This window comes from Sciurus carolinensis, chromosome 14, assembly GCF_902686445.1.
Source record: "Sciurus carolinensis chromosome 14, mSciCar1.2, whole genome shotgun sequence".
NCBI lineage: Eukaryota > Metazoa > Chordata > Mammalia > Rodentia > Sciuridae > Sciurus > Sciurus carolinensis.
Window position 1 is genome coordinate 59864583 of NC_062226.1, and position 144179 is coordinate 60008761.

General features: G+C 33.1%; 1 protein-coding gene across 1 annotated transcript; it reads right to left on the minus strand.

Annotated features, from left to right (window-relative positions):
• Window positions 1–127100: 127100 nt before the first annotated feature.
• LOC124965003 (high mobility group protein B3-like) lies at window positions 127101–128331 on the minus strand (the record flags this gene model as incomplete). Its single annotated transcript, XM_047525816.1, has 2 exons — window positions 127101–127699; window positions 128295–128331. Coding segments are annotated over 2 exons (636 nt in total), but the record flags the coding sequence as incomplete, so codon positions are not given.
• Between the last annotated feature and the right edge of the window lie 15848 nt (window positions 128332–144179).

Genomic DNA, 144179 nt, shown 5'->3' on the forward strand with positions numbered 1-144179 from the left:
CAGAAGTTCAAAATGGATCTTACTAGGGTATTATCAATGTGTACTTGAGGCTGTGTTTCTTATTTCTTTAGATTCTTGGATACAATTGTTGTGTGTGTGTGTGTGTGTGTGTGTGTGTGTGTGTTCATTTTTTGGATGCCACCTTGACCCAGGCTTTCTTCTACCTTGCAGCCAGTGATTGCTGATGGCATCTTTCTTATAAGACAATATCACATTACTCTGACACTGAATCAGCTGCCTGCCTCTTCCACCTTGTAAGAACCCTCATGATCACAGTAGAACCCAAAAGGATAATTTTTCTATCTTAAAGTCAAGTAATTAACAACCTTAATTCTATCTGCAACTATAATTCTCCCTTACACCTAACATAACATATTTATACCTTCTAGATATTAGGATGTGAATATCTTTAGAAATCCATTATTCTTCCTACCACAGAGTTGTGTCTCTTCTCCCTCTGTTTTTCTTTGGCTCTCTTTCTGGTAGACCAACTTCATTCTTGAGTTCTAGAAGACAGCAAAATGATTAGCAGTGGGTAATTGGCTACAGTCTTCTAGATTCAGGTTCAACCAGGGAGAGGAGTTCTCTTATTTCCAACAGTGTGAACTTGGTTCCTGGGCCTATACTTTTCTGATTTGCTTCATGTGCACAATCTTATGGGCAGCAAAGTAATGGTTGTTATCCTGAGGCCCATATCATACCCTCAACCCCATGCAACATAGATTAATGATGGAAAAAATGGTGAACATGAAGAAAGGAGGTTTCTGATTGGGCCACAATGTAAGGGAACCAAGAGACCAAAACATCCATTGTGGAGGTGAGAAGGAATTCTTGCTTCTACAGATTTTTTCATTGGACTAAATGAATTCTGTCTACACACGGTGTTGATGTTTCTTCCACCCAGGATAAGTCAGAAATACAACTTACCCTGAAATATGAGTCTGAATTTATATATCCATATTTTATTGTATCTGATATAGTTTAAGTTCTAGATAATAAAACCAATTGCTAAATAAAGATTGACATTTATGCTTTAGGTTTTTAAATCAAAACAGTTAAAAATTAATATCCTTTTGTTTCTTTAAAAAATAAAATATCTGAAGATAGAATATTATGTTAACTTAGACAAATGTTTGTATACAGATGCTATTGGGGGGGTACTTGGGATTGAACTCAACCACTGAGTCACCTCCCCAGTCCTATTTTGTATTTTTTTTTAAATTTAGAGACAGGGCTCACTGAGTTGCTTAGTGTCTCATGTTTTGCTGAGGCTGGTTTTGAACTAGCCATCCTCCTGCCTCAGCCACCCATGCTGCTAGGATTATAGGAGAGATACTATTTTCACAAAACAGAATATTTAATCTCCTTTCCAGAATGTTTCCATGTATAAAATTTTAACTTTGTATTAAAATCATTTGATCTATTGTCCTCATCTTTAAAGAAAACACACTAAGGTTCACATCACTGACCACCTAAAAACTCCCACAAAAGACTCTCATAATGGACATTTATTTCATAATAACCAAATGTGTGCCAGGCATTTGTTCTTTACAATAAACCATAAGTGAAGTACTATGTATTTTTTATAACTAAATGAATCAAAACTGAGAGACATGAATTTACTCAAGATTATGTAGCATTTCAGTGGAAGTCTGATCTGTAACTAAAAGTCCTTCACATTCTGCAATAATGATATGCCTTTATTTTAGGGAAATAGAGTAAATGCAAACACAGAGCTCATATTCTTCTAATCTACTTAGCAGACACTGAAATTCACTGTCCTTTTCTTGGTCCTTAATAAACATACATTTTAGGCAGAAAAAAATTAATTTGATATGTTATATGTCCCCACTGTGATGAACACATGCTAGAGGCTTCAGGAAGAAATAATCACTAATTAGACTCTAATTCTTCCAAAGGAGCTTAAAGTTAGTGGGATAGATAAGGTACACCCTCACACAGACTGCATATATAATCAGAACAGGAGAATGTCTGGTATTTTCCCCGTGAGAGACACAAAGAACATTAAAGGCTAAAAGAGACTGAACCGACTTTTGGTTTCAGTGATAAGGACAGCTAACATTCCAATATGTGGCAATGGTCGAGGGGACTGTGCAAGGTTGCACATTAGCTCACAAGATAAGGAAGAATGAGTGATACTGGAGGAGAAAGGAGAAATAACATTGTGAGCATTGACATTATGCACAGAGGGAAAGTGGATCTTTGGGACTAAGACAGATGTAGAATTCTAGTGAGAGCCTGAATTTAAAGTTTAATTTATGAAACAGAGACAACAGTTTAACATTTCATTAAAAATAAGATTATCTTTTGGAATTTTAAAAATTTAATTTACCTATTTAAGATGGAGAAGAAACCTTTCATTTTGATAAAATTAGACTCCATTTTCTATAAGTTTATTATTTTGTATCATGTATGCTTTCAGGGTTTTTGCATTTAAATTTAAATTTGTTCCCAAGACAGAGAAATGACAGCCAGGAGTGGTGGCACACACCTATAATCCCAGCAGCTCCAAAGGCTGAGGCAGGATGATCCCTGGTTCAAACCAACCTCAGCAACTCAGTGGAACCCTGTCCCTAAATAAAATACAAAAAAGGGCTGGGGATGTGGCTCAGTGGTTAAGTGCCCCTGAGTTCATTCCCTGGTACCAAAAAAAAAAAAGAAAGTCTGAGGTGTTACATTTGCTAATTACCCTGATCTTATTATTATATATTTTATTTTATACACATATCAAAAAATCACACTGGACCCCATAAATACATATAATTGCTAAGTGACAATTAAAATTAAAATATATAAAAAATAAACAAAAAAACCTAATCTCGACTACTACTCTTGGGCTGATTTTTATTTCCTTTTTAATTATCTATTTTTTCCAGGAAATTATTTGGTATCTGAAGTCATCATTTCTATCTTATAATTCATAGGGAAGTAAAGTTCTTATTTTTAAAATAGTCTTCAGTATATTTTTGAAAGACTTGATTTTATTCAAAATTTCTTGATTATTTTAGCATTACATTTGTATCCTTATTTTATCACATAAAATGGGAAATCTGTACCAGGTCCCAGAAAGTCACCTGGTTCAGACTAATGACTGGTTCAGATTAATGATAGGGAATGATCTTCACCCTGTCTGATCAAGATTTTGGCATGATGTTTTAAAACCTCCTTGGTTGGCTACATTTGTGGTTAATAGTCTTTTTTTTTTTTATTATTGTATACAAATGGAATACATGTTGTTTCTCTATTTGTACATAGAGTCAAGGAATACCATTTGTGTAATCATACGTTTACATAGGGCAATGATGTTTGATTATTTTTTTCCCTTCCCCCCCACCCCTCCCACCCCTCTTTCCCCTCTATGCAGTCCTTCTTTCCTTCATTCTTACCGCTCTCCTTATCCCTAACCCTAAACCTAACCCTAAACCTAATGCTAACCCCTCCCACCCCCCATTATATGTCCTCATCCGCTTATCAGCAAGATCATTCATGGATAAAATCTCTCCTTAGTTTATATTATAATTATTTGCAAATGTTCCCATTTCCAGATTGGTGGCTGTGCCATACTTTTCTATCATTCCTTGTATTATTCTAATTTCTGATTAGCCAGAATTTTGAATGTCTTTGTATCTTCTGAAGTCTATAGAAAGACTATGACCCCAAATCTCATTACTGAAGATTTTATCTTGTCATTTGCGATGAATTGCGACTCATAATGGTACAGATGAAACACATTCAACACTGTAACTGTTAATACTGTGCTTTGATTATCTGATGAGATGTCATTCATTTTCAATATGTGACTAAGAAAAGTGGGTTAAAATGAGAATAGCTGGATATGTGAACTGAATTCTATTCCCAAAACAGTCCATCCCATAAGAAGAGGAGCATAAACCTTGTCAAGCCTATTACTTACCTGGCAAGGAACTACAGAGGAATGAAGAAAGGATGCTTGAGAGGGTGTCACATCCCTAAAATTTGTTCTGAGACAAGAACATTAGGGCATGATGAGCATATGAACATTAACTAATAAAAGGAAACTTAATATAAAAATGTTCTCTTTCACCTAAAATGTTTTAGTTATTAAGAAATATATGTGGTTTCTGATGTTAAACTAATATTTTGAAAATGATACTGATATTTTATCTGGCAAGAATATTTCAATAATAGCTAAAAAATAAAAATACAGACAGGGTAAGTGAAAATTTTCACAATATGTTCACATGCTTCCTCTTTGTACAACTTATTATAAAGTCTAACTATGATTTGAGGCATTACTAGCTCATGAATATAAATGTGATCATATCAATGGTACTCATCCAAATATCCATACCACCTTCTATCTCCAAAACTTTGAGAAGTTCAACATCCCTGGAAGAAGGGGAAAGAATGTATCTCTCCTTGCTCTTAATCTACAATACCATCCTCTCCACAGGTCCACACAAGAATCTCTAGGAGACATTTGTTATAAAAAAAATTGTCTGATTATTTATGCTTACCATGTTGTGTAAAGTTCACCATCCTTGACACACACCATTTTGTTCCATTCACTCATGCAAATCAAAGGGTAAAAATAGATATCTTGGGGTTGCCTGTTCTACCAACTTTTTCAGACATACTTGTCTATATTTTGTTTTAATATAACACAGATTCTGGAAAAAATGATTGAAAAATTTAAGCAAAGTCAGTGTTCGATGTGTGTCACATGGATCTAAAAATGGGTATGTGATGGTGAACAAGTCATAATTTCATTTTAACCTCTTTTATGCATGAAATCAGGATTACGTGATACAGATTGTTTTTCAATAATTCTTCATAAACAAAGTGTTGCTTTTGTTGTGGAAATAAAAATGGCCAGTCAGGAATTTATAAGATTAGGTAGACAATTGCAATGCAGAGACACTGGAGTGAAAAATAAAGCATACATTACAGTAACCAAAAATAATCTGCTGTAACTGGATAAATGTGCATGCATTTGTCAGTTGACAGGAGGAAGACCATAGCTAGGAGTTTGGGAAAGGCTTTTGGAAAGAAGAGCTTTGTTAGAAGTGTAAAGGTTTATGTGGCACCTGAAAAATGAAAACATCGGATTTTACATATTAGAAAGTTCAATCTGGCATCATTGTAGATAATTGAAGCAGACCAAGCTAAGACTTGGAGACCACATAAATATCAGTTTTAGAAATGACAGTGGGTTGGAGAGGTTAGGAGACTTATAGGAATTGAAGGAGAAGGAGAAAGAAGAACAAAAATGTTTAGGTTTCTTACGAGCAAGGAAAGATGGTGACATTATTCTCTGAGATGAGAAACTTGAAAAGAATAATTTTATATGAATTAAAAATATCGTAGTATTTGGATTTTCTAAAATATATTTTTAGTTGTAAAGGACACAATACGCTTATTTTATTTAGTTTTATGTGGTGTTGAAGATCAAACCCAGTGCCTCACACGTGATAGGCAAGTGCTCTCTACCACTGAGCTACAATCCCAGCCCAGCCTTTGGATTTTAGGTAGCATTACTATCATATTCTAAAAGGAGAAACCTGAGAACTGTAGAGGTTAATTAAGTTATACCCCAATAATTCCACCGATTAATTGTATGACTCTCAAAATAAGGAACAATGTGTCACCTAAAGACTATGCTGGTACCTCCACCCCAAAGTTATGTGACTATATCAAACAAAGCCAAAGAACACATATACCCCTTTGTATGGGATATATAACATCTTAGTCTCTCAGAAAAGAAAAGTGAGAGGAAAATGCATGTGATTTCTTGCCAAAGTTAATGTGTGATCTTTTGTAGCTAGATTAAATTAACAAAACTGAAAATAGATGCCTTGTCTCACAGACTCTCTATTCTCAAGTAAGTGTTACTCTGGATCATACTGTGAGGACCATAGCTCTGTGCTTAAGCTCTCTGAAAATCTGCTTGGTCCATTTTTACTACAATTGAGGTGTGATAGGGTAAGAAGATGGTTGGCTACAGCCAAGTGCTCTGTTGAAGATTTCTACAATATAGAAATGATGATTCTGGTTACAGAGGTTAAATAAAATTTGGTGGTTAAATAAAACCTTGCTATTGCAGCAAAACCTTTATATGTTTCCTAGGCAACAAAAATGCTAAAGAAATGGTGGCAGTTTGAGTAGAAAGTACTTTAAAACTAAAGGGGAAAAATAAGATTTTGTTTTATAGGTGATATGTGGTCTGTCAATATTTAAAAGAAAATAAACTGGGTGAGTAATAGTGTATGAGATGGAATCAGGAGTACTTAAAGATATTATACAACTGGGGGATTTTGTATCTTAGTTATTTTATTTAGTTAATTTAATATTCTGCACTTTACAGTTATCAAGCTGAAATTTCTACTAATTTCTATTTTAAGCAGTGTGTGAATTTTTAAAAACCTGTACCATATGTCAATTCTCTTCGGAGTAACTGTCTAAGTGTGAAATCTACCTGTGAAAAACTATTTCCAATGTGTGAAGTGCATTTTTCAAACTGGTAAAGATGATAGAACTATTCTGATCATGGCATAATAGACCACCACAATTAAACTTCAATATACTTGGCACAGACTATCTGGAAATCAAACTAAGAAAAAAATGAAGTTTGCTAGAATATATATTTGAACTGGGATAAGTATTGTAGAAATAGATTTGCTAAATTTATATTCATATTTCAATCTTTATAGTTTTATTAGCAATTTCTAGTGTATTTTGTTTCATTTGATTTCAAAACATTCTACAAATTCCTCAGTTTCATTAAACACCTAAGATAAATTGAATTAAACACTGCTTTCTTTTTGAATAAATGCTGTGGGACACATGTGCTGATGGCACCTCTCCTTTCAGTCACTTGATGGAGAAAAATTTTGGTGATTGGTAAAGGAGATCTCTCTCAGGTAATTAATTTCAAGGTCCTGCTAAATCCTTATATAAGGGGAGCTGAAAATATAGTTCCTAATATTCAACAGGATACAAGTGCAGTTGAAAACCATGTTTAAAACCACTGCACTCTCATCTGTTATTCTTTGGTGTTTATATTGACCCATAACACAGTGTGCATGTTTTGCTCTCATGGATCATTGATTTCTAGAGCATCCATGAAATCTTAAGTTTGCATAGCAAAGCTATCTAGGAAAAACAACATTTTTCTTATTGATATTTTGCTTTCAAAAATGCAAGATTTCATGTTTATTACTGGTTCTCTTTAAATATTAATTAGAAATTAAATTGGCAAAATAGATTTATTGAAAGGGAAGAGAGAGGGAGGGAAAGAAGAATGGGTCAGATTTTCTACCGAGATTTTGCCCATATAAATACAAATTATTTGATTAAAAAAAAAAGAATCCAACACAAAATATGTTCTTTATAATTTTGCACAGATATTTGGAATTTTCTACATGAATTTATGAGAAATTTAACACATATTTCAAACAATATTATGTTGTTCTATCATTCCCAATTATAAAAAAAACAGAAATATGAAAATGTTTGCATGTATTAATACTCAAAGTAATGCAAAAATTTTTATTTGTAGTTTTTAAGGAAATACTCTTATTTGAATTCAGTTACATTTTTATTAAAACACAAATTGGTTAGGCATATTTTCTACTTCCGTGAGCACTTCAAAGTAGAATTTAATGCATTCAGTATAATATATTTAGAGGTTAGAATGTTTGCTTGATTTTGACAAGTTCATATTGAATAAGTAAAAATAAAACTTGACCAACTGAACCTCAAGAATCATCTGTTTTAAGGACTTCATAATCAATAGTCGAAGTAAATTTGAGAATTATCTCCTTTGATTCTAAAGCATATAAATAGCATTAAGGAATAACAGATTAAGTCATGACACTCTGGAAAGATATAGGAAGAATTTTCTGTGTATCCTAATACCAGTAATAAATGATTTTCCCAATTAACTGGGTTAATTTCGATTTTATGGATACATTCGGTGGAACCAATCGTTTTCTGTCACACATTTTTAGTGCTTATGATTTAGAAGGAATTTTGAGGCTTTCCCTCTTGCAAGCAAGCAAGCAGAGTGTCAAGGCATGTATTTAATACATTAATATTGTTTCTTAAATAACCTTATTTGTTCTATAATTTTCATTTTCCTCTTATTTTAATGTTGTTTGTATCAGTTCCTATGTTAATCAGAATAGTTCACCTTAGCTGTACTGTTCAGACCTAAGGTTTCCAAAGTTGATACAAAGTAAACAGCATGCAGGTGACAATTAATAAATACCTATTAGGGATAACATAACTCCTGTTGGTTCATCACAAGTAAGCTATAACCATTCTCATTGTCTCTGAGTAACTGCAAGGTATTCTGAAAAGTGTAGATAAGCATCTGAAATATTAGGTGAGCACCACAGTCTCTGTCTTTGTCCCTTGTACATAGTAGGTATTCAGTACAGCATCTTGATGAAAATATTGTGTAAGAGTGCATGACATTATAACAAAAAAACAGAGACATAATGTTAATGAAGAAATTCTAGGAACTTAAAAGAAGGCTAGTTAGTATGCAACAGATTTGAAACAAATGAAAGGATAATATGCAAATTCAAAAGAGGGCATGATAAGCTAATCTCAATATTTAGAAAACTTTGACAAATAATTGCTCCACATTGTGAACATTCTCTCTTAATATTCGGAAGAGGATATCCAAGATTTTCAGTCATTGGTGAGGAATCTCAAAGGTTTCTAGACATTCTATCACCACATATCATGACTTCAAGTACTCTTCTCCTCGAAGCAAAAGTAACAAAGCAGAATTATTCATTGGGGATTATGGTGATAAAATATTCACAGTTCCTATTAAAGCAGTAATGTGCCAGTTTTTAAATTACTGAACTATTCTGTTTGTTATTTCCAAGGGAATATTATTAGCAAAGATAGAACACACTAACGTGGTTTTACTTTGGGATTCATCACATGTCTGATTAGATAGTATTTAAAAATACATTTCAGATTTCTTCTCCTCACTTACAGCTTGAAATGACAATTAAGTAGTATCAGGGTTATTAAATTCAGAGGACCTGAAGGGACACTGGAACTTGTGAAATTGTACCAGCAATGCACATAATAATGTCGACAGTAAAAAGAAATGAAAGACCAGAGTTATAGTTTAAAAATAGATCTAATTCTGTATGCATAGAATCACCCCCCAGAGCATTCTGGATATAATTTTTTTTAGCACATGGTATTACCTTGGTCCAGCAAAATGGTAATGCAAGTCCAAGGCTCTACTTATAAACTTATCCACTTGCCTATTGAATGCCTTAGTTAACATTGATCTGAAAATATCTGCTGTATCTGCTGCCAAGTAGAAAAAGTTAAGCCTATTTTTTACAACTATTTGAACACCATTTATGGATTCAACCTTTTTTACAAGAAGAATTCACTCAGATATAAATAATAAACTCCTTAAATCTGTAGTCAATAATAATTCAAAAGATGTTTATTCAGGTCTTCAATATTTCTTCATAGTAATATAATTAATTTCTTCAATTAATATAATATAATTAATATAAATAAACTGTTCATGTTGTTTTAACCAGTATTTCACAGTATTTTCAGGTTGTTGTCTAATTTTCAGATTTGAAATTTTTAATGACTCTTTAGTAAGAGGTCAAAAATTACTTCATTAGTATTTTCAATTAGTCATATATATCAAGAAAAAAATTTCAGCTAGTTGTGAAAGTGAACATTTTAATTACTGATTAATAAATACACATTTTATTTTCAAGTAGATTTTTTCTAATAACAGAGAACATGGAACTGGCAGGCATCTAAAGAAAAATTATACTTTATATTACCACTTCTCACTTCTCTTAAAATTAAGGAAGAGGATTGTGAGCATGGAGCAGATTGAGATTTTCAATTCTTTCCATTTCAAATATTGACAATCTATGGACTCCTGAGCAGTGGATCTGGTGTCTCTGATCAGGTGAAGGGACTCCATGAGAAGATTCTAGCAGGTGATGCAGCAGGAGCAAGGCTCAGAACACTTGTGCTGTTGCAAGTGGCTTTCTCTAAAAGGGTATTGTTATAGTTTGATTATGATGTATCCCCAAAAGCACAGTAAAGAGTACTGAGTGATAATCGTACACAGGTAGGGTGTGGATAGAGGAAGTACACTGAGGCATGCCTTTTGGGTTTATATTTTGTCCTGACACCTCATTCTCTCCCCTCTCTCTGCTTTCTGGCTATCATGAGCTAAGCAGCTTTCCTCTTCTGCTGCCTGTTCACTACAATGCTCTGGCTCACCCTGTGCCCAGAGCAATGGGACTGGTTGACCATGGACTGAACCTCTGAAACCATGAACTCAAAACAGACTTTTTTTCTCTTCTAAGTTGTTCATGTAACATGCTTTAGTTGCAATAAGAAAAGCTGACAAACACAAGTGTCAAGGGAGGGGTGTTTTATGTAGCCAGCTGGTCTAGTTGTGGTGTTTATCAAAAGCAACCCAAGTATTTACAAGCACCATGAACCTTTGATAAAGAAACATCATGAAAACCACCCACAATATTGTCTTACATCCCACCTGCCTGCAATTCCAAACTTCAGTATTTTAACACATTTTCCTCCTCTTTTTTATGATTTATTTTCTGTGTCAACAACTAATTTAAGAGTCTTTCTGATGACCAGAAAAGGAAACTTGTTTGTAATGGTGTATTTGCTTAGAGGACAATCTCAAAAGGCATTTTCTTGACAATTCCTAACCTTACTTAACTATTTTCTAATATTTCGTGGTTAAAAAGGCATAGAAAATATCTGTACTGAACAAAGACCTGCAAGTGTTGATATAATCAAAGAAGTTTAAGAGGATAAGCATACCAATGGCTAGCCCCATAGACCTTCTGTGATTGATGTGAACTCAACAACCTAAACAAGTGGATCTAGAATACAATGTGGCAAAATGAAGAAGGCACATTCTGGCTCCAGAGGTTAGATGTTGCTTACTTAGCTCCTGCTCATTGTTGATTGGTGGACATGTGGGTTTGGTCTTGCAAAATTGTATGTTCACTGAGAAATATGGCAAAGCCATAAAAATGTGTGATGACTAAAGAAGTATGAGAGGAAGATATATTGGAAAGGTAAGAAGCAAGAAGAGAGAAACTGAACCAGGAATGACCAAAGTGCATGTGAATGCACAAGAAGACCCCAGGTTCCTACAGCAAGGGAAACACATCATTCTTCTCCCTTGGGATCCAAACAGTGATTGAAAGGCATTATCTTGCCAATGATCTAATGTCCAGCCTATGGTCCTTATTTTATACACTTGTTAGCTCTTTCACAGAATAAAAGATGATCCAATTAATGGTAGATAAATACATAGGTGGAGCTGATAAAGCTCATATATTGAAAATCTAGAACTATCCAAATACATTGAAATCAGCAAAGTGGGTGCAAGGAACTGTTTCACCATAAAGGACAAGGCAAGTTATTTGAAAATATAGATTTGATTTTTCAGGTAGAGACTAAATATAAATCAATACACAAAATGAAATTTATATGTAATTCTGGAAATTTGACTTCTTTTATGCAGTTTACTCACAGTCTAAGTGGGTTAACTTCACTTTTATGTCAGTGAACATATACTGATTTATATTGAATTTTTGAAATTTTTATCAATTTTAAAGTATAAATTATGTGTCTACAATTATTTCTAACATTAGGCCTATATGCTAGTCATTTTTTAATGAGATCTTTTGCGTGTAAACATTAACATAAACACTAACTTATGTAAAACTAATGAAAGGACTGAAATTTACACTCAATTCATTCTGTAACATGCCATTTGTAGGTACTGAGTAGGTAGCGGGACCTGTAAAGGCTTAGGAGAAAAGGATAGGCAGTGAGGCAAAAGACAAAATAAAATGAAACAGTGATGAAAAGTGTTAATGAGAGGCAGCATTGAATTCCAGATATAAAACAACAAGAACAGGAAAGGACCCTTTTTCTAAAAAGCAGTATGAGCCTCAATCCAGATACATGTCATTGGCTATTTTACAGAATTACATAATTGAAATATCAAAGCAAAAATTTCTGGGAACAAAAGGACAATCTGGCAAAAACCTGAAGATGTGACACATTTACAATCTTGTCAATATCCATCAAATACTGCAAACAAAAATATTGAGGACAATGATATGAATAACATATAATTACATAGAACTAAAAAGTATATATGGAAACCCAAGAGAGAGGAGGTACTTTTCGTAAAGCAAATATTAATATTTTTCAAAGTAGAAAAATACCTGAAAAGATAGTATAATCAGTTTTTCTAATTATACTCCTCCTCTTTCTCTCTACATTGTAGCTTCTGGTTCTGATTTTGTGTAGACTTTATTCTTTTCTACCATCATTGCCTTACAAACTGCTCTTCCTGCCCATCACTCTCCACTGTGACTGTGTTGATAAAATGGTTGGTAACCATTAGCATCATAACCTCCAACCTAGAGAGTCTGGTCATACTTATGACCCAAGAGATAAAGTAGATTACATAATGAGATCAGAAATCAAAATGGAATCAGACATTTCATCAACAACATGAAGGTGTAAGGCAATGGGCATATAATTCTGGGATATATACCATATGGTCTCAAAATATTCCCCCCATAATGGTTTATAAATTAAAATTATATTCTCAGATAACTTTCTAATCACATAAAATTATTGATTTCTTATATGCTGTTTTCCTGAAATCTACCTTAAATGTATTTTTCTCAAGAGGTTGTTCTGAGAGTTTCTCCATAAAAACAAAACCATAAACCAAGGAAGAAGGAGAGGTGCATTTACAGCATAGACATCCTTTGCAGCAGGGAAGAGGAGAAAATTCCAAGAAGATAATAGGCAGTCCCAGGAAGACACTGGGGACACAGAGAATTAACCAGTCCAGACTGGAGCAGGAGGATACATGCCTCAAAGGGATATATCTCTAGGCAAAACAGTAACTTACCACAGGAGTTTTAAATAGTATTAGAAAGGTTGGGGCCACATATTTTTAAAAAGTAAGCCATAAAAACCACGGCAAAACAAGGAGGGAAAATTTGCACCATAAACAATTCTAAGATGTAGTTCAAGTCAGATATAAGCAATATTAGTCAACACAGTAACATAAACACTCATGAGAACCTGACCTTGCTGTATCACTATATTATATTAGCTGAAAAGGGGCAGGGAAGGACTGTGGGTAAGAATGTAAGATATTTAAATGTTTATCTTTGTTATTAAACATTAAATATTGTCTAATACATGAAATTTGAAAATAAGAATAGTAGAGAGTAGAATAGTGATTACCAGAGACTGGGAAGAGTAAGGGTCAGAAGAGAATAGAAGGAGTTTGGTTATGAAATTATAATTATATAGGAATAAAGCGTAGTATCCTGTAGAATGGTAGAGTGACTATAGCTAATAATTTATTGCATATTCCAAAGTAGATAGAACATTCCTGATACAAAGGAATGGTAAATATTTGAGGTGATGGAAATGCTAATTAATTGGAATTTATCATCACCCATTGTATACTTGTATCAAAATATCATAGGCATCCCTTAAGTATGTAGATTTTGTCTCAATTAAAATTTTTTAGGTATGTGTAATATTAGCTTTCATGTTCATTAGTAGTTGAACCATACCTTAAACTTTATTTTGAAAATTATTTTTTTCTACAAAAATACCATGATATAACTTAGAAATATGGAGATATGTGAAAATTTTTAAAAATCTAAAAGCTCTGAAAAATATGCACTGGAAAGTATGAATTAGACTGGATAAGGAGACTGCTAGTTATTATAACTATACCTTTTAAATCTTTACCTATTCTACTTTGATAAAAATATTCACATTTACTGAAGAATTTTTTAATGAAAGACAACTTTTCTTCTATCTCTGTCAACTGGAATACTTGAGGTGATGATCACATGTCCAGCTCCTCAGACCAGGTGTGGGGGTTATTGATCAGAGAGAGACCAATTATATGTCTGTATCAGCAATCTTTTATCAAAAACAGCAGCAAGATAGGAAATAAGACCATTACAGTGACCTTCCAGGACAATTTGAGAAAAGGATTCATGGAGGTAGAATACATTTATTATTTAAGAGAATATTCTAACTTCTTAATATATCAAATATTATTTAAACAGCATATTTGTGACTTAAAAAATATATTTAGATGAATCCATTCTATTCAACAGAACTTCATACAAAATTCAGTCTCATATACTTATTGATTTGGATAGTCCAATTTCAATGTATTTTGGAAAGTTCTGCATGAGTGTCTCCCAAGGCCAAACATGCAGGAGTTTAGAGAAGAAACATTTCATTTCTAGGTTGACAAGAACAATAAGCATTGTACTACATCAGAGAATCCTTACACGAAGAAGCAAAATAGCCCCAAGAAAATAAGATAATTCAATTTTAGAGGCTTTCATTAAACATTAAATTAATACGTTCACTCTCAGTTCAGATTTTTGGTTAGGACAGTAAAGTGGCTGCTAGTGAACATGTGTTGTGACACTTCCTTTCATTGATAACTTTAGTTAAAATTTTAATGAGAAGAAAAAAGTAAGCAAAAAGGTTATAGAACATATGAGGAACAATGAAAATAAAGAATGTTCTGAAATATGGAGTTGGCAACAGTGCTGATAAGCATGATGGTGGAAGCTCTTGTTCAAGCCTTGGCTGTGCTGGTCTGAGCTGAAGAAACTGTCAGCGTACTGGATCTTTCTCTGACTTAGTGTCAACATCTAATAGGGGTAATATTACCTGCATCATAGCATGACCATGAATGTTTGAAGAAATAATACTTGTATAGTGTTAGGACAATGTCTGGCATCCAGATTAAGCACTAGCTCTCTATTTGCTTGCTATTGTTATTGTTGTTTTCTTTTTGTGTGTGTGGGTGTGGGGGGGTATCTGGGATTGAACTCAGGGGCACTGGACAGCTGAACCACATCCCCAGCTGTATTTTGTATTTTTTTGTTTAGAGACAGGGTCCCACTGAGTTGCTTAGCTCCTCACTTTTACTGAGGCTGGATTTGAACTCATTTTCCTCCTACCTCAGCCTCCGGAGCAGCTGGGATTACAGGCCTTCCCCACCATGCCAGGCATTATTGCTGTTTTCTTAGCTCCATGCTTCCTTTAATATGGCATGCTAGGTATGCTTTTCTTAAAACTTAGGAGAGAGAGGTGTATTTCATGTTATTTGAAAATGATTCTGAAATATGTGTAGCTCATTTAGGGCTATTCTTTTGGAGGGTAGTGAAGATTAGTTTTGCATCTTCACTCTTTGACCTAGAATGCTCCATTTCAGTGCAATATTTAGTTCATAGAAAAAGAATGTAGGTGAGTGGACAGCAGTCAGTAATTAGTACATAAAGGAAGTAATTTAAAGGGATAATAGTCAGAAAAGGAGTTTTCCTACTAGGTTTGTTTCTTAAAAGATCAATTTCATTCACCCTAGCCTCATTCTTACACATACTAGCAAGCACTCTGCTGTCACAAGCAATGTTTAGGTGCTTATCATTACAAGTGTGACTGTTCAGTCAAATATACCAGATCATCTCTTCTCTTTCTTTCTGCCTCTCTTCCTTTCTCTCCTTCTCTGGATCCCTCCACTCTGCCCCTGTCATTACCACCACATCAGTAGGAAAAGGACACTAGAATTTGGCTATTAGAATTGAATCACACCTGCCATTTTATGTTTGATCTTTTAGAAAAGTAGATGCAATGTGCTAATTGAATAGAATAAAAAGGACAGTAGGGTCCTAAAACATAAAAAGAAAATTGCTGACAATTTTTTAAAGTATTTGCTGAGACACAACTTCCTTGTTTTGTGTTAAAGCAAATGCAATACAAGTGGCAAAATCATTTGCACAAACTTGAATGCCATTCTATAGCAAAACAAGAACTTGTCTATAGATTTTTAAAATTCAAATTTAGCACCATTGTTTTTGTTTTTTAATCATGGTGCACACCTAAGTTGGTATTGTGGTCTTAGTTGTTTTGTTTAATTTTATCCAACACAATTATAAAACAAACAAAAAAATTCCCCAAAACAAATGCTACTGAAGCCAATAAACTGAACAATAAGTATGGCTTGTTGTGTTTTACTGCTTATTCATATCCTCTGGCTACTTATTCATTTTATGCTCAAGAAAATCACTAATTTAATTAGGTAACTTAATGCTGATGAAAGGTCCTTCTGTGAATCAGTAAATTTCTGTATCGCAATGTGCCATATGTCCTTTCATTATCATCCCCAAATAGGTCCAAATTATGCCCAGAATGAGTTTTCTAATATTAAATTGATCATATATCTGAGAAAAGATTTGGTTAGACCTGATTATCTTTTTAATTTCTTTTTACATGTGAAAGTCATGTTGGGTGATCACAACCTAACTTTAGGGAGGCATAAATCAATTACAAATCTCTGTATTCTCTCTAATAACTCTTTTTCTTCTTTTAAAACTCTGTTGTTCCTCACTAAGTTCTTCTAATTGATCAGTCTTGATGAAGTCTATTGGACCCAATTTATTTCTGAGAAGAGTAAGAAGAAGTCATGCTTACTGTCAATCCTGTGTTAGTTTGTTCTAAATTAAACTTAGAACAAAAATAGAAGAAAAAGTAAGCTAAACTGTTAATCATTGTATCCGAACGACACAGTCATGTCTGTCTCCCATTAGATATTGTAGAAGGTAATGTAGGATCTTTCTATCCCTGAATTACATGGCTTCTGTATATATTTTACTTACCATCCTTCCTTCTTAATAAATTGAAGGTATGTCAACATTAGTTACATGTGCTAATGAAAATACCATGTGAAGAAGAAAACTAATGCCTCTTATCTTGCATATTTTAGGAAAAAACCTACCAATTAGGAGTAAAGACAGCACGTATAGTCCCTAAGGTGACTTCTACTTTCACTCAAATCATAATTGTCTGTCAAGTTGAAAACATTCATTAATACTTGTTGGCTGTTTCAAGATACAGCCATAATATTAACAAATAACTATCATAAAAATGATAGCTGCTTCTAACTGAACACCAATAGTACACAGGTTTATCTTATTATCTCTTGTAATCAAAATCACATAAAAACATATATTCTTAACCCTGCTAAACAGATAAAATAGCTGCAAGACAGATTAGGCACTTTCCTCAAAGTTCAAATCAAGCTCTGAATTCAAAGTTTTCTCTCCCTTCCAGTGAGTTTTTCAGATATAAAGTAACTTTTTGAACACTCTAGGGGTTTAGAAGAGAGAACCAATGGGGTAGTAAATATGGCTCCCAGTGCAAGTCAGAACAGCTTCTTATTTACTCTGTTCTCCCACCTCATTTTCTTCTTTGGTTCCTATAGATCTATTTCTGTTACCCCTGACTTTTTCAATTATTACACCTTGATTTTTCTACTGGCTGATTACATATTCTCCTGGTGGGCTTCTATAAAATGGAACTTTCAATAACATTTCACTTCAGTAAAGAATTTGTGGCTCTTCTGTTCACATAAAGCTGCATGCCATTCCAGTGGCAGTACAGGATCACAGCACACAGCAAGAGATGAAGGTTCTGGCCAGTGAGTGGGCATGTTCCCTTACCAGATGATGACTTTCTGAGCTTTGCAGTGGATTCTTAACGGCAAAAATCAAGGGTCTCACGAAGAAGGCAAATAAATGTCTTATACAAAAATCTTAGCGCTTTGACACAATTGAATTTTCTTTTTAATTTCTCTTTAAAATTTGTAAGTTAAATTCTCTTTTCCAACATTACATGATTCCAATTGTCATTACAAAGGAGTTACTCTATACTCTAAGCTCATTTTCTATCAAGAAATCAGATGTATAAGGCCCATGTCACTTGTTGCTTGTTTTATTACTTTCCATTTGTGAAACTAAAACATACCATAAAAATACAAAATGTGTACATCTTCAACTAAATGAATTACAATAATTTTAACCCACCCATATATTTAGCACATAGGTCAAGAAATACAGCTACACACCTCCCTTCTTTCTCCATATTAATCCTGGAAAGATTAAGTCTTCGATGGACCTTAGTCTTCTCTTCAAAGGTTAATATCAATTAAATATTTTTCATAAACTCAAGTTTCTTAGGAAGAATTATAAGACTTTTAGCACGTTTGCACACACAGCATCAAAACATGTTGCAAGTAGGTGGGAGTAGTATTAACAGGATAGGTCATATGCTAACAATTACTCAAGCTGAGTAAGGCACAGGTAAAGTTTCGCTACATCACTCACTTTGCTTTTAAATTAATTTAAAAATACATATAATCATAAAATGTTAAAAATACAATTTTATATTTTGTACATATATCATTAAAAACACTATTCAGTTATTCAAGTAGAGCCATTTGCTACTTTACTCTCTAGTTCTTTAATCCCCTCATCTCACAATACCTAAATAAAGTTTTTCTTCTATTTTTTTATGGAACTGGGTGCCCATTCCACAATTTCTAGTTCTACCGCCCTCTGCGACATTCCCAGGGGTCCGGACACAATTTCTGGACCTCCTGGGAACAATGAAATGGACTCCCACAATGAGTTGAAGTGTGCAAATGTCAAGCCAGTACAGCATCACCATCTAGAGGTTGAAAGAATAACTGCAAATTCGTCACCTTTAGGGGTCCATGTACACACAGAGACTGCTCGCAGGCACACACACACAAACACCACACACACAGCTTTCAATCTGAATGTACATAGCAGTTTATGTGAATGTGGAGAAAATAATATTTGCTATTGTTTTCTCTCCAGTTGAGTTTTCAGAAAAGAGATCATAGCACAAAGCAGAACCACCTGTATTTACAGATTTTATGCAACAGTAAAATTATAGAGTCATGTATCAGCAGTACTCCAGCACATTTTAACCAAAGATGAGCCTCCCACTTGTCAGACAAACCACCTACAGCAGGACCAACCAGTGGCAGTGTTTTTTAGCACATTCCTGATAATGAAATCTATGTTGAACTCACCACGAATGTCTTTTCCTTTTTCTTGGCAGTCAACAGCCTACACCATTCTGCATTTGACTCTTTAGTTTATTCTCCCCTCTGGATAGGCATGCCTATGGGAATAGATTAGAGATTATTTTAGGATCTTGTGAAAGTATTTTTTTTTTACTCTTATTGTTGTGCTTGCTACAAATAGCATCTTTTTGTATCCAAATAAATCATTGACACAGTGGTGTTTGAGATAAAATGTCTTATTTACTATAATTAAAATTATTTGTCTTATTAACTAACTCTTATTTAAGCCTTAAAAGTTATGCAGTAAAATTTTAATGCAAACCATTGGTTAACCCTAATTGTTTGTTCCCATATATTTATTCAGTAAATGTTTACTGAGCTCTTTCTATGTGCCCAAAAAATAGTAGAGACTACCTTGACTTGCTGGAAGTTCACAGCCTGGAGTGACTCATAGAAAGTGCATTCAAAATTAATACAAAATCAGAGTGCTAAAGTTTATTCTGCTTGAGGACATAGGAAAATGTTTTGTGTATAAGGAATCATCTTGAAAGATGAATAAAAACTGTCAAGCTAAAAATATAGACAAGGACATTCTGAGCAGAACAAAAAAGTATATGCTAAGATTTTAAAGGACATGATTTGTTGAAGTTTGAAGCTTATAGAACTTTGGAAAGAAATAGTTGAGGCTGTTGCTGGAAATATAATCTGGGGTTAAATTAGAAATGACTTTGTATACCTTATTAAGTATTTTGGCCTCAAATGTGTAAGAACAGATAATAGAAGAGTTTTTAACTAGCAAGTAGAAAGACTATATGTGGTTTAGAAAGGCAAATCTGATGAGAATAGGATAGAATAATTGGAGAATTGAGGGTCGTGACAAACTAGAGCAGTACTGCAGTGGTCCAAAAGAGATTTGATGAGCACTTCAATTGATGTAGTATGCCTGAGGCACAATTAATATTGATTGGTGTATAATTTAATGTAATATGGAAAAAAGGAATAATTGTTGAGGTTTCTCTGTGGTTCCTAATTAAATTAACAAGCAGCTGGTAATACATAATACCATTATCCAACATAGTACTACAGGAGAAGGTACATTTTTGTGGAGGTTTTGGTCCATTTGTTTTCCCTTACCATTGCACTAAAGAGGGAGAGAGATGCCTTAATGGACAATTGGAAATATATCTTTACATTCCAGGGAACTACAAAACATGCACATATCACATGGAGGTAGAGGTAGTGTATTGGGTTACTTTTGCAGGGTATGCTTAGTAAGAAGTGAACCTATTTTACTATGCTGGAGAAGAGAGACCAAGCATTCCCCACTTCCACCAGCACTCTTACAGCACTGATTCTTAACTATTTGTTGGTTGCTATTCAGTTTGTGGCATTGCAAATTGCTGGGGGGAGTTTGATCTTTTTTTTTTTTTTTTTTTCCAACAGTACTGGGATTGAACCCAGGGACACCGAACCACTTGGCCACATTCCTAGACCTTTTTTATTTTTTATTTTGAGACAGGGTCTCACTAAGTTGCTTAGGGCCTCCTTAAGTTGCTGAGACTGACTTTGAACTTGCAATCCTCCTGCCTCAGCCTCTAGAGTCACTGGAATTACAGGCATGTACCAGGGTAGTCTGATTTTTGAAATTAATTAAAAATATAATTGCACATAATATTTCAAGTCTTTGGAAATTATAAATATGTTTCCCTCTTAGAAATTAAGCTTGAGTAGGGTAATTAAGAGTCAAGATTCTGAAGCCAGATTAACTGGGTTTGAATCCTGTTGCTTCATCACATTGTCCTGAGACATTGGGCAATATATTTATCTTTGCTGTGCCTTGGATTTATCTCTTATAAAATGGATAGGTAATAAGAGTACCTTTCTATGGTGGTATTATTCATATAAAGCAGTTTAATATTCAAAATACTTAGTGTCCGAAATAAAAAATGAGTATTCGCTAAATAGTTGTTACTTTATTTAAAAGTTTTATATAACTATGTCTACATGTATAAAATGAACAAAATCAAGCCTGAGCTTTTCATTGCAAGAAATATAAAGGTTTACATTTTCATTGGTTTATTTTGACAGTAGGTATCTATTTAAGTCCTGAAATGATGAATGAATTCAAAGAATGTTGATGTAGTTGTTTCTGAATTTTTCCAATCTAATCTTAACTATAAGATAGCTTGCCTTTTAAAATTGTTAAATATGTGTTTATTTGTGTTTAAACCATAGGAAAGGTCATAGGAAAAACATTGACAGTTGGAGCTATCCAAACAAAGCATTACAGTATGTCCCCTAGTAAAGTTCAAAGAATTTAACATCTCATGTGACAATCATTCCAGTAGAAGTGAGAAATATCACTTTTAAGTTTTTCCTAAAATAAGGGCAACAGTGTAAATGAGAAGGGGTGTGTGTAAAAAAACAGACTCATCATACAGATACTGTTTATATTCTGTTACTTGTTATGACATGTAAATCACTTTAATTACTTAAATGTGAAAGGTATATTTTTCAGTTGTTGGTAAGACTTTGGTACTCAAGGAGTGGACATTGGACCAATAGCCTTAGACAAATGGCTCACCTGGGAACTAGTCAGAAAGGTAGATGCTGGGACCACATTGGAGACTTTCTGAATCATAATCTGCATTTTCACAATGCCAAATTAAATATTAAATTTGAAAATAACTAAGAACACCTGGAAATCATTAATAGTTTGACATTAGGTAGAGTTGTTGACATTTAGACACAACACAGGCAACCCTACTCTCCAGCTCAACTTTGTGGAATTTCTGAAATAATCTCTTTTGTAAGTATAAATACTAGGCTTCCAATTAGTCCGCAGATATTGCTTATTATTTGCTGGTCACTGTGTTGGATTCTGAAGTTGCCCTGGTAAACAAAACAGTCAACATTCTTTTGCTGCAGGTGGGTTCACTTGAGTATGTCTGAGAAAGCTAGAAATTCCTATTGAAGAGCATTAGCTTAAAGAAGTAGACTTCTCTAGATATGCAGGTTTTTCCCTGAAACATTTTCATATATTCCCTTGTTATATAGTTTGGGTTAATTGTAGTCATTCCTCAGCTCTTATTTAGATTCTAGGGCAGATTTATCTGGGTTCAAATCCTGGCTACCTAACATGAGTCAAAACATCTACATTTCCATTTCTCAGATGTTTCATCTGATGAAAGAGAGAAATCATTGTATCTGCATCAGGGTATTATTGTCGGGAACAGAGGGGATAACAGAGTGCTCAGGGCAGGACTGTCTAAATGTGAGAGATCATTACTCCCATTACGGATTTTACTCACAAAAAGTCATTAGTGGTGCATTCCTCTTCCCTAATTATGTTTTTTAGGAAGTAACTCAAGCTTTGGCATAGGTGGGAGATCTGTGATAAAACCAGCATCAGTGGATTCTGTAGTATTGCTATTAGGAAAGCTGTAAAGATGCTGGCTAGGTGTGTGGAGAAGACCAACTTCAGATTCTATCTGGAACTAAACCCTGGACAAGAAGATTATGACTCATTAGCCCTTATTCATTTTCTGTGTTTTGTTCTCTGCCTGTAGAAAATATGTGAGCCCATTGAACTTGTGTTGACTCTGGATCATGTTGCCACACTTTCTCTTTAGTCTCAGCTCCTCACTTTGTAAGATTTGTTGGTATATAAACAAAAAATTAGTTCTTGCTAACTTGGCTAATTTTCTAACCTTTCCACCTGTGTTTTAGTGAAAGTGATAACTCTTTTAAATAGTATGATAACATTCAAAACCCAACAGGGATGATGAAACCATATAAATAATCATATAACAATATTTTCTTAATAGCGAGCCTATCCACTGGAATATATATATATTGGTTCAGTAGAAAAAAAATCAATTAACTCACATTCTTCACTCTTTATACAATTGGCATGCTAATTTCTGGAGCAACTTTGAAATCAATAACTTAAAGAATAATATAAACCAAATGTGTAGTATACACAATCACATAAAATCCATAGTAGTCAGGACTTGGCTTCCAGGCCCTTTCATGCCCTGGCCCACCTGCCTACTCTGCCACTCAGCACATTTCATATCTGACCTCCATACCTTTTCTACAGCAGTGGTTCAAATAGGGTCTATAATTTCAAACTATTTTGGTAACACTGAGAATTATTTTGCTTTTTCACTCTCATTTTCACTATACCGTGAAATGTATAAGAAGCTGCATGACATGATTCCTGAGCACATTGAAAGCACATGGGCAAGTCCACCTATCTTCCGTTAAGCAAGACAGCAAGGGGATTTTTTAAAATGTAAAACAAGTTCATGATATATGAAGCATGTGAACGAAAGTGTTTTGATATTTTTGATAATTATTAAGATGTAAGTGCATCCAAACATCAAAATCTTTGAAAACTTTTGATCTCTACAATTTTCTTAACCCATTCGGGACATGGGAACATCTCCTTCCCAGATCTCTGATAATCATGTATTCTCTCCAGTGTTTTGCCTTTGCAAAGTGAAAGGGAATGAGAATAATAAAGGGAAAGAAGAAAATATGAGATGCTATGTGGATTAGTCTCATTTCTAGGCAATTGTATGTCTATAGAATGGAAAGTAATGATATGACATTTTTTGATTTAATAAAATAAATAATAAGACTGAGTGTAATTATAATTAGTTTTGCAAAATACTTGAATGAGTCTCTCTAAATTTCAATAAAAGTCCAAGTCCGTTGTGTTTTATAGGGAAAGAAACTGAACACACAGTTGATGACAGGAATTGGTCTGAGTCTCTGACCTCTGACTGACCAAATCAAGAGTCAAAACGCAAGCTTTCAGCCCTTAGTTGTATTATACTACTATGTATACCACAAAATTGGATATATGTCCTTTTTCCAATTTGGATAAATTATAAATATAATTAAATAGGACTCTATGCATAATGCTATTTCTCTGAGTAAAAACCTACCAAGTGAATTTGCAAAGGAACAGTGAAAAAAATCTAAACCCATGGCTAGTATTGGGCAAAAGATTTGGTATAGGTGTTGAACTGCAACTTTCAAAACATATACAATTCTTCTTGCAGTTTAGTGAATCATTCCAATGGCCTCTAACACTTTATTTTTATTAATATTTTTTTAAATTAATTTGCTCTAGTTAATTATACATGACAATAGAATGCATTTATGCATTTTGATAAATCATACATAAATGGAGTATAATTTCTCATTTTTCTAATTCTACATGTTGTAGGATCACATCAGTCATGCTGTCATACATGTACATGAGGTAATAATGTCTTTTTCACTCTACTATCCTTCCTACTCTATACCCATTCACCTCCCTTCACTCCCCTTTACCTAATCTAGAGTAACTGTTCTTCCCTAGAGCTCCCCATCCTTATTTGAATTAGCATCCGCATATCAGAGAAAACATTCCTCCTTTGGTTTTGGGGGGATGGCTTATTTCACTTAGCTTCTCTAACACTCTTGATTGGAGATTTTTATGTGGATTATTATTATATCTCAACTTTATAAACCATATCATTACCCATTCAGTTAAGAGAGTACATTGATAAAAAATCACAGTATCCCCTAGTGTACACTAAAATTGTTAAGCAGAATAATTTATGCAAATTACTTATAGAGTTAATATATGTTATGTATGTTTAATTACACTGCAGAACTTAGTTTGCTGTGCACACAATTATTTTTAATTATAAAAACAGATATTTTGGAGATTTATGTTCAACCTGTTATACTGCTAGTTAATACTGCTTCCTTACTTTCTTCCTTGCTTCCAAAATTAAAGAAACATTTTAACATTTTCTGTCAAAATCTTGTTATGGAAAAGCTTGTGTACATTTCAACACTGGAATTATTTGAGATTCAAAAATGATCAAATGCTTTGTCAGCCTTATTTTAAATGTATACTTATTACCAAGATATATAAGAAAGCAAACAGGAAATAGTTTAAAGATGCAATAATATTTACAACTTGGGAGCAAAACGGGGGGAATAAAGGAAAGGAGGGCAACCCTGTTTTTATTATAATTTCTTCTTTACTACTTGATTTCTAATCATGCTATGTGTATAATTTTGATCAGAAATTTAATGTAAGAAAATGTGTACACATATTATTTAATATTCACTCACAATTATTTGTCTTCTGCATATTCCTGTTATTTTGATTTCTATAGAAAGGATGGCTGAACAAAGAATGTTCAAGTGGTAATGACAAAGATCACAGTATAAATAAGCCTAGGAAATTACAAATTTTATGAAAATAGTACCGTTTTGACCTGGTACTATATTTTATATCATGATATTAGGTGCTAGATTTGTACTATAGTAATTTAATTTTATTGCAAAAACAGAGTAATCACATGAGCTAAAGATTGTAATCACATTTTAAGAATAGTAATAATAATAAGGCAATGATGTGATTTTTCATGTCAAAGTTTGAGTTTACGGATCTGTCTGTTGTGTGCCAACCTGCAACCTTGAAAGATGTATTTTTAATAAAATAAATAAATACAAAACAATGTGTTATAAGGTAAGAAAATATTTTACCCAGGGAAGCTTAAAAACATATAATTTTAATGGACTACTATATTAGTGATATTATCCTACTAGTAAATAAATGAACACTATTAAGCATAGAATGCAGTTATGTTAATACACACATTTTCAGACTAAAGTTTTATGTATCCATATTTAATTTTAAGACTGTACCTAAGACAGTATGAATTGTATAAATGATGGAATCATAGCAGTAAAATTGAATACAGGCTTTTTATAAGTAATTTTTTTCAGATAGAGTGCTCTTTTGTTTGACACACAAATACACACAAATCTTTCAAAATTCACTCACAGACATTGTAACTATTTACTAAGAAAATTCTACAAATAAATGCCAAACTAAAGTAAACATGAAGCCTAATAGGTATTAGAATACTTACAGATTGCTTTATTGATTAATAAAATTAAAATATCAATAGAGATTATAAAATAATTGAAAAACCTAGAACATTGTCTGCCATGTGTATTCTTTTTTTTATTCATTTTTATTGTAAACAAATCGATACATCTTGTTTCTCTGTTTGTACATGAAGGAGAGGCATACCATTTGTGTAATTATACATTTACCTAGGGTAATAATTTTTTATTCATTCTGTTATTTTTTTAATCCCCCCCACCCCACCCACCCCTCTTATCCCTCTATAGAGTCTCTCCTTCCTCCATTCTTGCCCCCTTCCCACCACCTATATGTGTCATCATCTGCTTATCAGTGAGATCATTCATCCTTTGGTTTTTTTGAGATTGGCTTATCTCACTTAGCATGATATTCTCCAACTGCATCCATTTGCCTGCAAATGCCATAATTTTATTATTCTTTATGGCTGAGTAATATTCCATTGTGTATATATACCACAGTTTCTTTATCCATTCATCAACTGAAGGGCATCTAGGTTGCTTCCACAATCTGGCTATTGTGAATTGAGCAGCAATGAACATTGATGTGGCTGTATCTCTGTAGTATGCTGATTTTAAGTTCATTGTAGTATAGGTCAAGGAGTGGGATAGCTGGGTCAAATGGTGGTTCCATTCCAAGTTTTCTAAGGAATCTCCACACTGCTTTGCAGAGTGGCTGCAGTAATTTGCAGCCCCACCAGCAATGTATGAGTGTACTTTTTCCCCCACATCCTCTCCAACACTTATTGTTTCTTGTATTCTTGATAATCGCCATTCTAATTTGGGTGAGATGGAATCTTAGTGTAGTTATGATTTGCATTTCTCTTATTACTAAAGATGGTGAACATTTTTTCATATGTTTGTTGATTGCTTGTAGATCTGTGAAGTGTCTGTTCATATCATTAGCCCATTTGTTGATTAGGTTATTTGTGTTCTTGGTGTGGAGTTTTTTGAGTTCTTTATATATTCTGGAAATTAGTGCTCTATCTGAAGTATGAGTGGCAAAGATTTTCTCCCACTCTGTAGGCTCTCTGTTCGCATTGCTGATAGTTTCCTTTTCTGAGAGAAAGCTATTTAGTTTGAATCTGTCCCAGTTATTGATTCTTGCTTTTATTTCTTGTGCTATGGGAGTCCTGTTAAGGAAGTCTGATCCTAAGCCAACAAGTTGAAGATTTGAACCTACTTTTTCTTCTATAAGATGCAGGGTCTCTGTATTCTTAAATAGGTTTACCATATATTCTGTGAATTCTACTTTGCAATGATTAAAGATGGTTAGTTTTTCTGTTTGAAGAAACACTGGACAAAAATAGGATATTTTGATGGATACGAACCAATTTTATTTCTTTATGTGGAATCTCATTATTTCACCATTCTTTCTTATCTATTTTCCCATTCATGTGGATTTTAAATATTAGCTCTTCCCAGCTCCCCAACCCAGTGGTCCTGGAATCAATCTCAGGGCCCCCACTTGCTAGGTATACACTCACCACTAAATTATAGCCCCAGTTCAAATATTGACTTTCTAATGAGGCTTTTCTCATTCTAGTCTGGGTGCTGTAGTCTGAACTTTGGACTGTAGAGCATCTGGGAATGTATCATTATTGTTGTTGTGTCAATTTGACCAATATTGCTGTGTCAGTAATTTTAACTGTGAAGTATCTTTCAGAACTCTCTTTACATGAATTTTGTTTGTTTGTTTGTTTGTTTGTTTACAATGGAGCTAAGCACTGAATACTGACCTCTAATTAAGAAAATAGTCCCTGGTCACCTCATGGGCCTCTACAAGATTGCAAAGTATTTTAATGTCAACAAAACTTTTTTTTTTTCATCTTTGTATTCACTCAGTGCTTATCATAATACTTTCTGCACAGTAGACATTCTAAAAAACTGTTTGAAAATAATCTCTTTCCTACTATCACAAAATGACCTAATAATACTCTGATGACGAATACATTTGCTGCACTTAACTAGGTGCTGAGCTCTGCTTTAAGCACTTTGCCTACATATTAGCTGATTTAATCTTCACAAGTCCATGATGTAAGTATTAATCTTATTTTTACTTGACAAGAACTGAGAAAAGGTTAAATAATTTGCCTTTGGCCTTAAGGCAAGTAAGAATAGTTTTAAGATTAGGCCACAAGAATTTTTTTCTTGGATACAAGAATTTATTATATATAGTAGTACCAATTGTTATTAAGAAATGCATCCAACAGAAAATAGCTTTATTCTGGTAAAGAGTTCTCAAAATTTAGTTTTATTTTGGTTAAATAAAATCAAACACAGGAAAACCTAATATACACACACCCCTAAGCGATGTTTCAAAAGTGACTGGTCATACAGTGCAGGTGCACAGAAATATCATTCACTGGTACCTAGAAAAAATTTAGGATTTCTATTACTTTTCTATTTGTTTCCTCTTTCTTACTTGCTTTTTATTAGTATTCAGATGCTAATCTAGCATAGTAGTAAATTTATGGGATATATAGATGAGTAACACACAAGTATTGATAGTACCCATATATGTATTAAAATATTTTATCAATAAGCCCTAATGTATGGAAATCATTGTTTTAAAGAAACTGTCCACAATTCAGACAAAAATAAGATTTAAAATAAGGTAAAAAGGCATATTTCACAAAAATAAGGTAAAAAGGCATATTTCACTGTTTTTCTGAGTTTCTTTTTATCATTTGTATAATGGAAATATTAAGTTCCCATATAGATAAATTCCTATGACTAAATGAGTAAAAAGTGTGTATGAATTTTCTCTATAGAGTCACTGATCACTCAAATATCACTTGCCAACCTTTTTAAGTGTCATTTTGAGAATCTCGAACAAAGCCATGTGAGAAATATTAGTGCAGAGAATCTTCTGGGCCTCTCTAGATTGACCTTTTTAATTGCTCGAAAGCAATGGAAAATCCCTGGGAGACAAACTATTTCCTAGAGGTACTATCCCAGCTCCTCTGCTTCTTGTTGCTGGTATTTCTGAAGGTATATTAATATACTTTTAGGAAGCCATACTAGCCACTGGCAGCGCTGGCCAGGCAGCTGTGGTTCAAATAAACAAAAAAACATCTGAGGGACTGGGCATGTGGTTCAGAGAGAATACTTCTACTATGCAGAAGGTCTTGCCTTCAATCCTAGAATAGAGGTGAGGGTGGGGAACCTGGAAAGGAGTAAGATGGTTTTGTTCTTTAAAGAAAACCACCCCCCAACAGATGAATTAATAAGTTGAATATATACAATTAGAAGTTACTAACACTTCCTAAAATTGTGTTCTTCATTCACATTGCACGTCTCAATGCAGTTTCTAATATTGCTTTAGATTTTAACTTAGTACACACAATCATTAAATTACTACTGATGACATTAATTTACATTTTATTATCACAAATCTGCAATGCTTATTAAAGTGAGTACAGCACAGAGTGTTTCTTCCATAATCTTTACTGAGAGTATCGAAATATAGCTGCATTTCTCAAAAGTGTGTTCTGTAGAACAGCAGTCCTCCAGCTCTCTGTTGTCAATAAAACATGTTACAGTAAAATGTACTTTAAAAATATAGCAGGTCACATATGCATATTACTGAGCCTAAAAAGTCTGAGTAGTTTGAATATTTCCTAAATTTATCTGACCAAGGAGAACACATGTTTTTCTTATTTGCTAACATCCCAAGGAAATAAATTTCACAAAATACTCTGGAAATACTGAGACATGTATTTCTCCCTCTTAAGTTTTTTTTTAATAATTTCAATATGATTATTAAATATTGCCAAAGTAGAAATGAAATTGTATAAAATCTTATTTTTCTAAAGAGCTTGATAATTTCTCTAAAATACAATTGCATTCAATATATACAACATATACATTGTATATATAGTTATATGTATAATATTACATATTACATGTATGATATTATGTATGATATATAATTTTAAGATGCTTGTTTTCTGAATTGTTAGGGAATTAGAATATATTCACAAGCCCTGCATGAGAATGTAAGCATCTTGAGAGTGAATACAATTTACAAACCTATGTTAACATGTTTCTGTCAAATGGCATTGGAATATATACTAAGGTCAGAGGAAGTATGCATGAGCACATCCAAAATTATGATGTGTAATGTACTACACACACATGGAAAAATCATCCTTCTCGTGTCTACTTTCCCCTTTACAAGAATTATTTGATGCATTTCCTCTCCTACAATAAAAAAATGACATGAAGATGGAGGTGATAAAAGAGGATACAATGTCACTCTACCAGTAGTTTCATATTTTACCAAAGTTCTCACAAGATACAATATGACAAAGTATTTTAAATCACCTTCCCAATACAAACTTGGTACAAAAGAATTGCTGGAAAATCACAATAAATACTCTTGTAAGTGCATAGTGGATAGTCAAAGAACTTAAGGAAATTCTTCTATAGGGAAAAACCCTAAGAGGAAGAAGGAGTCAAAGGTGGCTGTTGAGGTTTCAGTTATAATGGTTGGAAAAAGGATAAGAGACAATATTTGTGGAATTTGGAATTTTGATCTGAAGTGGATTGACTCTCATTTATGCTCATATAATAATGTACATAATCATAAATACCATTTTAATAGAAAATAGAGAATTCCAAATGCCTAGCAATGTGAATGCCTATCAATATTTTAGATAGATAGGTGTAAATCAACAAATGTTTTTCATTAAATAGATTTCACAAAGATAATGCTTAGCAATCGTAAAACTATTCATAAATAATGATGCCATTTGTATACGGTATTAAAACATGCTAAAAAATACAATCTGTTGTTTAGATTATTTATTATATATGTAGGACCAGCATGGATTTATACTTAAAATTTAGATGACCAGTTTACTTGAGAGAATGAGATAATAGTGTAGTTTGGAAGTGCAAAGTGCAATACATTGTTATGATTTTATTGATAAGGTTCTATTTTTAAGCTGGGTTACCTGCATGGAAATTCACTTTAGGTTCTTTATAACTTTCTTGTGTTCCAGCTACTTAATAAAAAGTAAATAGGTTACTGTGTTCTTCCCTGGGGGTATTCCACATGGTTTATTTAATTTTTATAGTTATTGGTTGTATCTTGTGGTAATTTTTTAATGTAATATAGAAACAAATTTACCAACTTACTATTTTTGCATGAATTATTCAAAGATTTTTTTTGGATATGAGTTTAACATTAGTGATTTTCACTTAAAGGCTATTTTGGCATAGAATTGTCACAAGCTTTAAATTCATTGTAAAATTTTGCTCTCATTCTGTGAGAGGTAAATTCTTTATTTTTAAAGAGCATAAGGTTATTTTGAGTCTCTATTATGCTTTTATTCTGTAGGAAGTTCCATCTTAACTTTAGAAGGCTTCCTCTCAACTGTTTACTCTACCTCCCTGGCCTCTCCAAATCACCTCTTCTGCCTGGCAGAGGCTGTCAGAAGTGATGGCAGAAGTTGTATTGTGAATAGAAGTTATTGGAATTAAAATAGTGCTTATTATCATGATGCTAAGTATTCAGTACTGATGACTTAAAACTGCCATGAGGAAGTGGAGTTACAGGTTCTGGGATAGTCAAATGCCTGGGAAAGCAAAACATGTTAGGTTTTGTCATCAGTGGCTCTGTCACCACAAGACCACTACTGCAAGTTTTCAGAGACTGCATTCCTTGGGCCAACCTAAGGACTACCTCAACAGCATTATCATGACAACGGCTCCACTTCCAAAATCTGATTTTAAGGGAGAGATAATTTCAAATATAAAGTTGTAATATAATACCCTATTAGAGATAATTATTTTAAAGATTATTTTATTTTGGATTCAGTTAAACTAGCTGATAAAATATTTGAAAATTGAGTTTTCTTATAATTTTAAGAGTCTAGTTAAAGGAAAAAGCATATTGCCTCATCTCACATACATACCATGTGTGACATCAATTTTATGAGGATTTCACTCAACTATTATAACCCGTTGAATATGTCTATTTTTTTAAACAAAGTCACCTAAATATATTAGCATTTAAGGATCAGTATTATGGGTATTATACTAGGGAAGCAGAGATGTGAGATTTCATATAAATTTCTTTGGATAAGACTCTGTGTAAAATACATCTTATTTTGTAAACTCTGTGCTGAAGGTAAATGCTTGAACAAGCAATATATTTAATTACATATGTTCTTGAAATTATAAGTGCACACACCCATCTATAGGCTATTACTTCTTGTGATCTGTATTTCATCACTTTAACCTTACATGTAAGACACTTGTCTATTTTATATGCAGTACCTCAACTGCTCTGTCTACAGAGGTGATGTAAAATTTCTACTTGAATAGCAATAAATCATGTTAATGCAGCCCTCGTCAAACAAACTGTGGTAGAGAGGATGGAAGAAGAATAGGAATGAGAACGGTCAAAACAAACTATGGAACATAAGAATCCACCGAACTGAAGTGATGCATTAAAATTGGGTCAAGTATTTCCAGCTATGAAATAAGCAGTCAGATCAGCAGGGGTGTTTGTATGATTATGATAATCTATTGGTAGTACAAAAGGATGAAATAATTTTGTGTAGTTTGATTTTTAGTGCAGTTTTTTCTTACAAATTCTGTGAGTACAACTCAATTAGTTTCAAAAATGAGGTGAAAATGGACTGCTTACCAAAGGTTAATGAGATAAAATAATTTGTACTGGAACTTTAAGCAGAGTCTACAAACTGATGAAATAAGAACCTACCTTATTTCATCCTTTCTATCATATTATTTTCTCAAAATGAAACTTAGTAAGATGAGGATCACCTACTAATATCTCCAAAATTAATCAACATCTCTATGTAATATGGATTCAGAAATCATTGTCTATAGGTTGTGTTTTCCTGAAGAGCCATGCTAACCCAAACTAAGTAGTCTTGTGTTTGCTGCCCATCTACCTTTACTGAGAAATATAGATGACAATTGTTTTCTGTCTCTGCATTTTCCTAGTTCCCAAATTTTTAGTCTTCCAAAATCTTAAGAAATTAATAAGCACAGAAAAAATGTTAGATTTTTTTTTCATGTGCAAATGTTAAACAAGACTTATTTCTAACTTTGGTTAGAATGCAAAATCTGGGAGATGCTAGCCATTTTGTTCCAGTATTATTTCTTGGATAAATTTTGCTTCTTGATCTTAGCCTTATAAGTTAAGACTAAGGGCACCAGCTGTGATTGAACCCAACATAGCTATTGAGTAGTCTGTAATCACTTCATGACTCTAACACAATATTTTTTCTTAGCGGTGAATAAGAGGTTCTATTTGAACAAATCCATTCCCCTTTCTATAGAGGTTTGTGCACAACTCTTAATCTCCATCAAAATGTAATTGGGCACTGAAAGAAACAGATTGGTTATTGTCAACTGTGTGATAGGCACTGCATAGAGCCAGGAAAAGACATGATTCATTGATTTTAATCATGTTCAATACTTAGTCAACTCAGTATTCACATAAATGGAGGTCAACAGCAATTTAGATAATCCACGATTGCAGATAATTCAAAATAATTTACAACTCAGTTTGCAGTGCATGTTTTCTTCAACACATTTATCACACTTGTCTTTTAAATGATTAATGCCTCATATTTTACAATTCTTTTTAACTTTATAAGTGTAAAGTGATTTTATGTATAGTGACTTCTCCCTCAAGTAACGTGGTAAATCTCCTTTTATGTATCTTGTTCCAATATTACCTCTTTAGAACTGACTTTTGGCTCCTTGTTTCAAGATAACATCCATCTATTCTCTGCTAATCTCATAGTTTACTGTACTTTCTTTTCAAACAAATTATCTATATTTTATGATTCCAAGGAATTATCTCACCAGCTAGCCTATAAACTCCATGAAGTCCAACACCTGTCTATATGGCTCTTATTTATATCTCACCACACTCAGTACCTAGTGAGAATATCCTGAGTCCACAATAACCTTCAGTTTACTAAATGAATGTGGGGCGAATGTATAGTGCATTTAACTATCTGTTTCTCATTTGAGAGACTGATCAGAAGATTTTATTATCCACTTATAGACACTGATGCAGTAGAGACTGTGTTGTCAGGTGGCCCATTTGACCACTAACCAGCATCCAGATTTCAGAAAACTGCTTATCATCTGGCACCTGTGTTTCAGTCCATAAAGTATAAATAAGGACAGTACTTTTTTTCACATTTTAATGAGGATTAAATGACAGAATGTATGTGAAGAGCTTAGCAGAGCTCAAAAATTTTATGAATTTGACAAAATAAATTGTACTGTTATTAAGAAGTAAATCGAGACTTAGAAAATTGAATGAACCATCTCAAAGTATGTCATATAAAGTAAAGGCAGTATTTTACATAACAGAGTTGTTACAAATGTCTACTTTTAAGATAAATTTACTAGGCCCTCAATGTTTCTTTTTAGTTCACTTGTCTGTGTTTGACTAAATTTAATAGTGACAAGACTTCTATGCCACATCTTTCCCATGATATAATCTGTCTGAGTAGTTGAGGAAACAGTTATGCATAGTCTGTAGGCCAAGGTAAGAAGTGTATATGTGAATCTATAATGTATTGTCTAATTCATATTGGTGCATAGCCTTATTTAATCTGTCAGTTTGAATTACTCCACAGGTTAGTTTAACTCATTCACCTGCCTTTGGAGACATACATGACATTTCTCTTTCCATTATTTAAAAGAAAAAGAATTTGAATGCTGAGTTGCTTTGTAGCAAAGTGATCCTAAAAATTCACCAGTCGTACCAGGGTAAATGACTGTGATTTGGTGGCATCCAAATCACGTCCTATTTTTCCTTTCCTGTCCAAATCTTCATCACATTGAAGAAACAAAAAGTTTGTTCTCCATAAATAAGGCAATTTCATTAAATGGTATACCCTCAAAGAAAAAAAAAATACTTCCTCTTAATTAATTATGTTGAAACATACTAAAAATGAGTTTAAAAAATTGAATATTACTCCATCAAAGATATACAAATGTCCAATAAAAACCCAGAAGAGACTCATTTCCATTAGAGATTGCAAACCAAAACAGAAATGAGATACCACTTCAGATCTACTAAAGGTGATTATAGTTTTTAAAAAATAGATAAGGAATAACATTTTTGAGGATGAAGAGAAGTAAGAATTCTCATATGTTGCTTAAAGGAATATAAATGGTGCATTCATTTTGGAAAACAGATTGTCAGTTTCTTTAAATGTTAATTAAACATAGAGCTACCATATGACCCACCAATTTCACTTCTGGGTATATGCCCATAAGAAATTGAAACATGTGTCCACAAAACTTGTATACAAATGTTCACAGCAGGGGAGGATTCCTTTTTGGGGACTCAAGTGAAAAATTCTTTTTTTTATCTTGTAGTTTCCTGTAGACTGCTTTCCTTAGCTCCTCATTCCTTTTCATCTTACAGCAGGTCTTTCTCAGATCCTGTCACTTTAGCTCTCACTAACCTCTCTCTCCCACTCTTAATGATCTTTGTCATTACATTGGGTCCACTTTTCTTTTTTTTTTCTTTTTATTTTTTGACACAGTTACTTCACTAAGGTATCTGGGGCCTTGCTACATTGCTGTGGCTGGCTTTGTACTTGCAGTTCTCCTGCCTCAGTCTCTCAAGTTGCTGGGATTACAGGGGTGCACCATGGGACCTGGCTTGGACCCACTTTTGAATAACCCAGAATGATCAGTACCATTTCAAGATCAGATTAGCAATCTCTTAATACCTCTGCAGCCTCCATTTTCTTTCATCAAGTAACATATTTACAGATTCTGGGAATTAACAATATGTATATCTACCTACCTCTGATGACTATTCCTTTTTAACTTTTTTTTAATCATTTCTAACTGATGATTTTAAAGGCATGCCTAATTTAACACATATTACAATATACAAATGACCATTTACTCTTTCTTATATATTTAAACAGTCATAAATTAATTTTAAATATAATTACTTATTCAAATGACACTGAGAAATATTGAGAGATATGAAAAATCGACAATATGCCAGACCTTATATATACATTTGCATATATATATATTTGAATACGTGTTTGAGTATACTTCTTATTAAGTAATTTATTTATTTTTAAATTACGGATAGTAAAATAGACCATAATGTTTACTTGAATAATTTATCTCTGGGGACTGTAAATAGTGTGAGAAAAAAAAGTGTGAATTTGTGTGTATGTGTGTGGACGTGGTTATGTACATATAAATAAGTTCCAGTGATTATATTTCATATTTGGTTTTAGAAAAAATTTAAATGTTTTGAAAATAAAAAAGTATTGTACCACACACAGCTGTATACAAACAGGGAGAGTAAACTACTTTTTTTTATTTTTCAATTTTTTATTTTTAAAAATAATTTTTAGTGTGTGTTTCTAAAACATATACTAAAACATACCATTTATATACAGGAATGACAGATTTAATCTTGTATGATACATCTATCTGATCAAGAATATCTTATTAAGGATTCATAGGACATGTCCTTGTTCACACAGAAAGAATTTTGACTGAACAATGATGTATACCATAGACAGTCAGTGTTTTAGCATTTGTATATGCTTATCATCCCTCTTTTAAATATTACACCTCTATTGTCTACTTCCAAACAGTATTTTCTGACCCTTGTTTTACCTAAAATAAAATGATGCCTTTAATATCCAGATAACAATATTTCATATTAAGGAAATAGATCATTGGAATATGTGAACAGATCATAGACATTTTATAATTATAAACTCTTAATATTTCCTCATTTTAAAAAGTAATGTGAAGGAAAATCATACCAGGAGGTATAGCTAATGGTAGTCATAGAGGCATGATTGGTCTAGACTAGCCCCATTGAAAAGCAGTGGTGAGACAAGAATTAGCAAGGAAGAGAATGAAGGACAGGAAGAGAATTGTCTTTTCCTTCCTGGCCTAGAATTTGGGGGAAGATATAAACATTCTTAAATGTTTGTTTCATCTTAATGATATCACAGTTACATGACACACAAATATATATATATATATATTTATATATATATATATATATATATATATATAAATCTATATATATATATATATCACTCACTATTGGAGAATTTCAAACAAATTGATAATTAGGTGAATGGATCAACCCAAGATCGGTCAGAGCTGCTATAAGGCCTATGCCAGATCATACATTCCATGGGATTACTGTAGAAGTACATTAACTTTTGCTTTCCTATCCCCTGCTGTATATCCTGTTCCACCTGTTTACATCAGTGTACTTAACACAAGAACAGGAAGGCTAGAGTGCTCTCCTCCTTCCCAGTTACTACATTTAATCCTAATCTTATAGCACTCAATTTAAAAATGTTTAAGGATAATGGCTTTTTGTAAGTTATTGTTAAACCTACTCATGCAAACCTATTTTATTCTAAAAACCAATATTCCTATGATATCACTTGCAGTTTAAAGAAAGTCATATTATAAAATTATAGAACATGTAAAGTTGTTAGTTCATTAGTTAATTTACCATATCATAATTTTTAAAATTTTCTCACATCTTTATACTCTTCTTATTTTGTGCATGGATTTTCAATTCTTAATCATTTAGGACCAGGAAATTGATTGATTCACTTATTAATACATTTCAAAAATGAATTCATGAATTTAATTCTCACAATTAATCAGATATTGTGTTAAATCCAGGGCCTATTAAGGTCAGTAACACATATATTTTGCTTTCAGAGACACAAGTTCTTGTTTTGGATGGCATTAACTAAGAGCTAGGGAATGGTTTGCTTCTAATTCATGTTTCCTTGGACTTTTACCCATTTTCATATTGAAACATTTATTTCAGCATTTTAACATTAGGATCCTAGTTCATTCTTTAAGTACTATCTTTGGTTATACTGTTCAAAATTGTGTTTTGGTATAATTATTTAAATTTGCTTATTTTTAATCACATGTAAGAAGTTTTAAAATCACTATAAAATTATCAAAACAACTCCATGTTGAATTGAGGTTGTCAGAAAAATAGCATAGTCATTTATAATTTATAATAATCTTGAATTTTGATAATGTTGAATTTATCCAACATATATTTCTGAGCCCTTCCTGAGTCCTAAACTATGATGAGTGGTTGGAATTCCTTAGTATACAACAAGGATTTATCTCATTTAGGCTTATCCTCACACAGCTTTATTTCTAGGACAGGTTGGAAAGAACACAAGACCCACAAACATAACATTGCATTATAATATTATGACAAGTATGTGAGATTTGCAGGATACTATAATATTTAAAATAAATATCTAAAATAAATATGGAACAACAGATAAGGCATGGTATGAGGGATTGTATTTATGTAATTTGAATTTTTTTTGGTCTTTTAAAAAACATGTCAGTTATAAATAGTGTGGAGGTAAGGCTATTTAACTTGGAAAGAAACATTGTCTCTTTTGAAGAATAGTTGTTTATTATGATTTAATTATACAAATTTATGGAACACAGTATGATAAAGCATGCAAGCAAAGTATAATGATCAAATCATAGTAGTTAACATTTCTATCTCCTTAAACATTTAAAAATTGTCATTAATACTTAATAATTGTATATATGTGAGAAAAGTGCAATATTTCTGTACGTGTACAAAACATCCACTGACAAAATCAGAATAATTGACATTTTCATCTCTTTATTATTATCTTGTGTTTGGAAACTTTTTTTTGTGTGTGTGTGTGTTTGGAAACTTTGAGCTCCTCTCTTCTAATTATTCATAAAATATATAATAGGTTATTATGAACTATAGTCACCCCATTCCACTTATTTTTCATTTGTTTATTCAAAAATATTTATTTACTCTGTATTGGAAATATGCTAGTAAATAAGTACTAGCATATAAATATATAGTGGAAGAAAAGACACATTATATGTTTTCAAATTACAGTCAGGAATTTTTAAACTTATTTTACTGTTGTTTGTGATTGTCTGATACTAACAAAATAGTTATATAGGCATATGTTGGAATTTATTGCATATAAAACCCCACATTGATGGCTGGAGTTGTAGCTCAGTGATAGAGCACTTGTCTAGCATGTGTGAGGCACTGGGTTCAATCCTCAGTACCACCTAAAAATAAATAAATAAAATAACAGTTTCATGTCCATCTGCAACTAGTGTATATATAATATACATATATATGTGTATATGTATATATATATATATATATATACACACACACACACACACACACATATATATATATATATATAAACCACATTGAATATAAATTAATAAAATTTAAGGAAAGCAAAATTATACTTTAGGCAAGTATACATATCTTTATTTGGAGACAATAATTTTGCTATTTTTTTCAGATTATTCAACTTTTTAAATTAAATGCTAAACCTGTTAGATTTTCCAGCCTATAATTGTTTATATGTATTTTTCTATTTTTACAAATATTTAATAACAGTCATCTTCACCTTGCTGATGCCTTTTTGATTTTGCAATTAATGCATATTTTTATATTGAATGTATAAAAATGTAATAAGCCTGGTTGCAAGTATGAAATTTTAGAGCTGTTAGAGTAATTATTTTAAAATATGTTAAGTATCTTCTGTATTCTATCAAACTAAAACGGATGACTATAATTTGGAACAAAGAAGCAAACAGGACTAGTTACCTGCAAGTGACACAGGACAAATTGAAGGACACACTCATGATGTGGACAGGAGTCAATATGATCTGATGGTCTCCCAATGAAATGCATGTGAAGTTCATACTAATTAGCTTATAAATCAGACTGATACTCAAGTTTGTTTGGACCAGAAAGACTACCTACTGTCAAGCAATCAAGCACTACCCCTTTAATTGCAATTTATTCCAACAACCACAATTTATTGATTTAGCATACACTTATGCCTCAGCAGTATCATTATTTGACTTTATTTTAACAGCTTCAAAAGGTTAGGAAGTTAGAAACCACTGTGAAAGAAACCATTACAAATTTGAGTCGCTAGCTCTGCTTCAAACTCTGTGCTGAGCAATGTTAACTATGTATGGAATTACATAAAGGGAGAGTGAAAAAAGATCCAATGTTGCTTAGGCGATCAATATGACCTGGTGCTCTCTTATGTCAAATATTATTTTATAATTACCAAACACAAAAGCAAGCAGGGTAAATAAATTTGCATTTTTCAGGCAAGCTTAGAAAAATTAAGTAAATTTCCTAGTACTAGAATGCTAAAATGTTAACCACCTAACTCCAAAGAGAACATGTTAAAGTTATTACATGATTTTTTGCAAAATTTTTGCACTGACATTCCATGATATTGTGGCCATCTGGACATGTGCTTAATGATATTGAACTATGAAAGTCTAGTTCATCCATGTAAATTTTGCACCCAATATGATATTTAAAATGAAAATCATCAATGTCAGTTCTCTCTCATTTGTTCAATATACTGTCTTCTGTAAGAAAAAATGTTCTTTTCTTCATTTAAACTTAGAGTTATAGAATTTCACTTTGGAATTTTCAGTTAACTAGACAAGGTACTCTGTGCTGGATAAACTTGAGGCTCCTTTTCATTCAGGGAATATAAGCCAACTTGGATTTTGTATTTCTTATACATGCTTTGTGTAGCCCTGATAATTGATTAGCTCTTCCAACACTTCAAGAATCTTCAATTGTCTCTTGACTAGATTTAAGCCAAATTTAGTGTGACCTGAGGCAGGAATGAGAGGCAGAAGCCCTGTACTTCTGCTTCCTACCATTCAGAGAAACTTTGCCTCTAATACTTTCATTTTTGCCCTTAGGATTTCATTCACAGAATAAATAAATGAACCAACAAAATTTTAAAATTGATTTAGAAAGTATGGATCTAGTCCAATGTCCTCATTTTTGCAGGTGAAGAGATGAAGAATCAAAGAAGTAAAGGACCTGTCTCAAAGTCACATTACTAGTAAGTAATGCCTGCGGATCTAGAACCCCAATCCTCCACTATTGAGTTCTATCCATTGCATAATAGATATTTCTCATTTTAGATTAAATGTTAAAAGCTTATAAAACTCTGTTTCCATTCCTGTTTAGATCCCATTTGGTTCACAGTACTAATTGTGTGCAGCCTGGGTTCTGTTTTTACTCTGTGTACCTCTTGGAGAACCTTTACAAAGTGAGTTAGGGAATATTCTTTTTACAAAGATGATGTGGCATATGATATGATGTGTTACAAGAAAAAAGTCAGCACCCATGTGAGGGCTGTCCATGTCATAGGTTCTTAATGTGAATCATCCCATTTAACTCTCATAAAATATTGTAAGGGAGATGGTGTTATCCTCATTAAAAAAAAAAAAAAAAAAAAAGCTCTAACACAGTTGATAGTTTGTCCAAGTATATAGAGCTATTTAATTTCAGAGCTAGGTTTCAATTCTCTATCTCTCAGACTTCAAATATACCAACTTTTGGTACCATATAATGCTGTAGTTAACATCAAAAAAGGCAAGAATCAAATAAAATAGAACATAACCCCAAACAAATTAATATAAATAATTGTTTGGTATAGTGCCTTGTTCAAGGTGCTCAGAGAAAACTAAATAGTGAAGGATCGGCTTGAGTCCACACTGTACATGCTGTAAAAATTGATATGCTCTTAACATTGACCCCAACTAGAAATTCTTTGCAGGTTTGTTACTATGAAGACATTACATATAATGATATCTCTAAGTGAGGGGAAAATATTGACAACACGTGTTCATAACTATATCTCAGGGAGAGATTTGATAACTTGTCAAGTTAAAATAGAAGGAGCATTTTGAAGAGAGAGGCTTCAATTTAGCTGTTCTAACATGAAAGAACTGAAAAAAGTAATTGGCATTCTGAACTTGATGAGATATAGATATGTAGGGTTAGATAAAATCAATTTCTTTCAAGAGAAGAGTAACAGAAGCATAGAGGTAGAAATAATTAGGGACAATTTGCAATAGAGGATAGGCTAAATCATAGATTATGATAAGGAAGAGTGAAATACCAGGTTGGTAGAAGTCTTTGAAGCCTGATTTTAAAAATTATATTTTATTCTGTAAACAAGAAGGAGTTGTTAAATGCACTGGTGTTTTATTATTGTTCTTTCTTTGTTGTTCTAATCTGTTCAGTGCTATAAACAGATCTGTGCCTTGGAAAAAATTGATGGATTCACTAAATTGTAGGTGATCCAAGCTGATGAGAACAAGTTGTGTGGGGGGAGATAAAAATAATGAGACCAAAGATCCCTATTTAATTTTTATCTTGTAAAGATAATAAGATATCTCCATTTCCCAGTGGTTATAGTTCCTCAGATTTCTGTAGTAACTTTGAGGAGGATCCTATATCTATTTTCCACGCAATTGTCATTTTTTTCATAAATATTTGTTGAATAGATAAATCTCCTTTTTATCTTGCCCATCCACCTTGAAAATACCTGTCACACAAGGGAGAGAATAGACATCATGATTTCTTTTATTAAACAGGCGTCTTGTTAGATGAGAAATCATTCAGAGAAGAATTACCTTAGGTTCTGAATTTCCCTGTTTATCTAAGATACTGTTTGCACTTAAGATAAAAGAAAGGAAGTCAGGGGTGCTTACTGTCCTCCTGAGGAGCAAAACAAATAGGAAGAAGTTGTGTTATACTAAAGTGTTTCGCTAGAATAACAAAGAAACCACACCAATGAAGAAGCCTTTTTGTAAATTAAGGATCCTTCAGCATCTAAAAGATTAACTACTTGATTGTAATATCCAGATAGGGACAGACGAACCTGAAAGTTTTCTGCCCCAATGCTACATAGTCAATACCTTCAACTTCCGCTCCAAAAGAATATTCTTGTTTACAACCCTCAGCATTCTTCTCATTTTGTAGCACTTTTCCACAATTTATTTTCATCCCTTAATGAAAGGAACCATACACCTTCTGTTCCCTAACTATGGGCTTGTAAGAGATGCCAACTGAACTCTGACCAGTGCATTCTGTTCTTGCTAAGAGTTGAATTTGTACCTCTAACTCCTCCTTCAGTGTTGTCTTATTTTTTGTGTTATATATGTGACTTCAGGTCACCCTTAGGAATGTACTTCATTGAATTTATATTCATTTGTCCTATAACCTATATATCTACTGAGCTTATCCATTCTATGTTGAACCTCTATTCTGCTTTCTTATAAAAATATGTGTATATATTTTTTTCCTGCTCCAAAAGTGGGTTATCTCTCTCAAAAGCAATGCTTTAGCCATTGGAGATTCTTTTGCTACGCCAATACATATTAGTAGTTCTGATCTTCTAAGAAAGCATCACTTTGATGTAAGGGCTATTCAAGTGAATTCTATATATAAAATTTGACATTTTGTTTGGTCAGGTATTTGTAATGAAAAGATGAGTTAGAGTTTGAGGTGGGAAAGGAAGATAACACTGCACCTTTATCTATAGATTTAATAAAAGTCAAAATAGGCCAAACTTGTGAAGGTTTATTGTGAACGTTGAATACCCATAGTGTATGCCTGGCACACACACAAAATATTTGTTGAACTGCATTATTGGCTTGTTACTGACAGGTCTTTTGTCTATTTCATTTGTCTCTTTATGGCTGGGGAGATAGCTCAGTTGGTAGAGTGCTTGCCTTGCAAGCACAAGGCCCTGGGTTCGATCCCCAGCACCGCAAAAAAAAAAAAAAAAAAAAAAAAAAAAAAAAAAAAAAAAAGAATGCTCTATTTCATTTGTCTCTTTATAAAAGTACTATGAGTTAAAGGTTATATTCTCATGGTTAGAAATCTAGCATTAAATTTCAGGCAACTGTCTTAAGAATCAGTCCTCTGCTTGCTTTAATGTCACTTGGTAGCCAAAAAGGTGAGTTTGTGCAAGGACTGAGATATAGTTCTTTCTCTTCGTGACTCTTGTTAGCCAATTGTGCTAGGAACTGGAGATGGACATAATGACCTCAGCATTGTTTCCTGATATGATTTGATCCTGCTAAAAAGACCCAATGGTATTCCATTTACCATCTTCATTTTTTGCCTCCCTAATTGGTCAAAACTAAATGAGGTTCCTGTGATAGAGATCAACTTAACCATGACTTCTTACTATCCATTATGGAGAAATAAGTGAAAATATGTGCTATTTTTCCAGTGAGATCAACTGGTACATTTTCTAGTATTAGGAAAGTTTTCAGAAAATATGATTAGCAAAAATATTTTCACAAAAAAAGATTGTAATTATAATATAGGACAGAGTTTGTCATAGAGATCAAGAGCATGGATTTTGGAAGATATAATATGGGTTCCATTAGTTGTTATTTGTATGACCTTGAAGAAGTTTCCCAATATTTCTGTGTCAAAGTTTCTGCACCTGTAAAAATTTCTCCCTCATAAGGCCATTCTAGTTATTAACTAAGTTAATGCATATAAAGATTTTGTCAAAGAAACATACAGTATTTTGTTTAGAGTATTATTATAAGGTCTTCTGACTTAAGCATTATTTTAATTACAAGAAACTTTGGTTTCTTGAACTTCCAAAATTGTAATGGGAAAGATATAAGGCAAGAATAAATATACAAAGTCTTGTTTTATATTTAAGTTTACAAGAGCATAATTTGCATTCATTAAAATGTTAGGAATCTACTTAGAACACATTCATTTATACTCTACTTGCCATTGTCCACATATATTTTTTACTCAAATGCATAGTAAGTTGAGGGATATTATTCTTTGGAACCATATCTAAATTCTCTTAGAATATGACATTTGGAAGACTAAATTGTGATATAATGAAGAGTATATCTAAATCTGTCTGTATCTCTATCTATCTATCTATTCTAGCCCTAGCATTTTAAAAATTTTAGATTAAAATTTCAGTTGGTATTTATAATAAAATGCATACACATATAATATGACTTTGAGAGAGGAAATTCTGTTTTACAAATGACATTTATTAAAGAGATTTTACATAACATATTGCAGTACTTTTCCTCTCACATTTAATAAACCAAAAATAGACCACTCAGCTTTAAAATTATAAAATTGAAAAGGAAAGATCTTTTCAAAAAGTAATCAAATAATCTAACAAAGTTCTACATGTGCCAATATTTCCTGCTATTTTGGTTGCAAGCCAACTCAACTGGTCTAGTTTGTCAGATGACACCCTAACAGATTTTGAACGGGTATCCTCCATTCAAAATATTCTGGCTGTTTATTTCTTCATTATATATTGGAAGCCATTCCATCTCTCTTTGTCTAAAGAAAATGGACTTGACCCCTGCCTTCAAACTCTGAAGCTCCACTTTTCATTTACAATCTATTTCTAATATTATGTTCCAGATTTCATCTTTGGGGCTCATTTCCCATTCCTGTATTGCCTTAGCATCTTGTTTCAAATATCTCTTCATAGCACCTGTCTCATTATTTGCTGCCCTCTTCTTCTTTCTCCAGAATGAAAAATAATTCCTCCACTTCTTTTTCTTCCATTCCATACAAAAACATATTAAAAAGATAGTGCACCATGATCAAGTGGGGTTTATCCCAGGGATGCAAGGTTGGTTCAATATCCGGAAATCAATAAATGTAATTCATTACATCAATAAACTTAACATTAAGAATCATATGATTATTTCAATAGATGCTGAGAAAGCATTTGATAAAACATAGCACAACTTCATGCTTAAAACACTAGAAAATATAAAAATAGTAGGAAGATACCTCAACAATGTAAAGGCTATCTATGCTAAGCCCATGGCCAGCATCATTCTAAATGGAGAAAAACTGAAAACAGTCCATAGAGTTTTTATATGAATTTTTGAGAAAGTTTACCAGAAAAGGGGACTTAGAAAATACTAAGTGCTGATAATTTAAATGAGACTGAATCAGGAATGGATCTAAGTCACATGGACTGAAGTTATTGAAAAGAGAAAGGGTACTGAAATAAAAACTTTTATGACAGCAGCTTAAAGGAGTGCCACGTTGTTGGCAGAAAGAGGAGGAGTAATATTGGACATGACCTTCCCCAAAGAAGTTTGGTAGCATTTTCTTTTTAGGTGGAAGGATTGCCTTTATTTTAGAGTTTTTTACATCAGTGTTCAGTTCACAGCAAAATTGAAAGGAAGGTAAAGAAGCTTCCCATATATTCCAATATATCCCCTACCCCCACCTACATAACCAACAATTACCAACATTCCCATCAAAGATATTTGTTATGTTTGATGAAGGTCAATATCAAATGAAGATTGACAGATCTGTATTACCCAAAAGCCATAGTTTACATCAGGGTTCACTCTTGATGTTCACTCTCTGTTGTTCATTCTATGAGATTAGAAGAATGCATAATGGCACAGAACCACCTTTAAGGTTTTGTTGAGAGTATTTTCACTGCCCTGAATTTCCTCTGTGTTTTACCAGTTATTTATCCCTCTCACCAATACCTGGCAAACACTGAGCATTTAACTGTCGCCTTATTTTTACCTCTTCCTGAGTAGCATGCATTTGGAATCCTACAGTATGTAGAATTTTCAGATTGGTTTCTCCCATTAAGTAATATGTATTTAAATTTCCTTTAATAGTTTGGATAGTTCATTTCATTTTAGTGCTGGGTAATGTTTCATTTTTTGAATGTACTATAGTTTACCCATTCACCTACTGTAAGACATATTGGTTGATTCCATATTTTAGAAATTAATAAGTAAAGTTGTAAACGTCTATGTGCAGTTTCTTACGTGGCCACAAGTTTTTCACTTCTTTGAATAAATACCAAGGAGTGAAATAATTGGGTCCTATGGCAAGAGTATGTCTTGTTTGTTTGAAACCCCCACACTGTCTTCCAAAGAGCATTTACCCCTTTGAACTCTTACCAGCAGTGAATGGAAAGTTCCTATTGTTCCACATCCTCTAGGGCATTTTGTGTTGTTAGTGTTTTGGGTTTTGACCATTGTAGATCAATTTGGGAAAAAGTGACATCTTGATATTGTTGGGTCTTCATAACCATTAATATGGATTATCTATACATTTATTTAGTTCTTTGAGTTCTTTTATCATTTTCAGTGTCTATATTACATATCTTATACATATTTTATTCAGCTTATATTTTTATGTTTAATTTTGTTAGGCACTGATATAAATTATAGTGCTTTTAACTTATATTCTACTTATTAATTGCTGATATATAGAACAGTGATTAACTTATTAGCCTTGTATCTTGAAAAATTGCTATAGTTGCTTACTAGGTCCAGGAATTATTTGTTGTTGTTGATTCTTTTAGATTTTCTACATAGGTGATCCTGTTACCTTAAAAATTTTTTTTTGTTTCTTCTTTCATGATCAATATAACTTCTTTTCTTTTTTCATTGTTTTAGCAAAGACTTCCAGTATGATGTTGGAAAGGAGTTTTGAGAGAAGACAATTTTGCCTTTTTCTTGGTCTTTTTAAGGAAGTTGCAAGTTTATCTCTATCTTGTGTTGTTAACTAGATTTTTGTAGATATTCTTTATCAGGAGGAAGTTTTCTTCTACTCTACGTTTACTGAGTTTTTATCATAAATGGGGTTGGATTTTATAAAAAGTTTTGTCTTTATATATTGAAATGGTCATTGTTTTTTTAGCATGTTGATGCCACAGAAAAGAGTTACATTTAAAAATGTGATTTAACATGTAGGTGTATTGCTTTATCATTTTATAAATTCTTTTCATAGTCTTCCTCATTAACTAAATTGAATAACTATTTGCAGGCTTTCTACAATCTTTAGTTTATACTACTTAATGTGCAACACTTAGTTTTAGCACCTAGGCATCAGTACCATAATATTCTAGATACTAGTCATGTATTTTCCTATGCAAATTAGCCTATGGAGAAATCTAGTGTTTTGTTTTATGTGTTAAGGAAGAAAATAAGGAAGACTTGATCCAATTTTGCTAAACTTTCTGTAACCTTTAGGAAATTCTGTTAAATAATAGCAAATACAAGTGCCACTGTATTTAAAGCACTCCTTCAAATGTTGAGGAGATGGCAAGTTTGAGGCAAGTGCAAAGATGCAGGAACTGATTGCACCACAATCCCCCCAAAACTGGCTAGCGCAAAACTAAAACATGCAGGAGAAAGGATTGGGCTTCATAAAAGAGTTGTAGTTCCTGCTATGATTTATTGGCAATAGTAAACCACTGGAGAGTAAATTTGACAAAATATAATGTAGAATTTCTGTAGAAAGTAAAATTACATTGACCTAAAGGCAAGTTGAATTGGAAGATTAATAATTTTTGTAACATCTTTGCAGGGATTAAATGAAATCTTTAGTTATCTTAGTGCATGTCACTGAAATAGCAACCTTAATTAGGTAGTCTTGGGTTTAAAATTCTCTCATATTATTTTCTGAATGGAAATAGATACCATCTTTCTCCCCACCTCTCCATTTACCACCCCCCACCAATGAAATTAGAAAGCAGCAGATTTCACTTCATCAGGGCAGCCAATTAAATGGCTGAGGGTGTCTGTTTCTGTGTCATTTTCAGAAACAATTGTATCATTAAATTGCTGAAATTGTAGTGTCAGCAGGAAATAGAGCAAATAGCTGCCAAAGGGAAGAAAAAAAAATATGAACAATACAGCTACTTTGATGTCTTCCTGCCCTCCTTTCCAGTGACTATTGCTGAACAAGCTATAAACAAAATGTGAGGGAGCAAAGGCTTGTGTGTATGAGCCTGATGACTTCAACCTCCCATCCTGGGAGCCTTGCTCAATGATTTCTTCTGTTCCTGCTTGATGCCTTGAGGCAAATGCACTAATCAATGTTTTAGCACACAACTCCTACTTCCTTGCCTCTGTTCCTCTCCAATTACTGTTCATTCACTGAATACTCTCTCTTGTCTCCCGTTCTAAAATTTGTTCATTCATTCACTCAACAAATACCTATTGAACTCCTACCTTGTTCCAGGCACCATTCCAGTCTGCTAAAATATACCAGTAAGCAGCATACACCAAAAAATTCCCTGCTCTTGAGTTTGTTTGGAGGTGGTAGGAATTACATACATAATAAATCTTTCAGTTATGTAGTTAAAGGATGATCAATAGAGTTGGGGAAGGAAATTCAGGAGTTGAGGGAGTTACATTTTTAAATTGGGTAGTGAGAGATTTGGGAGAAGAGTTCTGCTGTGTTGAGAGGCTCACTGTATGCTGGGTTAAGAGCACAGACACCCATCAGGCTGCTGATGTCCTTACTCCGGGTTTGTCACTTACTAGCTGTGTAACCTGGGAAATCTTATTAGATTTCTACAAGTTGCAGGTTTCTCATCTCCAAAGTGAGGATGAATGCTAGTACTTACTGAGTTTTATTTTATTTTATGTATTAGTTTCAGTTTATAAGTCATATTGCTGTCACTTTAGAGCACAGGTGTAATATATAGAAATAATGTGAATTCCCTTGATATTATTATCTGAAAAGAATACACACATCAGTTTAGAGACATTTGAGTTTGAAAACTCATACATATTTCTTTTCATCTTGCTAATTTGATTCTCAATTGTATGATCTAGAAAATGAAGATATTGCCTACTGTTGAAAGCTATTGTTAGCATTAGAAGAAAGTTCATATTAAATGTCCATAGAAGATCGTTGTTAATGTCATACCTCTGCTTTTCTCTTATAAAGTCACTGAAATGCTTTGAAGAGTTATGTAATTTTAGCTGGAAAAAAATTCTTAAGTCTCCTCATATGTCTCTTGGTATTTAATGTATAATAACTTATGCAACATTGCATTTCCTTCAAAACATCATGGATGATTAGAAGCACACTGTTGATTCAATAGCAACTTTTCAAGAGAAAAAAAAGAAACACTCCCACATTAAATGCACCCATCAATTATATGATGTGACTTAATTTTAAAGTGATTTAAATGTGAAAAATAAGTGCTTTACAGAATCAAGGAAATGTATTAGTTTTGGTTTACAATTCACATTGCTGCCACAGTGTGATTACTCAGAAACTGTGTAATTCTCTGTATCCTCCTTGATTAACCCACTTCCATGCACAATGAAAGAACTCAACAAATATTTTCTAAATGATTGAATAAAGGATTGCACAATTCTCAAATGAAAGAGTTGATTAAAGTTTATACAAATAACAAATAAAAGGAGCTCATAATTTTTCATCTAGGGGATATTTCTTCATTTGAAATTGCATAAAAAGAGTAAGGATATAGAAATGTAAATTTTTGTATGTCAGTATGAGTGTAAAACTTTTAAACTACTTATAATTATTCTGTGATTAGCTAGGTCTCCTTTGATTTTCAATTTGGACAAATCAGTAGAAATAGGAAATTTTCTAAAATATAAAGGACACAGTGTAGAACTCTAGAGCAGGAAACCAGATGCAACTCTGAGTAATCTACTTCCAAATGAAGTAGGCATCAGGAATTCATTCAAGGCACAGAGGGTATGGCTCCTGACCTCCCAGGGGCAATATTTACTTAGAGGCTAGCCTCTTTAAACTCTGAGAGTCTCCTTCAGGCTAGTCTGAAGAAGTTGATAGTCTTCTGACACACTTTTTGCTTCCCCACACTTCCTGAACCCAAAGTCATTGCCTCATAGTTTCAGATGCTCCAAACCATGATGTTTTTATTGAAGAATCACTCTTCTTATATCTATATTAATCAGTGTTTGGTTAAAGAAACAGAATCAATTTTAATGATATTGAGTAAACACTTTATTATAGGGATTAGACTTTACAGAATTGTTGGAAATGATGGAGTAGTTTATATAAGACTATCACTTCTGTATCTACTGTTGAGTATAAAGTTAGATATTCTAGTTAAGTTGGCTGGAATGGTGTTGAAAACTGAAAGATAATTGTGACTTGGAAGAGCACAAGGGCAAAAGTGAATTTCATGAGGATAAACAAAGATTCATGAAGAGGAATTAGCACTCATGCTTGTCTGTCATCAACAACAACACTGACAATACAGACGACCTTATGAAATATACTTGATACAAAATTTGAGAATCTTAAGGAAAGCAATCCGCAGAACCTTCAGGAGCTACATGCCACATGGTTGCCCTAGACCAATAAAGTGAATCAGTAGATCACAGCCCTGTGCAAGCTATCCTAGGGCCTGACATCCTACATACACCTGTAGAGAGTGACTGACTACTGTTTCTCTAATTTCTAAACCATGTGCAGATTTCTCTTGTAGCCAAGTCTAACTTGAAACCATATAGAAAATTTAATCATAGAAAATTAAGTACCATTTTAGCTAAGGTGAACAAAGTGAAAGACAACACAAGTAGTATAGCTCAGGAACCTGTAAAACATTGATCTTCATTGATTGCACTATGAGTTTTTATTGAAATTATGGGAACAAATCTGGGCAGAGGAGTAAAAATAAAAGGGGGATGATTTTGATAAAGATACAAGGTTCCTTACTTAGAGTTCTCTAAGATAGAGATCTTTGAGAGGAGAAAGAAGCAGGGAAATGTAGCCAGAAGAAATAAGGAATTTGAAAAAATGACAGAATTAAGGGAATAATAAAATAACATTTTTTGTTTTTTTTATTTGAAATTTGTCAAAATCAGAACTCCTGAACCAGATATGAAAGCAATAGTATGACTTTACTTCAGCCATTTTATTTGTGGTTTAGCTATGGAAAGATGTCACAAAGTTTATTATTAAAAATATTTTTATAATACAAGGTAAACTAAAAGTTAGATATTCTAGTTAAGTACTCTTTAAACAACCTTCAGATTCTGTTGGTAATTGTCTTTACAATATTTCATAGGTTTTATAATTTCTTTAAAACACCTCATCTAATCATTTACATTAAAAAATATGTACTTTTGACAAAATATGAAAAACTGGAGTATTTTCTTTTTTTTTTACCCTTAAGTACATGTTTTGACTTTAAAAATAAAAATGAAACAAATTAAAATGATCAAAATATAAGCAAAAAAGAAAAAAAAAACTTGCTTGTTTGTAACATTTCAGAACTGGAAGAATTATCTGAATAAACTGGATTTCTTCTTAAAAAAATAAATAAATAAAGATACAAAATTCTTTAGTTTTTGATAATTCCAAGAACCAGAATGCAAATCTGCCTCAGGAGTGGATCACTGTGAGACTCCAGTACTATTCTTTCTTTCTGCCCATTGTTTCTGCTTCTCTCTGTGCTCTTAATGATTTTTTCCTCTACCACCAGATGGGTTTCCTCTGTAAATTAGTCCAAATGTTGAAACATATCATCATTACCTCTTGAGATTTACATTTTGGAACCATATAGAGAAAGATCACTCTTTTACTTCCCATTAAAATTTCTCAGGGAAGTATTTATGTTTACTGTGACAAGGGTTAACTCATGTTGTACAGACTGACAGTTGCCATATCAAATATGTGGATGAAGTAAGGAAAGGGAATTTCCAGAAAAAGAGATAAAAGTATATATTTCCACAGATGTCTACAAGAGCCAGCTTTTGTATCTAATTCAGTGATTCGAATTTTTAAGTACATATGCATGATGGCATTTCTATATTATTTAAAGTATCAAAAATATAGAAAATGTGACTATTCAGTAGTAATTTAAATATATTATTACTAAATATGGCAAACTATTTTATACATATGATATTGGTTATGAAATGTTAAAATACAGAAGAAATGTATGTAATATCACATTAAATGGACAAGTCATCCAAAACAAGGTGCATAATATAAACTCATGAATATGTAAGAATGTACATGTAGTAAATCAGTATAGTAATTGTGTCCATGTTTTAGGATTATAGGTGATTATTCTCTTCCCTTTACTGTTTTTCTTCTTTTATACAAAAGACATATATACTTTAAAAAATTTTTAAATCAGATGCTCATAGGAAATTACTTAACCACCAACATAGTAATCTTGTAGTGTACTTATTTGTTTTCAATCAAAAGCCAGAAGAGAAAGATCATCCGATAACCTTACGCACTAGGAGTACAAATAGAGTATTCTTGAGCAGACTTTAAGATCTTATATGCCATCCAAAGATATACAATAACTGGTTAAAAACATTCAAGACATTTTAGAACACTTTTTCCAAAATAGTAACAGCACTAATCCTATTAATCCTAATCCACTGGAAAATGAATATTTAAAAAATTTCCTATTGAATCCCACTTAACTTTCCAAAAATAAGTGGTATATAGTATAAATAGCAAAGAGGGAATTTGGCAATTAAAATATAACAAAGCCAGATCAAGAGTAGCCAGTGTACTTTTTATTTATTGTCAAATGATATTAATTTCACAGTGACTAACATGAATATAAAATCAAGTACATCAACATATTTTGGAATATTAGAAACTATATAACAAAAAACATAAAAAATGTTTTAAAACAAAATGTATAGATCTATCCTTTCTTCAGGAGAAAACCAGCAATTAATTTCCAATACATTTGGCCAGTGTTCTAAATTCATTCTTTTGAAAATAGTAGGATGGTTAGTAAAATATAGCTTAGTTTATAATAAAAAAGCAAGAATATGACTTTGAAGAGCTACTAGAACATACATTTTTCCCAATCCATCCTTTTTAGAATCTATGCAAAACTCAGATCATGTAATGAAGTTGTAAACGAACTAGGCTCATCAGAGATCTTTGGTATATATGACATTTTGACCTGTTCAAGTTGAAAAAAAAGAGAAACCAATGATTAGATAGAATAAAAATTACCTTACAACTTTAATGTTCTGATGTTGAACTTCTGTGTTCATGTTAATTCTTTAACTGTGGTAATTAAGAAATAATTCTTTTACTGTACAGAATTGAATTTATCCCTGTTGGAAGACCTGATGTCACAAAATAGGAAATCAAATATTTTTCAGGTGTATAACATTCTATAGCCTTACTCTAGTCATTTAAGGTCCTGTAGAAAAACTTGACAATATCCATGTTAACTTGATTCCAGGAGATAAAGTGACTTGCTCAGAGGATTTTTTCCTTCCCTATATACTTGTCGAGGTCGCTAATAAATTCCTGTGGGCAGAATGTGTCGAGGTGTGCGAATGTGTGTGTTTGTGTGTATGTGTGTGTGTGTGTATTATGTGTATTTTTAAAAATATTGTACTCTCAAATTTTGGAAAATAGTAAAACATTCCTTACTTTCCTTTCTTTTTATATATTTTTATTTTTTTCTTTTGCAAAGTCTTTTGTGCAAACGCATTTTAAAGTACCAATGTAATGTTCAATAGACATCATCATGAAAAAAAAAAAAAACTGAAAAGCAGAGTTTGTATCTCAGGAGCTACTGACATAGTATTGTAGAATAGCCCCAGGCTATATGAGTCACTGATAACATTCTTTAAGAATTTTAATTTTCCTAATCTGTGTAAGGTCAATTGAAACAGATTTTTTTTTCTTTGTTTAGTGTTGATTTTCTTTTAAGATGGAAGTTTATCTAAAAGGAAAATTTATTTTAAGATATAGATTTGTTTTCTTCTTTTGGTCTATCTCAACCTTAAGGTAAAATAAATTTTATAATCAAGGTTCCAGAAATTGTGGCTGCAATATAATAAGTTCTACATTGCAAGGACCCAGGAGTCATTACTCTAAAGGACATCAAAGACTGAGTAAGGTCTCTGCAGGAGCCCTGGAACTACCACATAATCCTCACGGTGGACCTTCCTGACAAGGTTGGCATTAGCTCCAGCTCTAGAAAGTCATGTACTGACATAAAGAACTGGAAAATGATCGATCACCTCCTTGTACTTTCTTCCTTGAGAGGTTTGGAAAGGGAAAAAATAATTTCATATAACACCTCTTGTAAATCTCCCGAGCTTTTGCCAATGGAATGCTTCACTTTTCTTTCAGACATGTGTTAAGAGAAGCTCTAATACATATTCACTTCATGCAATAACTAAATTTTTTCATGTTTGCCCAATGAAAGGTCTCCTAAGTAATTGTTGTCATATAGAATATTCAAGAGATTAGGGCAAAATTGATTGTTAATTCAACCTGTCTAGTAAATATAAATCATAAAAATAATTCTAGTTATTACCAATTCTTATGAAACATTAGAGAATAATATGTAGAAACATGCATGTTTTATGATCACTTTACCTCAAAATATTAGCCATGTGAGCTCATGGCCCACAAATGACAGAGGCAGGAGACAGGAAGCAAAACTCAGATCAGCAAGCTTTCCTTTATTCTGCAGTGAGGTCCATGGATTAGGCACTGGAGGGCCCTTTTTCTGGGAATGGAGCTGGTCCCCCAGGTTACACAAGGAGTCTGGGTTTTTATAGTTTCATTAGAGACTGCAGACATGACATGCATTTTGGACAGTCAGGGGCTAGTTATACAAGTTAGAACTTTAACTTAGGAAGGTAGTTGTAAAAAAATTGAAACTCATTATTATCTGGGGAGATAGGAGTCCAGATTCCGATGGATGAATACTCAAATCTTGTCCATTGTCTTACTTTCTCTGGGATCCATTGTTTCTCAGAGTTTCAATATATGCTGTGCCTCCATTTAGGACTAATTTGCAATGGGGGAAGGTCAAAGTTCAGGACCCAGCATTCAGTATTTGCCTCCTTTCTTCAACATGCCCTGGGATTGGGGAGAGGTAAATGTTCACTTTTGGTGGACACGCTGGGGATGAACCTGGGAAGGGGTGAAAGTTTGCTTTATCCCCTCAGGGCCCATTGTTATTGGGAAAGGGTGCACTGGGAGAGGTTTCAAGTTGGCTAATTTCCCCTCCCTCCTCCAGAGTCACACTGTCCTTCTATTTTTTCCTGGGGAGTTGTCTTGTAGGAATATTATTTTCTGTAATCGTTTAAGCCCACCAGTTGATAAATGTGACCAGAGCCTATCAGATCAATTAACTGCCATAAGTATAGCACAGCATTTTAAGGGAAAAAGGTTACATTAGTTCCAAATTAAAGAAAAAAAAAAAACTCTTTGATCTTCATTGCCTACTGAACTTTGAGATCTGGAGAACAGTAATATGCTTTTATAACACACACACAAACACACACACACACATACACACAACACTAATATATTTGTATGTAATGTACATGATACATACTCATATGCATGTTCGTTTATTTTTAGTACCTAGGAAATTGTCTAGAAGAGAATCATCAATTTATCAAATTAATTAAATGTTATTTACAGCCACAACAAAAGTCTGGGATTATTGAGCATGGATTGTCAGATATGCAGATGTTTCCTACCAAAGTACTTATTGATGTATTTGATTCCCATTGTTCTGTTGTATTCCAAATAAATTTTACATTCGTGGATCAGACATTGCTTTAGAGGGCTCATTGTACTGATGTTCCAGTCATGATCATAAGTGGAAAATTGTTCAGAATACATTTTTAAAGTAAAAACAAATAATTTAATAAACCAGTATAATGTGTTTCTACTTTAAAATTTTATAGCATACACAAACACGTAACTAGTCATATAAAAAGGACAAAACAGTGTTATTCTAACAGAATTCAAGGTGATTTTTTCAGACTTCTCTTTTATAAAATGTTTTAAAAATTTGTATAAATATGCTAATAAAATCAAAATGTAAGGCAATTTGAAGCAAAGAGGTGGGGAATCAACTGTAAGTCTTGTTAAGAAATGGATAGACACAAAGATAGTCTGAAAATGGTTTCAATGAAATGAAGTTTATTTTGTTTAGTGACTACTATTTATTTCAATAGTTGGAATTTTAGGTTCTACAAGAATATTTGTTTCTCTGATACCATGACCTTGATACTATGGTTGAAAAACTGTCATACTACAAGACAGATATTGAAACATGACATAATATCAACCTATCTCTCATGCACTATTGTGAATTTTCTTACAAGATCTAACAACAATGGTGGCAACAAGTGTTCAACTTTGGGGTTTGGCTTCATTAGCATGTTTTATAATACCCCATGCAGTTTCATTGTTTGTATTTCAAAGTTCTCTACTACTAGAGTACTTTAGACTTTGTTTAGTTAATAAACAATGTATCCACATGAAGAATGTCAAATTAATGTTTTCCTAATTTAATACACTTTCAAGTCTCTGTTCATAATCAGATTTCTAAAATAGCCATGTAGAAGCCCTCCTTTTTAGACATTGGCATTTATCTGAATTTCTGGTCAGGTTTTATTAAAGAACCTGAAAATTGCTGAGTCTAGCTGACAGTCCTCATTTGGACTTAGACTTTTGAAAATTTTCCACTCAAACATGGTAAGTTGCTTTTTTGTTTGTTTTGCATTTTAGATTAATGAAAGCAAATATATTTAAATAAGATAAAAAGTACAAAAGTATTTGAAATAATTTTTTGTATAACATTATTACATAACTGTATGAATCTCATTTATTTTTCTAATCTAAACTAATAAAAATTATGCTTAATATTTCATGAGTGTTAATCTATACATGAATGGTGTATTCAAGGATCAAATTTTGACATAAACCAAATTCCTCCTTCAGTACTTATTCTGAAAAAATATGTAAAATTAGCTATTATTGAAGACAATATGCATCTTCTAGGATGAAAACAATTTATGCTTAGCATTTGGTTATTTCAGAAAGTATGGTCACCATTCATTGTGTAAAATCTCTCTTTTTTATAAATAAAAAACATAATTAAATGTTAATTGTTTTTAAACCTAATTAAGTGTTAATTATTTATGAAGATGTTAGGGTTAAAGATTGCCTATAATATCAACAAGGATATTTACTCATATTTGTCTTTCCAAAAAGCAAAAAGAGGTATGGTCAGTATGGAGACTTAACTGCTACATTTATGTGATGTAAATCTTCTTATATTTATCTAGTGCTTTGCATGTCAGGTCTGGCAAGTACACCAACAACATCAACACCAATAGTATCAAGAGCACTTGGGAGCATGTTGGAAATTCAGAATCTCGGTCCATGCTTCACTCTTAATCACAAACTGCATTTTAACACTATGAAAAATTGGAAGCAAGAACCCACAACACTTTTCTCCATTTTGCACTGAATTCCATGGGGAGGAAAAAGGAGAACAGGTCAAATCTGGAGCCTACTTGTCCAGAGTAGGCGTTTTATTACATATTACTAAAATAGCATGTTATTTAACTAATCTCAATCTTCTTCATAAACTGTATTAATAAAAACCACAACAAAAACATTTGATCCTCATTTAAATAACTTGCAGAAACATATTTTCTCTATTAAGATTATAGATATGTTAGTTAAATTTGAAATTCCATTTGCCTTGTTGGGTTTGCCTTGTTTGTTGTTAGATTAGTCCCAAATTTTTTAAAAGACCTTGCAGGGATTGATGGTACCAAGTCTTGCATTTTGAGGAATCATTATTGGTATAGTATGTCAAAAACTTGATGTTGCGTTTTGAAAATCTAGCAGTGGTCATACAAAACAACTTTGAGTGCATTCTGAGGGCAAGGATGCACACACAGCAGGGTTATTACTAAGTACAGCAGATTTAATCAGAAAATAAGCTCATTTGGTAGAATATGGGGTTCTTGGAGGGGTGTATATAAAACAATTGGAGAAAACATGAGTTGCATGACTGCACAGTCTGATCAGCTCAGTAATTCCTAGAACCAAAGGGAAGTCAGCTCTCTTGGATAGATGTGCTATGTACACTTTTAATAATGTTATTGTTAGCAACATGAATAGCCTGTTTATTTACCAAGGTGAAAATACACATTTTTCATTTTTATTACTATGAAATCATAGGCACCTACCTATTGCTCCTTATTTTTACATTATAAATGGATCTTTTTTTTTTTTTTTTTTTTTTTTTTTTTTTTTTTTTTTTTGCAGTGCTGGGGATTGAACCCAGGGTCTTGTGCTTGGAAGGCAAGCAACCTACCAACTAAGCTATATCCCCAGCCCACATGAATCAAATTTCTTAAACCTAGCCTGTTAAATAGCTTTGTTCAAACTACCATCAAGAAGGTATTCTATGACATTGTTAAAATCTACATTGCATCCAGGCATGGTGGTACATGCTTATAATCCCAGTGACTCAGGAGGCTAAGGCAGAAGAATCACAAGGTAGAGGTCAGCCTCAGCAACTTAGGGAGAACCTGTGTCAAAATCAAAAGGGTTGGGGGTGTGGCTCTGGGTTCATTCCCAGATACCACCTCTAATCCTCCCCCCCAATTCTACATTGATATTGGTTTGAAAACATTCTCTTTCTCAGCTAAAACAAGGAGGTATCAGGTTACATAATAAATGGGTATTCGTTTTGTAAGAGGTTGTGTATTGACAAATTTCATTTGTGAATGTTGTGTTCTCCCACTTTAGAGAAGAGTCAATCAATTAAATTACCAGCTTTATAAAGAGCTCTTATGTGTTATAATTTCATCAGAAAGAGATGGGTTAGAATTTATTAAAGTCTTGCTTTATTTAAACAAAGACAAAAATATATCAACCCATTTTGAATGTTTTCAGGATCTATTAACTTAAATCAATGAAGGGTAATCATCCAATATATTTTGCGTTTGTCTTAAAAGTTCACGCAATTGCAAACTCAGGATTTTTTATTTTTATTTTTTTTCCTTAGAGAATAGATGCTCTTCTGATGTGTTTCTCTGTAGGTAATTCTAAAATCTTTTTTTTATTAGCTGCTGCTATAATTTAGGTTTGGAATGTCCCCCAAAGGATAGATGTTAAAGGCTTTTTCCTCAGGCAATGGCATTATTAGGAGGTGATACAAACTTTTAGAGTTAGGGCCCAGTGAGAGGTCTTCAGGTCATGAAGCAAGCTCTTGAAGGGGAGACTGGACCCCAGTTACTCGTAGGCCATGAGGTCAGCAGTTTTGCTTTGTCAAACAGTCCTGCCATAATGTATCTGCAGAGGCCCAAAGCAATGGGACCAAGTGATCCTCAACTAAAAGATCTAAAACTGTGAGCCAAAAGAAAACTTTTCACTTTATAAGTTGATTATCTTGTGTATTTGTTACAGTAGGGGAACACTAATACAGCTATACTGGCCACCATTATACATGTGTTCTTCATACTTTTACACAGAATATGGAATAATCAAAATTAATGTATTATATTTCTATGTTAAACACTTCAAATATGAATGTGTAAATCATTCACCACAGAGAACTTAATATCATTACTAAGTAAAAGCTAGTACATTTTAAACTGTTAACATTTATTTTCAAGGTTTGTCATTCTGTTATTCAATGGATCTCTCTTCTTCCCTATTTCTGCCCAAATGTAGAAAGAGCTGTAGTTTATATTTGAGCTTTACCTTATTGTTAACTGACAAATAATATTATATGTTTATATGTTTGGATAAATGTACACCTTGTATGGTGATCAAATCAAAGAAATTAGTATATCCATCAGTTCAAATATTATTATTTCCTTATGTGACAGTTGAAATATCCTCTCAAATTCACAATACATTATTATTAACCGTAGTCACTGTACTGTACAATAGAAAACCAGAATTTATTCCTCCATCAAATTGTAACTTCATACACAGGACACCCCAGCCCCTGATGGCCGACATTCTACTCTCCATTCATGTGAATTTGTTTATATTTCATGCATGAGTGAGTCCATTCATTATTTGTCATTCTGAACCTGGCTTATTTCACCTAATGTGATGCCCTCAACATTCATCCTTGTATTGAAAATGGCAGAATTTTCTGAGTGTTTTTGTTTTTGTTGTTTATTCAAAGGATAAATAGTACTTTGTTGTGTTTATGTCATATTTTAATCCATTCATCTGTTGATGGATACTTAGGTTAATTCCGTACCTTCAATATTGTGAATAATGCTACAGTGAACATGGGTGTGCAGACATCTCTTCAACATACTGACTTTAACTCCTTTGGATATATATCCAGTATTGTGATTGCCTGACTTCATAATGATTCTATTTTTAGTTTTTGAGGAACTTCCATACAGTTATCCACAATTAGTGCACAAATCCACCAACAGTGTATAAGGATCCCTTTCCTTCTTATCCCAGCCAGCACTTGTTATTTTTCATCCTTTTAAGAAAAGATAATATGTGTATTATTAATATTTGAATTTGCTGTCATCTGATGATTAGAACTGTTAAAAAATTTTTCTTATGTTACCTATTTACATATTTACTTTTAAGAAAAGTTTATTCAAGTTCTTTACCCACTTATTAATACAATCATTTGCTTTCTTTTCATAAAGTACTTTGGTTCCTTTTGTATTTTGCATATTAGACCCTTATCCACTGTATGCATTGAACATATTTTCTCCCAATATATGGATTTTCTACTCACTTTATGAATTGTTTACTTTGGTGTGTAGATTTTTAAATTTGATACAGTTCTATTTGTCTATTTTTACTTTTATTGTCTGTACTTTTGGGATCATAGCTTAGATATCTCTGCTCCAACCAATGTCATGGAACCTTTTCTGTTTTCTTCTGGTGTTTTTTTTTAATTTCAGATTTTATGATTAACTCTTTAATCCATTTTGAGTTGACCCTTGTATAAGGGGTTAGGTAAGCGTCAATTTTTGTTCTCATTTATATGGATATACAGTTCTCTCAGCCCCATTTATTGAGAAGATTGTTCTTTCCCCATTGTATGTTCATGGCGCCATTGCTGAAAATCAAATGACTCTAGATGACTGGGCTTATTTCTGAGCTCCCCATTCTGTTCCATTGGTCTCTGTGTCTGTTTTCATGCCAATACCATGGTGGTTAGTTCACTATAATGTTCTTATATATTTTGAAATTCAATAGTCACAAATAATGCTCAACACCCTAGATGAGTTTGGAAATGATCTTTTCTTCTTCTTCTTTTTTTTTTTTTGTTGCAAAAATTAAGGATAAATATTAATTCTTTAAATGTTTAGTTTATAGTTAATTTTAAGGGACTAGCTATAATGTTCGTTTGTTTCTTCTTTAAATGTCTCTCCCAAAAGGTGGCTTTGATGTGACAGCAGTCGTTTCTTCAACAGCTTTAGTAAAGGTATAAATAAAGAATTTTGTAGTAGTGCTTATTTTTGATAGACTCTTCTTTCTACTCACATTTTTTCCCCATTACTGAACATTTCTTTACATTATAATTGCTTTTCCCAGGACACCACCCTACGTAACCCACATCACTTTGCCCTACAAACAGCCAGATGAAGACTTGTTTTCTGATAGTGCCTTCACTTAAATTTCCTCCTATTCTACAAATCTATTTCTTGATCCTTAAAATGTATCATTCCCTCCTTACCCTAGGTTTAGTGAAATCTGAGATATAAAACCAAGTCCTACCAATGAGCAAATTGATTTATGTGTTAATAGCTGTCTCCCCTCTTTTCAAATGTATATTTGCTTTTTAATTAATTTCTGAATATTTTAGCCCAGAAAAATTCCCATAAGTGGGAATTACAAGTGTAGTTGTAAAGTTATAGATTAAGGTTTGAGGGAGAAAATTGATTTTGGTATTTCTTTAATTAAAGCTCAATTGTAGATGCAAATATGTAAGCTTGTTCTGTGTATTTATCCTCAAATAGCTGTTAATTCTAGGCTTGATATATTGACTCAGAACAATAGGGAATAGTTTATATGAGAATAATGAGATTTGGGAGTTAGCCTGTAATTTTCTGACTGTCTACAATGATATCTTCCAAAGACAGCTTATTTTGTGATCAGTTTTAGCTCACATTTGTTGTTCTGTGGATTTCTTTACTTTGATTTTTGCATGCAGTTAGGATGTGCCAACATTGCGCTATTTTATCATGCATAATCTTTTTCATGGGTTTGTCATGCATTAAACTGTCTACAAGATGTTCATATTCATGGTTGTGAAGAGTGTTTGCTGGTCTTTTGCTAACTGATCGAATATTTAATGGGGTTTTGGTTTGCGCTTGTTGGACACACTAATGTATGTCCACCCCCCCACACACACATGGATTGCTCAGAGTATATATTTTCCATCCTCTCTTTTAATATGAATGCATTTTGAATTCCCAAGACTCAGTCCTCACCATACTAGCATTTCTGTCATTGTTTTTAATATTTTATTTACATTAACATGCATCTCTAACTGACAAATTATCATTCTCGGATTTTTTGACTAATTCATTTACAAGCAAAAAATGCTTAAAATGGCAAAGTGAATTTATCTTCAGGAAAAAATTGGGACATTTAACTTATGATATGTGTAATATTTAGGAGTCAGCCATTTTAGCTGGTTCTTAATGCTATACATTCTTGTATGACAGTTCAAAATACAGTTTCTCAGATAAATATTATTCCATATCATTCCACTTTTTTCCTTTAATTTTATTAAAAATAAAGTGTTTCTTCTACTTTAATGGTTTAAAATTATCTTCCTTCTCATTCCACCCCACTTTTAAGTCATTTCAAAGTTCTTCCATTGCTCTGATTTGAAATGAAGTCAGTATTCCAATAATCAAAATATTCTATATGGTCTTTTTCTGTCCCCACAATAATCTGATTCATCTTGCCTTCTAAGCTATATTAAGCATTTGTTGGTGTATTTGATTCCTTAGATTTCTCTCATTCTCTTTGTAATTCTATATTGTCTGTCGATTGCACTTGCTGCTCTCTCTCCTTCTGTAGTTCTTTCCTCCACCCTTCATTTGACCAATTGATGTCCTTCTCACTCTTCATATTCTAGCTTAAGTGTTATTTCCACAGACAGGTTTGCTATGGTATACCATTTTCTTAGGTATATCTTGAATCCACTCTTAGAGCAGTTCTTAGTTTTTGTCTGGAGAAGTTGTTATATTTGTACTTACTTCACTGGTTACACTAGTATGACTCAAATGACTATTAGCATAGTCTGTCACTTTATTAAAGTTGCCTGAGGGCTGAGGCTATCTATTTTTCACTCAATGTCTAAATTTTTATTTAACTCTACATATTTTTGTGAATGAGTAAATGCATGGAAAAAACATCAAATGGTAATTTTCAGTAACAGAGTTTAAGAACCCAGGAAGAAACAACAATGCAGTTAGCATTTTAATGTTATTAAGATATGGGGTTTCTGTGAATTTTCTGGTTCAATGTTTTTGGTGATAATGACCTAAATTTTTTTTTTTTGGTTAACAGAAGAGATGATACAATACCAAAAGATGCATTGTGTTTTGCAAAAGGTGCCTACCAAGCACATGACAAAGCAGTTGTCTGAAAAATTAGGATGCTTTATCCTAAGCTTTTAGGGGGAAACTGGCCAAGCTTTGCTAAATTCTTGATCCTTATATTAATAAAGCTTAGTGTGATTAAGAGACAGGATTTTCAAGCTTATGTAGTCAGCTGAATTTTTTTTTTCCCTTAGCTGTAGGAATTGCTGACTTAAGTAAGTCTGAGACACTATTTATCAATAGTAAGTGCAGAACTCTTCAATTGCTAGTTCTTCATAATGCAATGTATATGTGTAACTGGAATCATTATTTATAATTCAACTAGACTTTTTAGACACCCTTTGCTAAATAGATGCATTGAGATGTAAATTATTCTATAAAAAGTCAAGAGTTTAGAACATAAAGCAGAAATCTATACCATGTAAAGATTTTAGAATCTCAATCGACAAGCTATTTACTGGTCCACTAAAATGTTAGATAATGCATTTTAGGCATTTTTATTAGAATTTTCATGAGAAATGACATTTGAGAGTTTGAAATAATTCACTGGAAAAAAATTTATTTTTAGTTTGGCACTGATTGAACCGAGTTGGTTGATGATTCTATGAATTAAATTATGAGAGAAAGGCAAAGAATGCCATTGCCAAGCATTTCACCTAGAACCCTCTCGTGCTGTTGTAGCTCTGTGCTTTTGCACACGTTTAGTATTCCTCATGATCTCTCTTAAATGTTATTTGATAGTTGATATTATTATAAGTAGGAATATAAAATCATAGGTTTACAAACAGTGAACGAATAGTTTTATTTCTCGCTGCTTTCACTACCTATCGTGTGCATCCATTTATTTAGAAAAAAGCACCTTGGTAGTGAAAAGTGGCCTTATATTAAGTGTAGTTTTCCTTGACCAAGAATAATTGAAAGAAAACAAAGATACACCCACTTCAGTTCCTCAACTTGCTTCCCCTTGAAAGAGATATAATCCTGAGACTTGCTAAATTAGTTTGATAATTAAGCTTGTGAGGTAAGGTTCTAGAGAACACCCACAGAAGCTGTCATTCATTTAGGGGGGTAGATAGTGCCGCACACATATAATGGATTTTCAGATGTGCTTATAAGTTAAGTAAATCTCAGATATGAAATATAAAGCAATAACAGACTATAAACCATAGTGTGCAATGATCACTAAGTTATCAGCAAGGAGGAGGCTGTTAAGTGCAGTTGTTTGCAAGCTTGAAGAGACAGAATCAGAAAGTAATTACAGTTTCACAGACAGATTAATAATGCATTACAGCTTAGGTAGGCACTGGCCCCTGCCCATCCTTTTGAATCATCATACAGTAGCTCCTACTGGTGGCCTGCCAATAGACAGAGTGTGCTTTGCTACATTTGTTTCTGTTTTTCATAATGAATGATTTCTGAAGAATTAGTCATATGATTCCAAAAGAGAAGAAAGAGGAAGAAGGGGAGGTGCACCAACAAAATCAAGTTGTTTTGAATCTGGCCAGTAGCTCTCAGTATTCTTCATGCACTTCTTAGCCCTATTTCCAGATCCTTGAGTAGAATCATCATGGAAGGCTAGTATTCCAGCATGCCTAATAAGAAACTTTCTCTCCTACTACTAACTGTGGCAATACTATGTCCAGTTAAAAGACACCAATGTAGCAATCATTGCTCCTGTAACACAGTGTGGTTGTTGAGATATGAGGGGGCAAAATGAGTACAGGTTGGTTTCTAACTTAAAGAGATTGGTAAAGCTGACAGGAACCTTAGACTTTGATATACTCTATCTTATTTCCTGATACCCTGCTTCCATACCTGAGGGAAGAGAAGCTATATAGTGTCCATAGGTTGAAAACTAAGAATTAATGATTTTTCAAGGAAGACACACAAACTGGCATAAACCCTGGTGATTTTCTCAGCAAACCCCGACTATATATCTCTGCCTCTTTGTTATGTGAGAAGAACAATCTCCTTTTTCATTATGCCTCTGTGTTTGGATTAACCAAATGCAGCTATATGCATTCCTCAGAGATGCCAACTTGAGGAATGTTAGAACAGTATCTTTCAATTTACAATAGTCATGACTTATAAGTAGACGTCTATTCCACAAAATATAGGCCAAACTTGTACATTTGATTTTGTTCACTTGAGGAAAAACCATAGTGATAGAACTATGTGAATTTCCACATTTGAAATTCCTAAAGAATTAATTTTTGATGAAAATAGTACACTAAAAAAGAGATTTTTTATATTATGATTCAAATGCCATATCTGTCTTGAAAATTAGAGAAGCAAAGTTGGAATTTAGAATGTATTAACCAACAAATACTAAAAATCATCTTTTGTGTATGCATCACATACATGAGCTGAAGATGAGTTTTCTAGCTTAAAGAGTAAAGTCAGAGGTTATACACAGCCAGCATCATGACCATATTGGTGCTAAATGAATTTGGTACCCCCAAGATTTTTTTAAAAATTTTTATCGGTTTGTTTTCTTTTTTTTTTTTAATTTGTTTGGAAAGATGTGCCAATACTTTAAACTTTTGTGAACAAGTCGTATTATTTAAAACTTCAGATAGTTCATAAAAGAATATCAGATATTTTATCTCTGTCAAATACTCAAGATCTAGCACCCCTGGGGTTGGGTCTACCTTACCGTAAAGTTTAGTAGCAGCTAAGCTTTAGTAGCAGACTGCTTTTAGTTTGCTAAGTATCTTACATGATGTATTTCTCTAAACTCTCTTCATGTTCAGGCTCTGGGCACCAAACTTTTATACTTTACTTTTTTGGTCATATGGATATTTAAAACTGCAAATTTTGTTTGCCAAACAGAATTTTTGTTTAAATGTACTATTGCGGGTTTGGCTTATGAAAGAAAGTAAAACTGAAATATTTTAATAGTTTAATTCATAAGGCTTCTCATTATCATTAAAATGTAGAAACTAATTCCAATCTAATTTCAAATGACAGCATAAGAATTGCATTAGCTGATTAAATTAGACAGATAGTAGTGGCAAGTGTTGCCCCCCTCAGTTATATTTTGATATTTTTTAACTCTATATAGCATAATCTTTTTTCTTTCTTTCTTTCTTCCTTCCTTCATCCCTTTCTTTTTTCTTTTCTTTCTCTCTTTCTTTCTTTCTTTCTTTCTTTCTTTCTTTCTTTCTTTCTTTCTTTCTTTTTGTATTACTGTTTCTATACAACTTAAAATGTAGCTGTAGAGCTGATCTCACCAGGGAAATAAACCCATTGTGTATGGAATTACATTTTCTAAACTGTGCATTAGCAAACTAATAGGAATCTCTGAATAGAAAACAGAATGTGCTTGCTTTATGAATGCATACATTTGTTGTTTCCATTTTTTTTTAATATTTAGATCCTGTTTAAAGAAGCCACAGGATTAGCTTTAAGATCTATAATTAAAACACTTGACATACAATGTAGATTGTTAGCTTCTTATTCACCTGGGAAATTATTTTACTGTTGTTGAATCTGTACTTATCTTGCCAAGATTGAAAACATTCTAACTCCGATTTTTAGATTTTACCTTATACATTTAGAATTATGTGTAACTTATAACTTTGAGAGTAATTGCTGTAAGTAGTATGTGTGGGAAAATATAAGTGTATGTCAGCAAACACCTAATTTAATATTTTGAGAATCGCCTGAATCAATACGAAATTGCTTTTTGACATTAAATAGTAGTGAATTTCCTAGAAAAAATTAGACCAAATGTAATCTTTTATAACTTAAAATTTAAAATATGGACCAAAGATATCCCTTCCTATTTGTTTCATTTTATTCATTCAATATTACTTAATCTTTGATAAAATGAATCATAAGATGATTCATAGTATGTAGTCATAGTATATAATTCACCCATGAAAGAACCATTCTGAGATTATTCTCAGTCATTTTCACTTCAGGTAGCACTGTCTTCTGTTATCATAACACAGTTGTATTTTTATGAATGCCAAAATCCCTTTATAGTTATAGTAAAATACAACATGTTTGCTTGTTAAATTATTGAGGACATTAAGATATTTTTACATTGTAAAATAGCACACGGGGTATTTATCAGACATATTTGTCATAGTATATAGTACTAAATAATGCTGGTCTAATTTCTCTCTCTCATTTTCTCTATTCTATTTTTGAAATTTACTTGATTTGGTTCCTTTCATAGAATTTAGTGAGATTCGTTCCTGACTTCTAAAGAAGGAAATTAATTAGGTAGTCATGTATTATCTCAGAATGGGTCCCACTTAAAAAAAATTGACAGTTACATGTAAACAATTTATGCATGTTATTAATAACAAATGTTTTAGAGCAACTATAGAATATGTATCACCATTGTAAATTCACAACCTCAACTGTTATATTCTGCACATTCTATATCTTAAACCATTTCTTATTTTCTTACAATCTAAAGTGCTTTATCTGGGTCCAAAAGAGATTCTGATGACAGTATCATTAAAGTTAGGGAAACTCAGAGGGAAATATTATGAAATGGATACAGCATGAAGCAGTCCTCATAAGGAATCTGTTCTGTAAATATCCTACTATAAATGATATAAGCCACAAACTAATAGATGAGCCACTCTCTGGGGATCAACCAACTTGAGTACAAAATTGGTGGAGGTGAAGGAGTTATGATAGTTCTTCTCTGTAGTTTCAGAGGGCCCATCACTGAGCCCTGCAGAACTATAAAGGGCTAATATAGCAAGGTTTTATTTTTACCCATATAAATTATTTGGTCTAACTTAGGTAAAGTGTAAGGAGAAATTTAATGTTAAATGAATATTTTGATAGTGCATTTGAAACCTCTAAACCATATACAGAAATAGAATGCAAATATATTTTTAGACATTCTAGATAACAGGCTTTGAATTGCTATGTTACATATGATGAATTGAAAAAAATGAATTATCCAGTTTTAATAATTAATTACTTAATGTTTTCCCATATATATCTGTAGTTCCATTGTGATTTTAGAAGAGGTTTTAAGTAATTTAGTGGACATAATAGACTCAGTGTATGTATGATGCTGGTTACTAAAGTTTTTAAAAATGAGATAAATTTATCCTTCTTTGATGTAGGGTTATCTCATACTTAACATGTATGCATGTCCTCCAACAGACTTCCCAAATCATGGAATGTATGATTGACCTTATTTTCAAAACAAACATTCCTGGGGTGAATCTGAAATGCTCAAGTGATAAAATTAACACAAACATAATCAAGATGTTCATTTTGACCTCTCATGTAAAAATGAATCATGATTATATATTTTCTAATCAAGAAAATGAATTGCACGTGCATACATTTTAATGTCAAGTTGGTACTGGTCTTTCTTTTACATATGTTTGCAATCCTTTCAACCCTGTATTTCTCCTACCATTCCTAGGTGAATTTAAATGGTGAGGAAATAAAGTTAGACTGTATAAAATCATATTATTCTGTCTTAGACCCCAGAAGGAATTTATGACCAAGTCCTCATACATCAGAGCAAACCAACAATTCTGAAAGTATGAATGTAATATCAGAGTACATGATATAGTCAAAACACATATTTTGGAATTCAGAGACACAGATTAAAAATTTGCCTCAAAAATTTAATTACAAAAATAATGACTGGTGCCTTGGGCATTGGGTAGTGTTGATCAGAGTTCTCTTGAAAGTTTCGTGCCTTGGCTTCTATCATACTATATGCTCATGATTATCTGTCCTCCATCATCATCAATGTGATTATGAAAAATCATATCGAATATATATTCCAGCCTTAATGTCTCACCTAAACTTCAGAAATGTATTTCCATTTGCCTCCCGGGTTCCTCTAATAACATATAGTAACATAAAACTCAAACGTTCTATGACAAATCTAAATTCATTGTCAATCTCCCCCAACAAGCAGTCCCCAAATTGTATTTTTTTTACTTGCACTTGCTGTATTCCTATTCATCCATCTCCCCAATTTTCTATTACCCTTCACATCTAACAATGGGGAAGATACGATTATTTCATTTTCTAAAGTTTTTAGAAATTTTACCCTGTTCATTCCAACATTACCTTGGTCAAGGACTCTTCCTGTACTATTGCAATAATTCCTGTTCTTGACACTTCTAATATATCTTTTCCCATATGAAAGCACTTTGTATACATCTACTATATTAACATTTGTACAGATTAACTATGAGTATCGCTCCTTCCTTGTTATATAACATTCTGATTTTTTTTCTACCTGAATATTAACATGCAAATTCATTTGGCTAATGCCAAATTTTCTTTAATACATCTCTCATTTATAAGCTTCTGTCTCCAACTACTCAACATTTTCTTAGCAGTACCTCTTCAAAATTTTATCCAAATCTGGGGTCCAGAAAAGTTTAGCTTATGGATATGGCTAATTGTATGGCCTTTTGAGACAGAATAGAAAGAACACATATCTAATTACTGTTGGTAATCACAATCTCATTACTCATAACAGACAAAAATGTCTCTATTTTACTACATATGTGTTTATAGTTTCCAAGAATGTGTACATTCTTCACAAAAAGCAATATAGATGACAATAAGTTTTGTATTTCATGAAATTGCATTTCAAACCTTTCACTTCTACTCCTGAACTTGAGTACAAACATAACAAAATTTTTTCCAAGGTCAGTGGAATTGTACTTTTGAATTCCCTTGGACTGTTTTCTTGGTGACTTCCTACCTTAATTTCATTTGTATTGTCTTGTTCTGACTCTTTTCTCTTGTATTGTTGTCATACTTTTATACATAAAGCTCATGTTTTGGAGGTAGGAAATATGTACTGGTTATACAAATGAAGTCTGGGTGTAATCAGTCTTTATTTCTATTTTATATAAAAGATGCCCTCAAATATGATTTTTAGCTTAGTTGATAAACTTAAAACTTCTAGCAGCAAGTTTTTATAAGACATCTATTTGGAATTTCCTTTTAAAACTCCATTTCCATTTCACCCAAAACTCCATTTTCCATTCCACCTATACATTCAACTTCATATTAATAGTAATTGATACCTCTGTATTCCAACTTTACTCAAACACTATTTTAATTGTGCATGTGCTTCCTTTATCAAAAACAAAATCAGTCTTTCAAGAGATCAGTATTCTATACGAAATAATCTCAAATGGACAAGGAAAAGTGGATAGCCCAAGTATACAGAAAGAATTGACTTTGCCATTTTACACCAATGTTGGCACAGGGGTATGTAAGGAAAAATCAATTATAACATAAAATCTCATAATAGGCATTCAAGAGATTTTTCTTCAAATGACAGTACAAAATCAAATGTGACTACTGACTAATTTCCATCTCACTGGACCCTGGTTATTTTTACATCCTTTAAGCAGGAGCAACTGAGGTGCATATATTGGTCACTGTGTGATATCAGAGTAACTGCCAGATCCAGATGTGTCTGTGAATGTTGAAGGCAAGAACAAAGAAAGAAGGCAGATAAAATGCTGTGACATCTCTTCCAGTGCCTAGTCCTGACAATTTTGTTCATCTGTCCCACATAAAGGCCACCTGAAAAAAGCATTTTATGTTTTTAGAATTACTATGAGTGGTTAATAATGAGGATAGGACAAAACAGTATGGTTAACCTAGTTCACCCTTCGCTTTAAACTGATCTTATTTTACTGACCAGAGTGGAGTCTGATTATATACAGGAATAATACAATTTGACTACTAGCCTTGCTGTGAAAAATACAATATATGCATGGTATTTTACTTTGTAAGGTAATTGTATGTTTTATTTTTCGTCAGATTCTTACAATAGCTTGGTGCTCAACACTCAGTAGGCAATAAATAATTGAAAATTAAACTTATGAATGAAGGATTACACAAGTACACAAATCACCCAGTAAAATAGGCAGTGAAATTATATTTTTTCTTGATTCTTCAAAAGAGGAAACTGACTTTTACTGTGAGATAGGATTTTCTGAAGGTTACTTGGCAAAATGAATAGCAAAACCAAAACTAACTCAGGACTTTGATTCCTAGAGCATGTTCATTTGTGTTTGGATTTTCACCAGGGTTTGAAACTGTCATTTGTCATTTAGGCTCACATTAATTATTGAGATCCCTTACTTCCTTCATAAGCAGTATGAAGATTGACCTTGAACTTAGAAGATGGCATTGTAATGGTTAAATTGTCTTCCTGTGAATTTAGAATATCAAGGACAATATCAAGACAGTACTGGAAAAACCAGCACCCTGCACTATGGGGGAGAAAGGGAAGACTGATGATTAAATGTCAAATATAAACTACAATATTATATATGTAGAGCATAAGCAAAATAAGAAGGAAAACATACATACAACTCAGTATAAATATATCCAGTTTGAATATCCAAAACTAGATCTCGCACCCACTTTTGCAGGAAAAGGACCAAATGGAATTTGCAGCCAAAATTGGTTCCCATTTGCCACACATGCTTTTTCTATGACAAAGGGTGTTTTGAAAGTGAAGGTACAGCAGGTAACTGGAACAGGCAGCCTGTTCTCAAGGCTATTTTGGACTCAGCTGTCCCATTTGCAGAACATTTTAATGGAGAAGTTATCTTTGCAGTCTTTTGTGCTTAAGAATCATTTAAACTTGTCAAAATTCCAGTATTACTGTCCCTTGTTTGAAGGCAGTGTTAGAAGGATCTCGGTTTAGGAATGTGTAAGTGTACCAAAGGCTTATCGACAAATTGGAGAAAATGGAGCTTCAGTCAAAGGCTTAAAAGCCATTGGGATTTGTGGAAATGCTTTCTCCAAACATCTGGGAAAGATCCAAACTTCCATTATTCTTCTCCTTTTAAAACAACCACACAATGTGTTTTTATTTCCTTTTAATTCTCAATGAGTAGTCTCTTTCCCTTTCTCTTGCCAGAGAAACATTACTTTCCTCATCTCCTATTTCCTAAACCTGTGATTTATTTGCATACCTTTGTGTGGGACTTTAATAGATTGTAGACTTGTTGGCTAATGTTTTCTTATATTTTTTATTTCAGCAAGGGTTGGAAGAAAATATAAACATGGCATTACATTTGCTACTCATTAGAGCATAATATTTTCCAGTTATTGTTTTTTTTTCTTAAATGTTACATACATTTCTCCTTATATCATTTTAGATTCTTAAATTATTATACCTGAACCAGAAGAGGCTGGCATAGCTTTAATTTTTTACATTAGCCTTGCGTGATTTTAGGTCTATGCAGACTTCTTGTATGTGTACATACAAAGAATAATTTGTTAGTTGAATACTATTTTGCCAGTTGTGAAGAAGTTACCACCCTTGACACCCCAGGGGATCTTCAGTTGTCTCAAAAGTAGTAGTATCTTCACATAATATTGCATTAAAAATTGTAAGCCATGCTGCACTTTTTGAAACAGAAGAAAAGTGACAAAATCATTGATACCTGGCGATAAGATATTAACACAACTCCAAAATATTGGAGTCAAATATTTCAATAATTGTGCCATTCTTATTTCAAGTTTTTTTTTTCTTTTACTTTAAACATATTTCTAATGCTTTCTTAGGAAGATTGATGTTGAATGTTCATAGTAAGAATGTCTAAATGAATATTATTGTATTGTTCAAATGTACATTAGAGAAAGAGACACTGAAAGTTGTGATAAAGATGAAAAAGCTATTGTCAGAAGGAAACAGTTGGGTTTCAAAGAAAGTATCTATAAAATGCTGTTTTTTAAAAGATGAGGTAATAATTTCTTTCTTTGTGTGATTTTAGAAGTATTTAAAGTAAAAAAAGATATTGAGAGTGAAGGAATAAAGAAAAACATGAAGAAAGAAAATAAGTAGGGATAGGAAAAGGGAGGGATGGTATAATGAAATTGACCAAATTATGCTAGGCATATGTATGAATATACCAGTGATTGCTGCCTTATGTATGCCTGTAAAGTGCCAGTTTAAAAAAATCTGTAAATAAGTAGAAGGAAGACCAGTAGAGGAAATGAAGGGACACAGGGGAAGGTGAGAGTGGAGGGAAAGAAGAAGGATTGGGGACTGAAGTAGAACAAATTATACTGGGGCAAATCATACATTCATGTATGATTATGTCAGAATGAACCTCACTGTTATGTATAACTATAATACACTAATAAAAGTATTAAAATAAATAACATAAGGAGGGAAACATGATAAGGATAACTTTTTTAAGTCAGTCATTTTTTAAGTTGTATTAATATATAAAAATGAAAATACTTATATTAGAGCCAGGAGTTCTATTTTTAGGATTTTTTCTTTCATATTTGCACAAGTATTCAGTGATTTATCCACAAAGATATTTATTGCAACATTTTTATTATAGTAAAAAATTGGAAACAGTCTACCTGCACAGTAATAGGTAAGACTGATTAAATAAATTAGTCTGCATATTCTGTGCAGTGAAGTATAATGCAGCTGTTAAAATGAACCAGAGGAATGAATTTCTTGCATCTATAGCATCTTTTATTAATTTTTATAATAAAAGCTCATTTGATAAGATAGAAAAATGAGGATGTTAAGTAAGATAATACTTGCATTTGCAGGAAGTATATAATTGAGTGCATTTGGGATACACATATTTTTAACACAAATTAGCTCTATGAAGAGGTATTCATATTAAAATAAATAAATTTGAGGAAAGAGGTAACATTTTAAGACTATGGATAGGTATAAAGGGCAAAAGATATGTTCACAGAAAGCTTTTAATCAATTAAAGAGTCATTAATTAAATACTTTTCATTGAAAAATGCTTGATGAATGTTTAAACTCTAGTTATTAGCATATACTCAAGCTATTACCTTATTTTCCACATATTGCATCACATATTTGAAAAAAGACTTTGTGTGATGACAGGAAAATCTGTAAGGACTAATTCCACAAGTTACAAGCCATATTTTCCCAGTAAAATTTTAACTTTTCTAAGTGTTTTTTTTTTTCACTTTTATAGCTACTTCTGTTTACCAGATGATAAGCCAGCTGTTGACATAGACTATCAAAGATGGAATAAAAACACTTGGAATCATAAAGTTTTAAAACTGGAGCACTTTGAGAGATTATACTGAATGTATAGAGGTTATCTTGCAATAAAGATTGTCCCTTCATATTTATATTGTAACTTGAACACAAAGTAAATCAGATTAGATTTATAATAAGGAATGGAGGCTAGGTTTGCAATATCTTATTACCAATTATTTGATGTGATGCATTAACAAATAATGATAGAAAAAGGTGTCAATAGTGATAGAGATAAGTTACAACAGTACAAATATAAGAAATGTCCACCAAGGTATGTGCTCTGCCACTCAGGGGAAAACGTGAGTCTGCTTCAGACTATTCTCAGTTCTGAACTTATCTGTACCTGTTATCATAAACTAGCTGCTATGACATGTAATGATGCCAACCCTATCAAAAGACCTTATTATGAATTTCCCAATGGGATGATGGACCCTGGGCTAAGAAAACACTGTTCTGACTAATATGAGGTCCATTTAGTGTTTATAATGTAAAACTGACTTTCAGTAAACTAGTCAGTCTTCCCTTAAAAGCACCATGACTCAACACAATTTGCCTACATATACTTCTAGAGGTACCAACCTATTGAAGGTCTTCTTTTCATTTGAAGATTATAAATTCTGGAAATATGGAAATGTCAATTTTTGCTTTCAAAATCACACAGCTAGTTTGTGAGATAGCTGAAATTAATATCTCAATGCCCTGCCTTCCAGGAATTTTCTTTGTCATATCCATTCAGATGTCTGAAGCACACAAATGTCAGGTTTCTGAAAATTTAAACTCATTCCTTAGAAAAATCATATAAGATATTGCTTTATTAGAAAACTTTTCTAAAATATTCTGCAGCTAATAGATTCTCAATGATTATCTATTGTTCAATACTACCCAACATTTATTGCAAAAGTACTGTACCATAATTATATAATAAAATAAATAGCAATAAAATGAAATATTAAAAACAGTAAACATTAAAATATTATTGAATATTTAATATTTATCAGGTACTCTACAATACCATTGCATACATTAATTAATTTGATGATATTAATAATGTAATAGGGTAGATCCAATTTAACCTTTAGTGTGCAGATAAAAGAACTAAGCCTTTTGAAAGTTTCTAAGTACTTTCCAATCCAGGGAATAAACAAAAGGATGATTCAAGTATTTCCTTGCTTTTGAGAAACCTCTGGTCTCACTGGGCATAGCGGTGCATCCCTGTAATTCCAAGGACTGTGGCTACTGAGGCAGGAGGATGGCAAATTTGTGCCACCCTCAGAAACTTGGTGAGACCCTCAGGAACTTAGTGAGATTTAATTTCAAAATAAAAAATGAGAAGTTCTGGGAAGTATATCAGTTGCAAAGCACCAGCGGGTTTAATCCCCAGTATTTAAAAGAAAAAAAAAAAAAGAAACTAACTAACCAACCTCTGGTCTCAACTTTCAATGCTAGAAATACGAAGTTCTATAGGCTAAAATTAAATGTAGAGAATGTTATTTATTAGCTATAACACTTTATTTTATTGGTTGAATACAGTATACTTTTTTAGACTGTACTGATTTTTCTTTTTAATATTCCTTGCTTGCTTTGTTTGAAAAGAGGTTATCACATTTGTGGGAAATGGGTATCCCTTGAATTTGTCTGTGTCATCAATTTTATTTATTATGTGATAGCAAAAACTATTGTCTGAAAATGATAGTAATTAAATGAAAAGTAGAAAATGAGAAAATATGCATCAGTAGCATGTGAAGGTGCATTTTAAATTCAGTCTGTAAAAATCCTCTTTGAACTTAGCTCTAACATATTCCTTTATCATTATTGGAAATTGAATGCATGGTTTGGCAAAGATCATATCTGTACTATAATTGGAGCCAATGGGACTCTAATTTGGCAAATAGGCATTCTTGTTGAGTAATGGATGTTTTACAATATATTACTATTGGAACCTGTAATGCATTAAGTTTAAATTTTCAAGAGAGGCAAGCTGATTTCTATTTAGGGCACAGGCAGTTGCTTTCTATTCCAGGATAAAAATCTATTAAGAACAATTACAGAAAAAAGAAAAGGTTGTTGTTTGATGTAATAGTGATGAAATAGTAAATTCATAGGATATGCTTTTATTATTTTTTTTTCTTTTTAGTGTGGAATTTGATGATTAAAGGGCAATCTTGGACTGCCATTGCCATTTTCTGTGTTTTGCATGTATTTTGTTACTTTGGTGGATGATCTTTTTTGCCTGATTTTCTGGATCATTGCAATCATTCATGCACATGCCCTGGATTGCTTTGGTACTATACCACGGGAAACAGCAACTATACTAGTGGAGCACTCCAATATGAAGTGTACCTTGGAAAGACCATATTTTCATGTCTGAAATGTTTCAAAATTTTTGGAATGGGGCCCATATCATCAGAAGTAAGCATTTAAGCAGATACTTATCACACCAAAATTCCCATCACTTTATATAGCACTAATGAAAGAACAAGAGTTGAAATTCTTGGTTTACCCATAATACATAGCCAAGAATTAAGTACACTATATCACATGAATATAATCAATTGATTGCTTATTGGTTTGATATTTATATATGAATTTAAGCTACATTAGTTACTTGTGTATTTGTAGAAAACCAAAAATAATAAACATAACTGTTTACAGAGATGGTCTTTCTCCAGATTTTAAAAATCATTTTTACTGAAGCTTACCCTGAGGACAGAAGTTTCCTATGGAAGTAAAACTAAACAAATATAAAATTTGTTTGCCCAACTCATGTTTTTTTTTTCCTTAAAATTGCAAGGCAAATCAAACAAAATCGTCTATGTGTCCCATACCAGATAGTTATGGAATATGTGAAATTGGAGGAAAAACATCATGCAACTTCTCCAATTTAATTTTATTTATATTACTCAAATATTTAGAAAAATAATGTTATGATAGTACCACAAATTCAAGAACAAGAAGTGGAATAAATTTTGTCTCATGCAGTCTCTCTTCAACTGTGCCCCACATACTGTGGGGTCTCACATCATCATACTTGATAGCAAAGAGATATCAGTCAAGAAGTTTGAGTAGCACTGGTCAAAGTGGATGGAAATTATTATCATATTCTTTTCTAATGGACGAAAGTAAATAGTTCAGATTTAATTTGTAGAAATAAGATGGGTGAATTAAAAAAATTCAGGAGAACCTAAAGTGATGAAGACAAACTTAAGAAGGAGAAATGGTCTGAAGCAGGTCCATCATCACCATATTTATGTTTACCCTACCACGGAATTGGTGTAAGTGAAGAATGTGCCTGGAATTTAACTACTTCTAACTGAGAGTGCTTTCCCTTCCTGTGCCAAGGATATTACTTACTGGAATGAATACAAAGTTAAAGAATCTGGAAGAGAATTTCCAGCAGAAAAGGAATGAAGTTGGAGAGAAAATGACTTTACTTTGTAAAGCAGTTGATCATATATGATTCTAGTCATCTTCACAAGACATAAATTTGTTTTGCTCCTGTCTGGTCCATGTGCAGTGGAGACTGTCAATCATGTAGTTTTATATTTATGTTGCCATGAGGTTGGGTTGTCTATATGGAGAATTGCACTGAGAAATGGCAGGTCATTATTCTCTTTGTCCATGTGGACACCTCACCTAGGATCTGAGAAAGCAATCTATTGCTCTCCCTAACCAGTCGGCCTTGAAGAGTAGCAACTCAGACTAGTTAATATGACAAAGCATTTCCTAAGGATAATCTGTTTCTTAGCTTTGATAATCTAAACTTCATAAACGCAAACTATACCACTCTGGCTCCTTTTAAACATGCTTATAAAAATTAATTTTGAATAAGATGTGTAGCCACGATTGAAACCTAATATAAGAAAAAGAAATATGTGTAATCCCTCTGCTTTATGTTACAGAGGATAATTTTGTTCTGGTGTTCAGTACTCTGCACATGTAAACCCTGTCTAAAATGGTGCATTTTATTGATGAATTGAAGAGTTTAAAACTTCTAGATGATGAGACTGATGTAATAAGTTGTGGTTTTATTTGGCTTTACCTGATAGAATGTCAGTGCTAAGTTAGTGTTTGAATATTATAACTTGTTCCTCTTACCATGTGAGGAATATACTGTTCTTTTTATTCCACTTTTATGTTTTTTGTTTGTTTTATTTGTCTTTCTTTGGATCCTATTCTTCATTGCTTTTATTGTAAATCATCTTATATCATTCTTGAGAATAGATTACAAATCAATCAAATTAAAACAAGACTAAGGACAGAAGATGATAGAACATTATAGTCCCTCAATAAACTTTATTGATCATCTACTTTATGAAAGCACTACAAGGGAGCATGGGGTATGATCATTAGTAATAAGTTATCTCTGACCAGGAAGAAGTAAATATGGCTGTGTTAACAAAAAAATTATCACAAAATGTATTGCCTTAAAGCAGTACAAATTTATTATCTCATAATTTTATAGGTCAGAAGAAGTTGGGGTTGGTTTGAATCTTAAAAGGTCAATGTCAAGGCATTTTCCCATCTGGGCTGTTTTCTGATAACATAGGTAGAATCCTTCTTCAAGCTCATTCAACCTGTTAGCACAATGAAGTTTCTTAGGGCTCTTGGACTGGCATGCTCCTTTCCTGCTGGCTTTCAATTAGGGGACTCTCAGATTTTAAAGTCACCTGTATTCTTTTTCACATTGTCCCCACATCTTCTAAATAGCAAAAGTGTATAAACTCCACACACATTAATATCCTTCCAACTTCTCTCACATTTCTTCTGCTCTAGCCAGAAAAAGGCCTTTGCTCCTAAGGCTCATGTGAATAGGCAAGGCCCAGCTAAGTATCAGCACAATACAGGATGATGTCCATTTCATAAGGACATGCTTGAATTTTGTCTGCATGTTCAGTTTGACCTTGCAAAGTAGGACACTTCCAAGGTCCAGGAATGAAGGTGTGGATATATGGAAAGGTCATAATAATGAAAATAGTTATGTAAACAAAATGTGTGAATGCTAGGGAGTTGCAGAGAAAGAAGTAATTATAAACCATCAGTACAGGAGAAATATTTATGTGTATTCTCAAAAGATAAAAGCAAGTGACCAAAATGAATTAAAAGAGGCTTTCAATTTCATCCATGCAAAACAACTTTATCAGAATAAGAGGAAGGTAAAACTTCTAAAACTCCTGGTCATGCCATGTCAGGATAAGAATCTACTCTTTTGTTGTGGGGGCAATGGTGATTGAACTCACAGGTGCTTTACCACTGAGTTACATCCCCAGTACTTTTTATTTATTTATTTATTTATTTTTGAGACAGGGTCTTGCTAAGCTGCTGAGGGTGGCACCAAAATCTGTCTCAGCTTCCGTCAAGTTGCAGAGATTGTAGACATGCACTCAGATACTCAGATAACCTAAGGAACAGCATCTTTTGTCAAATTGGAGAAGTTTGTACTAGCTTTATCTTGGTTTATTTTGGTTTGGTGTAACACAAATATTTGAGCAACTATACCTTCCCTTATAATGATAGTAGTTATTTTTCTTTGTAATTTCTCAATATAGTCAAGACACTCACCACAATTTTCAAGGAACTGTGTGAGTTGCCTGTAGCCTGAGTAAAATTGAAGCTTTTATGTTATGGCCCATGCTCTTTCAGCAATGAAGCCAATTTTATATCTTTAAACAAGTGAAGTGTTTACTAAAATTTTCTATCCAAAATTGTTAGATGATTATATATTTTTTCTCTACCCAATACAGTGTAATGTACTTCAGAGGTTATAAATAACCCTGAAACTCAAAGATGCTATATACCCTCGTCACTCAGTCTATACATTCATCCTACATCCTTTCATTTAGCATTTTAATTGGTACATACTTATTATACAGGGTGGTACATTTTATTATGGCATATTTGTGCATATATAAAAATGTAATTTGATCAGTTTAACTCCCCAGAACTTCTCCCACTTTTTCCTCTTTCCCTCCCCATGATCAACTTCTTCTACCTGTGGTCTCCCTTTTAATTTCATAAAGTTCTTTTTTTGTTGTTGTTGCTTACTTCTAACTTCCACAAATGAGTAAAAACATATGACACTTTACTGAATCTAATTTATTTTGCTCAAAATTAGTCTTCAGTTCAATCCATTTTCCTGCAAATGACATTGTTTCATTCTTTATGGTTGAAAACAACTCCAGTGTGTTTATGTACCATGTGTTCTTTATCCATTTATCGGTTGGCAGACACTGCAGCTAGTTTCATAATTTGGTGGTCTTTGTCAATTATGGTCCAATAAACATAAGCTCATGTATCTTTAAAATATGCTTTAACATATAGGTGCAGGCAAAGACTTCCTGAATAAGACCGCTATAGATCAGGATATAAGAGAAAGAATCAATAAATAGAATGGCATCAAATTAAAAAGCTTCTGCCCAGCAAAAGTCATGAAACAGTGAAGAAACAACAGTCAGAACGGAATAAAATCTTTGCCATCTACGCCTCTAATAGCTGATAATATCCAGAATATAAAAAGAACTCAAAAAACCCTGCAATATTTAAAAAAAAAAATTAGCCTTATCAACAAGTGAGAAAAGGAAGTAAGTAGTGAATACAACTTAAAAGAAGTACAAATCACCAATATTTATAGAAAACATGTTCAACATCTTTAGTCATTGGAATGGCATTTCCCCAATCAGAATGGCAATCATCAAGAGAAAATGTTGGCTAATCTGGATATTTGGGGGAAAATAACTCATATACTATTGGTGGCGTTTACTACAACCTGGAAGGAAATCAATGTGGAAATTCTTAAAGAAAATAAAAGTAGATATACCATAACATCTGACTATACCACTCCTTGGTATTTATACAAAAGGGATAAAGTCATACTATATTCTTTTAAAGATTTCAAATATTTTTAACAATGTAATTGTTAAAGACTTTCAACAATTGAAAGTGTTTTTCTTTTTCACCAGTATAATAAATCATCATAAGTTCATATATATATGTATATATATATATATACATATACATATAGTTGTAGGTAGACACAATACCTTTATTTTATTTTATTTAATGAGGTGCTGAGAATTGAATCCAGGGCCTCATGCATGCTACGAGAGTGCTCCACCACTGAGCCACAACCCCTACCCAATCTTGAGTTTTTTAAGTGAAATTCATACTACTAGAATGTATTACTTTTTTTCTTTGATATTTTATTTATGTTTAAAGAATAAAATAGATGACAAATTATGCAATAAGTGCACATTATATCACAAAACCTATTTTTTCATGATCGTAAAAATTCATTTAGAATTAGTAAATACAAACCTAATTTATTATTTAAGGTGTAAGTATCAATGATGGTAAAATGTATAAGTCTCACTAAATTGCAGAAAATGGCCTTGAATTTGTAATTCTCCTGCCTCAGTCTCCCTAGCACTGAGAGTACAGGCATGTATCACTGTCCCTGGGGCATTTCTGATATATTTTAATTGCATAATTTACCTCTTTGCAATCTGAGCCTATTTGGTGATTTTTTTTTTAACCCGGGTATTGAATGCAGGAGCACATAACCACTGAACCACATCCCTAGACCTTTTTTTTAAATTTTTTTTTTTTGAGACAGAATCTTGCTAAGTTGCTGAGGCTGGCTTTGAACTCTCAATCTTCCTGCCTCAGCCTCCCAAGTCATTGAGATTACAGGTGTGCACCACCATGCCTGGCTTCTATTTGCTGAACTTTGTAAGAGAGGTTTAAACAATATTCAAGGTTTTTTCCTACAATTAATGTTCAGAATTTTTTAATGAGGTAATGAAATGTCTGGAGAAATATATGCATAAAATAAGAACAAATTTATATCTAAAGCTTTTTGTTTGTAAGAGCTCAACTATTTCTCAGTTTAAAATGTAATGTTTTCTTTCCTGAAATAAAAAAAAAAAGCTTTTGGATTGACTTGATTTATAGTCACTTTCCAGAATGTGGAAAACACTACATAAAATAATTGTTTTTAATGGTTTTTATGCTTTAGCTTGTAACCACCCGATAATGTGACTTTCCCCCCTATCTTTCAGCCTTTTTCAAATTAGATGCTTTATCTTAATGGGATTTTTTTTCCTTCCCGTATTTTCAATAGATGAACATCTCTTTGTATTTATAACCACTGAACATTATCAATTCATTTGAGGTTTAGTCTGACTGGTATCTCTCTTATTCTCTCTCTCTGGATAAACTTGGGAAATTAAGGGGAAAATGTTGTTTGTGCAGTGTTTACTGAAACAGTCTAAAAATGAGACATCCCTGTTTCCTATCATGATGCCAAATTCTGTACCTATATTTCACATATTTGTAACAGCATTTGGAACTTTCTAGGTTCCTGAATACCAGTCATACTCAATACTTATTATAGAATATATCATAAGTAATGGAAAATCAACAAGAATCCATCACTTTTTAAAATTTGGTGTTTACAGGATGCAGATGATTGAGCAACCACAGAAAGAATGGCAGAAAACATTTCTCCCCACAATATTGATTGCATAGTGTTCATAATACAGAACATTCCAGCCAAATAGGTCTAAGATCAGTCTAACTTGGTGTATCACCTTGGGATCTTTGCAAAGTCAATAGCATTCACTATAGAACCCCTGTGGGTGTTTTTCTCCCTACTAAGGGCTGCAGTTCTATCTCAAAACATTCTGAGCTCTCAAGTAGCATAACCTATAAGTGAAATATCCAAACTTGGAAATTAGGTTTATGTTTTTAGCATATGGGATATTTGGGGAAAAGAGACTCAGTTACTGTTCATTTGATGACATTTGCTATTAGGTTTATGGACTCTCAAGGAGTGCACTCACCTTGATGGAGCAAGTGTGAGTCATGTTTATCTTACATGATTTGAGTTTAATTTCTTTCAGGCTTTTTGGCTTTCCTTCTTTCCAAAGAGCTTAAATTAAGTCTATTTTCAAATGCTATGTCCTTCTCTACTTTGATAATTTTGTGTACCTTGAAACAAAATTCATTCTCAATATGTTCCTCACTCATGTAACATTAAATAAGAGAGACTGTATATTTTATCTGTTAAGGATTCAAGGAAATGGTGAACAAACAGAAAAGTCATGCATTTACAGAGTTTACATATGTTGGGAAAAACACAAAAAGTCAAATAAATTATGTGTAATGTCAGGTGGAAAAAATCACAAAAAACAAGTGATTTTTTTTTGCCATATTTCACTAAATTTTGTTGGTTAGCACTCAACTGTAAAATTTTCCCAAAATAAAATATATTCCTGTCTTATGTTACATGTTTTCTGTGGGCTATTTTGGGTCAGTTTCAGTTCTCAGCATGTGTCTTCTTCATTCTGGGATTTGGGCTACACAGATCATGTGAACTTTGTAGATAGCTTTCAAGATGTTGACTTTTATTCCATAAGTGATGAGGAGACACTAGAATGTTTTGAGCTAAAGAGTCACATGATCCATTGTGTATTTTTTAAAGGATCACCTTGCTTTTTATGCACCAAAGGTTGGTATCAAGAAGAACAGCTGAAAGTTAATACTGCAGTATACATGAAAATAGTGTGGTTAGACTAGGACAGTAGCATTGGAAATAGAAAGGCCAATTGGTATAATATTGGAGATAATGAAGACAGAACTGAACAATGTGCTCACAGTTATATGTGAAGTATGAGACAAAAATGAATTCAAAGTGGTTCCTAAATAACATTCACTTGAGCAATTGAAGATATGGCACTTCTTATTAAAATAGCTTTTGGTATTTTTTACAAAAATATAATAAATTATTTAATTTTTTGGAGGTGGGTATGCCTTAGAAACTCTCATAAAATGGGAACTAAACCTGCTTCAAGTATGGGAAGTTTACTCTAAGGCTACCTGTGAATAGGAATTTATAATAAGATCCAGTAAAGTCAGCAAAAAGGAAAATCCATCTTTACTGTGGAATACAATCATCTCTGATCATCCTCTCTTAATCCTCTCAATATTGCTGTGGAGTGGCTCCAAGGTGGATTAATTCAGTGGTTCATTCAGATCTTTCCACCCACATTAGTTTGCCATGGCTGCTATGACAAATTTCCACAAACCTTGTACTTTCAAACAGCACAGAATTATTTTCTTCCCGTTCTAGAGGACAGAAGTTGAAAATGAGTCTACTAGATGGAGTGTTCTGTGGAGCTGCTTTCCTTCCTGAGGCTGCAGAAGATAATTTGTTTCTTTTATGCTTTCCTTATATTCTTTTGCCTACCATCTCTTTATTCTTCTTCAAAGACAGCAATGCAGCATCTTCAATTCTTTCTTTGTTTCTGTCATGCTATCTTCTATGCTCGGTGGTAAAATCTCCATCTCCTTCCAATTATAAGGAGACACATAATTCAGTCCACCCAGATAATCCAGGATCATCTCCCTCTCATTTCCACAGTAAAGAGGAGTTTTCCTTTGTGCTGACTTTAATCATACCTGCATGGTTTCTTTTGCTATATAAGGCAATATTCAAATGTTTCCAAGGATTGGAGTATTGAGATATTCTGGGACCATCGTTCATCCTACCACACAGTGTTTCTGCTCTGACTTCCTCAGCTAATTAACTTTGTCCTCAGCTACCAACTCTGATGACTGTATCAAGGTTGGAAAGTTAGGAAGCCCATCTAGACACTAGTGTCCAGTTGAAGAAAAAAGGGTTCATCTATATTTCTCTTTTTATCACCTAGGCAAACTTTCCTAGAAGCTCCAGAAGAAATTTTTCTTTGTATTTTAATAATCTCAGTACATTCTCATTATTAAATCAGTTACTGAGAAAGAGTAAGGAAGATTCTATGAACAATTGGGTTTGTTAGAAAAATAGAAAGTCAAGCCAGGCGTAATGGTACCAGCATCTTGGGAGGCTGAGGCAGGAGGATCATAAGTTCAAAGCCAGCTTCAACAACTGTGCAAGTGCCCAACAACTTATTGAGACTCTGTCTCAAAATAAAAAATAAAAAAGTGTTGAGGACATAACTCAGTGGTAAAAAGTCCCTGGATTTAATCTGCACTACCAAAAAAAACAAAGAAAGAATAATGGAAATTCAGTCTGTGTTATATACTGTCAAGGTTAAATGACAAACATTTTTATAACATTTTGGGAATTTTTAACATTAGCTTAACACTTCTAGACCAAGACAGTTTATTTCATTTACAAAAGTATCTGTAGGGTTTTGCATATATATTTGCTTTCCTTTGTTGAGTTAATTTATGTATCAATTAATTATGACACCAGTTTACTCTAATTCTTTCCTAAAAGCAGTGACCCTTCAGGACCTTGACCCTTATTCATTACACTTTATCATCTAAGAATATTCCCTATAGGTCTTTGACTTTAAACTTAATGTATGTCAGAAATTATAAATGCAGTTTGATCATATTTTGAAATAGCACATCTCCCTATGGGCTCCTTGTTTAAAACCAAGGATAAAAGTAGTGTTAGAGTGTTACAAATATTAATTCAATGTAGGAGTTAATAATTTAACTGCTTACTTTTTTTACATATATATATGTATATATATATATACACACGCACACCCATACATATATATATAAAAAATATTGGAAACACATGCACACCCATATATATATATATATATAAAATATTGGAAACTGTCATTTTTAAAAACACGCACACCCATATATATATAAAAAATATTGGAAACTGTCATTTTTAAACATATGGAAGAAAGCAAAAGAGGAGCTTTGCAACATTAAGTTGCAGCGTGTGATATAACTGTAGCTTTCTCATATAGTACGATAATCCTGAAAGCAAATGCCTGACATTGTCATTCCTTAGTAAGAACCTGATTTATGGGTTTATGCGTGCACCAATGCCTCCTTTAGATCATTGCAGTATGAAAAAGAGTAAACCAGCCAGTTTAAGATTGTCTTTGTCAACAGTTCTGGAAAAATAATAACCAGTCTGTCATACAAAGGGAACAAGAGAGAAGAGTATTGGGGGAAGGGTGCAGAAATCCTGATCTCGATTGCCTCTACTGAATGCACTAACAATAATTTGAATGCTTTCTGATGTGTAATTTGCTAGGAGCATCAACTAGCAATCACTGTTTACTGTAGTCCTTCTCACATACCTTTGAAGAGGCTCGTATATAATGATTTGAATACTCAAAATTCAGTGGCATAACATGGTCCTCCTATTAGAAGGAACGGTGTGTTGACAATTGCTCTTATTTTGTGATTTTATTATATGGCAAACTTTTAGATCAACTCTAAATTGACTAGAACACCAGCTTTTAAATTTCACTGAGACATGTGGATATATGAACCTTGAAATGCAACCCTTATCTTGATGTTCCCTAACAGTCACACACATAATATAAGGAACTCTCTCAGATGATTCTTGACATCCATCACATCTTCACCTGTTGTTATACTTGTTGCATTCTCGTTATTATAATTTATTCCAGTCATTTCTTATTTCCATTATTATATTTTAAACCTTTATGTGTATATTTAAATAGAGTGCCTCACATCTGTCCAAATATATAAAGTACTTATAAATATATATTAAACAATGTTTAACTGTAAATCCCACAGAATTTTCTGTTCAGGTTTACAATAATTAAGTGTTTTGATAAATAATGAACCTTTCTGTGTTTCTTCTCTCTTTTTTTTTTTTTTTTTGTCCATATTTTTTTCCTAAATGAAGATCAGATGAAATATTAGCACAAACTGGAGGTGGGCAAGGTGAGCCAACCCTGCCAAGTCAAATCCACTCTTCCTTCATATTTAAAAATACAAGTAAATTTTTTAAGGTTGTGATCATAGATGTTTGGGGACAATCATTTAATACATCTCTGATATTAAGTAGTCATGTAAACTTAAGCTGAGTTTTTCTTTGTGCTGACCTTTATGTCTTCAGTACACAGACTAGAGCCTGCTCTGTGTTTGATACTACATGTCAATAAATAATGAAAACATAGAAGTTGATACATTGCTTATGTGAAATTAAGAGAGTTATCCCAGAGAACCTGTCAATAAAAAATTAAGTGATATATAATAAATAAGTAAATAAATAAATAATAGGGAACTAGTTCATAAACCTTTCCAAAATTAAAGTGAAGATAGCACATATCTGGGAGCTTGACACTTGATCACACAGACTCTTAAATTGGTTCCATTCTGGAAATATCTTCTTCAAATTTAATTTGACCTTTGGTTTTCTAGGGAAATTAAAAGAGAGACAGAAAACAAGATTACAAAAACTCTTTCCTTTTTGATTGAGAGCAAGTGAGCCATGTCATGAATGTTCCACATTCTGGATTCCTAACAGGCTCCTTATTGGGGCTTATCACATAATGGGGTTTGTCTGAGTATAGATGATAGTGAGATTGGACTTCTCTCTATTGTATGTATTTTTATAATCTAATAATTAAAGCAATGTTTTGACTTTCCCAATTCTAATCTGTGCTGTTGCTTTGTCTGTAGTTTAGAATTGGTAAGGTAAATGAGGCAGTAATAATGCTTCTTTCATGTAAAAAACACTTTTAAATACCAAAAGCATGTCCTTACTGCCAAGCTTCATTTTTCACCTAATTCTTCAATTAGATAGGATGAGAACTGTATCACTTATGTAAATTCTCTTGCTGCCCTTTCCTGGTCTCTAGAGGAGCTTGAATTTCTATGCATTGTATTTTATTTGCAAGGGACATTTACAAATTATAGACTTTTGTTCTTCCATTTTGCCCTTGAACTAGAAATAGGTTTCATTCTGTGTTCCTGAAAACAAAAGATTGATTTTGTTGTTTGCGTAGTTATGTTATTAAGTAAGTAGATTAAAATGATATTTAAATACTGTGGAGAAGACAGAATAATCTTTGGATATATTTGAGAATGAGCAGTGATACAAATGTTTTAAGTAATGATCCAGCAGATACTGGAAGCAATAAATAAAACAAAAGACAGTTCCCGCTAAGATGGTTTTAACTGAATGATAGAAATAGGTATTTCTTTCTTCTTCTATTCTCAACTTTATCTGGAAGTTTTAAGTTTGTTTGATTTTTACTTTTACTACTAGGATGACTAAAAAAATTAACCACTGACCTTTTCACTTTTCTTAAAAAGTTTTTGTTGAGTTCAAATTTGTGTTTATAAATCTATGTTTATTATCAAATTGTTAAAAATATCCTAAATTCTTGAATTTTTATTTGATTCATATTTGTCTTCTAACCTCAAATCTATAGAATTTTTCTAGCCAATGCTGAATTTGAGACTTTATATGTTATCCAAACTTCTCAAAAGATAAAACATGCAGCATATGTACAAGAAAAATACACACTAGAAGTTAGGAGCTGAATGCCTCTCAGGAGAGGAAAATAAAATCCTCTCCTTGTTAAAACATTCTATTGGTTATTATGGCTAAAGAATATTTTACAGTAATACAGAAGCGACAAGGAGATAAACCTTCCCTGCCTAAGGGATGCTCTTAATCTGAGACAATTGCTAGTAAATTCATTACTACACAGAAGTCAAAGGAGTGAGAGAGAGCATAGAAGCATAGAGGGACTGAAGTTCAAACACAAAGACCCACCCACAGAAGAGAAAACAAAGTCCACAGGCCCCTGTGAGGCTTCTGGGGTCAGGCTTGTGTTACTGCAGGGTTTGTGGCTGCTGCTTAATGTCCAGACGCTCTCAAGTGGATTGTAAGGCCACATTTAGGACTTGGCTCCTAGAAGTAATAGCATCAGTGTGCAGATGTTTCTGGGGTGCTCAGATTCCCTGGGTGCAAGGCATTTTGACTAGAAACAGTTTCCCTGGTGGTCTGGATGCAGAGGGAGTAGGACCTGTACAGAGACACTTCATTTCTGCTGTGGTTCTGTAGGTTTTTGCTCTGCAGTAGTACCCTCCTGAAGAGGAGAGGGATTTAAAATCTAGTTTTGCAACACTCACCAAACTATAGGATTTTGTGTTTGTCTAGGTGTGAGGAAATATTATCCAGCGTGTCTGTACACACACACACACACACACACACACACACACACACACACAATCAATTTGCAAATTATTATGACCCTGCCCTTTAACCCATAGGTGGAATTTTAACAGCCAAACCATAGAAACCATGAATGTGCTATTGATGAGCTTCATAACCCCACTAGTTGGTTGGTGACCCGAGTGAGTAAAGCATCCTTTGCATAAGAAACGTTCTTGACCTTCTCTGTTTTGTCTTTCTCTTTCATTCTTGCTAGCTAGCTGTAGAAATAGACTATGCAACAAATACACACAAACACACACACAATTATATATACACGTAGCATAGCATAAATATCACAAAGAAGTAGCACTATAACCTACAATAAGCTTGTAATTCCATTTTTTTATTTATCAAATTTAGATAATATCTGACTCCAGCCTGTACAAACTACATATTTAATACATCTATATTATTCTACATCCTTCCCTCACTCCCCTAAATACTTTGATAACTTTTATAATTGTACTTTGGTTAATTTTGCATGTTTACATGACCTTTGGAATTTAGTTTCCTATACCATCAATATGTGCAACATATGGAGAATGCCCACTGTACTAGACGAGACTATGAATATTGCTACTTTTTTCAACACCTCTTTATTTGCTACCTTATTTCATAAAACCTCTAACTTTATTTTTGCATTTTCAAGTTTGTTAAAATTACATTGTTTTTCTACCATGTTTGTGTCATCAGGACTTTGTGCACACGTTGATCCTAACCATTAAAAACAAATACTTATAACCACATGATCATATGAGACCCCTGGAAGCAGCAGTGTGTAGTCTGGTGTGCCCTTGACTTCCAGCTCAAAATTTTACATCAGACTTTTAAAAATAATACTGTAATTATTTTTGTCTCTGTGCTTTAATACCTGTTTAGTTCTTTCTTTATCACTTCCACATGTGTGTGTACATGCTCAAACAGACACACAAGAATGCCATGTCCAGGATTGTTCTCAGTATATAGAAACAAACATAACTAAGATTTCATCTTGTCTAGAATCCTACTGAGGCTGGTATCTATTGTTATGCCTATTTTATGGTACAGAAAATGAGTCCCTAAAATGACATATGTGATATTTTATATCACTTAACTGTATGGGTACTGATGACACTGGGATTCAACATGGGCAGTCTTTCTTCAAAGAAGTGGCTTTTTAAATTATCATATAAAGTCTCTGGAAGAACAGTTAATTCTAGATGCATGTTAAAATGTTATTTATGTGTGTTTTGCAATAAAGAATGAAATGGGAAGGGAGAATATATACCATCCTGACAGTCTGAACCCAAACAAAATACTTTCTGAAGTTCATATTACCAAGGAAAAATAAATAAATGCAGCTACTATTCAGATATTCTTTCTACACTTTAAATTTTTTTGTTCTTTCAAGTAAAAACAAATTAATTGTATTTGCTGAGTCTTAGTTCATACTGGTATCATCATGCAGGATTTATGAAATCAGGTATAGTTGGGGACTGAGTTATTTTACATTTTAATTTTGGATCCTCAATTTCAAGAGATACTTAAACTGATGAAAATCTTTATTACAGTTACTGGCTCAATTAAGTCAACTCCTAGTCCCAGTAAGCAGTTAATTTTAGTATTAATAACTTTCATAAAATGTTCAAGATGACACTATTTGGAATACTATCCAAAGTGGAGTACTTGTTTAAAAAACTCAAATTCTGATTGTGTTGTAGAACATGAGTGAATGCGGTACACAGAATCCTAACAAGAACTCCAGTACTTCCAACCTATATATAATTCTCATCTCACAGAGTATATATTAGTCCTATAACTATTTTTAAACCATGGAATATAGCAAAGTGAAGATATTTTTTTCAGATATAGTTGAAAACTAATCAGATGGATTTAAATTAAATAAAAGGCAGGTTATCATAGTTGGGCAATGTCTAGTTAGTTGGGACTTTTAAAAATGTTCAAAAGTGAGAGAGTAGAAGCAGCAGACACTGTGTGTGTGTGTGTGTGTGTGTGTGTGTGTGTGTGTGTGTTTGTCTATGTCTGGCCATGGAGAAGCAAGAGTTCGTGAGTTATATAGCTACAAGATATGAATGCCAAAAACAACCACATCAGCTAGAAAGAAGAACCCAAATCTTGGAGGAGATCACAGCCTTGGCCAAACCTCTTTGAAGACCCTGAGCAAAGAAACAAAGCCATGCCTGTATTTGTGAACCATAGCAACTGTGAGATAATAAAAGTATTATTTTAAGCCATCAAGTTTGTGATAAATTTTGACACAGTGATAGAAAACTAATATAGTAATCTCTTATAAAAAGAAGAATGATTTCCCCCTAAAAAAAAAAAAAAAAAAAAAAAACAAAAAACTCTCCTATTTTGGTAAAATTTCATCCCATGTACATAGACTTGCATGTGTATGCAAATGCACATGAAATACTAGTGTATTTAACTCCTTAGAATTTGTAGGAATAAAAGTCCAATCTTGACAGTTATATGTAAAGAGTTGTAATAATCAAAGAATGTTGGAGTTAAAGAGAGCAGCACTCATGTAGTTTGTTTGGCACAGGCTCATATTAAGCTTCAGAGAGGAAACAGGGATGAGTGCCCAACCGGGCCCTCAGAACCAGACTACTTCCTCATGGTGTAACATAAAAAGCTTGCTGGGAACTGCTGGGAACTCTTCTTTATGACATGCAGAAATAAGATTCTGTAGTCTTGCAGTACACAAGAGTGAAATGATTTTACTTGAAAACATGAACAAACCCAAAGATATTAGGTCAATCAGATAAATATTCTTTTCCTACATGGCAGATCTTGATGATTAACAGTACATTTGACACCAAGGAGACAGTTCAAATCCTACCTATGTCAATTGAGACTTGATCTGTCTTCAGTTGAATCGATTACAGAGCTCAAATGAATCAGGATCATTATAACATAGCAAAACGAATTCACAGAATTAATGTACAGTACCAATAGATGCACAAAAGATGCTAGACTTACCAATAAATAAATAAGTGTAAACAGTACTGACAAAGAAATTGTACTTTTCATTAACTTATTCAACAAATACTGAGTGCTTAGAGTTTATTGGCACAGGTGCAGGTAAACAGCAAAAATTTTGTCCTTGCCCATATGAACTTCATAATCTGGTGGTAGAGAAATACATGAAACAACAGATAACATAAATAAACCTACATTTAATCCATCTTTGCTATAAAAGAAAGAATGGCAATGACAATATACACCAGGATACATGACTTAGTTTGGGGAAGATCAGAGGACACTTTAGAGGCTATGTGCCTTTAATTGTGAAATATAAACTGATTTATTCATTGGTTATATACAAATAGTGTCTGTATTACTGTGGTTGAACTTATGATTTTTTTTCACATCACAGTGATGTGGAAGCAAACACATTCATTAGAAACCATAATTTGAATTTTGATACTTTCTTGGGTTAACCATATGACTCACAGTAGTCTCTCTAAATGCTGGATAGTGACTGCAAGCCAAGCTTCTAATCAATCATGTAGTCATTCAGGTAATAACTAATATTCTATAGTGTACTCTGTTGTTGAGCTATGTTATTCAGTGTGTCAGGTGTATTAAATACATTTTGACTTATCATATTTTAATTCATGATAAGTTTATTAGGATATAATTCTATCAAGTCAAGGAAACAGAGATAGATATAGGAGTGAAAGAGAGAGAGAAAGAACACATTTGTGTGTGAATGTTGTGGAATTGTGATAAAAGACAAAATCTGAACTTCAACCTGTGATTTTTGTTCTTGAAGAAAGTACAGGATGGAAGCCTTCATAATAAGATAATTATGCTGAAGAAGAGTATTAATACAACAAACATGAAAGACACTGAAGAAAGAAATTGAAGAAGACATTAGAAATTGAAAGTTCACCCATGTTAATAAATTTGAAGAATTAGTATTGCTGAAATTGCCATACAATGTGTATAGTTTGGATTTTAAATATCTTCTGAGAAGTTCATGTTTTAAAAGTATAAAAACAGCATACTTCTCAGATGGGTTTTTAAGATAATGATTAGGGATCTGACACCATAGGGAATTAATCCATTTGCTGGATTAATCCATTGATAGATGAATGAAACATTGAGGGTGAAAAATAGTTGGAGGAAAAATAGTTGGGTCATTTGATCATGTCCAGGAAGGGTTTATCAAGTCTCTGAACCCTTTTTCCCCTCTCTACTTTCCAGCTGCCATGAGCTGAGTAACTTTCCTCAGCCAGGTCCTTCTATCATGATGTTCTGCATAATCTTGGGTGCAGAGCAATGGAGTGGGCTGACCATGAACTGAGACCTTAGAAACCACAAGTTCATAAAAAAACTTTTCCTCCTCTAAGTTATTCTTGTTGTATGTTTTGGTCACAGTGATAAAAAACTGACTAACACACTACCCAAAGTAATCTATGGAATCATTGCTACCTCCATCAAAATATTGATGACATTCTTCACAAGGGTAGCAAAAACATTCCTAAAATTCATATGAAAACACAAAATACTTTTTTTTTTTTTTTTTTGTGGTGCTGGGGATCGAACTCTACCAACTGAGCTATCTCCCCAGCACAAAATACGTTTGATATCAAAAGAAATACTGAACAAAAAATAGTGATGTTGGAGCCTTCACAAGACCTGATTTTAAAGTATGTTACAGAGTCATAGTAACAAAACAGCATGGTATTGTCATAAAAATGTATATGTAGATCAGAGAAACAAGAGAGTTCCCAGATTTAAATCCATACATCTTCAGCCAACTGACTCTTGAAAAAGGTACCAAAAATATGCATTGAAGAAAGGACAGTCTCTTCAACAAATGGTGCTAGAAAATCTAGATATCCACATGTAGAAAATCGAAACTAGACCCCTATCTCTCACCCTGTACATAATTCAACTCAAATAAATCAAAACCCTTCGCCAAAAACCTGAAACATTGAACATACTAGAGGAAAACACAAAGAAAATTATTCTAGGTATTGACACAGACAAATATTTCCTGGAGAAGATTCTGATAGCTATTGAAACAAGAGTTGACAATTGGGATTATATCAAATTAAACAACTTCTGCACAGCTGAAGAAACAATCGAGAGTTAAGAGACAACCTGCAGAATGGGAGAAAATATTTGCTAGCTATTTATGTGACAGATGAATACTATGTAATTTAAAAAATGAACAAAAGAATAGATAATTCTTGAAAGAAGTACAAGGGGCAATAAATATATTTTAAAATGCTCCCTATCTTTAACCATCAGGGAAATGAAAATGAAAAATGCATTGAGGTTTCATTTCACTCCAGTTAAAATGGCTATGGCTATCATATATATATGTATCCTTTAGATATATACCCACATATATATAGACATATGTGTGCATATATTTAGGTATGTATGTAAGGGAAAATAAGTTGGCACACAAAAAAGACACCTGATAGCCATGTTTATTGTGAAAATATTTACAAAAGCCAAGATGTGGAATCAGCTTAGGCATCCATCAGCTGATGAATAAAGAAAGAAAATATGGTTTGTCAACACATGGAGTATTATTCAGCCATAAAAGGAATGAACTCTGTCATTTGCAAAAAAAAAAAAAAAAAAAATGTGGATGAACCTGGAGGGTGACATTATGTTGAGACAAATAAATCAGACCCAAAAAAATAATGATGTGTGTTTTCTCTCCTATGTGGAAACTGAAATCAAAAAGATAACCTCCATGTAGAAGAGGGACTATTTGGAACTGAGAAGAGGAATGAGGGGAAGAGAGTGAGAGAGGATACAAGGGAGGGTGAGCAGGACCAAGGCACAGTATGTGCACATATGGAAATGCCACAGTGATACCCATTAATTTGTTCAATTAATGCATATTAATTTTAAAAGAATGCATGTGGATGAAAGAAAACAATATTGATTATAAATCAACTGAGCTTGAATATTTTATGTGATATACAAGCAAATGGAAATAAGAAAACATTTGGGTGAGGGAATTGGGTAAGGGTTTCTAGGAGATACACCATAACAAGAAATTCTTAGCTGGGAAACAGTGTAATTTTTGCTAATTCTACTTTTAACTTCCCTTGGAGCTCGCATATTTATGCCTTTTCTTTAAATGGTGTTTCACATTCTTGACCACAAACAGAATCACCATTTGACTTTAAAGATATACCAATGTTAATGCTCTTCTCAAAAATTCTGATTTAGTGTTTGGGTGTTAGTACATTTTACAGCTGCTCAATTGATTCTAGTATACAGCTAGTATTGAAAGTCATGACATTTCTTAGCTACCATTAGGATAATTTATCTGCTACAGAATTTTAATATCATTCAAACTGGGAATTTCTTTGACTATAATAGAAAAATAAAATTAGTGTCCCAGGAAATCCTCTTGTAAAACTGCTCGTCTTCATATATAGGGAGAATGAAGGCTTATCATGCCTAAGTTACTTAGCTAATCTGAAAAAAGAACGCTCGTTTTATTTCATTTAGCCTATTTTAATAATAGTCCACATACAAAATTCTGTGCTGAGCAATTAACATTCATTCTCAAAAGGTATTTTAGTGTCCATTATGAGGGAGACCCTATCCTGAGTTGAATAAGTTATTACCTGATCTTATAAGGTAACCATTACCATTTCCATTTTAGAACGCCAAGAACATTAACAAATTCCCTAAATCATAGAGCAAATAGCTGGTAGAGTCACAATTCAAACAAAATCCCACCAGATTTGAAAGTTACAATCATTGCTTGAATGCTTCCCTGTCCTTATCTAATAGTTTCTCTTATGCCTAAAATTACCTGTTAGTAACATTTGCTGATCCCTTCAGCATTGATCAAGACCAATTTTGCAACTTTACTTAAAATTTTAAATTACTTAGATCTCCAATATTTTTGTAATTATATATTAATACAAGAGATACTCAAGAGTAAAACAGTTCTACATAGTCTGTATTTTATGATAAATGGAATGGAATGCTGATCTTTGTTCTAAAAAATTTCAGAATGTTCACTTAAACATTTTGAGTCTTTTTTTTAAATTGTAGTACTGACCTTTACTAAGTGTTAAACAGGTTTGTTCGAAATTTAATGAGGATAAGTTTTCATATGATAGTCAATTTAATTTAGGATATTACGAAGGATTCAACAATTTTAGCATAAGAGAGCAGAACTTGTTACATATGTATGGTCGATGACTAGCTCAGGCTAAATTTTGCATATCTATAGAGTCTAAAATTCAATTGGGATTACATCCAAATTTTTGTTTAAGTATCACAAGTAAAAGAAAATAGTCTTAAATGAACTATGGTTTGAAATTCTATTTTCTTCTCAGTCACTTTTTCTTCTTGCATGGTTTCAAAAAGTACCCCTAACTGTTGGGCTGTAGGTAAGATTTAGAAATTGACACAAAGCAAGGCATGCATAGAGTACTGCTACCTCACCTCATCTCATCCCTTAATTGTATGGAACATAACAGCCATCCTTATTTTTAAAATATTACTTCAAGATGGAATAAACAAATTCAACTGAAAAAGAAATATTGGCATTTACGTTGTGCTTACAGCAAAATTAGTATCCAAACTAACCACCATTTCCCACAAAAATACTTATTTTGTTTCTTGGATAAATTTAATCACTCTTACATAAACTTTCTTTTATTCAGTTTCATATGGTCATTTTATTCATTATTCATTTATCTGAAATTCATTTGGCCATAGTACACATTTAAAGTAGTGTTTTTAAAACATATGTATGTTTTTATAAATATATTTTTATATATATACAAACATATAAATGTGTATATACCAATGAGATTACACAGATAAATTCAAAAGAATTCTATGCATATAACACACCCATTCAGATTTGCTTTTCAAGTCAATCAGTCATGAGCCAAGGCATACTGACCCATCTCAAGAATAATGCTAACACAATGGACCTATTAGTCAAGTGAAGAAACAATTAAATATTTAGTTTGAAATGTGAAAAAAAAAATGAACATAGAATTTGGAAAACATTGTCTTTCTAAGATGAATCTTTCAGAATTACCTGACTTGTACCTTATTATAATTTTAAAAATCCACAGATAATACTTATTTTCTAAGGAGATTATTGCTCTTTTTGGAGATTTGAAGACTTCAAGGAGTTTAAAATTTTCTTGGAAAAATGACAGCACCACAAATGAAGTAAAAACTATCAGATGAAGAAGTTTTATGTATAATATTTGCTTCTTTCTAGACCAGTTCTTAGTGTGATCCCTGAACCTGCAGCGTCAACACATAGGGGAACTTTTTAACCAAGCATGTTATGGAATCAGAAATTCTGGGGGTTGGGCCCAGCAACAGGATCTTCAGTGATTCTGATGTAGAGTTGAGAACCAGACATATTTTGTAACTTCTTTACTTGACTCTCTATTGTTTTAATTATTTAAAACTTTATTGTATAGATTGTCCTGATCATGATGGAGACTCAGTCTATGCTTTCAGGCATCTTAGAATACACATTTTCTCCTACTTCTTTTTCTGCCAACTATGTTTCAGAGAATCAGAAAAAGACCCAATCTTAGGAAACTAATTACTAGTAAATTTAACTAAGTTTAATCTTAATTATAAATACTCCTTATTAATTTTGAAATGAATTAATGGGGGAATGGTAAAAATGAAAAACAAAAATTTAGACTGTTCAAGCAGTCCTTCCTGACTTACTTAAATCTCACAATTATGTCTGTCTAATTTTTCATCATAATCAATATAAGTAACAATAAAATTATATTAAATATAGAACACAACTTTTATTTTTATTATAAGACACCAGGATCCAGGATTTTAAAAACTGAAGATGATTTGGAATAAAAGATATGATCAGTATATGAAATGTGAATGAGAAGAAATTCTCACTGGTTAAAAGATGGTAAGATTTTATAGAAGTGAAGATAAAAGGATATCCCTAGAAAAAGATAGGAATAAGTATCAAATCAAGACAATCATGGTAAATTACTTACAGTTCTTGATTGTGACTTTCTAGGTTACCTATGCTTTACTGAAAGTTTGGCCTTTTAAGTGTCCTTCTTCAGGACAAAAGCCCTTTTCTTCAGTTTTACACTGTGTGCTCACCAGCTGATAATCTGTGTCTAGTACACAGCAGGTTTCTAGTAAAGGGTCTCCAATGCATATTGAAGATTGGGTAGGCATTTGCAACTACCTTAGGTAGGATATTGATGTCTGGTTAGCAGAAGCATTTAGGTAGTATTCCATAGGTTTTATCAATGAAATGATCAAAGTGATATTGTGGGAATGTAGTTTAGCAGGAAGAAAGATTAGAGTAGGGAAAGAAGCTAAGAAATCAATGTGCAATTAACAAAGTCTCATAGGCTAGGAAGGGCCTAGAGGCAAATAGTGTAGTACATCTCTATTCTGTCTTGTAGGCCATCAAACTATTTTGTCAATCATAATTAAAATATTATCTGTTTCCATGAAGGCAATACCCAATTTTTTCTTCATTCATATACCCTTGAATAGCACTTGTTATGTGTTTTTATTAGAAGAACAAATTGGGATACAGTGAGAATTATGATTGATCATCCAAAGAGAAGTGAGGATTGAGGCAGAGAGAGTAAGAACTTTTTTCAAATATGAAAAGTTTATACATATTTAAACCTGCAGATTGATATAAATTGATAACATCTCAGAATCAGTAGTAAAATTTGCTCTTATTTGAAGACTCATAGTGTTTTTATATGTTCTAAAGGAGGAAAATGTGAATTCTAAATCAGGGGCTTTAAATTTTTTTGACAGTCATAATGAATTCATATGTAATTAATCATAACAGATCATAGTTAATCATATTTATAAATGTACACTATTTGGAAAAGGGATAGCATATACACTCACCAGACATATTTTTCATTCCATCAAAAGCAACACTGCTTATGTACGTGAATTCACAGACACCTTACAATAACTCTACTATTCACCACCCCTTTCCAGGAGGTCTTTTTATCACATATTGGATAATGTGCTCCAGACAAATTACCCTTTTGATATAATGATCTTGAAAAGTTATTGTCCAGCCTATACAAATCCTTCTGTGACAGGGAACTCACTACTCAAAAAATATCTCTGGATCATCCTATTGGATTTCACTATCTTGAACTCAAGTTACTATTACTTAACTAACTTGCTCCAAACTATTTCCTTAGGTCATGGATACAACTCCAACATTCTTCACACGATATCCCTTCAAAAACCATAGATGGGTTCGGAGGGGTGGCACACACCTGTAATCCCAGCAGCTTGGGAGGCTGAGACAGGAGGATTGTGAGTTCAAGGTCAGCCTCAGCAATTTATTGAGACCCTGAACAATTTAGCAAGACCCTGTCTGAAGATTCTTTTAAAAGATTTTTAAAAGGACTGGGGATGTGGTTCAGTAAAAATCCCTGAGTTCAATTCCAGTACCAAAACTAAAACAAAAACAAAACACACAAACAACAAAAATAACAAAAGTGTAGATGGTCCTAATACCTTCTCTGAACTGTCTTTTCTCTAAGGGATATTTATCTGGTCCCATGAAAGATTTCAGATTAGGATTTTCTTGACATTGCTAACTTTTAATATTTGAAGACCTTGTGATGATACTGCCTATCAAGCCAATCTTCTTCCCCTTTTCTTCCATCTTCTTTGAACCCTTTCATGTTCCCTATTGTAACTGAGCATTTGTTCTCCAGACAGTTGGCAGTATGCCAGATCAGGGGCTTTAACTTTTTAAACAGCAAACACACACTCACAGTCCTTGCTTTTCTGCAGTGGAATCTTAATTGAAATCTTATTACTGTGTACAAATCAGATGAATCCAGGAGTTGTCTGATTGCAGAGCAGATGTGGTGGAGCAATTCTGAGCCTCTTACCCTGCCGACCTCCAACTCACCCTCAGGTCCTCTTGAAACATTTTATTTGTACACAAGACTCCAGGAAGCCAGAGAAAACTATACTTTCATATTAAGACTGTATATAGAATATTGAATCTGCTCTATTCCAATGAAACAAAAATATGAGCAATGAGCAGTGGGTTCTAATTATTTATCATAAACATTTTTAATAACTTCCTTGATATTTGTATCTAGGGTCCACCAAGTGATTATAGCAACCTTTTAATGTACCTCTAAGTCCCTTTGTCTATAGACTAGTGGCCAAAATTTTCTTGATAAAAGGTTGTCATTATCATGTAACTCCACTATGTACATGATTCTGTGATAATTGGGCTAGGATTTACATGGAGTACTGTGATATCACAAATGAACATATTTTAATCAAAGTATTTCCCTTTTGTAGAGGTGGAGCTCAGGGAGGAGTGCTATAGAAGTACTGGGGAATTTAACTCTCAAATATAACCATATATTAGCTAGTATGTATTCAATGTTCTGCATCACCTTCTCAACTCATCATGATTATCTTAAACTCACAACCTCCTATGTTGGGTTCTGGTATTCTTATCTAGGTACAAACAAGGATATTCATACTTTGAGAAGAAAAGTGATTTCCTTAAGTCCTAGTGGTACAGATAAAACTTAACCTGGCCCCAAGTCAGTATTATTAATTACAGCTGCTTTCTTTCTTCTGAAAAGATGAATATTAATGAAAAATAATTATCTTAGAAAAATAAGTAAGAGACTTGGCTTCATAATAAAAGCACCAGATGATATGTAATTTTACTTTACTAATTTACTTTCAAATATTCATATTGATGCTGAAGGTTGTGGACAAGTTAATTTGCTACAAAGAAATAACTAATAGAATAAAAGGTGGAAAATGCAACAGTGAAACCAAAATCTATTTTTGAAATTCAGAGAATATCTCTATTTTATATTGTTCAATTTGTTGTATATTTTTCAGATTGAAATAAGCTACTCTAAGAGGTTCTAGTTTATAAGACTTAAAGATGATATTGCATGAGATATAAAGCTCTGGATCAGTTATAACAACAAGAGAAGAACAATGAAATGGAGCCTGAGAATGGCACCAGAGAGTGGGTGGCCCTCTGCTACCTCCTTTCCATTGTTCTCTTTCTTTGTTGGCTATCTTTTGTACATGTAATGCTTTGATGTATCAAGGGTAAAATGATTTAATTACTTTTTATTCAGCCATGTCTCACTAGCATATTCTTATCCTATATTGAGATTCCTTTTAAAAATAATTAATTTTTCTCTTTCCATACTTTATTGGTACATTATAAATGTACATAATGGTAGGATTTGTTGTTACATATTCACACATGTACATAATATGACAATATAATTTGTTCAATATCATTCCCAGCACTCCTCACTCCTCTTCCTATTGCCCCTTGGTCCCTTTCCTCTAATGGTCTCTCTTTAATTAGATACCTCCCCACCTTATATTTAGATTCTTATTAGATTGAACTCTTTGTAGTCTGTGAACTGAAAGCCTACACAGTACTGGAGATTTGGTCAACAACCTAATTTTTGTTGGGTTTTATTTCCATGCTTACAGATTAGACCTGCAATTTTGAATCATGAGACAATTTGCTTTGTCCCCTGCCTGACCTTCTCCTGTTAAAGGATTAGGCTTACTGTTCCCAATCATAAAAGTACATTACTCTCTAAGCATGTGCCAGGTGCAATATATGTGCTTTTTAATCAATTAGGTAGCTGCATGATATATAAGAGTACATTTTACAGACTTAAAAATTCATTCCCTTATCAGCCACAGCTTTCTATATCATATTATATAAGTACCTAGAGGCTAATGCAATGAATGTGTCTCAAGATTTGTTGCTTAAATGAATTTTTTACAATAATTTTAATGACTGTGTCTTGATTTACCAAAATGCTATGCACAGTAAGTTCTGATCATTTCTTGGCTGGAATTAGTTATCATTTTCACCTCCATTCTCTTTTAATGAGAAAATTAGCTACTCTTATCTTGTATTGCCCTTGGGTGTAAGTGTTGTAAGGGCATCAAAGGAAAGAAGGAAAGAGCAGGATTGTGTATTTGTGTCATGTATTTGTTAATGAGCTGAACCTATGACATTTCCCAAGGAAAATTAAATATGCTAATGAAAGTAATGGCTGAATTAAGATCTTTCCATCAGTTTAACCTGAAATCATCTGCAGAAATTATTTTTACAAGTGACTGTTTTATAATACTCATCTTTCATGGATAATATTCATCCAGATGGCATCACTGTAAACAAGCAGTCAGAAGTTTAGGTGGCCCCAGAAAGGCTGTGCTGGTAATTAATGTGGAGCCCCTAGAGTCCAATTGAAAGGGAATGGATAACTGAATGTATCTCAAATGTTAGTAAATGTGCCCAGCTTTACAGCCTGAGGGACAAAATTAGTCTCTTATATAAAAGTATCCCAAATCATAGTGACCCTAATGCCCCATGCACCATATAGGTTTTGAGGTTCTCTTCTCTCATCATAATGTCCTTCAGGAATGTTGCTCACAGGAACTATCAAATGTGTTTCCATATCACACTGTACTTCTGGCTTTATAATTTCTTGGTTCTATATTGCAAAACTCTGATTTGTCAAAATGACATTTTTAATGTTTCTAATAATCAGTCCTGCAATTCTGGGACAAGTGACCTTGACCTAATACCTGGCAGATATTAGACTTCTATTGACCTTGAAAGAGAGGAAAGGGATGCTGTTCTCCTTTTTGGAAGTCTATCCCAATAGTGGAGCAGAATCTTCCCTTCATTTGTTTCCCTAAAACAATACCAGATATAACATTATTTATTATCAACACCAGATTACATGGGATGCCATTTGTGGAATACTGAATGTGTTCAAGAATATTATTTTATCTTCAAATAAATTTGTAAGTACATTAGTTCTTTCTTTTTAACCAAGGATGGAAATAAGCTGCAAAGAAGCTAACTAAATTATCTAAAGGTTTATATATTGAAAAGAGTATATCTTAGATATACTACTTCTAGCCCTTATGGTATCTTTGTACAAATAGAAAGAAAATGTTCCTTCACTCAAGACACTTACAGAAAATTAACAAAATATAGAGATGTTTGTCAAAAGGAAAAGACACTTCACTGCCACCTACAAGAAAGGCTTGTTGCAGTCTAGGAGTCTATAATGACTGTCACCTAAAAATGCCCCCTGAGATGTGCTATCCTTGCAGTGTCAAGAGTCTGCACAAACACAGCATTTCTGTGGGATGTGAAAACAAGTGCTCTAATTCCTATGCCCTTCTGCTTAACTGTGCCATAAACTCAGAAATATCCATGCAAAACCTAGTCACACCATAATGTAAACTATCTATGCAAAACCATGCAATGCTTTCTGCCCCCAATCCTAGTCACTTCAGTACACATTGGCCTTCTATTCCACTGTGGTTACTGCTCAGGGCACATTCCCCTGTTGCTTTCTCATTCCTAAATATCCTGAGGACAAAGAGAATTTTAGGAGAGATGTCAGAAAATGACTGGAATTATGGAGAAATGTAAATCTTGCTTCTGAGTTATTTAAAACCTTTACATGGCATACCTTTGCTTCTTTCAAAATGCACCACAAAATGGGAGAAAAGAAAAAGGAAATCAAGCTCCATTGTTCCTCAAGTGACTGGACATTTTTAACTGTGAACCACACTTGAAGACAGAAAGCCTGTGAAAGGCAATGAATACAGGTTCAATATTCAGGGAGTTTAGTGTCTTTTTGAATTGTCTGTATTTGTGCCAGAGCCATACTGGTTAAAAAATTTAAATATTAACTTAGGTCATACTAACTTAAACCAAATTATCTTTTTTTTTTTTTTTTTTTCTCTGCTTGATTTTCTTGCAGAACTTACCAGATCTAATAGGTGCAGGAGACCATTTGGAGATAGTCATTTTTGAGACACTATATTTAGAAATGGTCCCCTGCTGTCTTTGTGCCTCTGTTTAGACTCCAACCACCAAACAATTCAGTCACATGCTCGTTTTGACTCTCATCCTGAGGAGGGAGTCCTAGCAAGTCATTCTCTTTTATTTTTCCCAAGCCCTGTGTGCACCGGCAATTCATAAACAGTTCAAATTAAATTTCTATCTAAAATAAATCTTAATGTGACTTGTATATCATCCATATCTGTACCATAGTTTTCACTGTGATAGGAGCATATAATGTCAGAGATAAGAGAGAACTTTAGAGTTCTATTGGATGCCAAAGCTTCCACCTAGAGTTGAAGAAACAGAAACCCACAGACATTAAATGAGTTTCTAAAGATGAAGATCTCTTAGGTGGATATAATTAAAAGTAGAATATATTGTGACTTAAGAAGATAAGGTTTTTATTACATTACATAGTTATTACATTAAGTCATTGAAGCTTGTTTTTAAAGAAGCATGATATATTTTCTGAATAAATATTCACAACTCCAACAATACTCTAAGAAACTTGATTGTTTTACCTTTTGTAAATACTGCTATTAACCATTGCATAGAGTATCAAGAATTTAATGTCAATCACAATGGCATACACACACCAGAGATTAGTTACATTTCTATGGAAACTTGGTGCATCATTTCCTTCTCAGTAGTTCTCTGGATAAAGGAAACTTTCTACATTTCAGTTAATTCACAAAAGCAACTTTCTAACGGACCATACGGTACTATAGATTTCATATGACCTTTGGAAAATACTCATAAATACTTAGAATTCATAATAAGATTTGTTTTTATTAAAGGTTGTCTACTACATCAGAATTTTTGGCTTGGCCCTTAGGTTAAATATTTTTCTTTCTTTAGTTTTCATCTATCCTTAATATATCACATCTAATTTAGTTTGCTACTAGAAAAGCTGTAATTTTGTAAAGTTTGCTGTAATTTGTATTATGACAGTAACATAATTTTCTCATTGAATGGTAAAAACATGTATCCTCAACAATTCCTTATTTATTTACTCAATAAATACTTAAAATCTAATATGTACCCCATGATATGGCAATATGAAATCAGTTATCTATAAACTAATGAACTGAAGCAGTTAAGAAGTTGAGAGTTTTATGTTGTCTAAATGGACATTTCCAGTTCTTTTTTGTGTCATAATATCTTAAGTCTTAATTTCCTTTGTAGAATTCTGTATTGTAACCTCCTGGGTACATCATTTGAAACAGGTAAGTTCTCTGAATACAAGAATTGAATTTTTTTTTTAAGTGTACAGAAATAGTGCCAATCATCAGCACATTTCTGGAAAAAGACAAAAGTTTTTCCTATGGGCTTACTCATCAAGTATTCCTGAATGCATTTGACAGTGACATCAAGCATTTTTCATTTTTACTGAATTGAAAGAGAAGAGTGATGGATAGATAACATTTCAATAGCTCTCCCCACAGAAGAAAGATGTTTATTAGGAGTTAAAATATAAAGACTTCAAAGAATTCACACATTATATGTGATATTGTCTCCGTTATCTTAACCATATATTAGAATTTTAAATAGAGAAATAGTGGGTTGACTAGCATCTTACTTGTTGTTTTTTTCTAAGCAAGGTCTCAAATTAAAATAAGAGGCAAACCATCACTTATGTGAATTCAAATACTGGGTGGGTTTGTGAAATAGAAAGCAAAACTTACTTTTTGAAATTATGTCTAACAAAAGTTACAGCAACAAAATGTAGTGTTGTCTTTTGAAAAATGAAAAAAGTTTTTTTTCATCTGATAAGAAAATGGAAATTATATGAAGAAAATAGGATACAAAAACAAAATGATTAACAGTGAGTTCTGTTTTCAAAAATCAAACCCTTGCATGATCTATAATCCCAGGGGTTCAGGAGGCTGAGGCAGAAGAATTGCAAGTTCAAAACCAGCCTTAGCAGTTTAGAGAAGCATTTAGCAACTCAGTAAGACCCTCTTTCTATTTTTTTTTTTTTTTTGTAAACAAATGGGATACATTTTGATTCTCTGTACATGGAGTAAAGGCATACCATTCGTGTAATCTTAAATTTACACAGGACAATGTTGTTTGATTCATTCTACCATTTTTCCCCCTCCCCCCCCACTCCACCCACTCCCTTTTCCCTCTATACAGTCCTTCCTTCCTCCATTCTTGCCCCCCACCCTAACCCTAACCCTAAAACTAACCCTAACCCTAACCCTAACGGCTAACCCCTCCCACCCCCCATTATATGTCATCATCCGCTTATCAGCGACATCATTCGTCCTTTAGTTTCTTGAGATTGGCTTATCTCACTTAGCATGATATTCTCCAATTTCATCCATTTGCCTGCAAATGCCATAATTTTATCATTCTTTATGGTGGAATAATATTCCATTGTATATACATACCACAGTTTCTTTATCATTCATCAACTGAAGGACATCTAGGTTGGTTCCACAATCTGGCTATGGTGAATTGAGCAGCAATGAACATTGATGTGGCTGTATCTCTGTAGTATGCTGATTTTAAGTCCTTTGGGTATAGGCCAAGGAGTGGGATAGCTGGGTCAAATGGTGGTTCCATTCCAAGCTTTCTGAGGAATCTCCACACTGCTTGCCAGAGTGGTTGCACTAATTTGCATCCCCACCAGCAATGTATGAGTGTACCTTTTTCCCCACATCCTCACCAACACCTGTTGTTGCTTGTGTTCTTGATAATAGCCATTCTTTTTGGGGTGAGATGGAATCTTAGGGTAGTTTTCATTTGCATTTCTCTTATTACTAGAGATGTTGAACATTTTTTCATATATCTGTTGATTGCTTGTAGATCTTCTTCTGTGAAGTGTCTGTTCATTTCCTTAGCCCATTTGTTGATTGGATTATTTGTATTCTTGATGTAGAGTTTTTTGAGTTCTTTATATATTCTGGAAATTAGCGCTCTATCTGAAGTACGAGTGGCAAAGATATTCTCCTACTCTGTAGGCTTTCTCTTCACATTACTGATAGTTTCCTTTGCTGAGAGAAAGCTTTTTAGTTTGAATCTATCCCAGTTATTGATTCTTGCTTTTATTTCTTGTGCTATGGGAGTCCTGTTAAGGAAGTCTGATCCTAAGCCGACATGTTGAAGATTTGGACCTACTTTTTCTTCTATAAGATGCAGGGTCTCTGGTCTGATTCCGAGGTCCTTGATCCATTTTGAGTTGAGTTTTGTGTAGGGTGAGAGATAGGGGTTTAATTTCATTCTGTTGCATATGGTTTTCCAGTTTTCCCAGCACCATTTGTTGAAAAGGCTATCTTTTCTCCATTGTATATTTTTGGCCCCTTTGTCTAGTATGAGAAATAAAATATTTTAAAAGGCTGGGGATGTGGTTTAGTGGTTAAGCATCCCTGGGTTCAATCCTCAGTACCAAAAAAAAAAAAAAAAAAAAAACCAAAAATCAAAGCATTCTGTTTCTGAGTATATACTCGAGAGAAATTAAAATGTTTTTCCACATCAAAATTTGTACATAATTTTTTGTAGAAACACTATTAAAAAGTCAAAAAGTAGAAACAACTTAAATGTCCAACAATGTGTGAATGAGAAAAATATAGTATAGCTATGAAATGAAGTAATATTTGAAACTAAAAATAAATGAAGTACTGATATATATTTTAACATGGAAAAATATTGAAAATATGAAGTAAAATAAGTCAATCACAAAACAATACTAAATGTTGTAAAATTGCTTTTATATGCAATGTGCAGAATAAGCAATTAGATACAGACATAAAACAGATTAATGGGTGCTTACTTCTGGGAAGGGCACAGGGAGAAATGATGAGTCACTACAAAAGGGTTTGGGGTTTCTTTCTAGGAAGACGAAATGTTTTAAAATTGATCGTGGTGAAAATTGCATAATTCTGTGACTATCATAAAAAACATTGAATTGTACTTTATGTGGATGAATGGTTTAGTGTATGAATTACATTATAGTATAGTTGTATTAAACACTGCCCAGAAGACATGGGAAATTCAAACACAAAAAGAAAGAAACAAAATGAAAAGTATCAAAGAAGTATTCCTTATCAAAAAAAGCATTTGTGTTTATCAGTATTGACTAGTTATTGCTTATTGATTTCTGAGGGAATACTTGAGATGATAATGTTGAATAATTTTTCATTGTTCCTCTTGTGAAGTTTAATTTTTATAGAAACATGTTCTCAGAAACCATCAAATGACTCTTTTTAAGCTCTTCTTCAATTACTCAAAAATGAACATCAAATTAAATGTAACTTTTGTTCACCCTTTTTGTTCAATAATATTTTAACTCCTAAAAATATCAATGTGAACTTAAAAGCATTATTTTCCTTTCCATCAAAAGGCATGATATTTATGAAATTATATTTTCATTATATAATTTATGAAATTATATTTTCATTAAATTATATCTGAATTTTAAAAGGCAAATATTAAAGAAGTTTAAATGTAAATGCAGAAAATCAAGGCTTAAGTACTTCTACCCTTAGTTTTATGTTTTAAAATATTAGATCCAAGATTTCAAATAACTTTAGGAAAGAGTTTTACAAAATAAATTTCATATAATTTCTCATAAGTTCATTAAATAGTACACATTCTAGCTAACTATGCATTTGAACAAAAAAATGTATCCAAGGTATATTCAATATGCACAAAATATCATATTTTTTATACTCAAAAAAACCCCTTCCTTTTAAACTTAATTGTCATTATTGCATCTGAAATGTTCCCGAGGAATTGAAGATCAAATAATATATCTGGCATGGAAGACAGGTTCTTATTTTGGCTTCCTATGGCAGTTCTGCATTTTACATCATATTCAGATTAAGTTTTCTCAATATCTGGCACAACTCTCTCTGACAGATAAAAATTGCTTTGTAAAATTATAGGAAGCAAAAAATATATACAGCAAGCTCATTAGGTTTGCTTTCAAACTCCTTAAAATCCAATTTTGAAATTATATTTCCTTGATTTGATATGAGTACCCTTAACCAGAAAAGCATTGCTTTAACACAATCCATTTTTAAAAGTATGATGTAAAGTAAAAGCTATATTAGCATAATAATTTTTTATTTCTGAAAAAAGTATTACCATAATTTAAAAAAACACTGTTATAATAATTCTGTGGATAATTTGGTTGAGGAAGAAACTTAAAGATTAACAAAAATTTAGATATTTATAAATTCTCCATATGATTATATAGGTGGTTACACTTTGTACTATTTAAAGAATATACACATGCACACACGCACATATATACACACATAAAACCATAATACTCCTTAAAAATCAAATTTATATCTTCTTATCAGCAAATGGTTAAATAGAAATGTAATATATAGTGCCTCCTCTCAAAAAGCTTATCTTCAGCATTTAATTCTGTATTTTCCTATTTGTATCTTATTGTTTCTATCATATTTTGCAACTTAGTGTCTAGATGGCAAATTTAATGCTTATTGATTTAAATGAAATTAATAAAAAAATCAAGCACAATTTTTAAAACATATCTTTAAGAGTTGTATTTTACAAGACATTCTAAATTTTATTCTTTTCATTTAATTGTTATAGGCTTATAAAGATACAATTGTAAAACAAACCATGAGAACATTTTTTTCTCAGTGATTTAAGACCATTCCTTAAGTTATGTTGTCCTTTAAAAAGCTTCAATTCATAAGAGTCTGTTATTGAACTTCTTAAGAGGCAGCACTTTGGGAGAATAAACAATGTTGAAAACACATTGCTTACCTTTAAATTGTGTTTGGCATTGGAAGCAGAGACAAAATAAAGTTAGGAACAGTGGAACACCCTCTTTACCCTAGTGTTAAGAATCCTCTTTCCTCAAGTGTTTGAGTGGTATCAACTGCTACCCTTCAGGACAATGTGGGTATATAGCACAACCCTTGCCTGTTCAAATGTTCTCTTGCTTTTGGTCACAGAAATAATGAATTCATGATTAGAGCAATGAGAGATTGCATCCGACTTCTTACTAGAGTTGTTATTTTGAACAATGAGTTTAATTTTTGTATTTTCTTGGAGTGGTTAATCTGGGAGATTTGAGCTCTGGTGCTGGGGTTGACAGTAACCATTTTGTGCAGTAAGAACATTCTGGATGGAGGTACAAGAAGTTCGAGAATGTGATTTTAACCTTTAGTTCCATTTTATGCCTTTCTAATATACTGGTTCTCAGCTGGGGGTGATTTCTGTCTCAGGAAGATATTTGACAGTTTCTGAAGATGGTTTTGGTTGTGAAACTGGTGGTCAGTGGTGCACCACTGGTATTCAATGAGTAGAGAGCACAGGCCACAGACCCCTGTTATGGTTTGGATGTGAGGTGTCCCCCAAAAGCTCATGTGTGAGGCAATGCAAGAACGTTTGGAGGAGAAATAACTGGGTTATAGTTTTAGTATAATTAGTGAATTAATCACTGATGGGCTTAACTGAGTGACAACTGGAGGCAAGTGGGATGTGATGGGAGGAAGTGGTTCGTTGTGGGTGTGGCTATGGGGTATGTATTTGTATCTGGAGAGGGGTGTCTCTCTCTGCTTCCTGATCATCATGTGAGCTGTTTTCATGTGCCACACTGTTCCTCCATGATGTTCAGCCTCACCTTGAACCCTGAGGAATGGAGTCTGCTGTCAGTGGATTGAGATCTCTGAAAATGTGAGCCCCTAAATAAACTTTTGCTCCCCTACATTTGTTTTTTTTTTTTCAGATCTTTTAGTCACAACAGTGAAAAAGTTGACTAAAACAGCCACCACCCCACAATATAGAAACTTGAAAATCTCTTTCCTAGAGGAATGAACATATTTAGCCAAATATCCTTTTGCTTTGCTTTGGTAAAATTTGTTGCAATTTGGGTTTCTATCACTCATAGTTTAAAAAAAAAAGTGGCTTATAGCAGAAAATAGGAATGGATAATAGGAAAAAGAATTTAAAACCAGGAAGGAGACAAAAATAAGAGAAGTATGCTGGCAAAATGAAACTTAGTAAAGGCACTGCACTGGAGAAATACAAATATATGATAAAGAAATTGAGAACAGTCCATCTGCCTTACATGGAAAGGCAGAGAGGGAGATGGAGCCAAAACCATCTGGACCAGATTAGAACCACCACTGAGCATCAAAATAAGGAGCACTTAAAGGTTTTGACATTAGAAGGAATAGAAGTGTATGACATCTTTATTTATCCCTATAAAACTTTCAGTTCACAGTCGAAAATTTAGAAACTTTAAAGATAATACTGGAGAAAATACTATCACTCAGGTATAATACCTATCATTTTAATAGGTATTATTATTATTATTATCATTATTATCATTAATTTCAGTGCTTGGGATCAAACCCAGGATCTCATACATGCTAGGCAAGTGCCATTTTAACACATCAAATTTTTCTCTATAAAAATATTTTATGAACACACGGTCAATATGTATATGAGATCTTTATATTCTAATAGTAAGCTTCAACTTCTCTTAAGTGCTGAAACCACTTAGAATTTTCAATGACTATATAAAGTCTGTTACTGTATATACCATATTTAATAATTTTCTTATTGTAAATCTTCCTGTTGTATCAATTAAAAATTAAATATAAACATAATGGTCATCCTTAAACAAACATTTAAGATTTATTATAAAAAGCAGAGTTTAATATGTAAATATCAGTGGTTCTTAATAACAAAATAATTTAAGAAACCTTGTTATATTTCACAGTCCTCTTACGAGTCTAAAAATAACTCCTAGTTATTCTTAAAATTTAAGGTAATTTATGACTGAGGAATGCCCTGGGCGAGATTTTTTCCCTTTCTTGTATTGTGTTAAAGGTTCCAATCATTTGCTATTGCAATTATAAAACTTAACTATTAAAATTTAATTCTGATCCAATCTGTTTAATAAATCACAACTCTAATGAAATAATCTACAAAATTTTCATTACTTAACCCGTAATTGCTTCTTATGTAAATCTGATTTTAACCCCTATTATCCAGATGTCACTGTTCTTAAGATACTAAGTGTCTATCATTCATATACTTATTTTTTATTTATATACAACCCACTTCCAAAACTCTTAGTGTAAGTTCATCTGGGCCATCTCCAATTACTCATATAGGGAGGAATTGTTGCCTAGCTTCTTCATGAATTTTCCTGATAATAGTTTGACAGATTCTAAAATGGTCTTAATGGCCTTTATACTCTGCATTTTTTAAACTAGATTAGTTATAGGCGTAACTTATCTAGGTTAGTTTTTTTGTTCTTGTTGTTTTCTGCTTTTTGTTTTTTTTGTTTTTACTTTCTAAAATCAGCCTGTAGCAGAGCTATTGTCTGCCTAAAATGCATTTTTCTATCAAGCTCAATTTGTACTCAAACTGTACTTTTTGTATATGTTCTCTATCTTTCTACTCTATGATCCACTTGTAGCTTTCCTCTCTCTTCCCCCATTACTTCATACATTCTTGATGTTATCAGTTCACTTCCACAGTAAAATGCTTCACCCAGTTAATAACATCAAGTAGATTTCTTTTGACTTATATTCTGCATACACTAAAAGTGACATATTTGGGTCAAAATTATCCTCATTCAGCATTTAATGTCACACAAGTCTTTTAGAACCACCATGTTCCTTAGCATCATCTATTCTCTTTACTCTCATAGTTTAGAGATACATTTATAAGTGGCACATCATCTGAAGTGCAAAATTTGACACTTTGTATTTAATATATAATATACATAATGAGATTTTTTTGCAAACTTTTGGTTTCCTTATCCTTTTAATTTTTAACATTAATTAGATTTGTGGGTTTTAATTTTGCTTGGCAACTATGCTTTATAAAGTATACCTAAGTAGTGCCTTTTAAAATTGTCTTCTAACTGGGCATGTTAGCATAAGCCTATAATTCCAGTGGCTTGGGAGTCTGAGGAAAGAGCATCACAAGTTCAAAGCCACCCTCAGCCATTTAACCAGGCTCTGAGCAGCTTAGCGAGAACCTGTCTCAAAATAAAGATAAAAAGGGCTGGGAATGTAGTTCAGTGGTTAAGTGACCCTGGGTTCAATCTCTGATACAAAAAAAAAAAAAAAAGATTGTGTTCTAACTCATTCAGTGTGGTATGCATGTATGAGTGTGTCTAAACACACAAAGAGATGGCAGAGCCTACCTCATAAACATTTTTTGAAGAGTAATAGAGATGAACTCTGTATTAACATAGGACCAAATCAGTGTAGGTGTTGAAAAAAATCAAGGTGACTTCATTATTATAATCCCATGTCGTGTTTCACTGTGCCTTCTTTGTCCTAAATTCATGTTTCCTTCTTCAACATTTTTTCACCATTTACTTCAAACTCCAAAATTGTTTTCTCTTTGGTTTTGTTTGTTTGATTGATTTCTGTGTCCTAATTTCAGTATCTCACCAGGGTAATTCAATATCAAATTTCATGAAATTAACAATGCCAGTCATTAAAATAATTGACATACATTACTTCAAATGCCATTGGTATTTAATTTTTTCAACATTTGAGAAAGTATATGTCATAAATCAGGAGGTTCATTTGTAAGCATGGCCTCTAGTTTCTAGGATCATTTTGTTTTGTCTTCTGTAGTTGTTTTGATCATTTGAACTAGTCTTTACAGTTAATTTCATTTGTGTAACAGAGGCTATGACTTATTTAGAAAAATGACCATATGTATTCTCTAAGTAATATAATTCCCATGAATGCCTAAGGATTATAAAGAACAGCAAGGAATCACACTTAAAATGTTAGATTCTTTCCTGCATTGCTGGCAAGGGACAAACAAGGCTCTCAGTTCATTCTTGTAATAATGTGCAGTATAATGCCATCCTTAAAGGAAATTTCCAAGTGCAAATATAATTGCCATTTTGTTAATTATCTTAAATGAGCACAAATGCTCTTTCTCTGTTATGAAAATCTCGAAGCATGCAGAATATACTTATGTACCCAGGGTAAGTACTACCTTGTGGTGACAATCCCAGACACAAATGTGCATCTGCACACATGTGGTCAGAACTCAACTCCTGAAAACATGAAAATAAAGGATCTAGGGGTTTAGGCTCACAACATCAGACCTAGAATGATTTTTAGAAATGCTAATTTTTGAGGGAGAAATAAATCTCAATTGGAAATTTGAACTGGGAAGACATTTTAATTTTGAAACCACTTATTTGAAACACTTTATCTATTGATGGAAAAAAAAAAAAAAAAAAAAAACAAAAAACAAAAAAACCCTGAGATCTGTAGCAAAGTCTTTTGCAAAACTTCAAAGCTAGCCGCTAGCAAAACAACTCAATTAGGACAGGATTTTGAATCTGAAATTACACCAAAATGTTTTTTGTTTTGCTTTGTTTTGTTTTTGAGTTGTTAAAGTTCTGAAACTGCTCACCAAGGGATTCTGTTTGACTCTCATCACACATTTGATACCTAACTTCCTTAGAGATGACCTAGGTCTAAGTAATAAGTCACATTTATGATTACTACATTTAACACATAAAACACAAGTAGATCGTTAAATTTGAATTTTGGATAAACATTTTTTGCATAAATAGGTGACAATATCAGTTAGACCATAGAGGAAACTTTGAAATGAGGCCTAAAGGCACCAACACAGAGGCTACCTGGGAATGAGTGTTGTTGCCTGGGAACTTGAGAAGTTTAACTCAGTTCTCCAGGCAAAGGGAGTTTGGTTGAGATTCTGTCCAAGGATGAGGTCATCATGGCAGAGGGAGTTTAGGCTACCAACCGTTTTCAGTAGTGTGGCATCACAAAGTAAATTCCCAACCTGGATCTTTGGGAAGCAAGAATAAGTGTATGAGAAAGGGAGCTAAGGAGAACCAAACAGGTGATCAGAATTCAGGATACAAAGTGTTTCTGGGCCATTTTGTAGTTGAAATGAAGGAGTGTTTGATGAGAAAGCTATGGTAAATGAATACTTTTAATACATGAGGTCAAAATTTTCATACTTAAAAAGTGAGTTATAAAGAATTAAAGATGAGGAAAAACTATTATCAGATTATGTTGTGACCTTCAAATGGTTTATTTAGTTTGTCTCAGATACTGAATTGGGTTAATCCCAAGGTAAGATATTGTAGAAACTCCAATTTGGAGAATTTGTTAAATTTGGGGAATCAAGAATAGGAACAGAATACTTTGAGATTCTTCAATAAAAAAGAAATTATCCCTGGGTTCCATATGAGGGATATTTTGAAGTCAGCAATCAAATTATGATCATATTGTGAGGATGACATAGAATGTTAATGTCAGATACACTAGGTATTTGTAAAGATATCTTCAAGGTATAAACAAGCTCAACAATACTTTCTTAAAGTTGAATTAATCATCCTTTTATGTGTACAGATTCATTCTTCACAGTAACTGCTTTTAGTAGAGTATAAATTAATATGAGATGTGGGAACTGATGATTCTGTTGTTTACCCTCCTCTGAATTTTTAACTAGAAATTTTTTTTCCCTTAGGGTGTGTATGTGTGTGAGAGAGAGGAAATCAACACCTGACAAGGCTGAAACCACACTCTATTATCTATTTGTATGTTTTATACAAGTTAGGTATTAAAATATGTAGGTGCAGGGAAGGTGTATACAGAATATGTAGGTGTATACAGAAGTAGCTATCCAGATGACTGCTGGCTTGCCAATATTATGTGTAAAGGTTATTACTTACTTTATTGCTGATTTTAAAAGTGTTGCTAAATGAAAGTGTGTGTATAAAAATGCTTAAATTGCTTACATAAATTGCATAAAGTTTCATGATAATCTAAACACATTATTAGTGGTTACCATTTTGTGGTATTATTGCAGGATAACCTCTGACAACCCTTGTGTTCCTCTGTTCTTTTTTAATGATCTACCTTCAGGTTTTTTTCATGGTTCAACCTGCTGAAACCACGTTAATGAAACATTTCTAACCCTCCCAAAACCCTTAAGTTCATGTGACCATGACCATGCACAGAAAGTTGAGTGGAAGGGCTGCCAAAGTAAAAATTCATCAGACTCACACCCTGGTTTGTTTGCTTATTTAATTTGTTTCTCTCTCTCTCTCTTGCTCTTCATCTCACTTCTCTCTTAACCCAACTACAAGAAGTTTAACCAAGAACACTGCAACATTGGGTTCACATATCCAGTCCTTGAAAAGGGCAGGAGCGGAACTGGATGAAGCGTGCCTAATTTTAAGTACAGTTGAAATCTGACAACTCTCTTCTTTCTCCCTCTCTCAGCTTTACTCTCTTGCTCTACTAATGTATTCCTTCTTCCTACCCTTCTCTTGATTTCTTACACACACACTCACCTCTTTCTATGAGTGCTTGTTTCATTATTTTCTACTATGTGAAGTTTATTGTGTTTATATATATTTAATACAATGGACGCATATGACCATGAGCATCTTGGCATTTTAGAGCCACATCCTGAGTTTTTGGATTTTCAAAGGAGGAATCAGACTGACCTGTCTTGAGTCACATGCCCATCCATTCCCAGCTCAAGCTGGGAGGGGCTTGAGTAACAATGAGTGGCTCAAGTTAGAGCAGGTGTCTTTTGTTTCAGATCTTACAGCTCTTCCATCAGAGAGGAGCAGGAAAAGGAGGAATTGTATTGCAGCACCATGAAAATAATTGGATTTAAGCATTCCACCCGAATTTTATCCCTTGTGATTCCCAGGGACATTTGTATCCTTCCCTTTCTCTTCTGTATTCACCAAAGCAACTGGACGTGTCACTACTGTTTTCCTCCTGGCTACAATTCATTCAACTCTTTGTCTAGCAGTTTTGCCTTGTGTGGCGCCCCCACTTTGCTGTGGTCCTGTGAACCCTTCTCTCCTGGCGCTATCTCCTCGGTTGGAGGCTTATTGATTGATTACTTAGAGAGATGTGAGTGAAACCAACAAATATCATTGTGCTGTGATGAAGATATAGACAAACTGTGAGAGAAGAAACCTTTTCTCCTTATATTTTGGACAGTTGAGGAGACAAAACCTGCCTAACTAATACATATTAAATTCTCAGTCATTAATGAATTTTATTAGGCTAATAGCATTTATTGAGCATGAGGTCAGCTACTCTATTAGGTGGAGAGAAGTTAACAGTTTTCCCCATCCCTACTGTGCTTTTAATCTCAAAGAAGAAACAAACACTAACCAAAATTCACTTAAATATATGCATCCAAGGGTATGGAATTTGTTAATATGGTCATGAATATGAATAGGTATTTATCATATTTGAACATGATAAAGGAAGAATGAGAACTTGATGGAGTTATGATGTGAAGAACCAACAAATGTAATGTGAATTAGTGTCTTTTCAATAAAGTAGTGAGGGAGAGAGAAAAGTTCCTGGAGGAGAAGCAACTGTACCAAGGTGCAATCTTTCAAGAGACACACGAAGGACAAGCCTGGAGACACAGACAGGGCATGGTAGAAATTCTGTCCTAAACCCTGGGAGCAACAGTAGTCCCTAAGGATTTTGATGAGAAGGAGACTTATTCAGATAACCGATCAGTTATGTGATAACTGATTAATTAAGTCGCTAATAATTACCGGAGCAAAGTGTGAGGCAAGGATCTTTCAAAGGAAATAATAACGACTTGACAAAATTAGATAAAGTCACCACATGTAAAGAGGCATACTTGAGGTCAGTTGTTAAAGTGCTTGTGCTGTACCTGGCAAATTAAAGTTTTACCTTTCCATTTTCTCTCCTGTCTATACAATAATGTTTTCTTAAGATATAGTAGAGCTACATGGATTTAAAAAATAATACATGCTTTATGTATTATATAAGGAGCAAGTGAAAAGATTGCAAGACTTATTTAATTTTTATTTTTAAGTTAGAGGAGGACAGAGACTTTAACATTTTGCCTATGAGAGACTACAATTTTTGATGCTTGTCATTAGTCTCCTGAGAGAAAGGAAACAACCAGAGCAAACATATGTGAAGAGTACTTTAGAGAAATTCTGTCCACTTGTGGGTCCTTGTGACCTTCTGTGCAGGAAAGGAAATGATGTCAGGGTATGAGTTCAGAAGAATAGCACTAATTTCATTCTTTCCTTCCTACAGCTGGTGGTCCAAAAGTTTCCCATCCTTCTGGGAACCTTTTACTCTTTTTGAAATGCAAGAACTGCAGAGATAATTAAAAGTCTTCCGTCATCCTGATTATCACCAAGCATGGACTTCCTCTAACAGAAAACTGATGGGGCTAAATCACTTTTATGCTTTATTCATTTGCTGTCTAGTAAAAATGTTCAAACACACACGGAGATGGCCATCAGTCTGGCAACAGTGAAAAATAGATAAAGTCTTGGCCATTTACAAACTCTAACATTCACCCTGAATAATGAGAAGTTGGCCCAAATATTCTACAGAGACATTTCCCTATGTAATTCATATTGTTTATCACCAGGGGAAAGATGCAAAACACTATTAAGCACATTTGGTAAATCAAAGTCTTACACTTATTACTTTTGGATTTTAAATAACTTATTTTATATATTCAGTTACTTGCTTTCATGTGCATCCACAAATGATTTGCTGGCTTAAAACAAATACTCATATATAAATGGTAAAATATAAATAAATAGCAATTTAAAAGCAAGGCAAGGGAAGTATATGATTTTGAATTGGACTTGTTCTTAGTGGATAGAATGATGATTAGCTAGAGCCCTTCATTTTTTGTTTATTTGCTACAAAGAGATGCTTTCATCAACATTAAGCTTAAATGGCAGCATTTTATTATCTTCAACATAATTGCATTTCTATAGCTGTATAATTAAGGTTGATTTATCTTATTTAAAGTAGGATTTTCCTTCCTTTGACATTTTTTTAAGAGCTGAATTGGGGTCAGGAGCATATTTCTGTCATAGTGTGCTTGCCTGGCATGCATGAGGCCCTGTCCTGGTTCCATCCCCAGCACTGAAAAAAAAGAAAAAAGAAAAAACAAACCTGAAAAACCAATACTTGAATTGCTGGCAGGGTTATTTTCAATTTTGTAGAGTTATCATGGATTTCTTTCCTACTTTAAGAATAGTTCCTCATAGCCAGAGAAGAAAAATAAGGCGATTTCATTCTCTACAAAAATTGTAGAGTTTGCCTCTTAAAATACTTGTTTAGCCCTATAATCAATGAATATCTTTTCTTTTCTTTTTTTTTCATCTAGGTAATTAATAAAGTAAGCTTCTCTCTTTACTAAAGTCCACTTTATGGGGACAAATGCTAGTCAAGCAAATGCCACCCATTTTCTTTCTTTGTCCAACAGATTTTTTTCTTGAAATAGTTAAAGACTCTAGCTCCTATATATAAAGCTGAGTGATGCAACTGAATTATAATTAGCATCATGAATTCAGACATCAGTACTATATTTAAATTGGAGGAGAAGGATTGACTTTTAGTTTTATATGTTAAAAGAGTTGGTTGGTTATATCTTCCTGAGCAGCTAAGCCCCTAAGTAAACAGTTATCCTCAAAGTTTCTGGACAATTTGTTTTTGAGCATGCCTTGACTTCTTTATCAATAGTCAGAACCTCTTCCAGCTCATCCCAGAAGAGAAAAACATAAAAGCCCTACCTAGTACTATGGCAATTACTGATGGTAATGCACTTTTTCTCTTGACTTTAGGGAGACTCAATTTTATGGGGATCCACAGTCCTTTAAGGCATGTGTTTACCTTATTAATTCACAATCTTATGACAAACATTTATCTGAGTGGAGGTAGGTCATCCCCTCTCTTTCTGGGTGTCAAGGGAAAAAAATCATTAAATTCAGCATATCTGAATTTTATAAGTCTGTATGTTTAGAGAGAAAAAATATGTGTTAGCTCTGGAATATATTTAGTCTATTTTTAGTAATAATAATAATAATAATAATGGTAAAACCCTTGTTAACTGTGGTGGTTTTCCATTGCCATGTCAGAAATCATCCCCTCACAGTGACTTAAAAAGATAGTGATCACTCATCCTTGGGGTAAATGGTTGGGTGTGGAGTTTCTTATAGAGATGGAGTGAGACTCCTAAGGAGGATACTGGTAATCAAAGGCTTTCTCACTCTTCACATGCCTGGCCATTGATGCTGGCTGTTGCTTGGGAACTTAACTTGCCCTACTGACTTGAGTATCTGTGCATGACCTCTACCTGTGACCTGTGCCTATTGTCCACCTGGTGACTTAGACAACAGAAAAGAAAGAGGGGAGGCAGACACATGCCAATCATTTCTTTGTGGTAAGCATGTTTAAAACCCAGTCTTTTAGTGGTTTGAAAATATGTTATACATTAGTATCAACTTACTGTCATCGTGCTGTGCAATAGATCACCAGATCTTATTCCTCCTGTACAGCTAAAACTTTGTGCACTTTGACCAATGTGTCTTACCACCCAACTGGCTTAAACTGGTAACTGCCATTCTATTTCCTATTTCTTTGAATTCTTCTTCCTTAGATTCTGTGTACAAATGAGATCCTAGGATGGAAAAAAATGGTAAGATTACCTTGTAAGATAAATAGGTGGACTATCGTTATGACCATTTTAGGAAAAAGTAATCTACCACAGTGACCCACTAAGGACCCAGAAAGCCCTAGTAACATAAGTCCACTTTGTGTACTTAGCATATGCTAGATTGCTGTTCTACAGAATCTACATTTGTTGTCATTCAGATCTAAGCATCCACCCACATAATGTGGATGCTATTGTTTTCTGCATTTGAAAAATTAGAAAATAGAATTAAGCAAACTTTTCACAATCACATAGATCAAAAGGGCCATACTCTGCATATATTACGCTCCTAACATGGATCTTAGACTGCTTCTAATACAAAAAAAAAAAAATTAGATTTGGAAAAGTTTATTTTTTTAATTTAGAGTTGTACTGTCAAGGCTTATGACCTTGATTTACTGAACTTTTATCTATGAATCTTAAGAGATTCATGCCTAAAATGTAGAGTAGTAATACTGAAATTATAGAAAGATTGGGAAGGGTAATTTATAAAGTGGAGCAAAAAAGCTTGGCATTGTGCTGTCCACATGATTGTTGCCTAAAATAAAATGTTTTGAATAATTGGTATTTAACTTATATTTATTTATTTACTTATTTTTGTTTCAAGTCATTCGATATTGATATATATGAACAACACTACACTCCTTTATCCTATTCAAAGGCCTTTAATTAGCCATTGCAATTTTATTAATTGATAGATATTACATTTATTTACATTTCTGACAAGTGAAAAATTATACTTTGTAGCACTATATTTTGTTACAGCATACTGTTTTGTAATCAAACATTTTTCAGGAAAAGAAGAGTAGACCCAAGTATACAAACAACTTTGCCCTATAAGTAGTTAATATGAATTAATAATTTATAATCATCATGAATATATATTATAAATTTACATTTATATATAGATATATCATATATAGGTTTGTGTGTGTATATGTTTTATATATGAATTAATAAACTATAAATATATGTACATATAAATAAAACTTATATACAGTTTGTTCCTTGACCCTCTTTTGACTCCCATTTACTCTTCAGAGCATGTTTGGGGAAATGAACAGAATATCAATCTCAGTGAATTTATTTTTTCCTTAGACTTGCATTTGATTTTCTCTTTTGTAACTAAAATGCTATATGTTCAGTAAGTGTTTGTTGATTGATCAAAGGATTTCAGATCTGAGATTAAACTTAAAGAGGGATTATTTTGTAATGGTCTCCTGCTAAAGATCATTCCGCGAAAAGCTTGAAAATTACCTCTCCCCATTTAAGACTCCCAATTTGATCTGATGCTAATCTAAACCTTAGAAAGACTTACTAGGGTCTTTTGACATTGCAAAATTTGGTTTCATTACATCTTGTTATTGGCAGGAATCCAAAAGTGTAGAAACTGTTCAGCTGTCTTATAAAATTATTGAGGTTAATTTAATATTTGGTTATATAAATGAATGAGGGGCCAGAGAACACACATGGCATGTATTTTATTACTCCAAACCTGAACCTTGAAAGAAATCACTTGCTTTTTCTCTTTTGTATACTTTTGTATAGTCTCTTTTATTAGAATTTTTCTTGCCCATCTCTTAAAATAAAGCTTTAAAATAATAAATTTTCAATTTATGCTGTGCTAAAGCTATCATAGTCCTCAAATATATACAAATAAATTTCATTTAAAAAATAACAAAAATGCAGTAACTAAAATAAAAATTGAGGTTCCCCAATAATATTATTTTTACACAAATCTATGATAGATTTAATATGACCATTTTTGACAATGCACATCAGCAACAAAACTAACATTTTTATTAATTGACAGATATATGCATAACCTCTAATTGTGTGTAGAGGAAAAAATTTAAGGATTTCTTTTTGAAATATGCCAATAATTTCCATAACTCATTGTATACAGACCCTGTCATTAATTCTGGTACCTAAATGTGCTTGAATTCATGGACAGCTATGAATGAATGTATGATATTTATTACTAGCCCCCCAAATGCACATATACATACATATATATATGTATATATATATATAAAGAGAGAGAGAGAGAGAGAGACTTAGATTTTCTCCTATGTAACCCTCATGTATGTGTGTGTATCCTTATATGTATGTGTGTGTATATATGTCTGTGTGTGTATATATGTGTGTGTGTTGTGTGTGTGTACTGAATAGGAACAATAAGGAAAGATTCTTAACATTAATACTTTTCACAAGACAGATGAGAAAATGTGTTAGAAAAAATGCAAATAAATTTAAAATGAGAACATTCAGTTTTAAATCTGGGTTTAAATGAATTAGATTTTTAGATAATTTACTCTACATACTTTATAGTTTGTCAAATGTCCAACTTTCCAGTGGTCATCCTTTTCTCTTGACAGAGTAATTACATAAATGGCTTGCTTTTGCCTGATGGTATTAAACCAGCCACCAGGAAGGGACATCTCGAGGTCCAATCTCAGCTATTACCAGGTCAAAATTTGAACTTTTTCTCATGGCTCCTGCAGATCTTGAAACAAAAGAGGAGCTGAGAGCTACCATAACTGTTAGTAATGGGAAAAAAAATCAAGTACAAGAATGTCTTTTGTGTTGTGGAGAGCATGCTGACTCCAATAGGAAAAGAAAACCAAGTTTACTTTTTACAAGGGGAACAATCACTTGATCTTTTCTTCAGTGACTAATAGCTCTAAAGTTTCCTCTTGCTACTCTCCAAGCAACCATAGCAGGGGAGATAAAAGCAGAGAGATCTTGAAATCACTTTTAATCACTTAACTGGTGGTGAAGATTTTGAAATGCAGTTCACATTTGCTGACTAGATTTATAAGATATGAAGAAGTAACATCTTTGCTTGAAAAAGAGCAGAAAAATAGTAGGGATGGATGCATTGCCTGATTCAGGGGATCAAATTTCTAGGCTACCACACATTACTGCCCACTTAGTACAAATTACTTGTTAAAGATTACAAAACTATATCAGAGTAGAAATCAAGCATCTATATTGCTCAAGAAGATCACATGTTTCTTATGGACAGAATAAAATTCTGGTCATCTCTTTATCCCCAGTGCCTGCTGCAAGGTTTCCATTGTTTTCTCAAATTGTCTCACTGTATGGGACAAGAATATGCACTCAGCATCATGAATGTGTGTTGAAAGGTGTGTTCCAGAGAAATTGGGTCCATTGAAAAGAACACATGGTGAAGATTTAGAATAACTATCCATTTATTAAAGGTTCCTAGAATTCCTCTCCAGTAAAGAAAACTTGATTTCACTTAACCTGTAATCTCCAAACTAATTTTTTATGCATAGAATCTGTTGTTTTGACATTTTTCCCACAATAAGTATTCTTTGATGGGGTGTAGAACTAGTGGCCCAAGTTGAAAAGGTAGTATTTCTTATTTCGCTAATCAGCTTCTTTTTCCCTTTTCTGTTTCTTTTGCAAGCTATTCTTCAGTAAGTGCTTTGTCTGCCAATTTTTCTAACTTAGAGTCAGAGGCTGTGGTGTGGCATAATTCTTTCTGTGTTTTCTTAACTATGAGACATAATTATTTTAAAAATTTATTAAAGTCACCCAATCTATACTGAGTCAGGGCCTCAGTCCCCTTCCCCCCTTGACTGCATATTTCACTGTTCTCTGCTCCATGCCCATTCCCACCGTTCCTTTGCATTGTGTCTTCTTGTTCTTTCTTCTTCTACCATCTGGACCACAATCCTTTTCTCTTCCTCCTCCTGGTTTCCAGGGAAGACAACTAAAACAAAATGCAAATAAATATGAAAAACAGGGAGATGTATGAAATGTCTTATTTCTACAATCCCATAAACCAACATTAAATGCACAAACAGCGTGAGGTCATTTAGGGGGAAATATCTATGGAAATGACACAAATGTGACAGCAACTATAACTGGGAATAATGCTGAATCCATAAAATGTTGAATCATAAAATGTTCAGAGTATATGGTAATGTGTGTATAAATTATGAAAATAAAAATTCCACTAAAACATGTTTAAAAGTTACTGTATAGAAATAGAGTTTGTCCCTGACTTAATATTGTTTGGGATTAACTTTTCAGAGAATTTCTAGAGATTTAACAGGGATCTTATTCTGTTTAATTTTTAATTTATCCTGGAGAAAAATTTCCACAGCTATCCTTTCAATTTTCTGAAACATGGATCTTAATCATTTCTGATTAAACATAACTTGAAACTTCATGAGGTTTAACTTTGGGAGTACCATTTAGGCATGGCATTTGAGATGTCATTGTCCCTGGAGGAATATAGATTTGACATTAATAAGGACAATTAACAATTATGACTAATAAAACTACCTTTAATTTATATAGTCTTTTAATCAATTATTTAAAATGTTTAATTTTCTAGTAAAGTTACAGTTAAATTTATTCATAAAAAGATATATTTTTTAGAACTGTTGTCTCTGTATTAAGTACTCATGTAAGTAAGGAGTATTCACTTTGTATTCACAGTACACCCACCAGCATTTAGTACCTTAGACTATGTTGTAAAATGGATTTGTCTTCTGCAGAACACGGATAAACAGCTTCTTAGAGGAGGGAGATTGTTAAATGATTATGATGATAATGATGATAAGGAAGAAGAAAAAAAGGAAAACTATACTTTCTTGAGGGCTCAGTTCATGTTTATCATTGTTCCGGGGTCTTTCAGATAATTATTAAAGCAATCAAGTGAATTAAGTATTAATATTCCATTTTATGGATAATAGGACTTGCGCTTTAAAAAATTAAGTAATTTTTTTAATGTAATACTGGGTTTTTTTAACTTCAAAAATATTTTAGCATTCTAAACATATAAAAATAACAATGTTGCAAATTGTATTTAAGTACAGAAGCTTCTTGAGCTTTCATTGATGCAGTGGCTCTTTGCTGACAATGAGGGGTTCTACAGTTTGTTTGAAAACAAAGTTTAAAATCTACAGTACTTAACTAAAAAAAAAATTCAAGCACTTCTCATGCCAGCTGACCCCCATTTTTCTGCAACTAAGAAAGGCAGCAGAATGCTATATCACTATATACAAAAATAAGACCACCCGAAGCTAAGCAGATGCCCACCACAGTGTCAACAGGTCAGCCTCACAGTGCATGCCCCGAGCTATGGCTCCAAATGGCATCTTCCCCCACAGCCTCAATGCCAGCAAGGAGCACCAAGAGTTTTTCTTGGTTGTTTTGTTCTTTTTATAGACTATAGATATGTACAGTTTATAACTGAGAATTTCTAGTCAATGACCATATAGTTAACACCACCTAACAAATTTTTTTTTAAATGCCAAATTAAAAAATGCGTTGTCACACCAACAGTAAAGTGCACAGAGTGGGAGAGCATGAGAGTACCTTTTCATTTTAAAAATGTTTGGAAATATGTACAACTTTGATATAGTTTCAGGGTGCTCTGGACACCCAGGGCCACTTCGTGTAAATCACTGACAATTTCTAGAGCACTTCGAGAGACTACAAGATGATTGTGATCAAATTCTGTAATTGAACCTAATGAGAGTAATAGACACATCTCAAATGAGATGTACCAATCACAGCACTCCCTTACTCTAAGGTATTCACTAGGAGACAGATAAACAGTTTTTTATTTATCATCCTCCTCTTCTTTTTCCTCCTCCTCTTCTTCATCTTCCTCATCCGACTTTTTCCAGGCAATTTTAGCAGGACCCTTTGCACCATCAAACTTTCCTTTAGACTTATAGTCAGCAACATCCTTCTCATATTTCTCCTTCAGCTTTGCAGCCTTAGTGATGTCTGCCTGCTTTTCACTGTCACTTAAGTTATTCCACATCTTGCCCAGATTTTTTGCCACATCTCCAATAGTGATACCAAGATTTGTGGACTTGATCTTGGGGTGGAATTCTAAACAGAACAGGAAGAATACATACAGTGGTCTTTTGGGGATATTAGGATTCTTTTTCTTCTTACTTCCCTTAGCTGGTCCATAACCCTTCACTTCCCAGTCATAGTGTACTTTATCCGCCTGTGCCATTTCATCAAATTTAGATTTCTTTTTCCCAGACACTGTCTTCCACCAATCTGAGCACTTCTTGGAAAGTTCTGCAAAATTGACCGGGACTTCTGGATTTTTCTTCTTATGTTCTTCTCTGCAAGTCTGCACAAAGAAGGCATAAGCAGACATCTTGCCCTTTGGCTTCTTGGGGTCACCTTTAGCCAAGCTGACTGTATTGTTCACTAGTCTCAAAAAATTAAGTAAATTTTTGAAGCTCATATACCTAGTACTTTGCATAACTGCATTTTAAACTTAGGTTATTCATTTGGCCCCTATTGTGAACTACATAATTATTAGAGGTTTAGAAAGCAGAAGCAGTAAAATATATGCTCAGAAAAACAAAAAGAAACATAAAACAGGAAGTTTTATGCACATTTCTTTAATGTTCAGTGCATTCTTTTGGATAATGTTCTATCACTGAAATAGCTTATTGTCAAAATTTCATTCTTCAGAATATCTCATATGCCATCTCATTCTTGAATTTTTTTTTATATTTATTTTCCAGTCTGATGTCATCTCTCCCTTATTTGAATTTACTTAACTTTGTATTTTTAAAACTGTCTTACCTACTTGGACAATATTCATGCCTCATTCACTAACCCTCTTCCCCCTACACACATACACATGCACACACCACAATTTAAATGTCTCTTGTAGAAGACTGTATCTTCTTTCAAGTTTTTCTTCATTTGTGTCATTATTCACTCATTTATTCATACACCTAACAAATTTATACTAACCATATACAATTAGGAAACACATGACTCCTTAAAACATAGAAATTTTTCTTTTGTTTTGCCAGTATTTTTTAATTAAAATTATTAACTCATATCATTAATGTGCATTAATAACTGATTTTCCACCAAATAGAGTTATCAGCAGTTTTGCTTTAGATAACCTTCCCCAGAGACAAAGTGCTGTCAAGGCCTGTTGATTCAGTGTCTGAATATTTGCTGTGGGTTCCTGGAGACTGGCAAATGCAGAGACCTTTGACTCACAGTGCATCAAGCTCACTCAAGACCTTCTCAAGATGGCTCCCATTACTATCATGATTGTATGCTGGGAAGTGGGGAGAACTTCCCCAGGGCTGGTGCTCCATGGGGATCCGAGGTCCATTCCTCATTCATACTGTACCTTATGTTGCTTAGTTATACGTTAGTTGTTCTCTCTGGTTCCATCCATCTTTCCTTCAACTCTATCCTCATCTTTTGCAGAATGGCCATGAGATTGGCACTAGGGCACTCTGTATCACTCTCTATTCCACTAGCCAGAGTCTGGGTGTTTTTCCAAGTCTCTGTTTCCAATTGAACTGTAGCATTTTACCACAGTCATCCCCTTGAAAAGTGAGTGCTGTCTGGTTGGTTTGGTTCTATCTCATGAAGAAGGTGATAAGTACTGGGTCCTATAATATATGACATTCTCCAAAAGTTGTCCTTTTGCTCTTTCTACAACTCCTTTTTCTATCAAGGTTTATACTTTGTAATGGAAGGAAAAGGTCAACTGCACCAGTGTTTATAATGCCGTGTTCATGGGATCACCTAGCACAGTTTGCATATAGTAAGGTATATTAATTGCATATTAATTGAAAGATTGCCTAAGCCCAGGGTAAGCAATTGTTTTACTGGAAATGCTATTATAATTGTATTTGGGAATTCATAAGTGATATAATGTTTTAAATGCTCCTAATTATTGATTATTTTGATTATATTATTTTGACATATGTGCTTTATAGCCTTACCTTATAACCTTAGGTTATCCTTTTGTAAAGGAACATATATTCACCTCTACAATATCTGATTATCATATCCTAAGAAAAAATTGGATCAAAATATAATGGAATCTACATGTTTTCTCAGGTGAGCAATGATGGCATGCTGTATCATTTTTCATTATTCTTAAGGTAACAGGTTTGTTAACAATACAGAAACATCAAACTTTAAATTATGTTGTAATTATAGGTGTAGCTTCTATTTGGTCAATCAGGGGTTCAGTGATAATGTTCTAAAATGCTTTCATTAAATTGTTTTATTTTTATTTTAATTATTAATAAATGGAGGGTGAGACGTGCTTCTTAATATCCAAATAATCAAAATAAATTGTGTGAAAAGCTATCAAGCAGATTTATGTCTGTAGTTCAAAAATTCATGCTTTGGGTTTAGACACAATATAAAATCAGCTAGAATACAGGGTGTTTATCAAAGGAGAGCCTGATAAGAAGGTCATACACTGCAACCTTATTGTTCAGTTGAAGAAGCAGCAAGCAGAGTTTTCTCCTTATTTTAAACATTGTTTGTACTTTGGTCTCTTCATCTGACCTTTTCCATATGGTCCATTAAGTTTTCAACAAGAGCTTTATGATTTCAACTAGTTTGGTACATTAATTTTATCTTGTGGTGAGTTGATTTCCTATATGTGTCTAGAATTCAAGAGAAATTTTTGTTTCTATTTCATTTAATAACCAACTTTGAAATAAACAGAGGAATATAGACTATAAACTCAGATCTTTTATGCCCTTATCTCCAAACTGTAGGAAAGTGCTCAGGTGTATTCACATGCGACACACATCACCACGTTTGCAAAGATGCATCCAGCATCCTGTACCTCATCCCTCATGTGCAGGGCATTGTTTTGGGCCCAAGAGATGAAGACTAAAGAAATAGACTGCACTATAGATTTCACTGTAGATTGCTACAGTACAGGGGGAAAAAAAAGTAATTAGTAGTTAACAATGATTGAGGGACTTCTATATGCCAGTCTTAGCCTATGCACTTTACATATATTGTCTCATTCAATCTTCTCAAAAGTGTGAAAGAGCATAATTATCCTGTTTTGGAGATGAACAAACTCTAGGAAAGTAAATTTGCCCAGTGTTTAGCAATTTGGTGCAAAGATATGATTCCAGGAAGGAAGAAATATGATTCATTATGGAAATAAAACAAGCTTATCTGTACCAAGTCTAGGTTTGGGAGGGTAAGTGCTCAAAGGGAAGGTGACTGGCAAATATGACTGGAAAAATAAGACCAAGAATTAGAGGTTGGGGCAAGAGTGTCAATGGTTTTATGTTTGCAGTTACTGTGATTACTATGTGTATATACATAGATGAGAGGCTATATATTATTATAACCATATTGACAATAGAAATATTTGGGATATTTTAGAATTTTTAAAAGAAATCATGGCAATATTATGAATTGTGGACTTTACAGAGAACAGAGAAAATTAATCCCATCTCAAAAGTACTAGCCATTTTAGCTATGGCCAAATGCTTAAACAAGACAGAATGTAAATGTGAAAACCATTCAGTTTTCATAATCAAAGGAAACTATTATCCTTAAAGCAGAAAATACTGAAAGAAATAAGCAAGACATTAAAGAAGCTTCCTTTTAAATAACTACTTCCCCAAGGGCAAGTTTCCTTGGATTTTTGATGGATATCCTGCAAAACTTCTTAAAGTGCAAAGGAGCAGTGGAGACTAGATTGCTTCAGGCTGTGAAAATGGAAGTCCTGGTTTAGAGAGAGTTATGGAACCAGAAATGAAATTTGTATTGACTTTTAAACTTTACATTTATGATACAGAACCATTTCTTTAAAATTCTCTCTCTCTCTCTCTCTCTCTCTCTCTCTCTCTCTCTCTCTCTCTCTCTGTCTATATTGCTCTCTCTCTCTCTCTCTCTCCCTCCCTCTCTCTATATTGCTCTCTCTCTCTCTTCCTCTTTCCCTCAACTCCAGCATAGACATGATACCATTTTAATTCTCTGGCTATTATTTTTTGCTAGAAAAATATAATGTCAAATCTCATGATCACATCTAGAGAGAAGTAGCAAGGTTGTAAAATATAAAGCCATTGACTCAATTAGAGGTAAATTATACAATTTCCTCCATTACCTGAGAGCTGTTAGTGTTAAAAATTCCATCATTCCATCCAATCCTAGAGTTAGTCTTTCAAATTGAGTAAGTCCTCAAGCCAAAAGATACCCTATAGCACTAGAGAAGCATCACTTCATATTCAGAAATGTAAAGATAAACTTGGATTCAATGACTGCTTCTAACATTCAAGTAAAGCAACACTTACCACTATATCATTGATCTCTGAATGGAGTGGAGTGCCTGGCCCATGGTAGGGACTTGTATATTTCTGTTGCATGAATAAGTGAATACAGAACCCCCTCAACTTGCAATAGGAGTATGTCCTGATATACCTGTTGTGTTGAAAATGCACTGAATGCACTTAACTTACTGAGCAGCACAGCTTACCAGCACAGTGCACCATAGAATATTGCTTTTCGCCTTTCTGATTGCACAGATGTCTGGGAATCATAGCTTCCTGCTGCTGCCCAGCATCACAGGAGGGTATCATAACCCAAATTGTTAGTCCAGGAAAGATCAAGATTAAAAATTCTGAGTATGGTTTCTACTGAATACATGTTGCTTTCACACCATCATAAAGTTGAAAAATTGTCAAACCTTTGTGAGAGACTGTGTTGCTCTAGAGATTTAAGTGATGTGAGTCACAGTACTATAGCCAAATCCTTTGTGAAAATTGATTGACTATACACAAAATTATCTAAAACAAGTTTGGCATTGCTCTAATCTCTCCATATGCCTAAAAAAATACCTTGAGCATTTGAACCTACAATAACTTGCTTAGATGACTTTATATGAGAGCTTAAAGAAATTTTTAAAATGACAAGCAAAATTTCAATTAACTTAAAAAGGCAGACAATAAAAATGAATCTTTCCATTGTCCTAATTCTACAGCAACTGCTTATGTGGTTCCAAAAAAATGAAATGTGAAAGCTAATGGTAGAGCAAATGTTCACTATTAGTTGATTATACTCTTCTTATACAGTCATATATTTTCAGGTTTTCTTTTTTCAGAGATCATGGACTTTAATCATTGACAAAATTATTAGTTTTCCAGAATGTTATGAAATGTAAATGAAATGTAAATGAAATTGTGCAGTCTGTGCTATATTTCTATATGGTTTCTTTCAATCATCATCATTATTTGTGATACATGTGTTTCTCAAGAGTTTGTTACTTTTTGTTGTGGAGTAGTAGTCCTTTGTATGAATATGTTACTGTTGTTTATCTGTTTATTTTGAAGGATTCTGTTATTGTCAGTTGTAGGCTATTACAATCAAAATTGTGTAAACAAATAATTGTAAAACTCTGCAAGTATATATTCTTTCATATTCTTGGGTAAATGTCAAGGAATGGAATGGTTGGGTCATATGATAGAGACATTTTAAGTTTTTATGAAATTGTAAAATATTTTCCAAACATGCTGCACTATTTTACTTTACTTCTGATACTGTCTGAGCCTTCCAGGTCCTCTGTATCCTCATTAGCATTTGGAACGGTCATTTGTCTTTATTTTATCAAATGTTCGAGGTGTGAAATGGTAGTACAAACATGATATTATTTTGCATTTTTTAATAACTAATTATCTGAGTACCATATAACTAGTTTATATGTAATCCAGGTATCTTCTTGAGAGAAGTGTCTGTTCAAATCCTTTGTTCATTGTTTTTCCACTCAGGTGTTTGTATTCATGTCAAATTATAAGATACAGAGACTTTGTTATATATGTTTTAAAATACCCTATCCTAATTTACGTCTTCATGAGCAAAAACTTTTGATTTTGAAAAAGTTTACTTTTGAGGATGTCTAATTTAATTTTAGTTCATGATTTTTGCATCTTTTTAAAGAAACTATTAACACACTTAAGGTCGTTTAAGAATACTTCTACATTTTCTTCTAGATGATTTATAGCATTGGCTTTTATTTCGTAGGGATTAGTAATTGATGTACATTTAAGATACTAGCATTCAGTCTGAAACAAGATTAAGATTTAAATAGTAAAATATTTTATATGGAACTATTCATTTATGCCATATTTTAACACAAAATATAATTTATATTCTTATGTTTACGTGAATTGTGGTAAATTAATTTTGTGTATGGTATTAACTAAATATTGAGACTTTTTTATTTTACATGTATATATCTAATAGTTTCAGCATCATTTGTTGAAAAGAATGATGTTTTGCTGTTGAAATGCCTTTGTTGGAAACAATAGACCATATGTGTTTATTTTTCTTCTCTTTCATTAATTAATATGTCTGTCTTTCTAGCAATACCACACTGTTTGCTTGAGATATTATAATTTATATTTGAACCAGGCAGTTTAAGGCTTTAACTTAGTTCATCTTTTTTCAAAATTGTTTGTTAAATTCTGTATGCTTTGCATTGCTACATAAACTCCAGAAATGGTTTGTTGATTTGTATTAAAAAATTGAAATTACAGCAAAACTATGGCTAAACTTTGTAAAAATAGACATTTTATTATTCATCAACATTCCCATTATTAATCAAGTGGTATCTCTCCCTTTATTTTGGTTTTCTTTTAATTTTTAAGGAATATTATACAGTTGTCAATGTATAGTTAATTTTTTATTTTTTATTATTTAATTTACAACTTAATTTTTGATCATTGCTAGTACACAGAAATAAAATTGATTTTTATATATTGATTATATATCATGAAGCCTTTCTTTTCATTTAGATTTAGTAGCTTTCTTGTAGATTTTTTAAGTCCATTTATCTTTTCCTTATAGTGGCTAGAACCTCTAATATAAGTTGGATAGCTGAACAATTAACAAATTCAGTTTGAAGCAGAGTATTTCTAGATATAAAACTGATTGCTGTATGTTGTTATCTACTATTTTTAGATGTGATTTTTATATGTATAGATTAATCCCATGAAGTTGAATGAATTTCCCTTTTGGGGGGATCCTGGTGAGTTTTTATAAATGTAAGGAAACCTACATGCTGTGGATAGATAATATTAAAACAATTCTATCTCTCATATGAAGTAATACAGAACTGATTAATTACCTGTTGTTATTTGAGAATCAGATCCCATACTTAAAAAACAAAAAGGTACAGCAAGGGGTACTTGGTACCTTTGTAACAGTTAATAGGCAACAATGTTGGAAACATATGATGTAATTTTTAAAGAAAAGTCTCTTTAAAAATATATGGTGCCTTATAAGCTTGTTGATATATCCCTTCTAAGATAAGATTTTGTCTACAGAGAAGTCTTTGTAATAGATGCACATTTGCTTCTAAGAATCTGGTCTGGCATGCATCTCCCCATATCCCCTATAGAAATATGATGTCCCCTGGCTCTCCTCTGAATCTTTTTAAAATTTAACATGTTTCTTGTCAGGGGAAGATGAGATGCCAAACAGATCTGCAGTCATAGGATGAGGAGGGACAAGGAAAGCAGAGAAGTCAGTAGTGGGCATAACAGAACTTAAGGGAATTAAAACTTTGGAGGATTTTTGTTCATGTCATGTTTCCCTTAAGTAGTAAAGAATCTTAATTAGGAGGCATTTTAAAATTTCTAACCACATAATTAGGGTTGCCAAATACACTGTCTAAAGTCTCCTCTCTCCCCAATGGTGTGTATCCTTTAAGATTTTTCAGTCACACTCTCAGGAACTTCTTCTGTAGGATAAATGAAGAACTACTGACCTTGAGGGAAGCACAAATAGCATCAAGAATAAAGATATTAGCCCAACAGAAGAATAATATTACATTAAAAATAAAAATGGTAAGCAACAGTCTGCAGTTGTAAGTTTATAAAGATTGCTTAAGACTATTTTTGCAGCAGTTTTAGGTTCACAGCAATGAGAGCATGGTACAGAGATTTGCCCTATACCCATTAGCCCCTCCCATGCCCTGATCCCCCATTTTCAATGTCCCTCACCAAAGTGATACCTTGTTGTGACTGATTAATATCCCTTGACACACCGTGATTGTCCAAACTCCATTAGGGCTCACTCTTAGCATAATATAATCTATGGGTTTGGACAAATATATAATGACATAGTCCATATTTTCATAGCCCTGAAAATCCTCTGTACTCCACATATTAATTAATCACTGAACACACTCAAGAGTTAAGTTTTCAATGCTGAATGGTCTACTCATTTGTTAGTTAACATTTAAGTTTTAAAATATTATATATGGTTATTGGATTGAACAATATCCTAACCAAAAATATATATTATGAAATATTTTAATTGAAACATAAAGGTTTATTACAAAAAGGCAGTATTAAATTAGTTTGATGCTACATTTGAGTTTAGAGCATGGTAATAGATTTTTCAATATTTTACTGAAAATTTAATTGTTTCAATTTTAAATAAAGGATAATTTAATAGTTCATGATTTTTTCATCTTATTTAAGAAACCACTGCTGAACTCAAGGTTACTAAGATTCCTTCATGTTTTCTTATAGCATATTTATACTGTCACCTCTTATTTTCTATGGCTTAATAATTGATTATCTGTTAAGCATGAGAATTCAGATTTAAACAAAAAATTGCATTTAAATATCAAAAACCTTACACATAGTTACTGGATCATTCAATATTCTAATGTAAAATTATGTGGCAATAGTGTATCCTCAATGCCTAAACTTTTTAATGCTAGAGTTTGCAAAGAAGTCTACCATGTAGTGAATATAACATCCTAATGTATGTTGTGGGTATTTTTCAAAGTGAAATTCTAATGGCAACCTAATAAACTACAAATATAATATTTTGGGAAAATGCAATTAAGAAAACTGTAGTAGTCAAGTATGAAGATTACGTCCATTTGTTGAACTAATCCTTGGGATCATATGGAATTGATGGAAAGAAGTAGATGATTATTTTCCAAATGTTCCTATCAGAAGTCATTTTAAGACTACCTTTGACAATAAAGACCCTTTCCATTCTTAGTGAGCCAGAATCTTTCCCTGATCTGAGACTTCACAAGCGCCAAAGAGAGACCAAGAACTAGAATAAAGTCAGGCTGAATTTGTTTCATTAAATCTGCATCTAACCTGAGCTGATTCAATCTCTCAAAATGACCTTGGCAAAGGCTTAGTTTTCTTCAATTCTTTGTAAAGTGTAAGTATATCTATTTCCCAAATAAGCAATGGTTAGGACCTGAAACAGGATGTAGCATTTTGAAAAGGTCTCATTTTTATAAAATTTAACTGTTCTGGTAGAAACTCATTAAATCACAGCTGTCCTTATGAAGTTCTGGGTAAGACAGACACAGGAACTACCATGTTCGAAGACAAATATAGGCTCTGATGGTCTGTAAGACCAACAAAAAGGTATTGATCTTACACAGAAAAGATGTACACCAAAAGGAGGATTACCCAACTTATCTTTTAAGTGACTTCATTTTGGATTATATTCACATTAAAATTTCAAGATTAGTAGTTCATTCATTGCTTAAGCATAGGATGTTTTCGTTCTTATATAGTGTATACAGCACAATCACCAGTGGATAAGAGTTTAATGACAATTGACTTTCTCACATGTAAGACATGTTATGAAGCAATAAGAGCTCATGAATATTGGAATGTGTCCTCCTGCAGGAGTTCAGAAATTGGTTTAAGTGATATTACCAAGTGCCTTTTAATTTTAGATTCTTTCACAATTTGTGCTAGTTAATGGTCAAATGGAGTGTCATAACATTCCTAGTTCCACCACTATCTACATGAACAGCAAGCCGTACTCTTTACTATACCAAAGCTTTCAGATACACAACATAGAAAATTTTGTAAGTCAATGAAGCACAGTGATGATGGTTTGTAAGTGGTCCTAGTACATTTTGGCTCACCTTTGTGATTTCACACTGTACTTAACCTTGTCTTTTATGTCTACTGTTAAACTAAAGTTACAGAAATTCAGAGACTGAATATGAAAAATAAAATCCACTAAAGTGTAATGTGTCATTAATAATCTGCAATTAATAAAATTAACTTGTGCAATATTTAAACTTTTATTATTGAAGTAATACATCCTCATTGCTAAAACAAAATAGAGATTGTATAATGGAAAAAAGTAAGGGATATTCAGAATTAAAATAGTGCTAATCTCTTATTCAAAATGTAAAATATTTTGTAATATTGTGTAATGATGGATAATATATATAAACATACAGATACACTTAATAAATAATACAACCTTAAATATTTTAATTATCTAACTATATTATAAGTCTTGTTTCTTAAATTAGAAATATATATCAAGGGTCCTACATGATAAGAATTTTAGGCTTTTAATAGTGAGTTATTTAAGCTCCCAAAGTATATTTGGAATTCTGTTGTGATAATTAAAATATATTTCAGTTTAACTCAAATTGCTATAAAATAAACAATTAGTATTAACTTAATTCTCTTCTGCACCACATCTTATTACAAGAAGTAAAATAGAAGATTATTATTTATTTTTTAAAGTTTAAACAATGGTTAAACATTTTGAATCAATAGCCAAAATGTTCAGAACAACTACTAATTAACAACATTTAAAGGTTTGTGTTTCATTGGTACAGAGTTTATCTATCCACTAAGGTTTTGTTTTTTTGTTTTGTTTTGTTTTGCTTTTTCTGGGTACCAGGGATTGAACTCAGGGGCATTTGATCATGAGCCACATTACCAGCCCTATTTCTATTTTATTTAGAGACAGGGTCTCACTGTGTTGCTTAGTATCACTTTTGCTGAAGCTGGCTTTGAACTTGTGATATTCCTGCCTTAGCCTCCCCCAAGCCTCTGGGATGACACCACCTCTCTCAGATGAGATCTCTCAGTGTTTAAAAGTGGTTATGTAAGATAAAGAATAAGAGGGGAATCTTCATATATTTTAGAATTAATACCTTTCTCAATGGAAACATGTATTGTCACTAGTAAAGACATGCATACCCAGATGTTGCCCAAAATAATTTAAGTTACCATTTGGTATTCCACTAATAAAATACATACTGCAACAGAATTGTTGGAAACTCCAGCCACATGAAATTACAACTCCTTATGTTTTTCCTCAAGAGATTTGCTTGTTCTTAAGCATTTTAAAATAAAGGTACATACTTTCAATGGGTTCGATTTATTGTTATGATTATTGTTATCAAATAATTCAGCAAATATTCATTCTTACATTCGTAAATATTTATTGAGAACCTTCTGTATCTTGGAGCTGCACTTGGAAATGCAATAATAGGCAAGTTAGAAAAGGACTAGAGAATTATAAAGCATCTATGATTATGCTCTCTTGGTTTTTTGTTTTGCTTTGTTTTGTTTTTAGTTGTACACTATCTTCTAGACTTCATATGTTGGTGCATGTAGAAGTTGAATGCACCTGACAATAATGGAGGTGGGGGTGTTTGGAATGTTCTTCTTCGGCTTGGTCATTAGATGTTCCTTTATCTCCTAGGTTCAGTAAGCCTTAGCAATCTTAACACACACATCCAGAATTATAATAACTTCTACCATTCTTTTTACTAAATCTAAATGAGTGATAATCAGAGTGAAGTACCTGGACCACCTCCATCAACATCAACAGGAAATTCATTAAAAATGCAAATATTGGTGGCAACTCTAGACCTGCTGAATCAGACACCCTGAGGGTGAGACACAGGAATCTGTAGGCTAACCACCTTTCAAGACAAGTGATACAAAACATGCTAAATTTTGAGATCCACTGGTCTAAACTAAATATTAACACTGTCTTTCCCCAATTTCTAATGAATGCCAATTCCACTGATGATATTTTATAATTCTACAAGGAATGGTGTCTTGAGTTTCTAGAATACTTTCATCCCAATAGTGAATCATCTTGCCATCTATATTGTTTTTTGCTGCACTACCAATGATTATATCAACAAAATTGGATAATACTAATTATTACCTATCCATTGGCACAGAGAAAATAGTAAAATCACTCTCAACGATGTTTCAATGCATAATATTTTTAAGCAGCAAAAATTCTTCTATATTTACTGATATTAATACTTAACATCCAAATACAAAATGAAAGTATATAATTGAATCATGCATTAATTGAACACTTTAACACCTATAATTAACATTAGGTCAATTGTGAAAGATAAATTGTTAGATTGATTTATTAATTACTAGTCAATCCCTAATATAAGCAAGTCTATACAGGAAGAGGAACAGTTGGGGTATATGAAATTATCAAATGTCCTCAAAACCTACAATATGAAATATATACACTAATGTGAGACAGAATATGAAATACTTTTAGGGAAAGATGTACACTGTGAGACTACCAAGAAAAGAGAAAGCTGATTTGCACCTTCTGAGTTGCTTTTTGGTGGCAGTATCATTTGAACAAAAGACACTTATCCTTGAATGTAATAGTATTTATAATTTTTTTTTAATTTTATTTTTTATTTTTTTATTTTTGAGCACTGGGGATTGAACCCAGGGGTGCTTTACCACTGAGCCACATCCCCAGTCCTTTTATTTTTTATTTTGACACAGGGTGTCACTAAATTATTCAGGGCCTTGTTAAGTTTCAGAGGCTGCTTTGAACTTGGGATCCTCCTGCCTCAGCCTTCTGAGTTCCTGGGATTACAGATGTGTGCCACCACCCCATGTGAGAGTTAATTGCACTTTGAGAGGTATTAGGGTACAAAAAGATTTTCAGGAAGAACAAAGGGCATAAGCAGAGTGAAGGAGGGAAGAAAGCCTAGCACTCTGTGTCTGGAGAATATCAAAGAATGAGGCTCATTAAAAATAGAAGTAAGTGCTTAAAACAGATGGAGATATACTGCAAGCTTGAGATGAGGACTTAGATAACATAATAAGGAATACAGTAGAAATTTGTGTGCTATTTGAGAGCTTGGAAGTGAAGAGCATGTGAGCCAATTAAATATATATAAAGAAAAACCCTGAATATTCTTTCTTATGATATAGAAAGAAATGGAAGAGCACATAGTTGGAGACTAGTTGAATAATTAAGAATTATATTAATTCTGGCCTAAGGAAGAGGAAATGAGACCTTGAGCACCAGAGAGAAGGGGCTTCAGTGAGGGAGAAGTGAGGTCAGCACAAGTGAGAGGCCCAGAGGTAGCCTTGAAAGGTAAAGTGAATGTTAAGTGTATTGAAGAGTGATAAAGGAAAATGTACTCACTTACAGAAGACTCCAATCAGGGTGGGACAAATGATAATTTTATCTGGGGATTTGTCAGTGTCGCTTTGTTCATGGAAGTGGCAGGATGAGGAACAGTTGACAAAGTATAATGCATCCTGGGAGAGTGGATGAAAGTTAAAGGGATGCATGGGGAATCCTGTGAGTTTCAGTAATGCTATGGTTGCACAGAGGTGAGCCACTCTCCACATAGGTTTCCATTCCTTTGTTCACAATGATGCAGGCACTACTTGAGACCCTGCAGATACAGCAGTAAGGAAAACCTTGGATCTGCCCTCATGACGCTTACATTCCAGATGATTATTAAGAGAAAAGGAATTAGAAGGGCGCACATAAGTATTGCTTCCGAGTTTCTAGATAAAGATTAAACATTTGATTTGTCCCTGAGACTTCTTTCTAGAGTCACTCACTTTCAATACTATAGAGTGGTCAAATTAGCGATTTTTAAAAAGTTTTTCAGATATTTAAAAATAGTCCAGATATTGTTTTGGTCGCTCTGATTCCTAGACTGAAAATGTCATCATCCGGAAAAATTATCTTAAGGTTTCCCAATGTCCTTTATGACAGAACTAGTAATGTCTGTATCATGAACTATAGATTTTATGGGTAGCATAATTTTTACTGGCAAGTAAAATATAATGAGAAAAAAAATCTGTCCATTCCTTGGTAAACTATTGCTCATAACTTGGCTTTGATGAACAAAAATGTTCATATTTTATTTAATTTGATTTAAAAAATAAAAAAAAAGAACTGAAACCAAAAAGGAAAAGAGAAAGAGAGCTCAAGCTGTTAGACTTTGAAATTTTGGCAGAGAATTATTTTATATAGAAAAAAAGGATAAAATTCAAAACATCCGCCTCTTTAGTTCTGTTTAGGCTTCCATAATACTGCTTCAGAGGACACAAAACAATGAAGGACCTAGCTTATCCTACTGAAAAAATTATTTGAAATTTTGGCACGCAAGCAGAGAGAATTCTGGTGACCCTTGTGTGTATCTAAACAGTTCACTTTCCTTCTTAGACCTCAATCACTATCATTTCTATGAAACCAACAGAATTCTCAGCATTGATATGCAAATGAATACACCAACAGTAGCCACAGTATTCATTTTCCATGTGCTTTGCTTTCCAGAATTTTGGAAGGCTTCCAGTAATTTAATACACTGCACTGTCAATGAATTTGACTAAAAACAACTGATTTCATACATACTAGAGTAGTTTGTAGGGACCTTGACATATTTTGGATGACTGTTTTGTTTGCATTTGATTAAGTACCACTAAGGTGTTTTTTTGTTTGTTTGTTTGTTGGTTGGTTGGTTGGTTTTTAAATCTTTTAATGGCTGAAATGGTAGGAAGGTAGATGGAATGTTTAAAATCTTTATTTCGATTAATATTCTTTCAATTCACATTAAACCTACAGCACTTGGAATGTTTAAAATCTTTATTTCGATTAATATTCTTTCAATTCACATTAAACCTACAGCACTTGAGATGTAAGAATAAATGGAAAAGTTTGGCCCTGTTTTGTGTGAGTTTCTTTTTTTTTTTTTATTGTAAACAAATGGGATACATGTTGTTTCTCTGTCTGTACATGGCATAAAGGCATACCATTTGTGTAATCATAAATTTACATAGGGTAATGTTGTTTGATTCATTCTGCCATTTTTTCCCTTCCCCCCCTCCCCTCCCACCCCTCCCCTCCATCTATATAGTCCTTCCTTCCTCCATTCCTGCCCCCCTCCCTAAACCCAACTCCAACCCCAACACTAACCCTTCCCACCCCCCATTATGTGTCATCATCCACTTATTAGCGATATCATTCTTCCTTTGGTTTTTTGAGATTGGCTTATCTCACTTAGCATGATATTCTCCAGTTTCATCCATTTGCCTGCAAATGCCATAATTTTATCATTCTTTATGGCTGAGTAATATTCCATTGTATATATATACCACATTTTCTTTATCCATTCATCAATTGAAGGACATCTAGGTTGGTTCCACAATCTGTGAGTTTCTTTCTAAGCAGATATAGACTACTCTCATTGCCTATCAACTTCTTGTACTCTTCTGAGAATAATGAAAATTGAAATAAAAGAGATACAGGCTATGATAATGGAACTTAAAAGGAGGGAAAACGGAAGGACTTTACTCATCCTTCTCTCTCTCTCTCTCTCTCTCTCTCTCTCTCTCTCTCTCTCTCTCTCTCTCTCTCTCTCTCTTTCCTACTCTCCTAGGTTTGTTTGTTTTGGTACCAGGGATTGAACCCATGAGTGCTTAACCACTGAACCATATCCCCAGACTTTTTTTATGTTGTATTTAGAGATGGTGTCTTGCTGAGTTGCTTAGGGCTTTGTTAAATTGCTGAGTCTGGCTTTGAACTTGAGATCCTCCTGCCTCTGCCTCCTGAGCCACTGAGATTACAGGTGTGTGCCACTGCACCTGGCTTCTTCTCCTAATTATTAAGTTAATTACAAGACTCAGGAGATGTGAACATCTATCTTTATTATCTTTGTAAAACACCATCTGCTTGAGGCAGATTTTGCAAACCAATAGGGACTGAATGTAAGAAAATGCAATCTAGTAAAAGTGATGCTTGGTTGTATGGCTTCTTCACTCAAGTGCCAGACTTGCCTTAGGTATCCCAAGAGGTCTATTTCCAAGGAACTAAGAGAGATGTGGGAAACATCTAGAAAGACATTTCATTTCATCTAACCTCCACTGTCCTATTCATCTTTTACTAATGCTCTAGAACAGAATGTAATTTCCAGATTGGTGCTTTGTTCCTTTTATCTCATTAAGAACATTTTTTTGAATGATTAGGTCAAATTTAATATCCCTGAGTGACTAACCAAAGATCATTTGTTCAAGAACCATTTATGAAACACTTGCTGGTCAATAGACAATTTGCCTAAGTGCTGAGGATACAGAGAGAAACACACAGGCATACAGATGTGTGCACTCTTGACTTCCTCACCCTACTCCAAACATTCTGCTCTCCAGGAACTCACCACTTATACCAGCAGAAATTCTACAATAATTCCTGGAGACCTAAAATAAGAATGATAACAGGTTATCCTCTTACTCTTAGCTTGACTATTTTTAAAAATGGAATTACAATTCTTTTCTTTCTCTGTCTTCCTAAACCTCTATTTTGTTATACCTTCCTATGAAACCTACTTCTTTCTCTTTTTTTTTTTTTTTTTTTTTTTTTTTTGCCCTCACAGGTTTTTTTTGTTCCATTTGTTATTAGACACGCTCCATTCTCTGATCTCTCCTTCCTCTCCTTTTGGCCTTCTATCTCAATGTTTTATTTTCCTTCTTCATCATACGTGGAACTACTTATTTCCAGGGCACACCTGTTTTAAGACATCTAAAAGTCATGGCAGAATCAACTGACACTTCCAGTTTATGATTTATCTAGATCATGTTCACTGGGAATTTTCAGACGTAGCTTTTGAAGCACTACATCTCAGGTAGTATGTTCTGTCTTCTTAAGTCCAGCCCTGAGAGTGATTTGTAAGGTATATAACTAGGAACACCAAACCCCCTTCATAGTTATCCTAGAGATGGAGAGGAACCCTAATCAGATAAGATCTGTAATAATCTACCACGATATAAAATGAGTTTTA